The sequence below is a fragment of the Buteo buteo genome, chromosome 1, assembly GCF_964188355.1.
Source record: "Buteo buteo chromosome 1, bButBut1.hap1.1, whole genome shotgun sequence".
Lineage (NCBI taxonomy): Eukaryota > Metazoa > Chordata > Aves > Accipitriformes > Accipitridae > Buteo > Buteo buteo.
This window is the reverse complement of record NC_134171.1, coordinates 60,009,067-60,153,245: the sequence shown is the minus strand read 5'-3', so window position 1 is coordinate 60,153,245 and position 144,179 is coordinate 60,009,067. Positions and strand designations below refer to the sequence as shown.

The 144,179-nt window shown below is 39.9% G+C and overlaps 3 long non-coding RNA genes across 3 annotated transcripts; 1 reads left to right on the top strand and 2 right to left on the bottom strand.

The window, feature by feature from the left end:
* Nucleotides 1-6,739: 6,739 nt before the first annotated feature.
* LOC142026609 (uncharacterized) lies at nucleotides 6,740-12,393 on the top strand. Its single transcript, XR_012648919.1, has 3 exons — nucleotides 6,740-6,853; nucleotides 7,727-7,902; nucleotides 11,590-12,393. It is a non-coding gene; the product is annotated as an uncharacterized LOC142026609 (long non-coding RNA).
* Nucleotides 12,394-23,234: 10,841 nt separating this feature from the next.
* LOC142033220 (uncharacterized) lies at nucleotides 23,235-26,929 on the bottom strand. The gene is made up of 3 exons (XR_012651120.1): nucleotides 26,778-26,929; nucleotides 24,127-24,176; nucleotides 23,235-23,375 (listed from the first exon to the last, which is right to left on the bottom strand). It is a non-coding gene; the product is annotated as an uncharacterized LOC142033220 (long non-coding RNA).
* Nucleotides 26,930-36,510: 9,581 nt separating this feature from the next.
* Nucleotides 36,511-115,885, bottom strand: LOC142033221 (uncharacterized). Its single transcript, XR_012651121.1, has 3 exons — nucleotides 115,794-115,885; nucleotides 37,152-37,274; nucleotides 36,511-36,903 (listed from the first exon to the last, which is right to left on the bottom strand). It is a non-coding gene; the product is annotated as an uncharacterized LOC142033221 (long non-coding RNA).
* Nucleotides 115,886-144,179: the final 28,294 nt, after the last annotated feature.

Below are 144,179 nucleotides of genomic sequence, written 5' to 3'. Positions count from 1 at the left end.
TATATGATCTCTAAAACATGTGCTTAATTAAAATTGATCTCTCTTACTTGAAATCTTTACAGAGTGACTTAGAGAAACATGGCCTCAAACAGAGTCATTTGAATTTACATTAGCAGAAGATCTAACCAATAATATGTAATTGCTGTTACATAGTGTCATTTACAGCTAATGCTACTGTCTCAAGCATTTTAATCAGGGTAAAGCATATGTTGTTTCCAGCTGATTTTTACAGACTACTTGATTAAACCCCCAGAAGTCTATAAACCACTGTACCTGGCATGATGATCAGCATGCAGGACAGATCAGCTGAAGTTTTAAAGAGGGAGGGGGTTTTGCTCAGTATGGATATTCTGGAGTGGTGGGAGTCTGGTGCTGAGTTCTGGGGTCTAGTTCACAGTTAGAGGTCACAAGGAGCACAGCCCACAGTATTTTCCCTGTTAGCTGAATTAGCCGCACCTTGAACTCCAAAGAATTAACCCAAGATGGCAGTGGCAGGGCCATGATATTCTGCTTTTTAAGGCTGCATGTTTTAAGGCTCTCTAATCATCCTTGAGAAATCTAGTGTAACCAGAAAACCACAATTAAACCCCCCCACACCTTTCCTTTTAATTTCTACCCATGTCTGACTCTAAATAGTCAGTAGCCTCATTGATTCATTACCTCCCCTAATCTCTTCTGAAATGCCTATTTTATGCTTGGCCAATTACCAAACTTTACAAATTTCTCTGTTTCATTGACAGAAGTGTTAGTTCTATCAAGAAAATCCAGAATTGCATGCCAGAGAAACAAAACTTGTACTGCAGCCAAAACAGGTGAAGGACACAAGGACATGTTCCAAGACATCCAAAGTAGCACAGACAAGTTTGCTTATGTGGAAAAAAAGTTGTAAATATGTGGAAATAAAAGGAGTACCTCTTCCACAGTGCTTTGCCATAAGGAAAAGTCCCACAGCACTGCCATTCTCCAAATTTTTACCTTTACTGTCTCCAGGTATTTTGAAGGTAGATGCCTCAAAGACAGTGTGGCAAAGAAATGCAGCTCAGGTGACTTAGCAGAGATCCCAAGGAGTAGAGATAAATCCACACTCTGGACTGGCTGATGTATGAAAAATAGCTCAAGTCTCTGTCATGTGCAGTCCATTAAAAAATCGTGGAATTTTAACATTAAACCCAATCAAATTTGGGGTGAGGAGTAGGATCAAGATAGAATGGACAATTGGTTTACTATAAAGGTTTGGAAATCATGATGAAATAAAGCACTTTTTAAAAATTGTGCACATATTCCATGGCCAGAATTCAAAATCCGTAAGGAAAGAAGCCCTGTTGGAGGAAGTGATTTCCTTCAAACTCTGCCCTTTATGGACAATTTGCAGAGCTACCCCTGCACAGAGTTTACACAGTCCTGAATCTCTTCATAACTCTCCTATTCTTGATTGCAAAGAAAATGAAAACCCTCCATACTCTATTAGCTGAAAATTAATATACAAATCTTCCTCTCCACTCTCCTTGTTTTCTCCCTTCCCAGTATTCAGAGGGTATTAGCCATAGCAGTGAAGAATGGCTTCTGAGGCTCCTGCTAATCGCACAGCAATGGCAAGTGGGGCAGGTGCCGAGGGAGTTCTGCAGTGATGGATCCCTGAGTAGGCTCTGACAAGAACTTCTTGTTTGGTGCACGCTTTCTGTGGTAAGGATGCTAGTGTATTGGCAACATGACCTGAGGTAGATATAGTCTGGAACTGGGTCCCGAAAAAACAGGTCTAGCTTTGTTTCTGGGAACTTTTCTTGTTTGACTTTCACAATTCCTGCCCTCTGCAATGACAGTTATGAAAAAGACATTTTCAATTAAAAAAAAAAAAAAGTGGAAGGTCAATTCAAAAGATGGAAAGTGTTTTCAGATGTTTTAAATCTTTGTTTCATTTGTTTTTCATAGAAATTATTTTCAAAAAATAAAGACATGAAGAATATGCCCTGGACTTGACTTCCTGTGGGCTAGGAATGGAATAAATTATGTCTTTGCATTGTAAAAGGTGATCTTTCCTCCCTACCAGTGCTATTGGCATCTGCAGGTCCATGTCCACAGGGAACAATTAATTTTTTCCCAGACAAGTTTGCTTATGAGAGTATCTGCCTACCACTTTGTTTATTTCCAGCAGATGGTATGCTTTTTTTGCAGCAGATCTTGAAACTGAAAGTAAGTTCCTTAAACGTATGCTGTTATAGTTGGGGAATGTCCAGTGTAGCTTGCCTCCTGTTTGTGCTGGAACCAGTAGGAAACACAGGCTCTCCCCTAGTGCTCGCTCAGTGGGAAGTTGTAACTGGCTAACTGACAACCTAAGGACAGGTTGAATCTTCAACAAATATTTCCTTTACATAAAACATGAATTATACATGGAAGTCAAATATCATGTGATGAAAACAGAAAAGAGATAAAAGCCCATTTCCTTCGCAGATGCTCAGTCTTAACTCGCCCCTCCTGGTAGCACCACGTCCCCTCACCTGCAATGCTCTTTTGGCCCAGACAGGGCCTCGACATGCAAAGAAAATAGTAATTTGCAATGTCCTCTCCTGCCTCCTCCATCTCATTTTTTTTCCTTCAAAGAATCGTATCTGATCGTCCTTCCCCATTCTAAAAATACTTTATGAAATATTATTTTTCTTTGAAATTCACCTTTAATAATTCCCATCCTTTCGCTCTTCCCGCACCCAGTACCACTGGACGGCCAAGTGGGTTGCTTGTACCATCAGAATAGAGGGCACAGCAACCTCACCGCTTCCCTCATCATGGTCAGTTTGAGACAATCCTCCAGGCAATTTAACAATGGCTTCCCCCCGCCACAATAAACCACTTTATAGCACTCTCGTCGGATTCAAATTGACCTGCAGGGCACATTTCAGTAGCAGCTTAATTCACTTTCTCCCATCGAGTTGAAAACAGTAGCTGCTGTATAATGTGACATCTATGTCTTGTTTCTCCTATTATCTAGACTAAGTAAATCATAACAACAGCAATACAGTTGTGTGTTGATTTAAATGAAGAAATATGGTTCGATTTTAAAATAATTCCTCTAATTTATATATAGCAAAGCCTCACGCAACATATTATGTCAATGACATCCCAAATCAAGAAGTGCAATCTTGAGAAATTGTTTGATTAACTTCTGTCTTGTAAAACATCTTCCCGTGGCAAGTACTTAAGCCTGTAAGAGCTGCCAAGTTCAAGCCAGTGTGGCTCATGCTATAAGTCTTTCTGCAGTCCTTTGGGCCACTCCGTAACAAGAGCTACCATTTTGCTGTCGCTGTCACTTCACATATCCAGTCTCTAAAGCTCTGTTTGTTGTTTCATTCTGTTCTATGTCTCCCTTAGGAACTTCTTCATTTTAATATAAATAGAGCGCTTCATCATGCAGTGCCAAAGACTCGTGGAAGGTACAACTCTCAATATTACTGAAAACAATGCATACAGATGAATTTGGCAGCAGATCACAAACAAAGGGCCTTAATGAAAATGGGCAAACTTCCTAACCCAAAGGTACGGAAAGGAAGAGTTTGAAAATAATAAAGGAAAGGGGAAATGAACACCTCCCTCTGCTAACCGTTGGTTCGATCGTTATTCACAAACATCACTGGAAGCAGATAATTATGACCTTTTGCCATACATCATGAATACATCATACAGTATGTATATTTTTAAAAATAATTTTTAATGGGATTTTTCTTTTAACATGGAAATTAATTTTCCTTCTGAACTGGGATGGTTTTTTTTAAATCCTATAATATTTCTAAGCAAAAAAAAAATTATATTTGTTTTAGAAAACTATGTTTTAGAAAAACATTCATTTTGGAAATTTTAATAGTTCCTTTTTAATGTTGTTTAAAACTTTGCATACTTTTCAACTTTGCCTTTTTTAATCCACCCATTTATATGATATCATCAAGGATATGATAAATAAGATATGACATAATAATATTAAAATAGGAAAATTAGGATAGGATAATAGGATTAAAGATGCCCAGCCAGCCGCATGAAAATTGATGTGTTATGGGTTGAGAAAGCACAAAATAAAAAGGCAGTTTCTAACACTTTCATAGTAACAGCAAATAACAATAACAATAAATAATAATCATCATCATCATCATCATGTGCTACAACCACTGCATGTCACTATATAGCATGGTAGCTGTGATATGCTACGTTCTGGTCATCTAATACTTAGTATCAGGATAACTTTTTATATTTTTGGAAGAAAGCATCTCCTATAAAAGTGACACTTGAGACATTTCAGAAGAGGTGAATGAAATCAGGGGTTATTTTAGTTCTGCAAATTTTACCTCTCATATGTTGGTGTATAAACCCAGTACCACTGACAGGCTGGATCTCATCCCATTCTGTATGAAGTAACATGAGGGGATCAAATAAAAGTTGGGGTTTGCCCTACCAATAGTTTCTAATGGCTTAATTACATTTAAACCATCTTGTCCGCAACCCTTTGACTTTAGCCTCTTACTTGGGCAATGTAACTGTTTCTATTATATCCATATGGAAATGCTTTGGGGATCGTATCAGCTCATGCTTGCATATTTAATGTGGTTGTTCCAGTTTAATAGCTTACTGCATGACACTTCTTAGCATTTCTGTTTCCCTTTGTGCCCTCTGCAGTGAATACGCAGGTTATCTCATATATTTACTACACTTTTTCAAATACTACGTGTGCACAAACATCCCAGCCATTTGGAAATTGCTAATATCCAGTTACAAATTCACAAGTGGCAAATATGCAACCATGAAATTCAGTAGTTACAAAGCAGAACATTTGTACATTGTAAATTCCTGTACATTTCTTAAGTTGCATGATGGGGAGCAGCAGGTGACATTATCCAGTTTTATGTGCACTTTACCTTTCTCTAACACCCCTCTCGCTCCCTTCCCTCCTACCGATGCTGCTGAAGTATAGAGTTTCATTCATTCACTTTAATGCTAAAACCCATCGTGCTCAAAAAAACCCCCAACATTTCAGAGGATTGAATAGGACCAAAGCTGATGCAGACTTTTATCTGGATAAGTGTATTTGTATGGTTATGTGTGTGCTTATGTATGTAGAGGAGAGCGAGCACAGAGGGAGGATGGAGGTCACATTACAGTACTTAATGGACATATGGCACTTACCCTTTCTGCCACCTACCCTCTCTCCCCCTCATCACAGAATACAAGTACCTCAAAGGTATTAGCATATCTAAACTCATGACACTTCTGTGAGGCAAAGGACTGTCATTACCCCTTTTTTAGAAACCAAAAATTCAGCCTGGAGCCATCTGGTCAGACCAGCCTCTCCCACTTTGCTGCCCAGCAGCAGAGCTAGGGACCTGCAGGTTTCGTTTTTGCAGCCTTTCCTGCTAAACGGAAAAGTTTAGCAAAACTTTCAAACTAAGCAACGCTAAGGTTAGGGCACCACCATTCACTGGTAGCGGTGGTGAGTGGAGGTTTTAACATCCTGGCTCCAGCCCCTGCCCCCAGCGAGCGCTTGAGTTACTTTACGTTGAGGAGTGCAACGCTGATGCCCTCCCTCCTGCGAGCCTCCCCTAAGACCAAGGCTGCAGTGTTGTGACCCCTCCCTCGCTTTTGGCCAAGAAAACTGCACACAGAAAGCTCAGAGGAGGCCCAGGCCTCCTGACCCTCAAGCACAGCGCGTGGGCGACAGAGCCCCCGTACCCCGGCACCTCCCTCCCAGGGAATACTTTTCCACAGGGGTGCTCCTCTTCCTGCAGAACTCGGCAGGTGGCAAACGTCCCGTGGAAATCTGTGGAGTAGGAGAAGCCGAAATGAAATTTATTTTTACGCTCCATGGAAGTGCTCCGAGATGCGTGTAGGGGCTTTTGCCATAGAAGTAACTCATCTGGTATATTAGCCCTATGTTCTTTTTACTGTAGCTGCAAATTCCAGCTGTTTCAAAATCCAACAAACAAATTACTTAAATGTTAGAGAATAGGTATCATAGGGGTGTATATCAGGTAAATGCCAAGTCTTGCAAAACACACTTGCACAGAAAGGAAGAATGAGGCTACTACCTAATGCCTTTTTATAGATTTTTAACATAAAGATCTGCTCCCAAGTTACATTTAAAAAGCTGGGTAGTCTATATACTAGTCACATCTCAAACGACTATCATAGAAAATGCTTGATATCTGTAAGATGCCCTTTCACCAGGCCAATAAAACGTAGAGCTATGTGATTATTATTTTCAAATATACAATATTCTACTTCATAAGTAGCCCAGCGTATCTTCAGCCACACCACTTGGAGTAAAATGCTACTTGGGGAATAAAGGGGGACAGAGTCTATCTCATAATTATAAAAGATAGTGGGAATAAGCAAAGGTTGGTATTTAATCATCTTACACCATAATTGATACCTTCCAATGAGGCAGAGCATGCGGATGGAAGCATATTTACTCATAAGGCAAGTAGACGGGTAGACATCCTTAAATGACAGTGGTCAAATTCTGCTGTCACACTGCAAATTAATTGGTGGCAGAACTTAGTTTCGGTTATCTGAAAAAAATCCTTTCTTATTATGTTTTTGCTGTGTAAGTAATAAATGGTATTCTTGTGAGGAAATAGTTGTGTAACCCATATATTCGCTCTGTTTGTGCTTGGAAGTTTTTGCCTCACCTGTGTCAAAACATCATAATCTTACAGCTGCTAATTGCAGCAGAGTGGCGCCTTGAGTTATTTTTGTGGTCAGCATGAGATGGCATGTGACATTATATGCTATAGTAACCCTCAATGAGGCCTTTCTATCGTAAAGATTTTAATGCAGAAAGAGGAGGGGGTGGAATCTCCCAACATCACTTTAATCTGTAAGTACATTTTTCTTGATCATTAAGTAAAATTAAGGAGATTTGATTATTTGTCAGATTTACTACTTTAATACTAATGCACGGTGGTGTAACACATTAACTAGCTGATACTTTTAAGGCAGTTCATCAAAATAAGTGCATATTAGTTCAGTTCTGACTATGCTGGACTTTTGCCCAAGCAGAAAATGAGCACATAAAAGCAAGAATTTAACATGATGAGTCATACCAATCATATTAAAAACTTACCTTTTAGGGAACACATTAGGTGATATCCCGCAGCCCATATTTAGTAACCCTCTGATTGACATTGGCAAGAATTTTGCTGTGTAGGAGCCACGTAGGGACTCCGGATTTTGGCTTGCTCTGTCTTTAAAATGCCGACAGATCAGATGTGTTCTGAGAACCACAAACAACTGAATCTTTTAAAAGAGCATTTTTTAATCTCTACCAGTTTCTTAACAGCCTATGAATAGGCATATGCTCTTTCAGCCGAGAACGTATATCAGGTTTCCTGGAAACCATCCCACTAGGGCATGACTGTAGCTCCAATATAAGCAGTGAAGCACTTAAAAGGGGGCTAATTAGCTATTTGCTGTACTTGACAGATAAAAGATGTATGCAAGCACAGAGAAAAGACTGCAAATATAGATATCCCTGATTATGTTATTGTCCAACATTTTAATTAATTTCTTAGACCATCTTTGTGTAATGTAAAAAGGTTTTAAAAGATGTGATAGTAACAAGGCTGTGGTGTTTCTTTAACTAATCACCATCACTGCAGGGTGCTGGAAATTTTAAAGCACGTTTTATATGCTCAGTTCATTGAAGAATTACTTTTACTTCTCCTGGCCTTAATTTTTCCTTTATTTGCAGAGCAGCAATGAGAAAGGTGTGATTTGATTCAACTAGTGTGCTGCCCAGAAGCCACGGCGGATGCCGTTTTGGCATGTAAATCATCTACAGAGGAGGCAGACTGGCTGGTAACTACAAATAGGGGCAGATGATAAAACCTTTGGGCTCCATCCACAGCTCTACGACTCATTCACTGGGTGAGGAAGTAACGCAGCTTCTCTGAGACTCATTTTAGCTACCCATAAAATTGAGGAATCATATTTATCTGTTACTTGTAAGCATTGTGTGGCTTCACCCCCCCCCCCCCAAGTTCTCTGAAAGCCTCAAATGAAATTTCCTTACAATAAATTTATGCTTCTAATTTTAGCCAAAATCAAATGCAACGTTGTGTACAAGGTGAGGTTAACCAAACAAATAAATACATTAACCAAACCTTCTGAAACAAAACCATTTTGGACCAGGGTTTAGATTCCAGCAGGAATCAGGGTTCCTTTCTGGTTTGCCAATACGACTTCACAAGTTCACAACAATACACAGTCACCTTGACGACAAATCATTTTGGTGTGTTTCCAGCAGTGTCACAGGAAGGAAGGATTTGGCCCACGCCCCGTCAAAATAATGGGGTATGCGGGTAAGCGGGTAAGTACCAGCAGAGTAAACAGCAGTACAGAAACCAGCAGCGTTTTAAGCTTTGTTAATAGCGAGGGGCCAGGTACATTAAAGTAGCAGACAATTTGTTTGATAAGCAATTGATATTTGACAGGCCAGTGACAGCCTTGTTGTCAGGAGATCACTGCTCCAGTCTCAGTATGTGACTTTAAAAACTTCACTAGGGGAAAAATTACAGTCAGGCAAGCAGCAGCAAGGCATAGCCTAAGGCGCTATCTGCCAATAACTAAGTCCTAGGGAAAACTGATTTGTGGCTTCTGATCACATGAACCTATAGCCTTCACTATTGACTAATTGTGGTTCATCTGGATGTAGATCTATCTTGGCTAACAAGAAAGCACTAGAGGTCTTCATTTAGCCATCGAGCTGAGTCTCTGGAGACATGTGTGCAGCTGTCTTTACCTTCTTACCAATCAACACATCAAAAGCTGCAGAATATATTTCCACTTTCAGAAATGCAAACTGCAAGTGAGATAAAGTTGCCAAACTAGACTTGAAAAAGAGTGAATGATTATGACTCTACTCCAAATACAAAAGATAAATCATTTATGACCGTGCAGAACTTTGCTATCTATATAAATTTAGAACAGATACAATGGAGTCAATTTATCAGCTGGACAGCCGCATCATTTTAATGTAACTGTAAAGGATTAAAACAATTTTAGGTGCCTTTTTTTCCTGCAGAGCATCAAACCAGAGAGAACACAAGCAGGCCAAGTGAATGCACATTCCCTTGCAGAAAATGACTGTTGAATGATGCTGTTTTGATTTGTTTTATTTCAGTGAAAATAGTATAGTTAAAAAAAATCTACTTGGTGCCATGCAAATCAGCTGTTAATTACTATGCAGAGCATCCTACCTAGTCCAAACATTATGCTAAAACTGGGGAAAAAAAAAAAATTATCGAACACTATTATGGAAGTTTTTGAAGCTAAAACTACAGAAGAGATGGGGTCAGCAATTTTGACTTAAATCACTTTCTTGGCTTCTGCTCAGGTTAACAATTCATTCAACTAAAGGCAGTATTGGCAAGACATAGAACACTGTCACTGAAGGAGCTGAGCTCCCTCATACTCCATCAATGCTATCAGAGTTTAAAAGTCCACAGCAATTTTAGGGCTCAATTATAGTTTGACTTAACATCCAGATTTAGGTCACATTGGACTTAATAGGCAAACAATTTGCTTCAGTCCCAAATGAACCAGAGTTTTGTGATATCCATTAATCAAGGCAGGACCAGCCAGTGCTGGATTTGACTCTCAGTCTCATAATACGAGGCATACCCAAACCACCACTGTGTTTTCTTGTTCGTACTGTCTCGGTAAGTCAGGAGAAGTTTTTCTTGTGAGATTTCTGTTTCCTCCCAGTCCAGAAGAATGAGAGTACAGAAGGGTGCAGAGTCCTTGCAGGATTTCAGTATCTCTGTGTGTCAGCTTGGCTGCAGAGGGGAAATGGCAAATATTTTTGCCATTTAACATTCTGCCCAGTTAAATTTGGGTTTGCAGCCTGGCAGAGAAGAGAAAATTGAGCACATAAAATTAAGAGCAGTGAAAAGATCCCCTTAGAATGCCAATCCTGAAGCTAACTTTCCACATTATTAGTTATATTAATGGATACGTCTTTCTGGATCGCCTATCTTGACCGAGATCAAAGAGGAAACTAAAACTAGCTGAGCAGTCTGGGTCTAGGAATTATTAGAAATTTAGAGGGAGAGATGTTTAAATTTAAAACCTGCTCTTCAGGGCAGATTGTTCTATGTAGGTAAAATTTGTGAGGGTGTTTTCAAAGTTCTTAAGGTTTTACAGAATAAATTTCTGCATCTGTCAAGGTGTACCTCTTGCTCTTTATCATTATTACTACCAATTTTGATCTAGCACACAGATGTGCCTTTTTTTTTTTTTTAAAGTTACATATATATCTCACATTTCTTTTTGCTGGACTTCCACTGTGAAGCTTTTGCCCAATAGAATTATGATAAAAGAAAAAAGTTCTTAAAGGCAGGGCAAGCAGTTCAGCCTGTTCCCAAAGCTGCCACATCCTTCTTATTACAAGACCTTCTTTTCACATTGCTTATAATATTGCAAAATTAACTCCCAAGGATAACATTTTCCACACTGACAAAATTACTCTGGAAAGTATCTCAAGATCTTGCTTCTTGTCTTTGAAATACAGGAATGCCTTTGTACTCAAGGCAAGTATGGCTTGTTACCACTTACTCAAAAATGCCTTCAGTTGGCCCAATTATAAAACTTTGTGAGAAAAAATAAAAAATAAAGAAAATCACACTTCAGTACAGTCTCAGTAAAAATAGCTTCCACTTTTAAATTTTTTTTCCAAGTGAGAACTCTGAAGATTTCAGCTTACTGAACTCACTATAACCCCCACAAAAGACAGGATGGGCACAGACCCAGGGGAAGGGTGACCTGGAAGCGTTTCTCAAATTTTCTCCCAAAGGGCTGCTCCTCTCCAGGGTTGCTGCCAGGTACTGTAGCTAGGAGCAGGGCATCACCAGCATTTCTCGTGCTCCTTGTTACGGCTCCCTGTGCAGGTGGGGAGAAGCCACTGGAGCTAGAAGCCAGCACGACAGAAAACTACAAGGAGGGAAACGGGGGCATTGCGAAAAGGAGCCTGGTGGGCATGCAAGCGGAGAGAAGAGAGAAAGACTGTGATGAATATATAAAATACTACAAATCTATAAAAGAGAATGGGGTAGGGGGAGGATAGATGAGATTTAATGAGAAATTTGGAGCTTTTTTTTTTTTTTTTATTAGGAAACACTACCAAGCTTGGAACTTTCTTGCAGATATTATAGTTTTCCTATTACATTTCATTCAGGAAATGGTTCTTGCCACCCAAATGGAAATTTTGGAAGGAGAAAAAGGCTGGGGGGAAAGAAGGGAAGGAGAAGAGAAAATTTATCCCAGAATAGCTCAGTGCTTCAAATGTTTGCCTAATTCAGACCTGGACTTGAACCTCAGCCTTCCACTTTCTACAGAAATACCCTAACAGCTAGTTCACTGGTTGCTCCAAGGAGAGTCTTTTTTTCAAATGCTTCTACACAACAAACTACTCTTCAATTAGAAAATGCCAACATGCAAAATCCCTTACTTACTCCAGTTACCCACTCCTCCACCCCCCATGCCTTATAATTCAGCTTTTAATGATATAAATGTGTGTTGTTTTCTCAAATCTCCCTCTCCTCACTGGATGTGCAGGATCAAGCTGCTCTGGAGATGGATCCAAGCTTTGAAAGTACCAGCTGTAGTACTCTTACTTTACCTACCACAAAAACTACCAAGTCTGCAGAAAAGGAAGCTGACTGCCACAGAATATGACAAGAGGTGATCTCATCTCGTCATCAGAGCAGTTCACACTTGAGAATTAGCTTCTTCAGAAATACACATCTCTAAAAGAAAACCTTTCACAGATGGACACTAACCAGGCATTTCTGCCTAGGCACCTGAACACAAGCTGAAGGTGCTGATCTGCAGAATATACTGCTCCTGTGTATGCTTTGTATGTTTTAAGGACATACCGTGTATTCTGAAGAAAAAGAAGAGTAAAACAAGTTCTGGGTGAGGAAGCACAGGACTTCTTTAACCCTGAAATGTCGAACCTAAATAAAAGGTTGTTTCTGTAACAAGCAGGAACTTTGTTTGCTTACAAAGAAGTACATACAAAACAAGGAGGAAGGTTATTGTGTTTTCTCATGTTAAGCCCCTCAAGTTTCTTGGTAACTGTTTTGCAGACTGGATAGCTGCTCTGTGAACAAATTGCTTTTCTTCCCATTTGGAATTTGAACTCTCCGACTTTCTGGAGGAAATACCCTGAATCACTCTGATATTCTATGACAATTTAAAAGCAACTGAAGAAAATACTTGGCACATCATAACATTTGTGATATGCCTCATTTCTGAAAATACCGAAGCATAGAAGCCAGACTCTTGAGACAGAGTCTGTGCAAACTGGCTTTTTTTTTTTTTTTACTACCTCTGCAGCAATTTGAGAATTGGTTGGGTAAAATGACCTTTTCTACTCCTAAAAGTTGCACATTTTTAAATTACTAGGGCAGTAATTTCCATTAAAAAGACATAATTCTATACATATAATATAAACCAAAATAATAATTTTTTTAATCTATTTGCAGAACTCTAAAACTCCAGAGACATAAAACCCACATAAGGAACACGAGTAAACTAAAAAGTAAAGCCCAGCTAATTTCACCATTCTAGAAAGGAGATTGCACAGTTTTGGTAAAACCTTAGATTTCATCAAGGGAGAGTCTTCAGAATTAGAAGATGCAGCAGCAGGCTGGCACATACCTATGCCAGCCCTCAGGAGTACAGGTATGAGGAGGACTGGTGAGCTTTTGAAAATCAGATGCAGCTCTAGTTCTAGTAGGTCAGATCTCCTCCACCTTTTCCCAAAGAGTGTTTAGGAGGCTGAAGGCATCGCCTCTGCCAGGGGTACAGCAGCCACACACCTCCTTGGCAGACATAGTTTATGCTTAGCTAATGAGTACAGCTGTAGGTTAGAAATGGCAGCCTGGCGTTCAATCCCATTTCTCCTGAGCTCATGCCATCCTTTTGCAGGAAGCCAAGTCAGCAAGGCCTAGAGTGCTTCAGGACTTCCCCTTCTACATGCTGAGGAAGACATGGGATCACGGTTTGATACCAGGCTCCACTTGCAATAACTAAGGCACACAAGAGGTTCCCAATAACATCTCCTCTCTCTTTCCTTTTGCTATCCCAAGAGCACAGCTAAACAACTCCCCCCATAGGTGGGTGGGGGTTTTTTTGCATTAATAATAAGGTAACTCCAACACTTTCAGCACGGCAGACTAACTGTCACATGAGAATGGTTACTCTAATATGTGCCATGATTGATAAAACCCAAAGGTGGTACCTCAAGTATTGTTTCTAGAAAATGAGTGAGCCCTACCCATAGTAACCCGCCCCCCAAAAACCTATCAAGAGGGATTGGCCCAAAGCTCTGTGGTGGGACATGTCCCTCGTGCCAGAGGCCACTGGTTTACCTGTCTCCATCTGCATAACACACTGCCACTCATGAAATCCAAAGCCTTGACAAGAAACAATTGGTCCAAAGGACAGAAACTTTTAATTTGACCACCATCGTTAACATCCTAACGCTGTTTAGAATACATCAGATGATTTAATGAGGCCGCTACTAAGCGTTGCAACCAAAGAGATTAATTTGAGGACTAGTACAAGTGTCCTCAAAATCACACTCAGCACGTGTGTATCACCTACCTCATTTTTATACGCTTCTTTCCTTTTTCTTAGCTCTGTTTACCAAGAAACATTTCATTCCCCCACAGGTACAGTTTTCCAATTATTTTCTGCCTTACAGATTAAGCACTATGTGATAATAAAAAAGACACCACCTTGTTTGGTGAAAGAGACCTGTCTTACACTTTGCTAACATTATAGCCAGATTTCACGGTCATGGGAAAACAAAACACCCCAAATGGAGCAGTTATTAATTCAATAAATCCAGCTGGTCTCAGTGCTCTGGGCAAAAGGCAAAGTTAAAAGCAGCTGCTCATTGACGACATGTGCGACCTGACCAGGGGAAGGTAGCTGTTTTAGCACATCATCCACCACTTTGAAGGCTGACTGCACTCAATTTCTTAGACAATCTACACACCATTTTCAGTTCTGTACCTCCATAATTTATCACAACAATACCTCAAGCATACAGATGGGGGGTGGGGGGGGAATGAAAGCAATTTACAGTATCAAGATGAAAGAAGCTGGACGGCTCAAGAAGACCTACTATGTAAATCATATCCACAACTTAAAGGAATGTCGCCATAATATTCTGGAATTAATTTTTCCAGCATTCCTATATAGGTCACACAAAGGTAAATGTAGTTTCCTCCTCCCCCTACCACTATATCTGGAGTTGTTTATCAATATGTTAAAGAGGAAATTGATTCTACCTCCCCTTTTCTACGTGGACAATAAGAACCTTATGTATAAAAACTTTGGATAAAAATAACAGCAATCAGTAAAAATTAGTGTGCAATCTGTCTATATGTCTTCCCTTCAGATTTTTGGACACATCCTTCAAAAGTAACTCTTCATGATCCTCAAGATAAAGAAAGGAAAATAATCTTTTCCCACCAACAGCTAGATCACACACAGTGTATCCTACCATATTTCACCAATCCTAGCTAACTTCAAAAATGCAAAAGTTATGCACAGCCTTCGTAACTTTTCTAACAAATTAAATATGTGAATTTAAAACCATTATTTTTGGACTTGATTTCAAACATAGATCTATATTTTCGTTTTCCTAAATTATAATTGCTAAATATGTCTGATTAATCAAAGCTATGTTCTCCAATGGGAAAACACTGATTTTCCTTCCGAAGACTATGTGCAGATATAACTTTGCTTTTTTATTGATGTTTAGGTAACCATCTTTTGCACACAAGTTTATTTTTTCTGTGTTCAGCAGGTGCACCATGTATCCCAAGGAGAGCCAAAAGTGTGTGTGCAAATCTCTTTACACAGTTTTTCCTCTTCTTTCAATTATCAACGACATATTTATCTAAGAAACCTCTGAATTTAACTACGATTATTGTGCGCTTCTCAGCACTTGAACTGCAATCTGTGTCTCAGTCTCTCTTTCCCCCAGGATTTACTTTTAAAGGTACAAGCATGTTAACAGTTTCAAACAGCTGCTATGGAAAAAAATCATCATGAATGTTTCCTTCTTCCTCCTGAATTGTGGATTTAAATCTCAAAATACACTGAGGCTGAGTTGCAAGAAGCAGTTGCAGTTACAGGATTAACTCCAGACACCTCCTGCTCCAGCAGGCTCGAAGTTGGGGCTTATACCAGTGGAAAGGTGATACAAGAGATATTCATCTCTTGCTTTCCACACTGGTGGGTCCTGACATTTTGGGTCAAGCAAACTTTTAATGAATGGGAAAACTATTTGAAGTTATATTTAAGTATTTCTAAATATATTCAGTGTTTTTCTCTCCTTCCAAGGAATATATTTTTAGGCTTCAGGCAGCCAGTTTTAAAGACAAGAGGCTTCTGAAAAGAACACAAACTAAGACTGTATTTCAGCAGAATATGTAGTACATTTGTAATATGTGGTTTCACATAGGAGAGGTAACCCGTTCCCATAAAAAGGAAAAGGGATGAAGAGATTAATATCTCTTGTATCACCTTTCCACTGGTATAAGCCCCAACTTCGAGCCTGCTGGAGCAGGAGGTGTCTGGAGTTAATCCTGTAACTGCAACTTCTTCTTGCAACTCAGCCTCAGTGTATTTTGAGATTTAAATCCACAATTAATAACATATTAGCTCTTGAATGGATAATCCCCATATCTCAAACCATGCTTCACCTCAAATCACCAGATAACCTTCTGCGTGCACAACAGTCATATCCCCACTGAATGTCTAAACATTGTATTTCTAATACCATCCTTCACGTAGGCACGTGTGTGGACCCCATCGCTCCCTACCCAATGTACTTCAGACACAGGCTATTCAATTTAACATTACCGTTACCTCAGCGTTCATTTAGCAAAGTAGTATATAAAACTGTGCTTGCAGTACTATGGCTCCTTGCTGAAATCGCCCACTCCCAGTTTGACTCCACCCTAACACAGAAACGGACTTAAAATTACAATTTGATTTTTTTCCCATCTAGTTCTAATATGTCACTTTGAATGTTCCGATTTTTTTTAATTTTCCCAGTGCAGATCCCCCCTGTGAGACACTGATAATCTTGCTAATAGTTAACTCTTAACCATCGGGCTACACATAATAATACCATTGTATTCTGGGGACTGATCATCACACTGCATTTCACTGAGGCTCGGCTGGGATACACAGTGAGTGAATCACCAGATTTAAGGCTCACAATGTCACAAACAAGTATTTGCCACCTTGCCTAGCTAAACGATGTTGCCCAGAAAATGCAAATTGAACAGGGAGTATTTCACAGTTCTTGTCTAAACATTAAAAGCTGTTCAAAAAACGACATTTCTGACTTTCTAAAAACCCCAGACAGTCCAATGTGCCTCATTGGTCTTTACAACCATGCAAGTGTAAAGGTTTTTAAAAGGACTTCTGTTAAAAAGCAGTTGATAACAACTTACAATACTGAAAAATAGTACAGTATCTACCGGATCTCCACATTAAATAGTAAAGATCCTTCCCTACTGTAAGCAGGCCTGTACTAGAAAGTGACTGAATCAATACCATTATTCATACAGAAGTGGACTAATTGATATGAACAAGGATGAAATTGTGCCTCAGGATTCAGCTTCCAAATGCGCATCACTGTTAGCATTTTACTAATACAAAAGCTATGATTTAACCAAAGTTTTGGAAATGGATATATTTTCTAGCTATACATAATAAATCATTAATTTGAAAGTTATTGATATCTTCTCCCTTGCTTTTACATAGAGAAATACAGAAGATAAATTCTCACCTGATTATTTCTCATAGGGTCGTATTATAGTCTTGGCTTGAACCTGCAGTGGGCTGGGGAATGGTTTCGGTCACTTTCTTTACAATTGAAGGTTATGCCTCATGGTCCATCGCCTGCGCTAGGTCCAAGTAGACTGACTGGGTGAATCAGTGTACCTAGGGCACAGGGAGAAGGAAAGGGAGGAGCTGGCAGGGCTGCCATCACCAAGAGTCCAAAGAGCAGTAGGTCAAGACTGATACACATGTTAGATTTACAGCACCTGCACTAAATTTGCACCCTGTCTGTTCAGGTATGAATGACGTCCAGCAACACTCGGACAGCCATCTCTGAAGAAGGAAGGAGCTGGTTGTATGTGTACAATGAATCTGGTCAATGCCAAGTCCAACACGGCTGGCTCAGGGGCTTGAAATTCATCCTGTATTAGCAACACCTATGTCCGCAGGGTTTCCAGACCTTGCAGAAATCCTGACTTTCCTCTGGCATTTCAGCTAGATGAAGATATCTTTCTCAAGCAGGTAGCAACAAACACATTGTCGTTTTCTGCAAGGCATATGGCACCTCTTGTATTGTACTGCATCACCTTACCTGCCTGAGTGCTAAGGGGACTGTGAAGCTGCTCAAGTCAGATGTTTTAACATGACAAATTTTATGATATGGGGAAAGGCAAAAAAGAGTGGAGAGAGGAGAAACAAGTGCTCGCGGCAGTCACTGGAGTAGGACCTGAAGGTTTATGGCACTGGACCTAGAACTTCTGTCAAAAAGCTGAGGTCAAAAGAAAGTTGGTACCATACTCCACCTAATTTCACATCGCTCATTGAAGTGGCGTGAATCTGTTTCTCCTTGTTGCAAATCAACAAAGATTGAAAAGGAAGAAAAGGAATTTAGGGTTGCAAGGTGGTTCCTCAGGCCACCGGGGTGCTGAGACAGCGTGACCTTCCCTTGTAGTGCTGCAGGAGCTGGGAGGGAATGGTGGCCACTGCCCCCAGCTCCTGGTCGAGCCTAGGCAGAGGGGATGAGGGACATTCCACAAGCTCTCCCAGGAGGCTGGTTCATCTCTGTCCCAGCATTTTTGACCTCTATAGCTGCAAAGTAGAAAGACAGAAAATGTGCACGCATCTTGTACTGTGCTCTCTTTTAGGAGCTCTTCTGCTGCAATAGCGTTCAGAGGGGAGAGAAATACATTCCTTTCGACTTAGTTTGTTTTCTCACATGGTGATTGTAACCACTCATTTTCCATGTTCTTGGGCTCAGGCTTTTTTCCTCTTTCACTACCCTCCATATTTTGGATAGTCCCTGTCTCGATCTGGAAAGAGTAGCAGAAAAGTCTTTGTTGCTTGGAAAATTCTTGAGTTCTTATTATGAGATTCACAGCAAAGATATCTGTATAATTTGTATTACAATTATTGCCAAATAATCACATCATGAATGTTGTATTCCTGCTGCCTTAAGATAGCTGTAAAAACTTAAAGAAGGAAAAACAACTTAACAAGGAACAGAAAAAAAACCCACAGTAATTTGTGCACCTTAAGTACTAGCTGTTGGAGAAAACCTCCAGTTGCAGTAGATTTTGTAATATAAAAGTTTCCCATGCAAGTTCAGAAGAGAGAGCTTCTGCTCAGGCAATTTTATAAAATTAGTAATCAGTGCTCTGCCTGTAATCTGGAATCCAGTTGTAGGACAAATGCACCTTATTATCACAGCAATATGTATTTTTATTTCTAATTACTCCTCTTCTTACAAATACAATCAAATGGCTGAAAGTCAGCTTTGCTTTTGTTCTTCTGTTGTATCAGCCATTGTAGTAGAAGGGGAAGGAAGCTGTGACACTCAGGCAATCTCACTTTCAAGGGATGGGTCCTTCTAGGGATAAGGAAAGAAAATGACGGCTGCATTTGGTGGCATATGTGGTACTAACATGAAAAATAATCTTCTTTTTCTACAGCTAACTAAATGCTGTGTGGGATCCTGAGCAGATATAGGTTAGTGTATATATTCGTACTTTATAATTACTGGCAAATAACTCCCACTAGCTTATGACAGCTGATGGGCAGTGTCATTGTAAATGACAAGGCTTGACTCCTCTATTATGATCAGTTTAAATTTGGTGTTTTTTCCTGTGTGAACTTTAAAAAAAAATTTCCAAGTGTTTAAATAATGTTTAATCTGATATATTGAATGTCCCTGAAGACTTACTCTATAATAGCTTTCTTTAGAATGATACACTAAGTCCTTCCCCCCCACACACCATTTTTCCTTTTCTTTTAAATAACAAATTTCTTTAAAAAATAAAATAGAGTGCGAGACAGAAAGCTTATATTTCAGGGAAGAATGGTGCAAGGGGCCAGGGAGGCCACATAATTGGGTGTGATGTGTCAGTTTCTCTAGTGACTGTAGGGACTATTCTGTCATCACTTCCGCACCGCGTAAGCGAGAGGACTGCACAAATCCCTGTGTCTCCCGTGACTTAACCAAACACTGGAGTCTCCTCTAAAAGAAAGTTAGTCAGGAGGTGTGCAGGTGGTTTATACATTAGTGAAGGAAGCAAGAGACGGGGGAATGTAAGAGAAAAGCAAAGGATGAGATAGTGTGACATGAAAAGAAGAGGGGGCTTGCCAAAACCAGCACATTCATACTGGTTTTGCTTAGCAAATTGTACACCCAAAATTAAAATAATTAAAAAAAAAAATTAAAAACCCCACAATAATCTAAAGCTTCCCTAGCTAAAGGTAGATATAGCTTACTTTACAGCTTTGGGCTACTCTGTAAACACAGCTCTTTCATTATTTCTCTAGTTGCTTTCTCTTCCCTAAAGGGAAAACAGAAAGAAACTAACACATCACACTTCACCTACATTCTGAGCAGGCAGATAAACACAATAGGTAGTTAAGAGGCACTGCAGCTGTAGTCTTTTCTCCCTAAAGCTTCCTAAGAGTTATCCTATCAATCAGTCAAAATGGGCAGGATTCATCCCCCCTACCTTAGGTGGTAGAAATACAGAATGGAGCTGGTCATCTCCTTATATTCAAAGGAAAGAAATAGGCAGATCTACAGGATGGTTCATCTGACCAATTTTAGATATTGATCTTAAAAGAAGAAATGCACCCTAAAAGTGCCATTTTCTTTCCACAGGTTACAAAAGAGTATAGACTCATAGTTCAGATGTGGACAACTGCATATACAGTGCACATAGTCTCACCATATGATGACGACTCAGTGGCTTCTTGTATGAGAGAATGAAGCATCAGCATTCAAAGAAGCAAATAAAGAAACGTCTAGTTTCATTTATTTCTGTTTTAACAAATTCACACTTAAACCATGCCCAGTTCTGTAGAAGAAAAGGATCGTATACTGTACTTTGACTTTGCTATACTCCTCCTCTGCAGTTCAGCTGCAATCAGTTAAACAGGAGTCCTCCGTGTAAGTCATGGTCACGATCCTTCCCCTGTCTGATTCTGGAGCCCTAAAGTTCTGAGAAGTGAAAAAATGACAAAATTAAATTAAGTTCACTGCATGCCTACTGGAACTTAATTACATAGATTTTCTCATATAAATGTTGTTTCTTTGTCTCTGGAAACTGTCCCACATCAGAAAAAGTGGTATTAATTAATACAATCCCAATTTTATTTCAGGCACACAAGATGTGTTACAACCTCTGTCAAATCATGGACCAGAAATGCTTTTTTGCCAATTTCCCATGTACCTAGACAACTTCTGATTTGGATAGTAAACTGGACACACACAAAGAGTAAGAGTTCATACTTGGGCTCTGTAAGTAGATCAACAAGGCAAATCTCCTCTGTGTTATGCTTTACTACTTTGTTTTACCAGTGAAATTGGCACTGCAAAAGTTCACCCATACAGTGCAAGCTGTTTCAGAGCCCATGCACCTGAAACAAGAATTCTGCTTACTAGTGCCTAATGCTGCCATGGTTTGCATATACACATGTGCAGTAAATCCCTCAGGTTTCCAGAACAGAGAAAATTAAGGATGTACTATCATCTTTGCGGTGCCTAACTTGTGATATAAACTTCTCTTCTGTGGGCCGACATTAATTTTCACAGGGATCTAGGAACAGGATTTCAGGGCACCATCTGCTTCTCTGAGTCCCAACCCTTGCAAACAAAGGCAACCGCACAATAAAAGAGCCCAGAAGGATTTACAAATTATGACATCTATGCAACACTGTAACTTGTAACAAACCAAGACCCAGTGTAAAGAAAAAAAAAGAAAAAAAGAAAGAAAAAGAGACAGAAAACCATAGAAAGAAAATAGAAGTGTATTGTTAATATTTTAGATCTTTGAAATAAGAGGAAACATGTAAAAGGAAACAGTAGAGTATGTGTACAATGTGAGTCACATCTCAGACCTGTTTGAAGGAAGAGTAATCTCCATTGTTTGAAAACCTTTCATGTTAAGGCTGAGGGAAAAAAGCATACCCAAGAGGTTATCTGAAAATCAGACTCCTAATAAATTTACCATATGTAAATTATTTCAGATACAGATTGGAAATGACCTGAAATCGCACTTCAAGCTCCAAACTAAAGCTAGCCTGAATGCTCTGATTTGAAACAAGCAGATTAATTTGGTTTACAATCCTTATTTTTTTGTGTGTGTTTTTATTATTAGGAGGGGAATCAGAGATGCAAAACACCAAAAGGAAAAACTTTTGCAGTCATAATACTTTGATCAGAACCAGGAAGCATGAGAAAACTTATAAGAAATCTTATAAGAAATCTTGTTCTCAGGAGAGGAACCCCATCTTTGTTGGAGCAAACAGCATCCAGATACCAAAGTTAAAGCAGGTACATGAGAAATACCATAATGAGCACAGCCTTGTATCTTGCAGTATTTGAAAGACTTGCATTTGAAGAGCATGCAAAAACAGAAACAGATTTTCTTTCTACTCTCTCTGCATTATATATTAGATTATTATTGCCATACGTGAGACCTGTGGAATTTGGAAAAAAGCTTTCTTTATGGGCATGACAATGAATAGGATGAGCTCCAGAAATACTATGCCGTAGGGTACATGTTCTGGGACAGGTGTCCCAACCAAAGAAAATTTCTTATTTGACTTTGCTAGTCTGAAATGTACATTAATCACCTGACAGGGTCACTGCAGAGATCATAGGATTTATTAGTTCAAACATCAAACATTTATTAGTTCAAACATTTCACATACAATAGGGCAGAAAATGATTAGCTTCATATACAAATGACTATAAGTGTCCTGTTTGGCTTGCGAGTCTGCAGCCACAATGGAACTGAGAAGTAAAAATCTCTAACAGAAGCAATGCGTTAAAACACATTATGGGAGATTTTCCTTTTTTTTATTTGAAAAAAAACACCAAAACCCCATATGTAGAGAACACAATCAATTTGTTTTAAATGCCATAATTATTGGTTTCACTACAAAGTGCCTCTAAGTGAATTTCTTTCAGAACAGAAGCATTTATTCGCTTAGCAATTTTTTACTCACAAATTCTACAAAATAGTGATTTCTTTTCATTTCTGCATTTAACAGGACAGAAGTCTGCTTGACTCTCCACTATTCATTGTCATCTTGTGCTTAACAGCAAAACTCTCTGTCTGAAGGGACTGTGAAGAAGGCAGAAGCTATAATTCATCAGTATTAATACAGAACAATGAAACAGAAGAGAACTATACAAATTTTTTTAACCGAAACTACAGAACATGGCTGGTTGTGTTTCCTTTCATGAAGTTTCTATTTTATCTATGTGTTTATAGCTATAAAATGTAGTTTCAGTCATTATACCGTTTAGAGCATAAAAGGTTTTATCTTAAGCAATAGTACTTTTACAAGCTTATACCCCATTTTTAAAATATATATGTATACTTATCTACTAATGTTTATGTTGTTACCCCTCTTGTTTAGAATAGGAATTCCCAGTTTCCATAGAGCTAATGCAGGAAATATTTTTTAAAAAAACATGCTGGAATAACAACTTTTGATAGACACACTTTTCTAACAACCTATCCCAGTAATGAGAATTTACTGATCAATCTTGCAAAGCTGAGTCCAAGTAACATAGGAGTAAAGAAATAGCAATCAAAACACACAGTTAAATAAATACTATGATATTACTCTTAGCTGCTTCACCAAGGCTATTGAATTGCTTATAAAAGAGATACTGATGATAGAGAGCTTCAGGGAGAACTCAGTGCTATTCAAAATCCTTAACAAGACAAGGATTTCCAATTTTGAGGAATCAAATTCCCATGTATTTTATTATTCTTGCTGAAGCAGCAGCCAAACAAAACGGCAGCCAAGCTGACATACTGCCCACAACTCAAACCAAATGTAAGGTCTGATCCTCCAACTTAGAAGCCATCCCATATCTTCACAAAGATCTGGGGCAGAAGTAAAAGTTTATATGAGCAAGATGAGTACTGACTGCAAAGCAAAGCTGCATGCAGGTTGACCAACCTTTTTAATTAAGTGTGTCTGTGCGCTCAGTAGAAATGGATCTCCAGGACAGGTAAACTGGCTGGAAATACCTTAATTTAAAAAAAAAAAATTAAAAAAAATTATGGGGTCCTCACCAACAGTTTTTAAGGTAATCTGTTGCAAATTAAGATATAAGGCCATGTCACTGGGGAAAAAAAAAAGTTTGAAATAAGAAAACAGACTTTAAAAGGAACACAGCATTCACAATGGAGGGCAGTTGTCAGTGGATTCCCATGGGAAACTGTGCAGTTCAACTGCCTCATAAATGACCTTGAAAAAGAATAAGGTTTGACAAAGATGCTTGACACCACAAAAATTAATCATTTGACTGTAGAAAGATTTCATGATGATGAGATTGGGGAAAAAAAAATTACTGTCAATGAATATGAAGTAAAATACAGACAGGAAAGGCAATCCCAATTACAATTATATATGATGGATATTAAAGTCAAGTTTCAGGAAAGCAACTGTAAACACATTGTGGACAGTAAATGCCAGCTCAATGTGTGGCAAAAGAAAAAAAAACAGCAAAAAAAAGTTCAGAATTGTTATGTAAATTATAGAGGACAAACAAAAAAATTATTATGCTAGTGTAAGTTATTGGTGTAGCAGCCACTTCTTGAATAGTGGATGCTGTTCTGACCTCCATAAAAATATAGCAGAGCTTCAAAAGAAATAAAAAAGTGTACCCAGGATGACCAAGAATGAACAAAGATACATGAGCCACACTGCAGACAAAGAAATTAATTAGACTGGAACCCTTCAACACGGTAAAAAGAGGCAGGTGGGAGAATTTTTTACCTGTTTATGTTCTCAAGTAAAAACTTCCAGTGTGTCTCACAACAGAAGAACTAGGGAATATCAAATTAAATTGTTAGGCAGTCCATTTAAAATAAGTACTTTACCAGGTATTCTTTTTTTCAGATAATTCATAATTAAATCCATTGTTTAAAATAACTCATTACTATATCATGCCACAAGCATGAATAGAATTAAAATGCAACTGGGGAAATTTATTGAAGAGACAACTGTTAAGGGCACTAAAATACAACAATATGGTAAAGCTTATAAAAAGAAATCTCTAAGGCTGAGATCATTAGAAGATGGAAAATATTCTCTACTGGACATGTTCTTGTACTCTTTCCCTAATCTACCAGCCACTGTCAGAAATAGGCTAATGGACAAAATGTACTTCTGGTGCGATTCAACACAGTCCCTCTTATGTTCTTATAACAAAACACCAAGGAAATAAGATTTTTTTTGGTCTAGTGGGGTGGAAGAAGAACTAGGTAGTAGAAAACACCCACAAAACTAGTTATATTTGCCATGAGTAAGTAAATTTTATGCATTTCCACTATTTTTGTTTAAAATACTTCAGTTTAATGGAAGTTAATAAACTTGCATTATGTTCAATACAAATTCCATGAATGTCCAACTCACTTTGAACTAGTCTTAAACACAAGTAAAATTCCTCTTTCTCTGAAACTGAAAATCTCTGTTGGGTTACAAGAATAGATTAGCTGTAACTAATCTATCCTGGTTTCATGGTTGTCCTTAGGTACCTACTTCTTTCTTAATTGTCCATGGTCAGTAAATTACTGTGCTGTCTCAGAACAAGAGAAATTCCAGCACTTATTTCTGTATAATTTTATAATACTTCATAAAAATCTGAAACACTAATGTAGCTGATTGATGCATGTTGAACACGCAAGTAAGTAGGTAAGATTTAAAATCATTACAAGAATTGTTTTATTCTTGAACTACCTTTTCTGGTACACTAATGGAAGTTACAGAAGATCATAATTTTAGCTTAAAAACCCACTAATCCTGGAAAATTAGAGAAATCAGCCAAGGCTTTTTCCATTGACGTATGGCTTCCAGACCTCAGAGAGGTTGAGCATGGAAACAATCCGTCCACACTGTAGCAATACTCAGCTTGATTCATCAGAAACTGTTTTCCTATTCCCTGAGCTTCCCAGGATCATCACTACTCAAAAAGACTGACAGAGTTTGGTCATCCTTCAACACTGAAGCTGCTTTAAAGTGATAAATGTCGCATTTTTACCAGTTACTTCAGTTTCCTCTGAGTAAACCCTTCTATCTTCTGTGACTATTTGCAATTTGATGTTTAAATTATTTCATTACTTCTTCATTTCTTCTCTTTTAATAGATCTAGCTACAGCATCTCCTTTCTTATTTTTTTTAATTTTTTTTTTTTAAATACATAAGCAATTTCAAGCTACTTAAAGAACCCAAAGTTATAGATAATGGTACAATGTTGACCGTGGTCTTTGCACTACAAATACTCTCACAGGACTTTCTCTTTTTTTTCCAACACATTTAATGTGCTATTATTTCTTTTTTTATTTCACTGATGTTTTGATTTTTTAAAACTTTCAAAGTTTTTCTATTCATACAATTTTCTTTTTTACAGGGAGCACCATTATTGTTTACTTCCCTCATGTATCAATAATGACATTTCCATGATATTCCATGGCTGAGACAGTCAACTCTCTACCAGTCTACCCCTGTAAAATGCGTAAGGGGCCAAGAGTGCTCAACTATAAGCTCTATAATTTCATTTTCATCCTAACTCATCTTTTTCCACTAAGGAGAACTGCACCCTCCACTTCTCTCCAAATGATGCCTTCTCTGCAGCTTCAACCCTGAAGAAGCATTTTGCCATATTATCCATTTTTTGCATGTTATATTTTCAGAGTCAGGATGTGCATGAGCAATTCTACCATATTGTCTTACATGAGACCAGTGGTCCCTTCAGTATCAATCACAAAAAGCCTTTGCTGAAAGGTGTGGGGAAACTCTGTGCTACACGCCCTTGTAATGAACTATCTCAAGTAGGGAAGTTTCTTCCTCACCTACTTTAGTTAAAGGTTGACTTTTATTCTGAAGCTTGACGACTTAAATCCCTGCCCTAAAATCTTTTCTGATGTAAGTCTGGAAATTTTTATTAGTGACATACATTTCCATGAAACATTATTTTAAAGGCAGAGACTCTAGGATGCAGGAGAACACAACAGTTATATAAACATGAATCCATAGCATATAATGTGGCATTAGAAATAATGTTAACACTTTTGTGTGATGCTCTAAATGAATAACTTTTATGTTAGGAACAAGACTTGAGAATGTTATGCCGCTTGCAGAATTTACTTTTTAACACATCAACAAACATAAACATTATCTAAAGCCCCCTTCAAGAAAAAGTAATGCAATTCTAACAATAGTTAAAAAAAGAAGATAGTGAGTTAAGTGTAGAAAGGTTTAAAAACAGGAGTGAGTCTTATTGAGATATACTTTATTAAAAATACAGAAATGAACTTTAAAGAATTTTAATTATTCACAGAGAAGATTCTAGCTCAAGTGTGTATTAAAGTACTTTCCTGTTATTAGCTTTTGCATTCCATTAATTACTTTCTTAACTATTTCCTCACCTTAGCCATGCATCAAGGAAGGCTGCTTCCAGTTTTCCAGTAAGGATGAAGGAGATCTGTACAAATATATCCCTGCAGAATAAATGCATGTAATTTATTACAAAAATTGAATAGGAGGGGAAAAATGCCTTTACCTCATTTTCCATTTGGCCTGAAACGACGATACAGACTGGACCATGCAATTAAATTATCTGCTGAGACGAAACGTTTCCTGTACCGTTTTTCAAGAAATGACCTGTCTTTCACCCTCTTCTCTTCCTTTTTCAGCAGTGTTATTCCCAATAAGTAACCATCGGCATTCAGGACTCTGTATTTACGAAGAGTTACCACACATACTGTCATCTGAGCTGTCACTATTATGTCTATATCTATAAACAGGGAGAAGTCCGAAGCATCAAGTACTTTCTGCATGTTTCTGCTTGTAGTATGTGCAAATACATGCACATCCCCCTTTTAATGCTACTTTTCCCGCATCCTAAGTGAATTTGTTTTGATTTGGTCTTGTTCACTCACAAGGCATTTCTGAACACTGTACGAAAACCACAGCTGCAAGTGTTATCCTTACCTAGACATATATTGTTATGCTTTCTTTTTTCATACTTAGTAACTATACAAAATAATGGTATAAACTATAGTAGAGAAAGTAAATATTCTGCCTCTTTTACATTTTCGATTGGTCAATTTTTGTAATTGTGTACCTGTACCATTGTACAGTACGACTGCCTGTAGACACACTGAACATTTCAAACAGGGTACACAAAGAAATATGTTTAACAGCACAGAGAAGTAATCATGGAGCAAATCGCTCCATGTAACGGTTACCATCTATTTTCCATGAAGCACAGGGTAAAGGATGTTAATGTAAAGTACAGATATTGCAACGCAGTGTAGTGTTACACTGTGCAGCGAGAGCCCAGCAGCCTGCCTCTGAGCTGTGGCAGTCTGAAACCGTGCACAAGTGCTTACAGCTGCAGTGACATGGTGCTAAGCATGTTTTAAGACTAGTCCCAGTCGAGCAGCATCTTATCCAACCAGAAACAACCCCACAATCCAGCTCTTTTTAAGTGATCATCCTTGTATCATAACAGATTAAGGTTGCAGCTACTTTGGATTATGGTTAATCTAACCTTTATCCATTCACATCTTCACCTGAAACTTACAAGGACCAAGAGTCAATTGCCAGGGCATAATTCACAATGACACTGATCTCTCCTTCCTCACTCTAATTATCTGGATTAAGAATAACACTTTTGAGTAATTATTTTCACATTGGATAAACATTAAGCTTTCCTGGATTTATCTGAGCTTTTTCTTAACATGAAATAGATCCAAGCAGGCTTATAAGAACATAACTGACAGCGGTGACAGCTTAATCAAGGAAACCCTAAACAACTAAAACAATAGGAAATGTTTGTTTCACATTGTTTTGAATAATCAAGAACCAGAAACTTGATAACCCACTGGCAAACTATCTACTCAAAGACCAAAGAAAAAGCAATATCCAGGCAGATCAATTACTGTGACTTGCACTGTCTTAATAGAGATGCAAAATTTTCTCTGATGCAGTACCAGCTCAAAAGCAAACAGGAGTTTGCCAGTTGCAGAAAATGTACAAGCCCACAAAGCTGCTGATTTACAGGACCGATATTACAGAGAGGAGAAAGAACAAACCATATTACCAGTTTGCTAAAATTATAATTAAAATGAATCAGATACCAGCTGTATCACTTCAGATGACAATTTCTGGAGAAACTGCATTGTCCATCTCAGGCTACACAGACTCCCCAAAATTGCTATCACAAGCAGGCTAGAAAAATCTTCCAACCTTGTCTTTGAAACTACCTAAGATCATATACAATTACACACTAAAATCACATCACAGAACCCAATTACACTTTGGCTTTGCAGATCCACAGATAACCTCTTAAAGAGCAAACTCCCTTACTGTGTCGACCCCTGACCTCGAGCTCTTTTTCCAATCTTCAGCAGCACGACATGTTTCTTTCCCAGAGTGAGCCAGGACTTGGAGCCACAAGGTTTCGGAGGGGTAGCAAGTGCTCCAGCTATCATAACTTTAAGGTTAAGGGAGCACACTGCTAATATCTCATTTGCCAACTTTAATGCATTCCTTATACGACTATTTAATTTAGTTTGAACATTATTTATGAAGGCGTTTTCAGTAAGTATTTTTCCATTTGTTGGAGGCTTTTAATAATTTATAAGTAATAATTTTATTTAGCTCTTAAAAGGCTTTAAAATGTTATGCATCAATTGAATACTTTAACAGGCACTGGAAGCTGAATCACAAAGAAATGTATTTACATCTTAATTTTAGGAATTATTTTAGAAATTGATCAAATAAGAGGTACAGAAGATTTTGTTTAATAACTTGACTTCCCTGAGGCTCCACGATAGCAATCACACCACTGGGACTTTCTCTTCCCACACTTAGCAATGACAAATTGTGAAACTAGGCATACTAGTTTATGGTTTCCATGATTTCTTCATCATATCAAGAGGAGAACAGGAGTTACAGCAGAACATTATGAGTTGGCTTCCAAAAAAACAGAGGGCAAAACACCACAATTCTGGGCACTTAAATGTAGCTGGGACAAAACAATAAAAGTGATACCAGGTGCAACATCTTTCTCTGTGCATACGCAAACCCTGGTTCACTTGGAACTATATTCTGTATGTGTATGTATAGTTATCTTAAGGAGATATTAACAGCACCCATAAACTGGTGAATACTGACATATACTCACCGGCAAGTTACTGACAACTTACCCTGATGACTGGCAAGGACCCTCACGCTGCAGATAACTTACCGCTCACAGCTATACATATAGAGAGAGAGAGAGCCTGTCTATAGTTCTCTATTTTAAGCCCTCATAAACAAAAACATTGGCATTAATCTCAGGTGTTCAATATGCCCTCTACTTGCTGAGCAAAACTCACCTGTAAAACTGTTCTTCCTCTCTAGTATGACTTCTCCTGCAGTGATTTCTCCAGGCAATATTTCCTACTATGCTAACTTAAAGAAATAATGGAGGAATTGTCTAGGTTGGCTGCTCCTTTTCTTTCCAGCTGGACACGGTCTATTGCTTACTGATTGACATATTACCATGAGAGGCCATTTAGCACTGTAGCCATACTGCCTTAAGTCTCCCTTTTTTTTCCTTAAATGCAGGGTCTCTCAAGTGTTCACTCAGCTGCTTATACTGGATACCAAAAACTATCTTCTCGTGCATTTCGTAATACTTCTTAAGCGAGCAGAAGGGACCCAACGACTTTGAAATGATACAAGAACTGAGAGACATGAAGATACTTCCTAGTGTGATCATGGCACTACTTTCTAAACTATAGTGTACAAAATCTTCATAATTGAACACATTGAAACCTGTCACAAAATGGTTGAGGTTGGAAGGGATCTCTGGAGGTCATCTTGTTCAACCAAGCAGACATGGTACAGATAATTTGTGGGTGGATTAACTACACATTTTTACTTGGAAAATATCCTGATTGTAGCAATTAAGACTGTATTTTTTTATTCAAGACCTTTTCAAAATAGTCCACCTCTCAGGAATCTAAGGTCTCCAGCAGTTGGTATTAACTTCTACCCATCTACTAGATCTTTAATTTAAGCAACACCTCAACCATCCTGCATGAATGCTGACTTTGAAATCTTTTGCTTTCATACCTTTTTTTCTTTCAATCAGTGCGACTACACTATTAGGTAGACATGTTCCGCATCCTTTTGTTTACATTACCATAAGATCTCCCAGCAGCATTCAATGACTAAAAGGAATATGTTCACCAGTAAGTATGCTTCTTAAATTTACTTTTAACATGAAGCAATATGTAAACATGCTGGAAAGCAAGCATAGACTTTAAAACAATCTTGAAAACTGGGGAAACACTGTAAAAATTAGTTAGGCAAAATGTAAGGTAGATACAAATAACTGATTGCACAAATAGAGGATGAGAAATAACTGGTTAAGGGGTGCTGATTTTGTGTGGGCCAATTTCAGAGAGCCCAAAGACAAGACAGAAGGATCATCATCAATGTAAAACAACCCAAGAAATTCAGGAAAATCTGAAAGAACTGTGGATGGGAAGAGAGATGGATTATTGGTCTTCAAATAGCTGAAGAGGTTATTCTACTCTGAGTCTTTGGTGGATAGGTAAAGAGCTAGGTGGCTAAAATATTTTAGTAGATTAGATATTGGAAAATGTAAGGATAGTGAAAGTCTACAGTAGACTGTTTTGCAGAGTAAAGCATCTCCCTCACCAGGAATCATGAAGAACAGATTAGACAATAGTCTGTCAAAAACAATGCCATTATAGCTGACTCTTCTGTGAGTCAGAAAAAGAGAGTACATCGCAGCCACTTTTAGCCCTATTTTCAAAGATTACAATGTGATTCTATTTGAGAATGTGTGCTGATTTTGGCTGGGATAGAGTTAATTTTCTTCATAGTTGCTAGTATGGGGCTATGTTTGAGATTTGTGCTGAAAACAGTGTTGATAATTCAAGGATGTTTTTGTTATTGCTGAGCAGTACTCACACATCTCCAAGGCCTTTTCTGCTTCTCACCCCACCCCACCAGCCAGGAGGCTGGGGGGCACAAGAATTTGGGAGGGGACACAGCTGGGACAGCTGACCCCAACTGACCAAAGGGATATCCCAGACCATATGACGTCATGCTCAGCAGATAAAGCTGGGGGAAGAGAAGGAAGGGGGGGACATTCAGAGTTACGGCATTTATCTTCCCAAGTAACCGTTACCCATGATGGAGCCCTGCTTTCCTGGAGGTGGCTGAACACCTGCCTGCCCATGGGAAGTGGTGAATGAATTCCTTGTTTTGCTTTGCTTGTGTGCGTGGCTTTTGCTTTACCTATTAAACTGTCTGTATTTCAGCCCACGAGTGTTCTCACTTTTACCCTTCCGATTCTCTCCCCCATCCCACCAGAGGGGGGTAAGTGAGCGGCTGCATGGGGCTTAGCTGCTGGCTGGGGTTAAACCATGACAGAATGAAACATCAAATGTCCTTATAGGCCTGGTGAAAAGTATTTTTGATCAAAATTCTTTTTCCCAATAGAAAATTAATTTTTAACTGGGTATTTTCCCATACATCATGTCTGCTTTCTCCATAGCACATTTCTGACTATGGTTTTCACTGGATTTATAATATTTTTTCTGACCGAGGCAGCTGCAGTTTCTACTTAAAACATTTCCCCAGGTTTTGTTTCCATGCTACATTCCCTAACTCTTTTCTACATCAAAACTTTTCCAGTGCAGACCAATCTTCTTCACTTAATTAATATAAAGAAAAGAATTTATAATGAAGAGAAGATGATTCATATATACTTTGTTTAAAGACACCTCTGTGCAAGTTTGGCCACACAATACCACATGGCGGTACAGCCTTCCAGTACCTAAAGGGGGCCTACGTGAAAGCCAGGGAGGGACTTTTTACCAGGGCATGTAGTGGTAGGACAAGAGGTAATGGCTTTAAACTGAAAGAGGGTAGATGCCAAAAATCAAACCAGCCTGTTCATGGCCAAACACTTTGAATCAACAATGCATGTGCTAGGAAATGTTGATGGTTTATTCTTGCATTTACAGAAAAAGTCTGTATTTTCTGCAGGACAAAAATTGTTTTCTCCTGCCCCTCCTTTCACGATGATTTTCCACTGGAAAAATGAAAAATTCTCTGACCACTTCCCATCAAGACAGATATTAGGAAACTAAGAGGAATTAAGCTAGAAGGGATGAACAGCTCTGCCAACAGTACCTTCATTATTTCCTGGAGGAGGAAGCTTTTTAAATTTTACAAGTACAAAGGAAGTGCTTCTATTGTCAGTGGAAAGAGTGCAATTTGATTTTCAAATATTCCTTACCTGTAAGTTAGGAATAAATTTATGATCGGACGCATGGATCCATTCAGCAGCTCTTGAAAATATCAGTGCTGAATTCTGATAGCAATCCCCACTGAAAGAGATAGAAAGGTTGAGTGGATGCATTTTTTTATTCCTTGGACAGGCTTAGCACTTCTCTGTATTATTATTCTCCAATTTCAATGGTACAAAAGTTTCTAGCAAGGAAGTAGTCTGAAGATGGAGCCTGACAGCACTCCAGAACATATTATGTTAACTGACAAAAGGAAACATTTTTCTATACTCACGAGGAAGCTGGGCAAACCGACTCAGGTGTAAGAAGTGTGCTCAAGTTAAATATTCTTTGATGATCATATCTGCCTTCAGGGAACCCTTGAAAATGTTGCTACCAGGTTTCCAGCGGAGGAAATTGATGAGACCTCAGAGAGAAGGGAGGCATGGGGCCATTCCCAGTTCAATCACCACAGTCCCCACTCTGTCCAAGTGCTTCAGAGAGTGGTTTTCTTGAAGGAACCAGGTAGAACCTTTATGTGCAAGACTTGCTGGAGAGGGATTGACTGATACAGAAGACAAACACCCAGAAATTCTTGCTTTCAGCTTGGAAGGAGGCATGTCCCGCAACACAAGCACTGGAAACTAAATTGCTGACAAAACATTTCTTTCTTCAAATTCAGTGGCAGAAGATAAGCTGGCAGGCACCAACATCTCATTTCTTTCATGTAAGTAGAAGGTAATATATCACTCGCTAAAAAGCCCACATAACCTTGAATGAAATGAAATAAAGACAAACCTCAAAAGAAAGCCTTAAAAAGCCATTCTTGGAGACTATTTCTTGAGGACAGACACAACCTGGCAGCTTAATGTCTCAAGAATTAAAAATAGTACTTCCCACTAGAGAAAACAATGTAGCAGTATTCTCAGAGAGGTAAGAAAAGATTTGATTATAAGAAGCAGCAATCAATTCTATTTCTGTGAGAACAATGCATATTCAAGTCCCAATCTGCAGACAACTTCTGGAATAGAGTTTTATTGTATTTCCGACCTCTTGATAAAATACATTCAATTTTTTTTTTTTTTTTTATTTAGGGAAAACTAAGCCTTTCTTGACACTTTCAGAGAGGATGAATAACAAGACAGAAGAAAGTTTGTTGTTTATTTTTCTCTGAAAATGGTGTTACTGTAACACATCCCACCCTGATACAACATTAGCTTTAGAAATAATGATAAATAATCATCCCTGTAAGATAACATCATTATTTTTATAGCATTAATACTCAGTGGAAATATATGCCCTTTTGGGTGAGGCATAGTCAAGACATTCTGAGTAGTCCACAATTTCAGAAATGGATGCAGGCAATGGGAAGTGGATTAGCAGGAACCAGGATGGAAGAAAGCTTCTCGTCAAAGTAGCATCAAAGCTGATAAAGGGATCCAAACCCAATCCTGTGCAGGTTGTAGTTACATTTGAGCCATTGGTACTGACACTGTCATATTTCTGAGAAGCACTGAACATACTTAGCCCTGATCAGAACTACCACCAGAAATATTTTCTATCAAAGCTACTGGTTTTAATATATTAATGTATATAGGCAAGCTGGGTAACATTCTTTTTCAATTAAAATACCATACACAGCATCTATAAGAGGGATAAATTCAACTTGTATTTAGAACTGACAGTTGCTTATTCTTTCACATCATCAGCAAGTCACCCACAGGTGCAGAGAGCTCTGACTTTCCAGCCAAGAGGATTTCAGATGCTAGATTTAAAATGACATATGATAATCCAGAAATGAAAATTAAGTGTCATGTACTCCTTCATATAAAAAGAAACACCCATCACTAAGGGGAAGACAGCATTGCTGGAGGGGGGTTTTTTGTTTCATTTTGTTTCAAGCCTGCTATTCAACTGCTATTTCAGTTAGTAACGCAAGTGACACTCAGCAAGTCTATAAACATAAGGTTCGCCTTTCAAATCTAACCCAACATCCTCGAAGTTTAACATATGCTTCAAAACAGGCTGACTTCAGAAACATGTTGTTTCTTATACATGCTTTACCTTCAGAAAGCCTTTTGCAAAACATTTCTTGCTGCTCTTTCCAACCCTTCTGCTTCAGGCTGCCACTGGTTTATTATACCAACATGACCTCGTCTCTCTGAGACTCTGCCTCAGGAAGTTGTAAAACCGTGATCTTGTTTCAGTTATTAGGAATTCCAAATTGAAAATTAATCATTTCAGAGTTTTAAGAAGTTGCAGCTATCATGAAAATAAATTTGAAACCAACCTTTTTTCATGTCCACCTGCCATCTTTATAAAAGTCAAAACCATATGCGTTTCCTCTTTGAAGTCCAGTTTTGCCCCCTAATGATAGCCTTCACATTCCACAATATTGTTCTGTTAGCTCTAGCCTTCCTTCAGCCAACAAGGGGAAAAAAGAAAAAAAAAGTAAAAAAATCAACAGCAGCATGACAAATGCTTGTGCAGATGTCTGATGCTGATGTAACAAATGGCTATAGTCTATGAAGTTACAAGTACAAAATAATGTCAACAAGTTGCAATGATAAAACAGCCCATGAAATACTTCAATATATGTTCAACATTCAGGGCAATTTCTGGTTTGCATTACTGATCATTTTTTTACTAGGTTGAAATGATTCTTCTTACAGAGGAGCCATTGTTTATGGGTTGGTTTTTTTCAAATTTCTGTCACAGCCTTCACATTGGTAATTCTGATTAATGTGCTCTGATTCCCTTATTTTCTCAAGGCTTTGCATTTTGTTATGAAAAAGAAAGCATTTGTACTGCTTTAGAATCCAAGCTCTAGGCTGGGTAGAATGAAGTTGTCACTGCTGCAACACTTGGGGTAACTCACCTTGCAGGTCTTCGAAAAGCATCAGAAGTGCACAAGTTTGCTGCTCTGCTAATGCCTATTTGTGAAAAGCACAAAATGTAGAGCTGGGTCATGTAGAACACAGGATGATTTTGGTCTCAGCAAAGATTTTAACCCAATTATAAGTTTTCTATTTTTCTGTAATAAAAATTAAACTTCCTTGGGTTTTCTTTTTAATGTTTAAAGCAGATGGACAGGAAAATCAAATCACTAGTTGCTTTCATTTGTCATTCACAAACTGCCAAGCTGAGCACAGAAATATAGCACGCTTATATCCTTCATTATAATCTAGTCATTCAAACATGCAAACAGGGGGAAGGGAGGAAAAGTAAAAAAAAAAAAGTGAATAAGATAGAAGCACAAAAGTTTGATGCTGTGGCTGGATACAAAATCAGGCACTCATGAAAGAATTCTAAGTCCACCTTTAATTGAGAAAACACATTTTGTCCCACATGCAAATATTAAACTGGTTTAGTCAAACCTATGCAAGGTCTGTGCAACACCACAGCTGATTTAAACCACACAATTTACTTTGTTTTTAACTGAGAGGCTTGCACCTCTCTAAACCAAGTCTACTAAAGTGACTTGGTTATATTCAACAAAATAGGTGCATGCTGGTTTGCAGACAAGCCATATTAACAGATTTTATGATATTAAACTAAAGATTTTGCATGCTGTAATGTTCTGTGAAGCTTGTAACTTTTAAGTTTTACCCCAACAGTGGCATAGATGGTCTGGATGAATCGGGGGGGCAACTAACCAGAATGACAAAACAAGAAAACAGTGGAGAGGTTCCTTTTGAACAAACTAAAGCAGTGTTCAGTGGCTGCTGAGCTCCAGTATGATGGTTTTTTTACACAGTCCCATCCATTAAACTTAACTTTCTAATGTCTAGAAATAAGACATTATTGAACAAATTGTGTCATGACTTTTACAAAACCTCTTCCATTATTCTATTTTGTGTAAACCATGAAAAACATGAAACAATTTCTAATTAATAAAAATAATAAATATAAAGAGATACATTAGATAAGAATAGAAGCCTACTGCCTTTTGAAGTTTAATTCAGACTTTGGGATAATCCTAGACAATCATTTTACACATGAAAGAAGATTCCACACTCTTCTAATGAAGATTTACAAAAGACAACGTTGGTTTTTGTAGTTCCCAGTGGCTGCATACTATATCAGCCTTACAGACAATATTTTTCATATTAGTCTGGAAATCACAAAGGAAGAAAGTGCAATTTTGACAGTATCTTCCTTCAAAACCTGTGTTCATAGGGTATCTGTGCCCACTGTATTCCATTGAAGATCCATTTGTTCTCTCAACTGATACCTATTTAGAAAGGAAAAAAAAAAATTAAAAATCCCTACTTTTGCACCTCCCCAATTCAGCACTTTGTTTGCCAAAAGGGAACGAGCACATAGCTGGTGCTTGTCAGAGGCTGTCTTTGTCTGGTACTCAGTCACATCACAAACAGCAGGGTCATTTTATCTCATAACAGGGGGAAAACCAAAAAAAGAGCAGAATGAGAAAAAACAGTTCCAAATCTCAAAAGAACAAACTGCAGGCATAAGACATACCTGTTTTGTTCAAGTAGAACAGATACTGAAAGTAGCTGTTGACCACCAGTATTCACCTTGCAGGATTGATTTTCACTATTTTTCCAAGTTGAAATTTTAGAGTTTCTCAGTAAGGGTATAGACCTGTTTTCAAGTGTCACATGCGAAGATGAGTCAATGCATTTCAGTTTATAACAACATGCTTTTCTTAGTCAACTTTTATTTGTCCACTACAAATAGCCAAAACACCCTAAATCAAATCAAAATCTACAGCTTTCAATGAAAGTATACGGTACTAGTCATAAGCAAAATCTCAACTAGAAATAAGACATTATAGAACAAATTGTGTCATGACTTTTACAAAACCTCTTCCATTATTCTATTTTATATAAACCATGAAAAACATGAAACACTCAAAAAACCCCAAACCTTAAACAAGTTAAACACTTCTCTACTATGCCAGCTTTCCTGGCCAACACATTGACAATAAGCAAAGATACAGCTTGCTTGGGGTTCGGTTAGGTGGGAGGTATGTTTCTATGCTTCAGCAGTGGACAAAAATCTCATGATGGCACCAGTAACGTCACACACAAGGGCGCCCAGCTCATTCATTCATGGGTTTCATTAAACCTCAAAACGGCAATTTTACATATGGAAAAAAATGAGCTAAAAACTTTTTCTGAGTCACAAAGGTAGGAAAAATAAAGCTACTGTGGATATTTGTGCAAGCAAAGACAGAGACTGCACATCGTTTCCTAATTCTCTGCACTGCCATGAAAGCAGCAGAACTGCCTGGCTTCTGAGCTAGGCAAGCAGGATTGTATTTGCATGATGCATATACATGATGTCGTGGCTCTTCAGGGGCTGGGAAGAAAGCTATAGAATTTGGCACCACTGGAATGAACTGTGTTTTAGCTGGAGAGCAAACCAGAGTATTTCTCAAACAAGGAGAGGTACAGCCAGGACTTGCTCTCATTTCTATCAATCACAACTGTAAAAACTTCCAGATTGCTGACAAGTTACTTGAAGGAGCCCCAGCCATTACTAGTGAATAAGGCCTTCCCAACTGCTGTCTGAGTATCTCAGAGCTTTATCCAAGTCCTCCCAGCCATAAATCTCAAAATGAGGTGTAGTGGCTGAGAGAACTAATACAATCCTTGAATGCATAAGCAGGGAAATAGCATATAGCATGTAGGAGTAATGAACTGGTATTACCCTCTGCACATTGCATTAGTGAGACCATAAGTAGTATACTGGGAGCTCCCCAAAAGAATTTGGCAAACTGGTGATAGCTCAGATGAGAGCCACAAAGTGATTCAATGTCTTGAAAATATTGTCTTATAATGAGAGACTAAAGAATCTTAACCCATTTAGTTCATTACATCGACAAATCCAAGTGGTGACTGACCACAGACTACAGGTCACAACATAAGGAAGACATTTGTGATAGCAGGGAGCTCTGCAATCTAGCTAGGGTGGAAAAAAAGACAAAATGACATCTTGTGGAGGGAAGCTGGTATTGGAAACACTGATTTCAACAAGGGTTATTGATTGTTGGAGCATTCCACCAAAGATGGAGGGGATTGACCATCGTGTAATATCTTTAGACCAAGTAAGTCCCCTTTCTACAATTCCAACAGAAAAAAAACCAGGCTCTCAGCAATGCATATTCAGTGTGGTTCTCCAGCTTCTGTGATATTGTTCAGGATAGATGATCATAATGGACTCCTCTGACACTAAAAATAAATGAGCCTATATGCGAGCTATAGGCTCAATGATCACAGAACACTAAAACCACCATGTTAGTATCTCCCCATTTGTCACCATTCAATAAAAGGCTGTGATTTAAACATTTCTAAAAATTATTGCCTGGCAGCTTTACAAATAGGATATTCAGAGATGTGTCTCTAACTTCTCTTTCTCCTGCTAGTACCACTCAAACTCCTCTTCCTCAGACCTAGATCCAAACATTCAGCCATTTTAATATGACTCTCAGGGCAATTTGCCAAAACTATCCAGGCAAAAACCCCCTTCCCAACAGAATTTTTTCTCTTGAGATCACTCTTCTTGCATAGAAGCTGGAAGGCTGAATTTTAGGAGAACTGGACAAGAGCTATGTGCCAGCAGAATCACAGATTAGAAGTGTGCTTTAAGAAACAAAGATCTATTTTAAAACCAAAACACAAAGGGAATAGTTTACCTTTCCAAGGGAGCTTACTAATTTCAATTACACATTCATTAATATTAATAAATACACCATGATAAGTAAATGCAGCTTTTTACAGACATTACTATAAAATATTCTTCATCCTCAAAAGCTTATTATTCCAGGATCAAAACCTTCATCAAGGTCCCTGTATGGGAGTATTTATATAATCATATATTAGACAACACAATAAATCCCCAATAGAAACAGAAAGATAAGAAATATGACAACAATCAGTAACATGAAAAAGATCCTTGGGAGACAGGAAAGTTTACTGAAAAAGATGTGCTGAAAACTCTCTTTCCTAGGAATCATTCAAAATAGCTTTCAATATGCCATTCATCCCAATGAGAAGTCAATAATTCAACATGATGTACTCTTTATGTTAGGTAAAAAACAGGTATGTTGAGAAAGTTTGCAAGTGCTCAGAGAAAAAAAAAAATGGAAGGAAAAAAGCCAGTGGTAACTTCAGAAACTGTGAAAGGCAGTTCTGGAAGAGACAGATGAGTGGTCAAAGATGCTGAAGAAACACACACTAATTACATGGCTCTCACCACCACATGTGATATCACTCACCCAGACCAACACAAGCTCTCTGAAACAAAAATCAGCACATTTTCCAAGGGGCTTCAAAAAAACTTAGTAAATCCAGCTTCTGCCTTTTTTGATGATTTATGTTAATACACTGCAGTCATTTTTTCTGTGTACAGTCTATGGAACAACTGAAATTTAAATTAATGTTTCCCATAGAATATCCAGCATATCAAAATGGCAACAAATTAATTTCACAAGATGTTTCAGATTTAATGGAGACCTTTGCTTTTATTAGAAAGCCCAATTTCCATATCCTGAGCTGGAACCCTTATTCATGATCATATTTAGAACATGCTGACAGTAATGCACTGTGGTATGATGACACGGGTATGCTTCTTAGGACGGGTTGCTAACTTCCAAAGTTTAGTGCAGAAGCTTGTTTCTTTGTTTTACTCAATATTATTTCCTTTGTTTTAAGGGTGAGAGCCAACTTTAAACTGCTCTGCTTTAAAAGTCTGATGAATTACACTAGTTCTACATGTATACATTACATATGTTTATTGCATAACTACTGTAAAATCATTTTGCTTTATAATATAATACAATTACAGGCTGGAAATCTGCCACATTTGGCTAGTCCTATGTTTCTCAAATCTAGTCCCAGACAGCATTTTTCCCCAAAGGTGCATAAATGATATGTGAACCTCCCAAAAGACAGTCCTGGAAGTGTGCAAGAACCCTTCCCAGAAAGAAAAAGAAATGGGAAGAGTGATGCATTTCAGAGGCGCACATTGCACAAGTAATAGAGGGGAAAAAAGATGCTTTGCCACTGCCACCTTCGTCCAGTGAGAAACCTAAAGTAAATTAAATGCAGCTGGATACACTCTTCGCTGTCAATTGACTTGGTTCCCTGCCCAGCTCCCTTAATGCATTGCCATTGCAAGGGTTTGTTTGGGAGCTGCAACTGTAAATCACACTGTGAAGCTGCTTCCTCTCTTCTCGCACGCACCTGCGTAGGAAATGTGCCAAGGGGCAGAATTAGGCATGCTAACAGGACTATAGGCAATACAGCAACCCCAGAAGCAGCCTGGGATGGGCTGCCATAACTCAGAGCAGCCAGGGGCTTTTTTGACCTGCAGAGCAGCTGAGAATCTAGAGGATGCATAAATGGCACAAGTTTTCTAGAGGCAGACCCAGGAGACCCCAGCGCAGGCAGCTGCTGGAGGCCCCAGCTGTGCACAGCCAGCGCCGGCAGGAGCCTTCGAATAGCAGGACCAGGGTCGGGGTACAGACGCGCCAACAAATGGCCCAAACCAGACCGAGCTGCACTTGCAAAAGCCATGGGGAGCTACAGAGAGGTGCCACACCTGCCTTCGGGATCTGGCCTGGATGTTTCACTCCCCTACAAGTACCTGGGGCTTGTTTCCATTCGAGTCCCTCGGGCCACATGTGATAGATGATTCCAGTTCTGCTGATTCCCCAGCGAGGAATAAACACAACGGAGAGACCAACATTTCTTGGGGTTTTTATCCTAGCTTTGACGGCTTTGCCTGAGCCTCCTCCCCAGGGATTCCTGTTTTGAGAAACATTGCTCTAGATAACAATTTAGCTGTTTTAAATAATGCCATTTATAATGCAGGTGGATGGTCTGTTAGTCACATGCAGTAATGCATTACATCCATTACGCTAAATCCACAGTGATTTCAGCTCCAGAATGAATGTGCAATGTTCATTTGTCTCCTGCCTCATTGGCTGTATAATAAATGTAGAATATCTGTCACACTATCTCAAAATGTCTGTTTTATCTGTAAAGTGTTTGACAAAGCACATGTTACAAATGACTATTCATAATTAGTTATATACAGATCTATTGTATATACTGTTATAGAAATATAGTGTAGCTAGGAACTGACAGGCAGTACTCAGCCATCACAGTATTACAAGAGAGAAAGAGAGCACCAGAGTCAAGACCCCTCTTATTTCTCCTCCCCAACAGCTACCATCACCCTTGCTGCGTACAGACTGTGACAAATAGGTTTGGACACTTTGCTTAAGGAAAAAAAAAAAAAAATAGCAGACATACATCAGGAGAGGCACTGCGATCCACAGGTATTAGGAGGAAACTGGAAACAAGAAACCACCAAATTTTACCAACAGAGTAAATCATGGATTTGTGTTAGCAGGCACCTTCTGCCTCCATGTCTCCATCTATGAAATGGAAATCCTCTCAAACAGGCACAATGGGGGTTCATTAACATTCACCCGGGACTTCCCACCCTCAGGGTGCTTTTGTAGCATAAAGCTAATAATTAAAAACCATTAGTCTAACTAACCCTCACAGTCCACCATGTCTTAGTAAGTTCTTCTTCCATTTAGTTACTTCTGACTTTAAGCTCTATCTCTGGACAAACTATCAGTTACCAAAAGGAGGGCAGTATGATCTGATTCTTAGATATTCCCCCCTCCCCAGAGATCAGGGTTCAGTTCAAATCAAGCAAATAGGAAGTATAACTTTAAAGACTAGACAAAGTCCACCAGATGATTATTTTTCTTAAGGTTCAGTGCATGGTATTCAGCACAATAAAACAAACCAGGTTAACTCCCTGTGTTAGCATACCTAGAAACAGAAACAAACTCCCATTTATAATACATATTTTACCCTTCTAAAGACTTCCAAGGGGTGCTAACAATCCAAAAATCAAAATTCTCCAGGTTGCATCCTTGGCTTTTAAGGGCAAAGCTCTCTTTGGCTCCAGCTATGAAATCAGAATCTATTGCAAACATAAATGTTGAATTATAAAATTAATTCTACTTCAGATTCCTATGGCATCATCCTTAGTAGATCTGCCTAAATTAAAAGATAGCACATATTTCCATTAATTCTTCAAAAATAGCTTGTAACATGTAAAAAAGAAGGTACACAGGTCCATAATCTCTTATGGACTTAATATCCACGCTATAGTTTTCATCTTAATTTTACATTTCCTCTCTGACTGCTCAGCACCATTTAAACCAACTTCAGAGACTAAAGTTACTGCTGTCCCAGTGAATACGTGCCTACCAATCCTGCATTTTATCTAAGGTTAGTCCATTGAAATAGTTGACCTTTCTTTGCTTCAAAAGTCTGACAAAAATCACTGCTCAAGGTGATGTGGCTGTACAAACATATTTAGCTGAGATTTAAGCTGTCACTGAGATGGCATAAGGCTTCATCGTGTGTAACACATGGAACTTATGACATAAATGTGGCCTTAGGGATTTCTTTCATGATTCAACAAGTCTCCTGGTAATAGCGGAAAATGTAAACAGGTATTATAGTTCTGGAGGGGCTGCCTTGCATTTCCTTTCTGCTTCTTGCCATGTGGTCACACCTCAACATGCTGAGCACAAGTTAAAGTCCAACAAAGCCAACATGTAAATGCTCTGGAGAAACTATTAACAATACCATTGTCTTTAGAAAGCATTCAGAGAAAAAAGAGAAAAAGCAGTTGGCACTTGACACAGGGACTAAGCCCAACAAAGTGTTTTGAAGATGATTCTTTCCTGCTTTTATAATCTGCTAACTTCTTGTTGTTAGTTTTTAATCCAGTATCATGCCCACACTGTTTCTTTGTTACCTGAATCTTCACATGTTTCTACACCTTTCCACAAACTTCTAAGCCAAACAGTATAACTAGCACAGCGTGTTTCCCCTTTGGAGTTTGGACTTGTGTCCTTTGCATAAATCCTTACTTCTACAGAAAGTAAAGAAGAAATGTGTAATAGTGGGTTAATTTATATGATGGGATAGGGCAACTGAGTCCCTGTAAAACAGGCTTGAAACAAGAACTCCAAACTACTTAGATATCTCTTGAAGGGATTTAGTATGGATACATACCGAGTATTACTTATGTAGTACTGGACATTGTCATTATACATATTAAAGCCTATAAGATGGTAACAGAGAGAGACTAAAGAACATAAATGGGTCTGCTATCGAGCCCCAAATGCTGGTTATGTAAAAAATTTTAACAAGTAAAAAAAACCCAACGACAAAAAAATCCCCAAGCATGTGACAACTTCTAGAAATTTCTATGATTTACTGAGAAAACATACCTTGGAAATAAAATATGTTAAGTCAAAACAGTTAAAGGGCATTGCCTGGTCCACTTGCTTCATTATCACAGTAAAGATGTTCTCTGCCTCAGCCAAGGAAATCATTTTAGCATGTGTCTGCCTGTCTCCACTGAGGGCAGCACTTAGGTATGTGCTGAAACTAAGTATTTCATGAAGTATCATGTCAATGAGGTTTAACTGTGTGATTACAGTTTGACAAATGTCTCCATGGTCTCCTGAACTAGGACTTCTCCTACTGTTAGCTGTAGATAAAATGAGAACAGATTATTGGTACTTATATTAAAAGAACTGGGGCATCTACACTTTGAAAAGGATAGTAAAAAAAAAAGATGAGGTAGAGAAGAAAATAATAAGTAGCATTTGCAAAATGGAGCCTATCACCCTACTCTGAAAGACTCTCCGCAGCTTCATTTACTGAGCATGTTGTCAGTATGACTTGACTGGAAACTGTAAGCATGCACATAGAAGAAACACCTGAAAACATAAGTCTCTCCAGCTGACAATAGCCAAGGGAAAATCTAAAGCCTGAAAGTAGCTTTTGGACATAGCCTGAAAATAATAAGGCACACTATTTTAAGTAAGAGTATGTGATCAATGGAACAAAATACTTAGAACCATGAGAGCTTTCCAAAAATCTAAATATTTTGCAAATGTGTATAAGATGACTAGCTGATCATGACCCCTTTTGGACTAACTATGTAAGAATGATTTTTTCAAAAATAATAATAATAATAAAATCTCAGTTTGATTTAACTAGCAACTCCAGGAATAAGTTTGATTTTGCTGCAAGCACTAGATGGTCATAAGAAACAAAGCGCTAAGTATTTGGGTATCAATTGCCAAAATTCCAGCAACTGAGTTATTTTAAAATTATTTAATAGAATCAAGCATTTCAAAATCAGCACTTTTCACAACAGGAATCAAACAAACTTTTCCCTTTTTATCAGCTAAACAGAAATACAATACTACTGCTATTCTAGTTTTATTTCCAGAGATATGCTGTAGCTCAAAATATCAAAAGAATATTATTCTTGATACTTTGAGAGCAGCACAGCATTGCACATATAAGTTCTCACTTCCACTTCGGGATGGAAGTATCTGAGAAGCAAAGCTTTGTTCAACATAGGGTTGGCAAAACCTGGCGTGGTGTAAATTAAGTATGGTTTCTGCAACACTTTTTAAATAGGTTTTAGTATGAAAAGAAGATTTTCTTTTGAGCTGTCACCTTTATGTTTAATTATTTCTGGCTTTTTTTCCTGTCATTGTCAACATATTCGTATTGCACAGAGAGACTTGGTAAGAGAGCCCTCCCATGGCTAATGCAAGCCTTGCAAATTCCTTTGGTAGCAGCCAAACACCGGGTAGCTTAATGGATAAAACACCCACTCCAGATTCCAAAACATGGCTAAACTACATGCATCTTATGCAAGTTGTTGTGTAGCTATGGAAGGGAGCACAACTTGGACTATGGTGAATACCAGTATGTTCACAGATATCTCCAAGCAGCCTCTTCCACCAGCAGCCACAATCAGTGGCATGGTTTTTAACATTGCAGAATTTCATGACCACTGCACCTTCTAACAGTGACCCATTCAGACATGTTTTCAGCCTACCTGAGAAAGCAGTTTAGAGTCTGAAAGTGTACATTAAAATTACAATCATGTAAATGTATTCACTTCTGCTGCTAACTAAATACAAAACGCATGCCAAATCTGCCATCTGATGTGCAAACTAGAAGAAGAAAAAAAAGAACAACTCAGCGATATAATTACTTAGTTTAAAGGTAGATGTCTCTGGGGCTGCATTCCTTGGTTTATAGGTAGCTTATGAAACTCAAATATATTGCTGAACTCATGGAAGTAGACTCAAAGCCTTCATAGGCCTTACTCAAATGAGAGTTCACATACACATTGTGAAGGAATGATGGGATGATTTTGTTATCTCCTTATTCATAATTCTGCTGCAGTTCATAGATTTTCAGGATGGGTGCTTGAGGTGGCCTGAGTTGGGAAGAATCAGCATCCTTCTTTCAAACATGCCAGAGAAGACGGGGGATGGGGTCTGCTGACTCAGGATTACATAGGGTGTCCAACGGATTTTCTGACATACTACCATTTCATAGGGGAGGGAGAATGGGGTTGGGTTTTGGTCAGCTAAAGCTAAGAAGTTATTTTGTTTAGTTATTCTGGATTTTTTTCCTCCCCAGGAACAGGAAAGACTGTCTGGAAACTATTCAGCTGGTTAACTGAAGCCAATATATTAGCAGCAATTCAACTATTTTTATTCCATAGTTTTCCTAACTAGTTGACATGGGAAAGGAGAAGCAGCAGATGAAAACCAGCGGATGACGGCTGGATGACATCACTCTTGGATCAATCTCAAGAGCAAGGTTTTACAGCATGATAAAGCAAACACATCACTGGATAAACATCTGACCGCAAGTAATTCTTAATGGTCACTGTTAAACCAGCAGGGAAGAGTCAACGATTAAAAAAAAAATAATAATAAAGCAATGGTTGGAAACACAAAAAAAACCACCAAGAAAACAAAACAACACAAAAAGAACGAATACAGATGGACACCAGTGTTCCATACATACTGGGAAGCCTAATGAAATGTAAAATTTATAGAATGGGATAAGGACATATTAATTCTCACAGAGACTTAGAGACTTGGGGTTGGCAAATCAAGACTGCTTCTGTTCTGAAAGGAAAGCATTCTACTGAGCTGCATTAGTATCAGCATCCTGCTTAAAAAAAAGAAATACCACAACCTCAAATTCAAAGTACCATCCCATCTTTGATTAAGCTATAAACAAAGATCTAGATTCAAAGACCTGTATTTTTAGAAGGATGAAAGGGGACAAACCCAGTAATTTCTGGTGAAGAAATGAGGGATTTAAAAAGAACCCCTGGTCTAAGTATCTAAAGAGTAAAACAGTAACAGTTTCATAACATGGTATGGAAAATTCTGATGGAATACTTGATAATTGTAAGAATGAACTATCCAAAGGTACAGTTTTGGGGAATTATAAGCTTTTGGTGATTTTTCAGGCCAGGCTAAACACCCATCTGTTACGGAGTGCTTAGGGATAATGAAGTTAATTCTGCCATAATCTCAGGAAATGGACTACAAAATCTGTCAGGCACCTTTCACACTGAATGCTTCTATGAAATACTTCACACATTATTTATACGGCAGGAAAAAAAAATATCTTGGGAGCCCTCAGTATTCTAAATGGGAAGTAACACAAGTGCAAATCACAGATAATATTGGTTCTTGTCCATCAAGACTAAGTAGTTTGTTTTATTGTCCCCATGTGACATTTCTTTGGGTGGAAAAAGGGACAATTACAAGTGGATTAGGAAAGCGAGCGAACTGAAGTACTATAAGTAGCACGCAGAAGGCAGGCCAGTAATTTTGGCATCAATATAGAGCATGTAACATTAAGCAGCAAATGACCAAGCATTCTCTGCAGTCAGACTTTGATGTTGGAAGGTCGGTGGGCCCCCAAGTCATCTCATGTTGCCTCATTGCATTTCCTTTAGAGCATTCCCCATCCCTAGCACATCCTATTCCCCGAACCAAGGGCTACTTCTTCTCTGGGCGCTGCTTAGTGGGGTTTTGACATCCTCTCCCCTAATTTTAACTCTCTCCCTACCCCCACTGAAATGTTTTCCCACATTTTATTTTATTTGAAGGATGGGGACCATCCTGCCAGGTGGATATTCCCCAAGTCTCACAACCCTACTCAAATGGTCTCTTATCAGGGTGCCCCTGAGCAGGGAGAGCTCATAACTCACTTGAATGGGAAACAGTTGGGGGCTCGCCACACTTCATCCTACGAGACTGTTGACACTGTTAGCAGCTGTTAGTGTCGCTCTCGTTTTTACCAACTGGGAGCATATCAAAATGTTACACGCACATTCAGCAGTGTAGTCTCTCCTCTTTCAGTTTAATGGGAATTAAGCACACACATCAAGGGGAAAATACACTCTACAGTTGCTAAGGATTTTATACGTTCATTTTCTAAACTTACTTTCTATGGGGAAAAAAAGAATTCAAGTTTAAGGCACTCCAGGAAAAATAATGTTCCCTCAAAGCCAGTTAATACCAGTAATGGCATCATTTAACTATACAAAACTTTATTTCACAGCAGGGCAATTGAGATTGCTGTATCACACTCTTAATTTAGGGAAACACAAAACCTTACAGCAATTTCTTGGTAATCTATACAAAATGAGATCGGCAAGCTCCATTCAGTTCCCAACAGACAACCGGCCACATTGCAAAACTGTGAAAACTTTGCTGGCAGACTCATTTGGGAGGCCAAGAGTGGAATAGCCATGGACTCTAGACACACGACCATACACAAATGGAGGAAGATGGAGATACCAGATCGCTACTTTCCATAAGATACAGCTTCTTGTCCCGAAAAGGAAGCGAGAGCTTCAATGCTGGATTAAACTAGCATTTTTGTAACACATTCACAGAAGCACATGTCACTTGAAAATAAAAACGCGTGGCACATCACCTACTATACATGTACTTTATCTCACATCTGGTGCTAGCAGCCACAACTTGTATATCTTGACTGCAGTTTTTGTTCCACATTTTGAAAATAAAGATACAACTCTTCATTTCTGAAATCTTAGGTACCAGCAAGCAGTGAGGATAAGTAAGTTATACCAGTTGTGTCATTATTTCATTGTTTACACTTGCGTACATGCTAGTGACAGGGAAAACAGTTTCATCAATGGATCACCCAGGCTCTGGGGTGACTCTCAGCTCTGGAGTATTTAGATACTGTGATTTAAGATGTCACCACTGGCAGCTGTCAGCCACCTCTAAACTTAGCAGCAGCAGGAATAATCTTGTGCCAGACCTTCAGCCGCTGCAATTCACAGCCTGACATATTTCCTTAAACCACCTTCATCGCTTAGTCAATGCATCTGTGTCCCAGACTTACCCACCTGCCTGTGAATTGCGGCAGCTGAAGATCTGGAGTCCATTTACTCTTGCTGCCCCTGCAAAGAAGGCAGTAGCCTTTTGTTCAGGAGTGGACAGACAGCTTCTGGTGACAGCAGCCCAATGTGTCACTACTAGGACAGCCATGCTGTAGCTCCTACTACCACATCGTCCTTAGGACACAGTCAGCACACAGTCACATGTGCTGCAACCAGCCAGTCCGATAGCGTCCCAGAAACAACTCTCCCCATAGCACTAGCACAACAAATTCTCTTTTGGGACAGAATGTATTGCAAACTTTATTCTAAACCATGAGCTTTCTCTAATCAGTCCCTTCCAGTAGATCTCAACACTCTCATTCATTTGCAATGCTTAAATAGTTGGATCTAAATAAAAAAAAAATTACCATGCAGCAGTGGGTGATGTATAAAATAACAGGGAAAGCTGAGATTGGCTATAAAATATGTGCTCTGACAGCTTGCAAGAATTGTTTTTGATAACACACATGCAGGCATACACACTCAGCTAAAAAGTTATAGAATCATTTAAGTTGGAAAAGACCTTCAAGATCATCGAGTCTAACCATCAACCATGCCCACTAAACCACGTCCTGAAGTACCCCGTCGACTCGCTTTTTGAATACCTCCAGGGATGGTGACTCAACCACTTCCCCGGGCAGCCTATTCCAATGTCTGACAACCCTCTCAGTAAAGTTGGTTTTCCTAATATCCAATCTAAACCTCCCCTGGTGCAACTTGAGGCCATTTCCTCTGGTCCTATCACTAGTTACTTGATAGAAGATACCAGTACCCACCTCACTACAACCTCCTTTCAGGCAGTTGTAGAGAGTGATAAGGACTCCCCTCGGCCTTCTTTTCTCCAGACTAAACAGCCCCAGTTCCCTCAGCTGCTCCTCATAAGACTTGTGCTCCAGGCCCTTCACCAGCTTTGTTGCCCTTCTCTGGACACACTCCAGCACCTCAATGTCTTTCCTGTAGTGAGGGGCCCGAAACCGAACACAGGACTCGAGGCGCAGCCTCACCAGTGCTGAGTACAGGGGGACGATCACCTCCCTGCTCCTGCTGGCCACACTATTTCTGATACAGGCCAGGATGCCGTTGGCCTTCTTGGCCACCTGGGCACACTGCTGGCTCATATTCAGCCGGCTGTCAACCAGCACCCCCAGGTCTTTTTCTGCTGGGCAGCTCTCCAGCCACCCTTCCCCAAGCCTGTAGCGCTGCATGGGGTTGTTGTGACCCAAGTGCAGGACCCGGCACTTGGCCTTGTTGAAGTTCATAAAATTGGCCTCAGCCCATTGATCCAGCCTGTCCAGATCCCTCTGTAGAGCCTCCCTACCCTTGAGCAGATGACTTTTCTTTCATATCCCAAAGAAATGAAACCAAGTAAGCATGTTGTGTTCTTTTGTTCTGCAAATAATTCTTCTTCCTTCATATCCTGCTTTCTGCTCCTCCTTTTCCAGCTTTTTCTTTTTGAAATTAAAAGAACAAAAAAGAAATATAAGAAGAGCTCTGCTTAAGCTCTATTAGCCCTGAATTACTTAGCTACTACTGGTTTACCATGGTAAAAAAACTAGAAAAGATTATTTTGGGAAGATTTCCCAGTCCTCGCACTAGACCTCATGAGAAGTCAGAATATAATTCCATGTAAGTTTTTAAATATGGACAGAAGTTAGTCCAAATTCTCATATAGGAATAGCAAATGTTTTAACAAAAGCTTTTGAAAACAAAGTTGTTGTTTGGATTCAAAATGCTTCACTGGTTCCCCATGCTTCCGCAGGTTGTGACATGATGAACCACAGTTATTTGTAATGAAAGGAAAAGGTGCCACCACTGTGGGACCCAGTCTACCAGTTCTGCCACAGACAATGTTGAAGCTGCCCGTCTCCTTAGATTTTCATTTCAAAGAGAGGGAAAAAACACAGTAACAATACTGCAAGGAAAGGGTTACTTTCTTTAGAGACTGAAATGTTTAGAGTTCACAGAATCCACATAGAAACCAGAAAGATGCTGCCTGAAGGACAACTTAGGGAAATTATTGTCTTTATTTAAAATTATTTAAACTACTTATTAAAGCACTCTCAACTGGTTTTCCTCATCCACCTGTAGAGACTGTGAATTTTCAGCAACTCTGTAAAGAAGAGCTGTATTCACCAAACGTCTGAGACAAGTTAAAACGTGAGATTTGCAGCATTTCAGCCTCAGCTTAAAGTGTGAGCTTTCCACCAGCTGCTAAGAAGGAACTGTGTTGCTGTACCTACCAGCTCTTGTAGAAGCAAGATGTACAAGTTAGAGGGAATACCTTAGTTTAACAGAATGAGATTTACTAGTCACAGTCCTAGTAAAGACAACATAATCCAATCTAAAATAAGCACACAACTACACAAATTTCTTTCACAAAGGCTCAAGCCAGATTTAACATAACAGAAAACACAAGGTTCTTCCCTACTTTTGATAGACATGCAACTTACTGCTGTTGTTGGACTCCAATACTAGATGACAGCAGTTGTAGGAGAAAAATGAAGCATATCTTGATAAACACGTAGACTAGTCCAACAGACTGCACTTCAACCACAAAGCAGGATCTCTCAGATACCTTGTTTTTTACTTACTACTATGCATTGCAACTCAGTTTCTGCACTGTGGCTGCATATTTTCCTAACACCACAACAGAAACCAAAGCAAACAGCCACACTCAGGCACTCAACAAAAGATGAGTTAGCAATGGCTGTGGTTTTGGTTAGCTGCACAGCTCCTACACTGTTGGGTTAGGGTTTTTTTTCCCTAAAGAAGAGAACACTGCAGTGTGGTGAGAAATACCCTCCCAGCGCTCTCCTCTCCTAATCATGACCTCAAGCTTGTTTCCACATCATCCCTTCCTGCACCTCTCACCGTGAAGGCAGTGGCTTCCCATCAGATCCAGTTAAGTGGAGTGTTTCCCAGGAAGAAGGCACAAAACTAATAAAGTAATTAGTGACCAATTAAATTAATTAAGACTGTTTACCTACAGGAGAAAGGCAATCCTTAAACAATTAGCAGCGAGTTTATTTTTAAGAGTAAAAAAGCCTTTTGAAAACACATTCTGAGTGACAATGTTTGTTTATTGACAGCCATCCAGGTATTACATTTTTCCATCCTCTCCTAACTCATTGCAGATGTTGGGAGAGCAATTGATCATTCAAAACAGAATATGCTTGATTCAAACAAGGGAACCATTTTTCATGGTAGCAATGGTTTAGCACTGTCATCTTTTACACTGATTGTGAGCTGATTTTAGGTAATGATTACACCTGCAGTCCTGCTGAAAGTTATGAATTATCAGCACCTGAGCAACAGCAGACTATTAACCCTTCTGTTTGGCTCCCCAAATAGAATATGAGAAAAATATTTCCATATAACAAAAAACAATTTTGCTATAACCTGGTGTTAGCTTGGCACTACTGGGGAAAAATTTCTCTTCACAGAACAGAAACCAGAGACAAATATAAACTGCATCTATCTCATGTATATAACTGTATAGTCACATGCACATATTTCTGATCCCTTGCCCTTAGGGTGAAGACAGGAGAACAGACCAGGTCTTATTAAGACCATTCTGTCTCAGCTCTGCATGTAAAAACCACAAAGAAAAGAAGTGTGTGGCTCTTGCAGTGGGGAAACTGTATGGATTTTTGATGTACTCACGTGAAACAGGTAAACACCAAATGCATTTCACGCAGACCAAGAAACATCAGACTTTTAGTTACATGAACATGGATAGGACTGAAACCATTAACCCAAGGAATACTGAATTGAATCTCATTAATTAGAAAGTTGTTAACATTTACACACTTCAAGAATTTCCTTTTGTTTTCTACATTGAATTTAAAATGTAGGGTCTAATAACAGATCTTTATGCCCCTGTTACAAATCCTTCTTTTCTTTCCTAGTGTATTGAAATGTTATCTTCTAGAAGATCTTCCCTCTAGGTCCACTGCCCTTCAAGAGATTCCCTTAAATACATTGAGCCTGACTGAAGGACTTCCAGACTTGAAAAGCCCGAACAATAGATATTTCTTTCAAAATATGATCAGCAAATTCTCTCATATAACAAAAAATTAAACCAACTGAACACGGACTTCATTCTGCTGTGTAGTCAGAGTATTATGGAGTAAGTGAGACAAATCTGATCTCTGCCTCGCATTGTTCCAACAACATAGATATATTGTGCTCATGACTTTAAAGAAGCATAACACAGAAATTTTATTTCATGTCCATATATCTTTATACGTAGATGATTTGCCCATAATTGATAAATGATACCAGAATCATTTGGAACATGTCCAGAGAAGGGCAACCAAGTTGGTGAGGAGCCTGGAGCACACATCTTATGAGGAGTGTCTGAAGGAACTGGGGTTGTTTAGTCTGGAGAAAAGAAGGCTGAGGGGAGACCTTATCGCTCTCTACAACTGCCTGAAAGGGGGTGGTAGAGAGGTGGGTGTCCATCTCTTCTCCCAAGTAACAAGCGATAGGACAAGAAGAAACGGCCTCAAGTTGCGGCAAGGGAGGTTTATGTTGTATATTAGGGGAAATTTCTTCACTGAGAGGGTTGTCAGACATTGGAATAGGCTGCCCAGGGAAGTGGTTGAGTCACCATCCCTGGAGGTATTCAAAAAGCGAGTCGACGGGGTACTTCAGGACATGGTTTAGTGGGCATGGTTGATGGTTGGACTCGATGATCTTGAAGATCTTTTCCAACTTAAATGATTCTATGATTCTATGACGCAGCCTCAAGTTGCACCAGGGGAGGTTCAGATTGACTATTAGGAGAAATTTCTTTGTTGCAAGGGTTATCAAGCATTGGAACAGGCTGCCCAGGGAAGTGGTTGAGGCAGCATGCCTGCGGGTATTTAAAAACTTGCAGACGAGGTGCTCAGGGACATGGTTTACTGGTTGGTTGTGAGGTTGGCAGCGTGAGGTTTGCGATTGGACTCGATAGTCTGAAGGGCCTTTCCCACCCTAAGTGATTCTCTGATTTATCTTTAAGGTTGCCCGGCGTGGAGTCAGGGGTTCGACTCGATGACCCTCGGGGGTCCCTTCCAACTCGGGATGCTCTGTGATTATGAGATTGCCACTGGCAGGTAGACGGTAAGAAAACCAAAATAAAGCACCACACAAGCTCCCGTGAAGGAAACGATCTCTAGGCCAGCCTTCCCCAGTCCGCCAGGGCAGGTGCGAGTCGCTGAGCCGGGGTGAGGCCGAAGGCCGGGGCTGGCCGGCGGGCATGCCTGTGATGCGCTCCGGCACCTATGACATCAGAGGGGACGTGTCACAATGAGGGGGGGGTATAAAAGGCACCCGCCGGCAGCGCTGCCCCAGTACAGCCTGGGCAAGCGGTGAGTGCGCAGGCCGGGGGAGGCTGGGCCGGACGAGGGCCGGGGCAGAAACGCGGGCCCTCGGGGGGGTGGGTTCTCGGCCTGCACCGAGGGCCCAGCCGCTGGCGGGAGCACCTCGGGCAGGGCACGGTGCCGCCGCCACCGGGGCTGGGCGCAGGCCTTGCTGCCTCCCAGCTGCCTCGCCCCCTCTCCTACCTGCCCCCAGCTCCCTGCGGCTCCCGGCCCTGCTCCCCACGACGCCAGCTCCCTCCCTCCCAGCCCCACTGAACCCCTTCTCTCCCTCCTCCTGCAGGCCATGGCTCTCGTACAATTCTTCGCAATTCTTCTGGTTGCGCAAAGGATCCTCTGGAATGCTGATGTGGTCCATGAGGAGCTGGATGAGGCCACGCGCGAGCGCATGCAGCTGCGTGAGTGGTACCTCAGATGGAAGATGACTCAGATGCTGCAGGAGCTGGAGCAGGGGACGCAGCAGCTGATGCAGAGGACCCCGGAGCAGAGCACCTTTGCCTGGGGAGCCCTGCCCTTTGCTGCCTTGCAGCAGTGGCAGTTGTGGGCCAGTGCTGGAGTAAAACCCTTTACTGCAGTGGATCTGGGCAGCATTTTGGACAAGCGCTTCTGGGAACTGCAGCAAGTGTTCACAATGGTGCACGAGATGGAGGAATTGTACTGTATCCTCCAAAGATGTGACGAAAAATATCACACTGCGATTGCAGCCAGAGATCGGTGCGAGCAGATTCTCAGAAGGTTGGAGCCCACGTTATGATGACGCTGCCTGCCGCCTGCTTGTGCCTCTGAAGCCCCCCTGTGGGCACGCCTTCCACCTCTAGGAGATCTACCGTGCGAACAGATTTCAATAAATCTCTTGTTTGGACAAAAGCTGCATCCGTGAGTGTCTGTGCGTCTCTGGGTCGGGGAACGCGGGCATAGGGTGCTGACAGCTCAGCCGCCACGGCATCGGGGAGCATCTTGCAGAAGAGCTGGTGCAGTGGGCTCTGGTCTCAATGATTCGCTGGCCTTCGGCTTCCCAGGTGCTGTGGGCTAATCCCAGCAGGCTGCTTGGCATCACACAGCTACTCAATCCCTTGCCCCCAGTGGCATGGTGGAGACAATCTGAAGGGTAAAAGTGGGAAAGCTTGGGGGTTGAGAGGTTTACAGTTCAGTAGGTAAAGCACGAGCTACATGCCCAGGCAAAGCAAGGTAAAGAATTCATTCACTCCTCCCCTGGCCTGCCTTCCTGGGAAGCGTTCTGCCTCCCTGGGGCTCGGGTTGAAGGCATTACCAGGAAACTTCCTAGCCTTCTATGGCCCTCACATTATTAGCTGCTCTTGCTTCTTCGTGTGGGTACCAACGAAGTCGTGATGAGAAGCCCAAGGGCGATCAAAAGAGACTTCAGGGCCTCGGGCAGATTGGTAAAGGGAACAGGAGCACAGGTAGCATGCTCCTCTGTCCTCCCAGCTGGAGGGAATAACGTCGAAACAAACAAGCGGACGCTGCCTATCAATACCTGGCTCCGAGGCGAGCGTCACTGGCAGAATTGGGGGTTTCTCGATCATGGGATAGTCTGCGCAACACCAGGCCTGCTGGGGCCTGACGAGATTCACCGTTCTCAATGAGGGAAAAGTGGTTTTGCTCACGACTTAGCGGGGCTGACTGAAAGAGCTTTAAACTAGGTTGGAAGTGGGGGAGGGGTAAAATCAGTTCTACTAGTGATAAGCTAAGGGACGGCAGGACAATGTTGGAGGAACGGCACGCAGAGCTTTCGGTCCGCTCCACGATGCACTGAGGACACTGGAGTGCAGCTGAAATGTCTGTACACTAAAGCAGGCGGCGCGAGGAAGAGACAGGAGGAGCTAGAGGCCTTGGCTCAGTCCCAGAGCAACGACATCGCTGGCCTAAGGGACACTTGTTGGGAAGAGCCCTGTGACTGGAGTGCAGTGATGGACCCTGGGGCTGAGGGAACTGTGGTTGTTTAGTCTGGAGAAAAGAAGGCTGAGGGGAGTCCTTATCGCTCTCTACAACTACCTGAAAGGAGGTTGTAGTGAGGTGGGTACTGGTATCTTCTATCAAGTAACTAGTGATAGGACCAGAGGAAATGGCCTCAAGTTGCACCAGGGGAGGTTTAGATTGGATATTAGGAAAACCAACTTTACTGAGAGGGTTGTCAGACATTGGAACAGGCTGCCCAGGGAAGTGGTTGAGTCACCATCCCTGGAGGTATTCAAAAAGCGAGTCAACGGGGTACTTCAGGACATGGTTTAGTGGGCATGGTTGATGGTTGGACTCGATGATCTTGAAGATCTTTTCCAACTTAAATGATTCTATGATTCTATGACGCAGCCTCAAGTTGCACCAGGGGAGGTTCAGATTGACTATTAGGAGAAATTTCTTTGTTGCAAGGGTTATCAAGCATTGGAACAGGCTGCCCAGGGAAGTGGTTGAGGCAGCATGCCTGCGGGTATTTAAAAACTTGCAGACGAGGTGCTCAGGGACATGGTTTACTGGTTGGTTGTGAGGTTGGCAGCGTGAGGTTTGCGATTGGACTCGATAGTCTGAAGGGCCTTTCCCACCCTAAGTGATTCTCTGATTTATCTTTAAGGTTGCCCGGCGTGGAGTCAGGGGTTCGACTCGATGACCCTCGGGGGTCCCTTCCAACTCGGGATGCTCTGTGATTATGAGATTGCCACTGGCAGGTAGACGGTAAGAAAACCAAAATAAAGCACCACACAAGCTCCCGTGAAGGAAACGATCTCTAGGCCAGCCTTCCCCAGTCCGCCAGGGCAGGTGCGAGTCGCTGAGCCGGGGTGAGGCCGAAGGCCGGGGCTGGCCGGCGGGCATGCCTGTGATGCGCTCCGGCACCTATGACATCAGAGGGGACGTGTCACAATGAGGGGGGGGTATAAAAGGCACCCGCCGGCAGCGCTGCCCCAGTACAGCCTGGGCAAGCGGTGAGTGCGCAGGCCGGGGGAGGCTGGGCCGGACGAGGGCCGGGGCAGAAACGCGGGCCCTCGGGGGGGTGGGTTCTCGGCCTGCACCGAGGGCCCAGCCGCTGGCGGGAGCACCTCGGGCAGGGCACGGTGCCGCCGCCACCGGGGCTGGGCGCAGGCCTTGCTGCCTCCCAGCTGCCTCGCCCCCTCTCCTACCTGCCCCCAGCTCCCTGCGGCTCCCGGCCCTGCTCCCCACGACGCCAGCTCCCTCCCTCCCAGCCCCACTGAACCCCTTCTCTCCCTCCTCCTGCAGGCCATGGCTCTCGTACAATTCTTCGCAATTCTTCTGGTTGCGCAAAGGATCCTCTGGAATGCTGATGTGGTCCATGAGGAGCTGGATGAGGCCACGCGCGAGCGCATGCAGCTGCGTGAGTGGTACCTCAGATGGAAGATGACTCAGATGCTGCAGGAGCTGGAGCAGGGGACGCAGCAGCTGATGCAGAGGACCCCGGAGCAGAGCACCTTTGCCTGGGGAGCCCTGCCCTTTGCTGCCTTGCAGCAGTGGCAGTTGTGGGCCAGTGCTGGAGTAAAACCCTTTACTGCAGTGGATCTGGGCAGCATTTTGGACAAGCGCTTCTGGGAACTGCAGCAAGTGTTCACAATGGTGCACGAGATGGAGGAATTGTACTGTATCCTCCAAAGATGTGACGAAAAATATCACACTGCGATTGCAGCCAGAGATCGGTGCGAGCAGATTCTCAGAAGGTTGGAGCCCACGTTATGATGACGCTGCCTGCCGCCTGCTTGTGCCTCTGAAGCCCCCCTGTGGGCACGCCTTCCACCTCTAGGAGATCTACCGTGCGAACAGATTTCAATAAATCTCTTGTTTGGACAAAAGCTGCATCCGTGAGTGTCTGTGCGTCTCTGGGTCGGGGAACGCGGGCATAGGGTGCTGACAGCTCAGCCGCCACGGCATCGGGGAGCATCTTGCAGAAGAGCTGGTGCAGTGGGCTCTGGTCTCAATGATTCGCTGGCCTTCGGCTTCCCAGGTGCTGTGGGCTAATCCCAGCAGGCTGCTTGGCATCACACAGCTACTCAATCCCTTGCCCCCAGTGGCATGGTGGAGACAATCTGAAGGGTAAAAGTGGGAAAGCTTGGGGGTTGAGAGGTTTACAGTTCAGTAGGTAAAGCACGAGCTACATGCCCAGGCAAAGCAAGGTAAAGAATTCATTCACTCCTCCCCTGGCCTGCCTTCCTGGGAAGCGTTCTGCCTCCCTGGGGCTCGGGTTGAAGGCATTACCAGGAAACTTCCTAGCCTTCTATGGCCCTCACATTATTAGCTGCTCTTGCTTCTTCGTGTGGGTACCAACGAAGTCGTGATGAGAAGCCCAAGGGCGATCAAAAGAGACTTCAGGGCCTCGGGCAGATTGGTAAAGGGAACAGGAGCACAGGTAGCATGCTCCTCTGTCCTCCCAGCTGGAGGGAATAACGTCGAAACAAACAAGCGGACGCTGCCTATCAATACCTGGCTCCGAGGCGAGCGTCACTGGCAGAATTGGGGGTTTCTCGATCATGGGATAGTCTGCGCAACACCAGGCCTGCTGGGGCCTGACGAGATTCACCGTTCTCAATGAGGGAAAAGTGGTTTTGCTCACGACTTAGCGGGGCTGACTGAAAGAGCTTTAAACTAGGTTGGAAGTGGGGGAGGGGTAAAATCAGTTCTACTAGTGATAAGCTAAGGGACGGCAGGACAATGTTGGAGGAACGGCACGCAGAGCTTTCGGTCCGCTCCACGATGCACTGAGGACACTGGAGTGCAGCTGAAATGTCTGTACACTAAAGCAGGCGGCGCGAGGAAGAGACAGGAGGAGCTAGAGGCCTTGGCTCAGTCCCAGAGCAACGACATCGCTGGCCTAAGGGACACTTGTTGGGAAGAGCCCTGTGACTGGAGTGCAGTGATGGACCCTGGGGCTGAGGGAACTGTGGTTGTTTAGTCTGGAGAAAAGAAGGCTGAGGGGAGTCCTTATCGCTCTCTACAACTACCTGAAAGGAGGTTGTAGTGAGGTGGGTACTGGTATCTTCTATCAAGTAACTAGTGATAGGACCAGAGGAAATGGCCTCAAGTTGCACCAGGGGAGGTTTAGATTGGATATTAGGAAAACCAACTTTACTGAGAGGGTTGTCAGACATTGGAACAGGCTGCCCAGGGAAGTGGTTGAGTCACCATCCCTGGAGGTATTCAAAAAGCGAGTCGACGGGGTACTTCAGGACGTGGTTTAGTGGGCATGGTTGATGGTTGGACTCGATGATCTTGAAGATCTTTTCCAACTTAAATGATTCTATGATTCTATGACGCAGCCTCAAGTTGCACCAGGGGAGGTTCAGATTGACTATTAGGAGAAATTTCTTTGTTGCAAGGGTTATCAAGCATTGGAACAGGCTGCCCAGGGAAGTGGTTGAGGCAGCATGCCTGCGGGTATTTAAAAACTTGCAGACGAGGTGCTCAGGGACATGGTTTACTGGTTGGTTGTGAGGTTGGCAGCGTGAGGTTTGCGATTGGACTCGATAGTCTGAAGGGCCTTTCCCACCCTAAGTGATTCTCTGATTTATCTTTAAGGTTGCCCGGCGTGGAGTCAGGGGTTCGACTCGATGACCCTCGGGGGTCCCTTCCAACTCGGGATGCTCTGTGATTATGAGATTGCCACTGGCAGGTAGACGGTAAGAAAACCAAAATAAAGCACCACACAAGCTCCCGTGAAGGAAACGATCTCTAGGCCAGCCTTCCCCAGTCCGCCAGGGCAGGTGCGAGTCGCTGAGCCGGGGTGAGGCCGAAGGCCGGGGCTGGCCGGCGGGCATGCCTGTGATGCGCTCCGGCACCTATGACATCAGAGGGGACGTGTCACAATGAGGGGGGGGTATAAAAGGCACCCGCCGGCAGCGCTGCCCCAGTACAGCCTGGGCAAGCGGTGAGTGCGCAGGCCGGGGGAGGCTGGGCCGGACGAGGGCCGGGGCAGAAACGCGGGCCCTCGGGGGGGTGGGTTCTCGGCCTGCACCGAGGGCCCAGCCGCTGGCGGGAGCACCTCGGGCAGGGCACGGTGCCGCCGCCACCGGGGCTGGGCGCAGGCCTTGCTGCCTCCCAGCTGCCTCGCCCCCTCTCCTACCTGCCCCCAGCTCCCTGCGGCTCCCGGCCCTGCTCCCCACGACGCCAGCTCCCTCCCTCCCAGCCCCACTGAACCCCTTCTCTCCCTCCTCCTGCAGGCCATGGCTCTCGTACAATTCTTCGCAATTCTTCTGGTTGCGCAAAGGATCCTCTGGAATGCTGATGTGGTCCATGAGGAGCTGGATGAGGCCACGCGCGAGCGCATGCAGCTGCGTGAGTGGTACCTCAGATGGAAGATGACTCAGATGCTGCGGGAGCTGGAGCAGGGGACGCAGCAGCTGATGCAGAGGACCCCGGAGCAGAGCACCTTTGCCTGGGGAGCCCTGCTCTTTGCTGCCTTGCAGCAGTGGCAGTTGTGGGCCAGTGCTGGAGTCCTGCTCCTGCTCCTGCTCTTCGGGCTCTGCTGGTGGCTCAGGAAAAGGAGCCGTCAGCCAGCCAGCAGCAGCAAGGAGGCCGGCTCCAGAAAGAAGGCGGCTAAGGAGGAGCAAGAAGTAAAACCCTTTACTGCAGTGGATCTGGGCAGCATTTTGGACAAGCGCTTCTGGGAACTGCAGCAAGTGTTCACAATGGTGCACGAGATGGAGGAATTGTACTGTATCCTCCAAAGATGTGACGAAAAATATCACACTGCGATTGCAGCCAGAGATCGGTGCGAGCAGATTCTCAGAAGGTTGGAGCCCACGTTATGATGACGCTGCCTGCCGCCTGCTTGTGCCTCTGAAGCCCCCCTGTGGGCACGCCTTCCACCTCTAGGAGATCTACCGTGCGAACAGATTTCAATAAATCTCTTGTTTGGACAAAAGCTGCATCCGTGAGTGTCTGTGCGTCTCTGGGTCGGGGAACGCGGGCATAGGGTGCTGACAGCTCAGCCGCCACGGCATCGGGGAGCATCTTGCAGAAGAGCTGGTGCAGTGGGCTCTGGTCTCAATGATTCGCTGGCCTTCGGCTTCCCAGGTGCTGTGGGCTAATCCCAGCAGGCTGCTTGGCATCACACAGCTACTCAATCCCTTGCCCCCAGTGGCATGGTGGAGACAATCTGAAGGGTAAAAGTGGGAAAGCTTGGGGGTTGAGAGGTTTACAGTTCAGTAGGTAAAGCACGAGCTACATGCCCAGGCAAAGCAAGGTAAAGAATTCATTCACTCCTCCCCTGGCCTGCCTTCCTGGGAAGCGTTCTGCCTCCCTGGGGCTCGGGTTGAAGGCATTACCAGGAAACTTCCTAGCCTTCTATGGCCCTCACATTATTAGCTGCTCTTGCTTCTTCGTGTGGGTACCAACGAAGTCGTGATGAGAAGCCCAAGGGCGATCAAAAGAGACTTCAGGGCCTCGGGCAGATTGGTAAAGGGAACAGGAGCACAGGTAGCATGCTCCTCTGTCCTCCCAGCTGGAGGGAATAACGTCGAAACAAACAAGCGGACGCTGCCTATCAATACCTGGCTCCGAGGCGAGCGTCACTGGCAGAATTGGGGGTTTCTCGATCATGGGATAGTCTGCGCAACACCAGGCCTGCTGGGGCCTGACGAGATTCACCGTTCTCAATGAGGGAAAAGTGGTTTTGCTCACGACTTAGCGGGGCTGACTGAAAGAGCTTTAAACTAGGTTGGAAGTGGGGGAGGGGTAAAATCAGTTCTACTAGTGATAAGCTAAGGGACGGCAGGACAATGTTGGAGGAACGGCACGCAGAGCTTTCGGTCCGCTCCACGATGCACTGAGGACACTGGAGTGCAGCTGAAATGTCTGTACACTAAAGCAGGCGGCGCGAGGAAGAGACAGGAGGAGCTAGAGGCCTTGGCTCAGTCCCAGAGCAACGACATCGCTGGCCTAAGGGACACTTGTTGGGAAGAGCCCTGTGACTGGAGTGCAGTGATGGACCCTGGGGCTGAGGGAACTGTGGTTGTTTAGTCTGGAGAAAAGAAGGCTGAGGGGAGTCCTTATCGCTCTCTACAACTACCTGAAAGGAGGTTGTAGTGAGGTGGGTACTGGTATCTTCTATCAAGTAACTAGTGATAGGACCAGAGGAAATGGCCTCAAGTTGCACCAGGGGAGGTTTAGATTGGATATTAGGAAAACCAACTTTACTGAGAGGGTTGTCAGACATTGGAACAGGCTGCCCAGGGAAGTGGTTGAGTCACCATCCCTGGAGGTATTCAAAAAGCGAGTCGACGGGGTACTTCAGGACGTGGTTTAGTGGGCATGGTTGATGGTTAGACTCGATGATCTTGAAGGTCTTTTCCAACATAAATGATTCTACGATTCTATGAATCAAGGACTCAGGTTCTTCTCAGTACCTCTATCTTGCTTTGACTCCAGTTTGTTTAAATTCTTTACAAAATAGGATAATAGCAAAAAGTGTTTTTCGATAACTGCTGATCTGATTTCACCATATAAGTGCATAAAATCTATAAAGTGGCTGTGTTAATGGAGCGAGGGGGAAGAGATACTTAGACTTGAATTTTAGAGATGAAGCAGATGAAGCAGTTCTTCTGAAAGTCAGAGAATTAGTATAAAAATTTCTCAGCCCAAGAATGAAGACCACATTACCAGTATGCTTTTAGGGGAAGTGAACCACATAAATGATTACCCTATCTCTAATATAACTGTTTTGACTAAGTTTGATGAGATTGAACCTTTTTTCTTTCTTGGCTTTTCAACATGGAAGCTATTTTGAGCCATATTTATTTTTGCTTTCAAATAAATTCTTAATTCTCATTATATTGATGGAAAAAATTAATAGGAATTCTTATGGTTTTAAAATACCTGAAACTTTGAACTTAAAACTGAAATGATAAATTTAGTATTTCTTAAAGAAGGATTCATACACTTTTCCTATCATCTCTGGGAATTTAAGGATATTAAATTAGTTAAAAGAGGTTTCCCTATTTTACTTCAGGAATATATAGATGCAATGAAAAACTTATTTTAAAATATCAAATATGTGGAACTTGCAAAAGGAAATATCATACTCAGCCTATTTTTAGATAGGTCTTCCTAGAATATCCACATGCTAAAATAGCATGCAAAAAATCCTGGAAAACTAGATTTTTAAATGTTTTGAATAAAGAAGCATTTTACACAATAAGGATAAAAAGACAGCACCCATGGGTCTTGATGTATATTAGTTTCTGTACAAGAAGGAATGATTTGAAAATGACTTGGTTTTCCTTCATGAGATCAAAATGAACTATAGACTGAAGTTGTCTTAAACTTTCGTGAATTCACACAGAGAAGCTGCTACTGTTCTTTTTAACCAGAGTTGTAAAAAACAGTGGTGTAACAGGATTTAAACTATGAGGATGTGTACAGGCACTGCCAGACCTCCAGCCAAATCCTTCCCATCTGAAATTGCTAACTGGAAAGAAGCTTTGAACCCCCCTTCAAACACATCAAATTCTGCTCATAGGAGCAATACAGCATTGTCATTGTCCACCTCAACTGACCTCAACAACCTGGTAGCATGGAAATGTGCACAGACGGTATACGCATTAAACAGTGGTCCCTGTGAGTTGAGACCCAAGCTCAATTCATTGCTCTTTCACAGGCCCTATCCACCATCTTTCAAGCAGTACTGCCTCAGTTTCTCCAGCTACCCAGTAGGAGGAATTATACTTCCCTTCAGGGATAGATGCTGTGGTGATAAATACACTACAGATGCTCATTTATAACAGAAATGGCACCACAAGGATAGAGAGTTGTGTGGTTTGGCAGCCTTAGGCTTGGACTAGGGCAAGAACTTCTCATGGTCTGCCCCTACAGCTGACACTGGAGCCCCCTCTACCCTGTTACACCCTGTGCACTCGGAGGTGCATTGGGGAGAACATAGTCTTCTGCTATGTTGAGGACAGGGCATCAAAGGCTGGGGGATCAAGTTCTGCTAGAGACAGAGCAGTCCCTACTACACTGCGTCAGCCAGGGGTATTTGGGACATTCAGTGTTCTTTCTATGACACAACTGTCACCAAAAGCCAACCAGGGCCAGGGGTAGAATAATAATTTAAAAATTCTTGTCTGATATAAATTCTCTTCTGTTAGTTGTCCTGGTTGTCCTTCATTGGTTGGGCTACAAAAAGTTTTCTGCATGGTCAATGAGCTTGACCAAGAAGGGCCAAAATTCAGGGGTTTTTAAATCCACTGACTTAATTCAAGTGACTGTTTATACTAAAATTATTTTTGACCCAACAGCTTGAATGGTTCTCATCTATTATTCTCATTCAGTCTTTCATTGAGCTTAGTGTATCAGTGATCACCAGTGTTTCCTGTAGATTTTGATTGCCAACATTTATTTCAGTAATGCTCTAGATCTAATATCCTGACTTTCTTTGGTAATAGGGAACAAGAGACAAAAAGCTCTTAGAAGAAGGCTATGTATATCCTAGGATCATAATTACGCCATTTGTGATATTAAAGAGATTCCACTCCCTAAAGATCATGGATATCTGCCACATCTGTGTGGGCACATCAGAACTAGCTTTACACCAATCCTGGTCTATAGCCATGCAAAAACAGCACTCAGCATGAGTTAACTGCTTGGCTGCTCAAGCAGTTTTGTGGATATACTAGAAAATTTACCTTTTGTATACACAGGAATCAAGCATGATCACCTTACATGGAAATACTAGAACAACAGTAGTGTTTTCTTACCTCTAACATTTAAAACCATTCTGAGGAACCACCACAACCCACAAATAGTAAGTTAGTCTTTGAAATCTAAGGGGGTTTAAAGGAATGGATTACCTTTTTGAGTTACTTCATTTCATCTGTAAATTTGGAGCTGGCCATAGTGAAATTGGTAGGAAAAACACTTTTTGAAGAAACAGATCTAAAATAGGAAGAAAGCCATTGTATCAGAAGAGTTCGGGTTTGACCTGCTGTTTCTGAAGTCCAGGTGAGTTTCATCACTAAGTTCAATGAAAATAACATCAGACCAGAGTCTTTTGATAAACCCACCTGCAAAGGAGGAATTCAGTACCCTGTTCACATGAAGTTTGTGTGCATGACAAGTTTCAGTTAGTCAAATTGAATTTTAATAATAAATAGTGGTGGTATTTTTCTTCGGTGTTTCTTCCTGCATCATAACTACATCTCTACAAATATTGTGCCAGAAAGTATGGGACTTATTAACATTTTTTTCCCCAGTATGGCATTTGTGTAAGCCTTAGAAAGCCCCCAAAAGGGCATAATTCCAGCACTTAGTATTGCCAGAGCAATGCAGTAGAAACCTTAATCAGGGCTCTTACTCAGATTGAAATATATCCTGATTAAGCGACCATCCCATTTAAGCAAAGTTTTCCTGAACCATCACTTAATGTAAACCAAATGTCCTCTGCAACTCCTTCCTCCTACTGAAGCATTTTGACCCTTAGCCACCATATTAACACCTCTAATTGTAACTGACAGGGCAATTTCCTGGTTGCCATTGTGCGAGACAAGCAACGAACACTAGCCACAAGCAATTTATGACCTTTGACTGTCATATTAACGCTTTTAATTGTAATTGACAGGGCAGTTAGGCCAAAAAGTGTCCCAGCAAAGCAGTTCAGGCAGTTGTGAATGTCCCACTAAAGCAAAGGAAGAAGCATCCAGTCATTAAGGTGGGGGGACTGATATGGAGAAAGAAGGGACAATACCTGAGGTTGGATGATCATCAAACTCCCTGTAATCATCACTGACTATTTTTTGTTTCAATTTGCCATCACATTCTCTGCTAAAACCAGAACTACTTTTACTGAAGGCATGGAATTTAGTTTTAACTTTTGAAGAAAATTTCCCCAAACATTTGAATGAAAAATATTTTCAGGATTCTCCCACCCCACCAGTGACCTGATTTTTAACTTCAACAAATTTCACATTCCTTTAAGAAAAGGACAATTCTTCAGCATTTTGTTTGAAAACATAAAACTTTTTCACATCATTTAAATGAAAACAATTATCTAGAGTCTTAGAAAGTATGTAAAGTTAACGCACCTCTGGCCAACAGCTGCTGAAGTATTCTATAACATGAGACTAAATAAGCAAAATGTTATCTCAAGTGGAAGAGAGGGGAGTGCTGTGGGTGACATTCACTTTTCGTAAGCTGGCCTTTAGAGGGTAAAATATTGTACTTGCAAATATTTGAGCAGGTCTGATACCATTCAGCAGTGGGTAAGGGCACTAATCAGATGCTTGAAATGTTCTCCCTTATTTATATTTTAGTCCTACTTGCATAAACCCTGATCATTAGATTTGAAAATTTGGTCATGTTTTTTTGATCTGACCTATGGATGGGTGATACTGAGCTAACGTAAACCTACTGGATACTTCCTTACTATAATCTATCAATCCTTTTTCCTTCTAAGGAAGAAATAAAGCACTAATATTAACTTGAAATCTAAACAAAGCCTGCAAGAATATTATAGAAGCTATTTTCAGTTTTATATATCAAGTCAAATCAGCCAATTTCTGCTAATTTCCAAGCACTATCCAGCTGTCCAAGATTCCCCTTCCCACTGTGTCCCTCAAGAGAAAAGGGATAAATTCACATTAAGTCTAGAAAAACTGAATAGCCAAAGTGTTACCAAATGCAGAAAGTAAGAAAACTGAGCAGCTGAAAGAGATTCTAGTCCAAGGGTGCATTTCCATGAATGCCTCTTTTGGTAGCAAAGCTAGCTTACCCCCTACATTCATCATCTTGTTCACAAAGCAGCCCTACAAGCAGTATGTCAGCTTAACTGAGAATGAAATTATACATTATAGACAACATAATACCTTGCAGACACCAGTACAGGAAGATCTTCCTTCCCTTCTTTCTTTCAACTACTGTTCCTCCTTCAGGCTTGACCTGACCCTTCCCATGTGCCAGCAGGAGCATGTCTCTGCCGAGCCAATTCAGCTCACTACCCCCTACAAAAACACACAGACACTTTTTGGTGAGATTACTTTTCTGCCAGCTTAGTGAGTTGAATCGGCTCAAGTTCCCCTGAGAGGGGGAGGGTTGCATGGCCATCAGAGGGGAGATGGGGGAAGGAGGGATACAGGCTCTCCATTCTGGAGACACTGAAACGGATTTAGGGTTAGCCAAGCTCAAAGAATAATGTGCAACTTCATCCTGAAAGGCATTTACAGAGAGAGAATTGCCAAGAAAAGACATACATAGCACCGCATCCTCAGTTAGGGTATGCTTCATTGTTACTGTTACAAGACTTGATATGTTATCTTAACATGAACATAAATGTCATTAAGTACTGTTTTATTATTTTTAAAGTACTTAAATAACAAAGGAGCCTGTGTCTTATTTTTAGAAATGCCGTATGATGATCTTCATAGCTACATGCAGTCCTTCAGTGACCCCTTCTAATGGGTCTTCAGTGCCCTTGAACATGTTTACCTGCTCAGAAGGGATCATAAATGAGAAGTAGATATGTGCTCTTTCAAATCTTTTGACATAAAAAGAGACCCAGACTGTCTCCTGCAGACCCTCGACTTAATGTTGCTTCCTAGTATCGGTTCATGGTTTAAGACACACTGTTTTATTTTAAAAACCTTTTAGGCTACATAACTTCATGAAAACAATTGAATGGGGCAGAAGAACTTGTAGTAACGTGACATCACAACAGAGAAAAGATATCTATTAAGGCTTCTTCTTCTTCTTGACATTATCAGTTTGATCCAATTCTGGCTGTTGACATTCAGGTGCTTCCACATTGCAATGCACTCTCTCATTTAAGGATAAATAGGACGTTGGCACACGAGCCTCAAGCTCAGCCTACGTTTAAGCAGCAAAGTTTTGCACTGGTGCAGCTTCTTAACAGTGGTTAGAATTGGGGAAAAGAAAAAATTCACATCTCCGCCAACTTATACACTGATAAGGCCAGAGCTCTCAGCCATGTAGCATGAAAATTAGTGACAAACTATGTAGGGAAGAACAAAACTGGGGTTTTTTTATAATTAAAATTACAAGCAGAAAAGAATTTGAGGGGAGGATAACCACAAATATTCATCTGCTACTGAAGCCTTTGCTGTGATCAGAGAAAGCAAATAACAAGGAACGCCCAAACTGATAACATTTTCTAAAAGATATTTATCAGTAAATCCAATGGGTCCCTACCTAGCTTGTTTTAGATGGTTTCAACTGAGTTCCCTCTTGATCCAGATAACACTTTCTAAAAAAGCCATTAAAAAAAAAAAAAAAATCCACATTATGTCTTTCCATCAATAGCACGACAGGCTATCAAATTAGAAAAAAGAAAGTCAGGAAAAGTTATAAAGCAAATTGAGATGAAAAGTACTATTCCTCATCTTTCTCTGTCCTTTCTTATTAGCCAAAGTCTTCTGTTTTGCTGCTTGTATTTAGACACATACATCTGTAAATAGGATCCTAATTTTCTGATTGCTATGAGTGTGTGATAGTAATTTAATTAAGAATTTAATAGCACCTTTGAAAAAAATGGTGTTCTTAGGAACCTAAACCTGATCCAAGTCCCTAATGTCAGGCAAATCTTCTTTCTGTCTTTGCATTATTGCTTGAAAGAACATAAACAAACTATTACACACAACTGTTTGACAAGGACGTACTCTAAATTGCTACCTGCTTAATAAGCCTCTATGGAGATCCTAAGCTGTTTCAGATGAGAGTAGATGTTTGATCAGATGCATGAAGGTTATTTTAAGTAGGCATGCAACTATCTTGTCTGGTCTTTCAACAGCTAGATACTTCTACAAAGATCCATGGGAATAGGGGGAATTCTACTTCAGTAGACTTTGCAAGGGTCCTGGAGGACTTGCTAAGAATGCTAAATAAACAAGGTCTCTCATTCCACCCAGCCACAAAGAGCTAACAAGCCCCCGCACCCCCCTCCCTGTCCTTCGGCGCTATACCTCCCACCAGCAGCCCACACTCATCAATACACAGGAGCCACAGATATCACACACCAGACCCTGCTGTGATGAGCAAACACCAATCAACAGCCCCATTAGCCTCCAGAGGACAGTATAGTTTGTTTACAGTAAATACTAGAGCGCTGTCAGTGGAGGGCTGCACAGGAAATGCTGAGCAGGGGTTTCCCCCTTCTGTTTCAGGCCCATTTGGAAGTTCAGGGTTTGGGTGCAGGGGAGCCCTGGGTATTGTTTTCCTCCCTTTAAAAGAGAAAACAGGACTGATGAAAACGCAATCATTAAAAATTAACAGCCATTTAGGATTTTTTTTTTGTTAAAGAGCCTTCAATCGAAATGACTACATTTTCAAAAGCAAGTAACTTATGATGAACAATATATAGCATTTTACGTAGGATTAGCAAGGGAGAGTGGTAACCTTCATCAACTAACCATTACCCAGATTTATTCAGACGCTTGGTATTGTTCTTCGCCCTTCAACACTTTGCTCTGACATGTACTAAAAGTGCACTGGAATCACTAAGTTTTGCTTCCAGAACTGGCAGGCAGTGGAAGGGATTTGAGCGAATGCTACAGCTTACAGAAAAGAGCAGGACGTTGGGAGAGGTTTAGGGAGAAGATTCAAGAAAGTTTTAAATCCACCCTGTGTGTTGTTACCCGCTTACTGGCACATCAGGGTGACTGCTGCTCTCCAAGACACCAAGGGGGAAAGATTGCTTCCTCCTCCGCATACGCTTTGCATACAGTCTAGTGACACTGCTCTGTTTGGAGACTGGATTCGCTTCTGACCCTTTGTTAACAAAGACAATATAATTTATTATTCATACATATCTGTAGTCGGAAGACGTGCACTGCAAGTAGCTGATCTCATTCTTTGCTCAAGCAACACGTGACTCGGACATCGTTCTGAATGTTGCTCTTTTCCATGGAAGCAAGGATTGAATTGAAAGGAAAGTCTTAGTAGCCTGGCAGAAATTAACTTGAGCTTGAGCTCATGGGGAGAATTGAGTTTCTTATCTTGTGGGGCTGAGGTGAGCTGTAAAATGATAGTGGAAGGATGACTACTAAAGCAATCTCTAGAGTGGTTAAGTATGTGGGAAAAGGTAAGGGGAAACAATTAGTTAGGGCAATGGAAACGAAGCTGTACGTTTTGTTAGTCATCTTTCAGAATAAAGAACCAGCAAATAATTGGTGCAAGATGCCCATCATGTGTCATATTTATCTTACTAATACGTTGACAAAATTCTTCCTAGCATGACTCAATGAAGTTTCTATGCAGGACATGCATCAATTTCTTCTGAAATCCCTAAAAGCTCTGAATCAACTGCCAGGCATGTTTGTAACACTTCAGATGAGCCCCTCTCATCACCTCAAAAGAATGCTTAATTTCCAAAAGGGAGGGGGGGAAGTCTGTTATTAGAGTTAACCAAACAACAAATTACATGTCAGCAACTACGTGACCACAGCATTCAGATGTCGGAAAATAACTAAGCAAAAGCATTCAAATTTCAAAACTAATTTTCAAGATGTTTCAACATTGTGGTATATATTTCTCTCTATAACCCATGGCTGCTGGACACTTTTCCAAGTAACATTTATAATGCATTCAAAACCCTGTGTGTTTGAGTACACCAGCAGAAGCAGTTTTAAGACACAAAGATAAATGGACAAATGTTACATGGTAAAATGTTTATAGAAACTGGACTGAAAGAGCTTCTCGATGGTTACACCTCTTCATCCACCCTTCCATTAACTTAATTAAGCTAACCTGTAGGCTTACAAGCCTGGGGGACTTAGAGAACTTGATCTGAAAAGAAAAATAAAGGGTTTAATCACCAGGCCAGGTTTTCCAAGTTGTCATGGCTCTAGTGTTTATACCCTGCACACTTACATAAACCCAAACTTCCATTACTTGCCTGAGACTCTCAGATCAATATTATAGATAAAGGTAAAGCTTAAGGTAAACGATTACGCTATAAGATGATGGGAATAGTAATTTTAGTGAACATCAAACACATTAGGATACAGTAAGCTTGCACAGACATAATAAATTCATCAGCTATTTCTGCTGATTGATTTGTATTCCAGTTTAATTAGCCATGAAAGAGTCAATTTTTTTCTGAAACCTTCCCTCCCCCCCTTTTTTGTTACAGATCACTGCCACAAAGGATAATCCCCAGCTGTCAAGTTAAGGAAATTTAAAAGGTAGGTTCTAAAAAAATCGTTAGCAGTCATGAATTCATTTTCATATAGACCAGTCATACTTATTTCCCAATGACTTTGGTTGGAAAATCACATCTGAAAATAAACTGATGCCCTTAAACTATTGTTTTAAAATTGGCTTTAAAATACTTTGCAAGCAGAGTAGCTTGATATAATGGAGATAATGACATGTAGAAAGGCAGAGGTACTGTGGAGTGGCACAAACCCTATAATCTTGCTGTTGCTTAACTTTCAGCAAACAACTTTAAATAACACAAAATGAGCACTGCAGATCTGTATGGCATAAGAAAGGACAAAAGCATTTGTCATAAAGAGGATACTTTGTTCCTGAAAAATAAATAAATAAACCAGTGCTGCAAATGTGTTCAGAAAATTCACAAAGAGTATCCATGTTTGTTTTAACTTGCCACTACAAAAGAAGAGGCAGGGAACAATAGTGAGGTCCAGCTGTTGTTTTTCTTGAAGAAGTCCCAGCTCCCCATGCAGAGAAACTACACTTGAGATGAGCTGGCTGAGACAAATGTTCTGTCTACACTTTAAATGGCAGCTGGTTATTAAATGACTCCCAATAGGATGAACACTTGCTATCGACAATAAGGTAATATAAGGACCATGCAGAGCAATCAGGATGGGAATGTGAATGAAAAATCTTTAATCTGAAATTACAGCTGTCAGGGTTATATTATAAAACATGAAAGTTGCATCTGCACTTAGAATTAATGTCTCCCAAAAGCCAAGTTTCTCATAAAGTGCATCTTGCAGATACATCTTTTATAAATAGACTACTGGTCTTCCATAAATCAAACCGAACTGTAGCCTATGCTAAGGAATTAAAAGGGTCATCTCTTCTGGGGTTGGTATTTGCTGAACAGTATTTGGGAAAAATGAACATTGATTTACAAAGTCCAACAGACACTGGTAGTAGTATTACTTTCTAACGATATTCACTGACTCCAATGTGTCAGACAAATTACTCCAGTTCTTTTATTACCAGCCTCAACATGTAAAAGCATCTTTTTCAAAATAAGAAAGCTTTTTCAAAACAGCCACTATTTAGCAATCTGAGTTAACAGTGTTGAACAAACAAATATAGTACTTTTTATTTGCACATAGTTCAGATAAACGGGGTGAGCTCCATGTACAGGCATGCTAAGCCTAGTTTGATAGAGCCAGTTTAAGATCAGACATAGGGAAAAATTAGTTACCTGCTCTATTCTATGGCCCTATAGCTCATGAAGATCACCTCGGTTCATTTCCCATGAAAGGGCAGAGCCGTTTCCGTAGGCTGAATCTTTGCATACATTTTGTGACAGCTCATCTTGTGATCAAGAGTGAGTCATATTTATGTATTTGATGATACCTGTGTTTTGATCATTTCAATAAGCCAGTATTAAAAGGTCCCCAAAGTCAGATTGCCACTCAGAAATTCTTTAATGATTTGTGAGGAAAAAAACACCTTTGATACTAGTCCAGTATATACAGTAACAGGTGATGGAAATTAGCTGGGAAGATTGGCTACAGCTAATGAAAGCTTTAAAACCAATAACCATAATGATGCATATTATGAAAAAGGTGTATGCCCACTCCTACAGTCTTCATACATACAAATTGTCAAATGAAACTCTGTAACAAATATGGGCCTAAAAGTAGAATTTCAGTGTACCTATATTCTCTCCCTCTTAGTTGGGGTTTGGGCAATGGTTTGGTTGAGAATGAGAGATCACGAGCTTCCTAGTCGCTCTGTTCTCATTAACCAAGTCCTCTGCACTCCTGAGGAAGCTAAGGGGCTCAACTTCTACCCAAAAGCCAATTTATTACCATTTAAGTTCTTTCTGCCTTCTTACGTCCCACCCAAAGTGCTGTCAAGATGCAAAAGCTAAATCCCCTGCAATGAATCTGCTTCTTCCCCTGGAATAAGCTAGAATACTGCATGCCAGCAGTAACAGACCATTGGGTAATTGAAGTTTGTTTGTTATTTGGTTTTTTTTAAAGCATTTAATTGATGATAAATATCAGTACACCAATAAAAATTAAGATCAGCTGTATGTGCCATAAAAGGATTATACAAAGGAATGAATTCATTATCTTTACATAAACAATTCTTTGCACTCAGATATAAACTATATGTTATTTTCCTTCAATAGGAATACAGTGGATACTTTCAGACTGACTGATGAACTTTTACAACAGAATTGCAGAAATCAGTTGCCTGATTGCAAACCAAGAGATCCACCATTTCTGTGATATCATAATACCAAAAATCATGTTCTGTAAGCCTGAAGGTGATGATTAACAGAAAGAAATAATTAAAACATTTTAGAATAGCAAATTCAAAGTTACTAGTGTCTTCCCTGCAGCCTGATTAATGAGAGTAGGCAGATCATTCTGAAATTAACTCTGAATTCAATTAAGAGCTTTTTTCCGCTCCACCTCACTGCATTCAAAAGGTTACTTATATGTTTTCTGGCATTATCCAGAAATCCCAAGCCTGAGGATGTAGTAAACAAAATTCTGAAAAAGAATCCTGAAGAAACAGGCAACAGAAGGCTCCAAAATTACGTTTTTCAGAAGTTAATTTGCTCATACATTTCCAAAGCTACAGTATTTTTCTCTTCACATTCCAAATTATTTTATAGTGTCTCTCAGCTTTGTTAAACTTATCACGTTTCACCCTTGAAGTGTCTCAGACCAGAGTGTTGAGTTCCCTCTAGGTATCAGCTGAAAAGAATACTAGCATCTGTGCTGCAGGCGCATATAATCATTTTCATTTGTCAAACATTTCTCTGATAACTTTCCCTGAGAGTTATCAAATACAAGAGTAACTCGGCCTAGAATAATGTGGCACAACATCTGTGAATCTAACTTTGAAGGAAGAAATCATATTTGGTAAAAAAATTAAGTTGCCTTAAAAACACAAGGAAACAATTTCAGGCTTCTGTTAGAGATTGACAGAGATCAATGAAAAAAGACAAAAATATTTCTAAGGGTTCCAACCAAACAAATGAAGATATTAAGTTATCAAAGTCAGTAAATTAACACAGTCCTCCTAAAAAACAGGTACAAAAAAATTCCATATAATTTCATCGTTCAGTCAGTTCCGTATGAAAAGGTACTGAGGAAACCAACAAAGATACTAATTTATTATCAAGTCTCTGGGTATGAATTTATTCAAGGACAGGCAGCCCTGAGCATCCTTCCTATTTACAGTGAAAAAAAAAATCCACAAAATTGAAGATGAAAAGCAGAGAAAGCACACGTGTATTTGAGTTTTGTTACCTGGCCCATTTATTTGTCTTATCTATCTGGGAGGTCTTGTCTTCTAAAGATTTTAAGCTCTTCAGAATGGAGGCCATCATTAGCTTATATGTTTGCTCAGTGTCTAGCACAGAAGAGTAAGACTGGCTGACAGCTCTAGGCCACAAATACAATTAGGATTTAAATAGAGTCAGTTTGGGTTTGTAACCAGACTCATGTGAAAGGGCACTGCAGTAGTGATGCATCTATAACAGATCGGGAAGCAGAGTCTTTCGTGCTTTTGGAATAGCTTAGGAATGATTTGTAAAAGCAAAGAAAATATTGCAACAGAAAAAGCCTTAAAACAGCTAAAACAAACAAACAAACTTGAAGCTCTGTGAATGAATACAATTTTTTGCACCTTACTAGTTTCTTTGGTTCACAAGCACAGCTGTATTCAGCATGGTCAGAAATCCATGAACCAGTTAAATAAAAAAGGTAGCACTGCTTCCTTGAGAGGAGCATCAGCTCTGTCTGAAAATTAAAAATCTTATACATATGGAAAAAAACAACCCCAGACAACCAAAACCTCCAGGGTGTAGCCTCCTGTATCTCCATTAAAGCAGAATGAATATCTCAGATTATGGTGTCCAGCCTTGCATCACATATGCCCTTTCCGAGATGCTCTGTGAATGCTACTTTGGGCCATTAGGTCATGTTTTCAAGGCTTCCTGCCGTTGCTCCTTTTAGATGATGATAAAGCTTTGTTCTACCAACATTTTAAGCACTGGATTTATCTTCGAAGAACTTTGAAGCACAAAGAGAAAGGCATGTAACTGCAATTTGTAAATCTCTTGACAGTAGGATATGTAACTGAGCACTTCCAACCAGGAGAAGTGGTCCCACACGCATTTAAGATGTCAGGCAAACCTTACTAAGTACCCAGCGATACTTGAATATTCTCTATTCCACTTGAAGCAAAACTGCAGACAATTAGTTTGCTCTCTGTAACAAATGCTACTGCACAGTTGAAATACCAAAGTGCTCTTTGTATCCGAGGCATAGCTTCTTTGGACATCATGTTTCCCACTCAAACAAGTGGCGATGTTTTTTTCTTAATCGGAAAATGAGGGCCAGAAGTCCCACAGTGGGAAATGTACCAGACAAATAAATTACACAGCAAATGCAAACAAGCTCTTCCCTGTCTACACCTAAAGGCTGGCTGTTGTCTATTAGTAGTTGTTTCAGCCAATCTCTGACTTGACGAAGAGAAAAGGAACAGAAGAGAGGCAGGAGCAAGGGCTGATGCCCCAGAGATGAGCATGGCATTGTACCACTCATTGAAAGAAAATCCACACAATTTCTAAAAAGAATTAGTTTGATAAAATGAAATTCCTGGTGAACTGAGAGGCACATCCTCAAAATGAGATCTGGCTCTGAAGTAGAGCATACGGATACAAGAGAATAGATTTTGCCACGATAAGTTTGGACTTTGAAGATGAACCTCCAGCCAGAGAAAACATTATTCCCTGCCTTATTCACGTTATCCCTTTTGTCCAGGAAAATAAGTCTGCCTTTAAGTAATATTGCACAATTCTGGCAAGAAGTACTTCCTAAAAGAACAGATTTTTCAGCTTTAAAGACCTTCTATTATTCTTCAATGTGAACATTCTTGAAGCAACTTTTCTAACGTTTCCTTAGTCTTAGACTGAATAAGTCAAAAGCTAAAACTTTTAGCACACCTGGCAAATCTGCAGCTCCTAAATCTGACTGCCTGCCCCCAGCATCTTCTCTTTCTTCCTTGACCATGGTGCAACCAGAAACAGAGGCTGCAGCTGGCTCCAGTGCAAAGGCATTGCCCAGCGCCTGCCAGCTCTGGAGCTGCTCAGCACCTCCAGAGAATGCCAGCCAGGCGATTTTTTTTCCTTAAAAACAGATTCCCAGAGTGTTCTGTAAGGGGCTCCCTGGTTCTGAGCACTGTCATGGAAGAAAGGAAAGCAGTTGTCGCACTCGCAGACAACAAGCCCAGACGGCCAGTGTAGTGGGAGCCCAGCAGATATGCTTTAGAAAGGGAAGCAGGGCTTCATTTTCCCCCTCTCGCCTCTCCCGCCGTTCCAGAGGCACTCACATGGAAGCACAGGAAGAAGGGCTGCCAGGGCAGAGCAGGAGTGGGAAGATGCCACCATGGTTTTGCTTCAAATATTTCAAAAAACGACCTGTCTGAGAAAAAGGTTCCTGCTCAGATCTATATTTACAAATAAAGTTGTGCAGCCCTGCCTGGCGCACTAACTGTATTTTCCACACTGGCATATATTGCATTTGGAAAGTAATTGTTCTGGATATCTTTTTCCAAGAAAAGTATGCCAAAAATCTTAAATACATTCAATGTCATCTTACTGTGAACCAAGTTAATCCTGTGACGTTATTGTTATTGTTTTAATTATATGCAACAAACTACTGTACGGGACTAAATGACCAAGAAAATCAATTACAATCTAATCAATACAATCAAATTTGTATTACAATTCATACTTTAAATCATGAAATGTTCTTACACGAGCTTCAGCTTATTTTCTAAAAAAGGGGTGACATGGCATTTTGTCTTGTATTTGAAAGCTATCTTTTCCTATTAATTTGCTTTGAACAAACAAGCAAAAGATGAAGAAAATCAAAAGGAAGTTCTTGTTCATGCTTCTCCCACACATCTTCAGCTGTGTGCGCAAGTAGTTAAAACATGCAAATGCAGTTTGGAGAAAATTCGACATCTCTATTATAGATGAAAGGTAAACAAAAGCAGATGAAGGATTAGTGCAATTCCAAATTTAAGATATTGCTCTCAGTGACTTATAATAAAGTGGTGTTGCATACGGTGGCATGTTTTAGATGACATTTCAATTGTACAAGCAATTTGCATTCTATCTGACATTAAATAACGTTCTCATTATTATGAATTCTGGCAGCATCCCCGTCTCCACAGCATAAAGATATGAACTACGAGGCACATCTTAATGAAGGGAGTAAGTTTTCCTGTCAATCTGAAATGCAAGACAAGGCTGTACCTGGGCTAAACCTCCGGTAACATTATTGTGAGTTGCCCACTTCTGACATAGTACAAATCTTCAGCTAAAGCATTCTTCTTATTAAATAAAGATCTATAACTGAACACATGTATCTGTAATATCACTACAATCCAAAGAAAATTAAAAGACAGATTATGTCCAGGATATTACATGCACCACCACAGAGCACTGCGAGAATCTGGTATGATCCTGTTGCTAAGATACCTGGCTAATGCCACGGAAACAAGCCCTTCGTACTAATCTAGCACAATCCATGCATGCTTCCACATATTTTGGCAGGGGAAAGTAGGAGTCCACTGACAATGGCTTGGGATATTGCTAGCCAGCGCTCCTGAATTTATACATTTTTTATCTCTTGCTGGTAAGCTTCAGCAATCTGAGTGAAATAAGAAATGTAACACTCTGTTAATGGCATTTGGTTGCTTTATGCCATTTAAAACAAGTAAGATTACTTTTTATCCTCCTGCATAGTCAATAAAAGTTGCTTAAAAAGGTAATTATTTAAGTGCTTTTGGTTGCAAAATTGCGGTGCTCCCAAAAATGACTGCCCTTAATCTTTGTGATTTATACTGTAATATGCACATAAATGACTAACTGCATTCGCTGTCTCCATTGCTGTCTTCAAGGAGACTCTAATATAACAGTTTCTTTGGGTGCATACTGAATAAACAATCGGAAGAATAAAGTGAAATTATTTTAACAAAAATGACTCACAAGTCCGTACTATTTAAAACTGCTTTGCGGCTCTAAGCCTGCCAGGAGCTCTTTGCCCAATAGACTAAAAAAAGAGTGAAGAAAAGGGCGAGGGAGGGAGAAAAAAAAGATAAGACTAGCCATTCCATGATGAGTGCAAAAATCTTCCATGAAAGAAAACTGCTTCATCAAACAGCCTAGCTAGACTGCAAACTTATGGTCAAGCAATGTAAGTGTTACACCTTTCCTTTTTAAATATGAGAGACATGTGTCTTCACTGATGAAAAGTACACTAATAAAATGTTCCTACTGTAAATTCAACAAGAATAAAAAAAAAAAAAGAGAATGTAAACGCACTCCCTGTCTTTTTTGCAACGCGATCTCTCCTAAGCATCAGTGACAGTAGCTCTGTTGAGCTCAAGTTATGATAACAATAACTTTTGCAGATGTTCGTAGCTGTCAAGTATTATTCACTAAAATGTCAGAAGATGTGATAAAAAGTAAAACCAGAAGAATTCCTCTGTAGTAATCAGTTGAAGTCAGAAAGGCAGAGGTCACACATTAATCTCTAACTATAAAACAGTGAGCTGTAGAGGAATAATGGAAATAGTATATTAAAACAAGCAAGCAATTGTGCATGTGTGTGCATGCCTACATGTAGATGAATAAGTGAAAGAAAGATGCTTATATTTCCACACTAAATTTGCTCCCAATTCATTCATGTTACAGACCCAATGTATTTTTTTCTAAAAGGAACACATGCATCTCAGATAGCAGCACCTAGAAATTGTGTTATTTTTAGTCACTTTTTTTAAAAATTTAATTTTGTTTCATTTTTTTAAATTGTTTTCCACTCCACAGACTCCCAAGGTCATTTTGCAAGCTTTCTTTGGCAAGGGACCTTATGGATTCCCAGCATCATTTACAGGGTTATGACGATTGCCTGTCATGCCATACTCTCTATTGCTGTTGGAAACAAACATTACTTTCATTGATATAGGCCATATAAGATGCAAAAACCAACGTATGGACAAATGTCCGTTCTTTATTTAGAATGCTTTATACCTTTTGAAGTCCTCTGGGACTTTGCTGTAGTAAAACTATTTCTGAATAACTACCTTAGGGCAGCATACAAGGGTAACTGTATTATAAAACAGGAGATTGTTCATGACAAAGAAGAAATAAATCAATAACAGGTGCAAGTATCTCAGAAACTGTTACTTCAACATAAATTGTCCCTGTAAGAAGGACAAAAAAATGTTTTTACAAACCTTTTACTTTTTTCAATTCTCACTGGAATCCAAGTCAGAAGAGAAAATGGCTGTTTGCTTAGAATAAAGTGTCTGAGCTATCTATGTGAACCTGACTGTAATGGCAAAGGATGGTGCGGATCAATATCCATCTTCTTCATTCCTGAAGTAATAACTTTCAATAGGAAAATCTATTTACTTTTACTTACCTTTATTTTATTTCATTTTGCTTTAAAGAAGTCCATTCCAGAGGGAGGGTTTAGATTGCAAACAGCAGTTAACAAACTGATGATTTAACTAAGGACTATAGGCCAGTAGGCATGTTACCATTCCCTGTAGCCATTGGTTAGGGTTAAGAAGAAACACATTTACTGGAAAATTTATTTATTATATAAACAATGAGTATTACAAGCCATTTAACGCATACAACCTCCCTATGTATAGCACATGTTTGAAAGGTCAATCAGAACCAAAGGGTAATTTGTCTAATCCTTATTTACAACGTGCCCAGAACTGGCCAAGCCTCTCTCCCGCAGAAGCGAATGCTCCCAGGAATGACATGGCCCCAAACAGCTCCCTTTCCAGCCCCGTGCCCGCGGCAACCCACCCGACCTTGGGCACTGACATAGCTTTTCCTAGGAGCTGCTGGCCACCAAAGCTGGCTCGTGTCGTTACACAAGAGAAAGTCTGCTGCCTGCAACTGGCCAGCATGAAATCATTTTTTCCCCCTTAAAATGCAGGGGTGGATCCCACGGCTCCTTTAGCCAAACTTTTCAGATCCACATATTTTCAAAAAAGGCAAATGAAACAAATTAAATGGGAAGAGGGGGAAAGAAAGATGAAGCAAACCTGTGTATTTTCCACTTACATGAACCCACTTTCAGCAAATTTGCATTCTCAAGGTAAATCATATAGCTGATTCCACCTTTAATGTTATATTGTTCATATCAATCAAAACAGTATATTTATTTACTTTTCTCTCTACCTTTCAAGTGACTGTCAGAAATAAAACAAAACTTTATGGCAGCACTTCTAACATCACCTGAAATTTTCTATTATTGGGGGGGGGTTAGTTTAATTATGCACTAAACCGGTATATCAGATAGCATGGCATCTTTCTAGTAAATACTGTTTTCAAGCTTCATTATCTAGAGCACAGTGAAAGGCTTACTTATTTTAAATTCAGTTGAGAAGCTAAAGCTTATTAGAAATTTAAAATATTTAAAAGTACCTTTGTGTTTTCTGCAGCCACTGCTTTCCCTCCCTACTGTTAAAATCACCTAAACCAAAATTAAATCAAGACTGAAATTTACCCCTTGCTTAATATTTACAGGCAACCATCTGTCTTTCCGTAATACAAATTTTTGTGAATGTGGTAGCAACAGCATCCCTCACTATTCACAACCATGTCAATATTGAAGTCCAAATAAAAGAGACTGCAAGAGAGACTAGAAAGACAACACTTTATTCACACTGCAAATTTTATTAATAATAATTGCTAATTAATCTTAACTGAAGAAGCAGTGCAAAACCCCATGTCTGAATTCCAGGTTCTTACGTAAATCTCAGAGCACTCAGAGTGTGTATTTGTAACTAAGAAAGAGATCACCAGCATTAAAACCCTGCTTATATCAGCTGCAGGATGGGAAATAAATTAGAGACTCTACTCTCTTTAGAATTTGAGGGGAAACATATACTAATATAGATGTAACCTGATAAGACAATTAATTGCAAAGTAAAATTTGGAGAATACTAAGGCTAAGCAAGATTTCATTGTCACTAATGTCTGCATATTTATTGGAAAGCAGATTGTGTGAGCGTGTGTGCGATGAATAAATGAACCCTTAATTGTACAATTTTCCATGTAGATTATACAAGTAGAGTCTTCATTTTTACATCTTTATTTTCTCTGTTATCAGGATAACAGAGAAAAAAAAAAGAAGAAATACAACCACATACAGAAGTATTACTGCATATATCGCTGGAACACAGAAGACAACTATTGAAGCTAAACAGAAGCCCCAATAAATCTGAAGAAAAGCCATTGACAATTTTATAAAAAATAAAAAATAGTTTCAGTTGTTAAAAGGCACCCAGGGATTAGAAAAAATAGTCAGGGTCTTAAAGGTTTTAGAAGGTTGGTGGTTTTGGGTCTTGAAGACAGTAATTTTTATTCATTGGTTTTTACCTGCAACAAATTTTGTTATGAAATTTCATCCACCATTTTATTTCTCTTAATGTTGAGCTGAAACTCAAAATAATTGAAACAAGGCAGAGGCATCAGGAATTAATTAAGGTTATTGCAGGAAAATCACAATATGTAATCAATGTTTCTGAGCTTAAGTAGCCCAGGTAAAGGATTAGTGCTGCTGTACAGAAGGAGCTGTGTTACAGTAAAACGCAGATGAAATACCTACTAGGGTAAGCAGTAAGTTAGAGGCTTTAGACATAATTATGCTATATATAATTTAAAGCTCAACTTCAAAGCAAGTAAGTGCTATTAATTATCCTCTACCCAACACAGCTCTTAAAATGTCAAATTAAAAAAGACTATTGGTAATTGTATAAGTTATGGCAAACTAGCTCCCTCCAGCAGTGACAGGAGACAGCAGGAAAAAGAAAGCAAGATATACCTTTCCTCTCTGATATTTACAGCTACTTGTTCTTCATGCAGATCAAGAAAGTAATAACATTTGCACTGAATTTCCTCAGCCCTCTTTCAGGGACTGATCCTGCAAATAATCCCTCCTGTGAATAACAGCTGCTGGATCAGGCTCCTATTTGGGAATTCACTAAATGCTGGCCTGACTTTTCTCTGCCACATCACGTGCAGGACATTCATACCTGCGTGCAGGGGAAGCAGAGCGGGCGCCAGCGGCGTCTGCAGCAGAAGGGGGCAGGTGCAGGCGGGCAGCGTGGCCTCCTGCTCCCAACGCGTGGCTGGACCGCTCTCCCAGCTCTGCCGCCGAAGCCAGGGGAAGGGATTTCGTTTGTTCCCGTGCCTCAGTTTCTGAAGTTTCTGACTCGGTTTCTTCATCTGCAGGCGGGCAGGGCAGGAGGCACAGCGGGAAAAGCAGTCTTTGTGTTCACCACACACCTCCCTTTGCCCATGGTTCAGAAGCTTTACCGCAGTATTTTTGTGCAGTGAGAGTTTGGCCAGATGAAATTGTGTGTTTAACCTGTGCATTTTTTTCCCCTCTGAGGCCTGTGTTCAAATTGGGGTGCATGCAAAGCGAAAAGGTTTAGAGGAGCTCTCAAGCCTTGACCATATACATATTTATACATGTAAAATCAGCACCAAGTTTGTAAACCCAAGTTGTGGGGAAAAGATCGTCATGACAGAAGAAATGATGTGCTGGGCAGGGAAGGTTGTGCAATACCTGCCTGAAATATGCACTGTATTCATCCTGGCTCTTAGCCATTGCTCACTCATAACCTCTATAATTCACCAAAATTATATATTAAAAGCACGTAATGAATGTTGAGTTATATTGAGTTGAGTTGCAGAGTTAATAGACGGTTGTCATCATGCCAGATTACTGGTACTGAGTAATTATATTAAAGAGCTAGCAGATCCTTATCCGAGAATGAATCTTTTAAGACAAGGTTTCTGAGTAAAGCTGAGATGTACAGTAACTTGCGGATATCCTCCCAATTCAGATCAACTGGGTCTTTCATGTATTAATATTCCAGGAGGCACTTCTTCAAGAAAACTGTCCTGGGAAATAAGATCATTTGATGTAACTTTTGTTTGATTTCAGGGGGAGCCCAGTACCTAAAGATCTTTAAGAATCTGGCCCTTAGGCACTTTTGAAATTGAGAATTAGACGTTCCAATGTTGGATTAATGCTTAAATACCTTTAAAAGTGTGGGCTTTGGAAAATCCCTTTGGGTGCCTATCAGCACCTGTAGGCATCTGGATACCTTTAAAAATGGCCCCAAATGCCGCTTTAATAGCAAGAGGTGCTGACACCCCTTTTCTTTCTTCCATGTTCCCACAGGTGACTTCTTCTTTCCACCTCTGTGGCTGCTGCAGGTGTTTGGACTGAGCACAGCACTAAAGCCTCTCGCACACACAGGCAGATGGGATGCTGCCTCCAAGGCTTGAGGAAGGGGCAAAGCAGTGATTCTCAAACGTCAGAGGCTGCACGGCCAAACGGGCATGGGGCAGCGCAGAGGTCACTAGTCCCCGGCCTTTAATAATGGCAGGCAAGAGAGAGGGAGCGGGAGGAAATGTCTCTAAAAATCATAGCTCTTCCCCACGCTTCCCTTTGCCATGGCACAGCTCCAGTTCTTGACCTTACAAGTAAAGGTGCCTGTAGAGCATGGCTCAACCAAAATGCAGCATTCAAGCATTACCCACACCTAGCATGGCTACACTGAAGCCTTTGCTTAGAGGGAGCATCTTAACAAGGCAGTCATGAATCCTCGCGTGCAATTACGAGCCTTTTTAAGGGAAAACCAGGGGTGCAGAAGGTCACACAGTCAGTGAAGTCAGAAGCAGTCAGGGAACGGCACCTAGACAGCTTTTCAGCAGCACCCTTACAATTCAGTTAATTGCTACCTGCAAGAGCTCCTGCAGACAAAATCCAAGCAGCAGCCCCTGAGGATCAAGAGTAAAGATGTCATAAAAGATCATGTGCATATGCATAAAGGGTTGCAGGGTCTGGCCCTGTAAACAGGGCAGTCCACCTCATTTCTTGTGTGGTTGCCATTTGTGTCATACTCCTTAGCTATACAGAGTCAGGATTGTCACAGGCAGCTCAGTCTGAACCTCTGACTGAAGTTACATCCAGCCCTAAAAGTGAATATTCATTATCAGCTTCCACTGCTTTAACTTTGAGAAATGTTTCCAATGTAGAGGTTAACAGCTAGCAAAGAAAATGCACGTGAGGATTTTTATACCTGACCAGGTCATAGAAATTGCCAAATGATCACGACCTTCCCCTGAACCCAGACCTAGCACTCCTTATCGCACATGAAGAGAGAGGCTGGACATATTTGAGCGTTAGTCTGGTTTAGGTGTATTTTCAAAATCTCTACTTCCAACGTGAATCCCTTAGACTTCCTCATGCTGCTTTCTGCATTCATAACTCTTTAGCGATACATCTGCTGAAAATTTTGGAAGAACAATGAGTTGAGCAAGCGATGAAGAGAAGGTGAATGGTACAAGGGCTGTTACGTTACCCTGCCCTTCTCACATAAAGGAGCTCTGAACATGTTGTCAAGACACAGCACTTTATTCGAAGGGGTTTCACACATGCATTTTTAATCAGGATTATATTTCACACACATCTATCATTGCTCACAAATGCAGCGGGCTAGTCCTCCTTGAAAACATATCAGCTCTCTGTGTTTGCCATCAACTATTTTTTTCTTTGTATAAATCTACTGTTTGGTGACCCACTAGACCATATTTGAAGTATTAGAAAAAGAAAAAACCTGCTTAGGATCAACATTGAAAATGGCTGTACAACTCCCTTAAAACAGCACATTTTCTGAGATCATCTTTATTACTGCACAAATAGTCTTAGTAACTGACAAATTATTCACTAAAATAAAAATATGATGGGTAATCCTACATGCAATCATGTCAGAACTAGTTTGTAAGCTATATGGTTTTACTGAGCCTACCATTTTTATACTGTGCCTTTTTTATTCACTCCCATGACTATTCCTTACATGGAACAGACAAGATGCAAAACGCTTGCTCTCTGGTACTAGGAAACACAGAAGGAATCCCCAGGTACCTGATGCCAATGAACCCGAAGCCAGTGGGGAGCAAATATACAAACACATGCAAATGCTTAAATCCTTCCTGCTCTGTTTAAGATGGAGAGAATTTACCTGAATCCTTTAAGCAAAAATGTTTGCCCATGACAGAAATCCTTAAATTTCAAGTAAATGAACCAGGACCTGAAGACTAGCAAATTACTGTAATATTTACATTTGGGGTTTTCCAGAGTTAGTTCATTGTACAAAAATTCTGCCATTCTTTGGTAATAGCCCAAAACAATAAACACTCACTACTGAGAATGGCAGCATGCTCAAACTTCTTTTGTAGACTAATGTACTTACTTCTATTCTAAAGTATTCATGACTAATCCCTGATATGAAAACTGCAAAAATTACAGGCGAAGCTGACAATACAAAATTGAAGGAAAAAAAAAAAAAAAGCTACTGCAGTCACTCTCACTTATTGTCCACTCAGTGGGGGGAAAAGGTTAAAACAATAATCTCAAATTCCTCATGAAAAAGGAATACAGTAAGCATAAAATTGATGGAGTTCTACAGAAATTAAGTGGGATTTTGTAGAAATTAGTCTAAAAAAAGTAGCATTTACTGTGTAATCATATACTTTCTACAGGCTCCCCACCTCCTCACAACTATCATATGGCATGCAGTGAAGTGAGGATAAATTTTTTTTCCTAAAAGATGATCCCAAACTCCCATAGAATATAATAACTTTTCAAAGAAATCTCTTCTGGGAAGAATACCATTCATTTTATCATATGAAGTGAACCTATAAAGATTTTTAACATCTCTGTTGACACTTTTCCTTTTCATTTTTCTTTATGCTAGCATTTCCCCTTTCACCAATATAGCCTTTTTAGCAAAAGGGGCTTTTTAATTTCTTGAATAGTTTCCTTTTTTCATTTGCTTTCATTTTTATTGCAAAACCACGATAACATCCTGTAAAAGACGCTTTAAGCATTAAAATGCTGCACTACTGGGGCCTGGCAGACTTCAGATTAATAAAACTTGTATCTTAAAATAGATGCAACCTAGAGAGGATGTCATGGAAGACTTTCAACAAAAACATCACTTCACCATGTAAAAATGCGCTGCAGCAAAGCCCTTTTAAAAAAACTCCCTCGGCTGGGAACTACTGTATATCGACATATGCCCTGAAAAATACATACCAACACCAATTGCACAGGGGCATTGTTCACATGAAGTAACTATATCTATATGTTGTCAAGCAACTGGTCATAAAAGCACTGAATAAAAAGGCATTTGAAATATGAGATGACTGAAAATACCACAGCTGATTTTTTTTATATTCTCTGACGGTTAAGAACAAAAAGACTTTCAGACAAAGAATTTAGACTCTCTACCATGGTGTTTGACTTCCAAAATGTAACGTAAAATATTGCCAAATGTCTGACAGAACAAAAAATGCACTGTAGAATAAATGCTTTTAACAGTTTCAAGACAGCACTTTTGGAGTGAACTTCTTGTTCCGGTGGATTCACAGGATTTTTAATAACACTGTATCTTATCATCAACTTAAACACAACATCCTTATGAAACTCTCTGGAATCACATACTACTAGCAGGAAAAAGCAGTAATAATATTTTTCCAGCATTATCTCCATTTCTAACAGACAAATAAGTAACTTCAAAAAGTCAGGGTTGTACACGTATCAAATACTACACAAAGACAAGTCTTTTGGAGTACTTGCACTTGTAACACCTAGATTAAAATCTCTTCACAGCTTCCCAGAATTCTGCTATTATTTTTAGCATCATTACTCACAAGTGCCTCTACAAATTTTCCTCTTCAATAATTTAAAACTCCATTTAGGCAATTCTGGTCTGGACTTTCCTTCTAGGAGGTCAAAGCCCAGGAAGGAAAGGTTCTCACTCATTCTCTGTATTCTTTGAACAACAGTAATTTACGGTTATTAAGGCAGACACCCAAATCCTCTCCTATCCACTGCAAGGGAGAAGGGGTGATGGTCAGGGTGGGATACCTGAGGGTCCCTGGGTATGGGAAGCCCCCAGAGGAGGGCTGTGCCTTGCACCAGCTTAGACAGGATAAGTCTTGTGGTTGTGAGCAACAGCTCAGGCAAGGACAGAGTGGGATGGGAGGCTGTGGAAGGAGATGAGAGAAAAGAGCCCAGACTTTTTTTTCAAAAGTGGTGGTGGGAGGGAGACTGGCAAAATTTACAATACTTACCTGCATACTTTAGCCCTGGGAGGAAGTTGCATGTGTAGATCTTCAGTGCTCAGCAATACAGTTCCTAATGGGTTTCAGATTTAAGGCAAAGGGAATAAATTTGGCTGGCAGCTCTGCCCAGGAAAGTTATGGCCAAAAGGAAACACGAAGCAGAATATTCTTTCATCAGAAATGCAATTTCTTTCCAAATGCTCATGGTCTTTTCCACTGGCCTTATCAAACAGGAACTCAAAGTATTTTAAGGGCAGGGGAGGGAGGAGGAATAGTTTTGTTCTAGCTGTACCATACTTACTTCTCCAGAGACCAGGCAAAGGGCATCACAGCATTTGGCATGGGCAGTATGTAGGACTGCACTCTGCCACAGGTCAGCTGCCACCCAAAATCCTGGCTCAGGCTTTTAAAGTTATAAAAGATTTGCTGTTTCAAGCTCTCCTCAGCATCACTGTGCTTGCTCTACAGTCACTGTACTGAAAGTTGACTGACTAGCAGCATTAGAGTTGTTAATGAACAATTTTCTTTTTTTAATTTTTTTTTTAGTTAAACAAAACCAAAACCAGATCTCACCTACCTCTTTCCAAATCCACTCAAAGATTTTTGGGGGGTATGAAGTCAAGAGAAGAATGGAAGATATACTGATAAGATAGACAACACTAGATCAAAAACTTACTGCTACCAGCAGTGACAGATGTACAAAATAGAGAAGGAGCTTAATACAGCCTACTGTCTAAAAAGGGATATTGTTAAACAATAGTAAGGAATTGTCATATTTCACATGGAGTTGATGTGTCCTGAATAGTAAGGAAAGCTTAAAAGATTCTGGAAGATAATAAGCAGGAAAGCTTAAAAGATTCTGGAAGATAATAAGCAGGAAGGAGATTGTACAACACTGTTACAAAACAATAATGACATATGACATAAAAGTCCTCCTCCCTGAGGAGGAAGCACCTACTCCAGCGAGAACTTGGTGCTATTCAGAGACAGCGGGGAAAAGCGGCACCCAGCAGGGGCAGGAAGAATCCTTGTGTGTCAAGGAGGCAAAGTGAGTAAAATGAAGAGGAATAACTGACACTGAAAGGAAACTGCAGCGATAGTCAACCTGGATGGGTGAAGTGAAGACTATAAGGGACATCCATCAGCAACATAAATGGTGGTCACTTCATGTGGCACACAACAGCTTGGAACAAACAAACTCATTGGTTTTCTTCAGTCTCCACTGGGAGAAGTGGATATGGCTTAGGAAAGGCTTCTTTACAAGATGGTCTGGTTTGATTTGAGCTGTCGTTCGTGATCAGAATTACCAAAAAACCATAAGAAACACATTAGCCTGTCTAGGGACAACTGACCAATGGACAAAAGATTGGGATGTGGGGGTTACCATCTTTCTTCTCTCCCTCCTGTCCCACACAGATTCCTTTTGACACTCACCCCCCAGCCCTTGGAGTTTATGTCAGTCTAGAAATTACCAAGTCAAAATGCCTGCCGCGACTGGAAGAAATCTTTATCCTGCTGAGGAAAATGAAAATTCTGTTATGGACAAAGTGTGGAGCCAAGTTTTCCCCTCTATTTTCCTAGAAAGCACATGAGGGTAAGACTTTTATTTTTGTGCTTCTAAGCTTCATCTCGAGTCCTCTCCTTTTGTAGTACAAGGCTGTGTCTTATATTTGGGAAGGGATGTTCTCAAAGAAAAAAAAAGAGGTAAAAAATATCCATCAGTCCTGGATGAACCAAACTAAAAGGGAGAAAAAAGACAAAATTCCTGCAGCAAGTTTTTTTTGTTGTACAATCAGTCCAGAACCATATCCACTCACCCTCAGCAGGGCATTTAAAAGAACAAGAGTGTTTCAGCAAACACATCAACAGCCTTTATCTCCACCGCTTAATTTTTCAGTCAGACTAGTGTCTCAAGAAGAACAGCACAGCTTGTTAAAAATGCTGCATTTTTTCATCACTGTTGAACCAACAGTCCTGAGAGAGACCATGAGATTGGTGCCTGGAGCTGTTAGCTCTCCAGTGGTGAGATGCTTCTTGGTAGCCAAAAAACACAGATGATAAGTTCCAGGTGTGAAAACTACTATGGTTTACTGATGAAGTTATTTTTTTATTATCTTACCCTGTATCTCCACTGATAACGAATGATACATGGGAACTAAGGTATAACAACACAAAAGGAAACAAGAAGAGACAGATATATTATTGTAAATAATATATTTTTAGGCTAAGAAAATCCAAAATGTGTGACTAAACCTAAAACTCTATCTACAATCCTGAACAAGAGACATTAAGATTTTAAAACCTCAGCACTTACCAGGTCTCAGTGAGGAAACAGAAACTTGAGATGTACAGCATTTTGGAAAATAAGAATATTATAACGTGGTTAAAAACTGTATTACACACATGAAGAAACAAGTTAAGGTTCCTGAGCATAGTCATTATCGCGGTACTGAAGTGATTCAGTCTGTGACGCTACTGTACTTTTGTTATAGAATTTCTATGGTATTTTTTGAGGGGGAAAAAGCAATAGTTCAAATATAACTCCTCTGTATTCAACTCATTGTCATAGAGAGGTATAACATTGCACATCGTCTGCTGCCAACAAGATATTATCCTGCTCCATTCACATCTGTATTATGTGAAGCTCCACCTCTGCTGGAACCACAAAACCACCTCTGAGCTCTTCTCTGTCTCACAGACAGACAGACACAGACACACACCCCTAGTACAAAGATATCCCAGATAGCCTAAATCTGCTAGCCTAGTGCTACTTTAAAAATCAGTGAAATAATTTTCTTTCCTTGTAGTAAAAGAAAAACATTAAAAATTACTTTAAAAACTCTTTATAAGAAAAAATAAATCATTCTCATTGAGGAAATAGTGCCTCCAGGTATCACACAAATTTCAGAGAAAAGAAAAATATGCTGTTGAAATCGATCTTTACAATGGAAACAACTGTATTGAGAAGAAATCCTGATCCTGTTGAAGCTTACAGGGGCTTTGTCATTGATTTCGGCAGTATGTGGAATTCATCCTGTGTACAGCTTTGTTCTGCACTTATAAGAATAGTGAAATATGATCACATAATATGAATGATTAATTACAGTCAACAGAGTACCGTGACGCACACCCACGTGCATATTACTTATGGACACATCTCAACAGGTACGGAGGATGGGTTCTGAGAAGAAATGCCAACACAGCAGATGATTATGAGAACAATTCCGAATTTTCATTGTAAAAACAGGGCTGTTTTCTTTCATTAGAATAGATTATAAGATTTTCTGATACCAATTTAATCAGGAATACCAGAACAATAATTAGCCCAGATCATCATAATTGTACCTTGCTGTTCTCACTGACAATAAATATATAGTATTCTAGCTCAGTGTACTAGTTACTCCTAAAAGTAGGCTTCATTCACACTTGAATTTACTTCTGAACGCTCACAAGTTTCTTTGCTTTGCCTTTGAGTCTTCCACCAGCTCAGAGTAAATAGCTCTTGTGGAAAGACCAGGGAAGATGGAACAAGTAGGTGGAAGAGAAATCCATTAGGAAGTGTTAGACAATCTGTAACAAGCTCTGGATATCTCCTAAAATGTTTAGAGGCCAAGATGACATTAGAGGAAAGTATTATTATATACACTAGTTCTATTCTTGCTCTTTCCTTGGCACACACATAGGGCCATCATCAGAGACATATCACGAGGCGAGGTAGATATTCCTGTTCTTAGGGCAGCATGGTCATTCTTGTTAGCTGCTGCTACTGGTCCAGTCCATTTTCCTGAGGAGTTGGACCCACATCATCACTATGATCATTACGGTCTCTAATTGAGGTTGCTTATTACCAACTCTGTCTCTTCACTTATCTGAAAAATATTCTGTTACACCAGTACTCAAAACGTAACTGCCTGCCCGCGACCCTCTCAAGATCCCAACTGAAAAAAATTAAATGACTGCTTATGCCAATAATTTACTAATTTTAAGAGAGGGAAGGGCCACAGATCTAAAAGCCATTAGTTTTGAGTTCATATTTAACATGTACAGCTTCTTACATTTCTATATTTAGATTTTTGCATCTGGATCTTAACTTTTGTCTCAGGAAGTAGAGAAATGAAAAAGAGCAACTTCTGGAAAGACTATGAGGTGCCCCATCGCAGTGAACATGCATCTATTTGCAAAAGCTATAAATTCAGGAAAGCTTTTTTAAGTAGATGGCCTTTGTTATTCTGAAAATTTCTGTCTCACCATTGTAATGCAAAAAGATTTATAAAATCCAATATATTTGAAGATCCATTGAGCTGCAACGAGCACAATGATTTAATAGTTGATAGTTTTTAAGATAATTCTAGAGGGTTAATGGAGAACATGAAGTTTTCTAATAGTCCTGGTAGGAAGCAACCTCCAATGGTCATATAAGATGATCTGAATTAACAAGGTAACACCATGTAGGCCCCCCTTACTTCAGTATAGCACTACTTATACTGCACCTTCTCATGTTCAGAAAACTGCTCTCAAGGAATCTTCTGTTGCTTATACTGTTGCACCTCCTGGTAAGTTAAGTGAGGTGCAATATAGCATGTTCATTGCCAAAACAACAGTAATAAAACTAACCTAACCAGGAAAATGTAACAGTAAATCAAATGTTGTTGCATAAGGAAGAGCAGACCAAGTTGACCTGTGTCAGATTTTTAAGGTATGGCTAACAAAATTTTTACTCTGTCGTAACCCTCTTCTTACCCCATAAAGGTACTTTTCTCTAAAAATACTTCATAACTTTAATAAGGGAAAAATATTCTAGAACTCACCTTCGGGTTCATTTATTAACTTCCCTTCAATTCCTTTGCTTCCTTATACCTGTACTCCAAATCCCTAACCACATTTTTTTTGGCATGCTTTTTATTTAAAACAAGTACCACATTTCTAATCCAGACACTACAATTTGTATGGTTTACTCAGAGATTTAAGTAACAAATTTCAAAGTTTGGGCCAAAAAAAGAAACGTAAGAGAAGTAAGATCCATTTGCTACAAGAATGGAAACATGCAGCCTGTCAATACTGTTATGTGCTACCACTAGAAATATACACCTTGCTGAGTTGCACTTTCCCATTTCATAGCACTAATGACTGACCTCAGAGGAACCACTTGATTTACATCAGGGATTTGGGGGTTTAAGACTTGCTTCTTTTAGCTGTACAAAGATGATGTATAAACTGACATTCAATTCATTTTGCCAGGTGCTACTATTTGTTAATTGCCAGATAGGTCCCTTAAATTCATTGCTGATAAGATTTCCAGTTAGGAAGAAAAAAGATTCCCCATTTCCTAGTATTCTGCCTCAGAGATTTGTCTTGGATCTATACCTTACCTAACGATGTCTCTTCCCAGTTACTGTTACATCATATACAGAAGAAACGAGATGGAAGAACAGAATTTTGTATTTCTGAACCGAAGGGCCCGAAATTTACAAAAGAAATGTCTGAGTGCCCCACAGGCCTTGCACTGAAAGACTGGGAATCATCAAGGCTGGCATTTTGCAGCTCTGGAACATTTTTATCGTCTTTACATTTGAGGTCCCCATGCTTTAGTTTTATACTGATACAAACATGCAAGGTTCTTGATGCAAACTGTGAAGGAGAATTTGTTCTACAGAGTGGGATCTGACAAGACCATCGTACAGTGTCTCTGACGCCAACCACCACAAGACCAAACGCGAGTACTGAGTTATCCTTTCCTTGCTTTACTCTTCCAAAGTCAGGCAATCCGCAGCCTGTTCCTCTTCAAGTCCAGGAATAAATTGTTGCTGCTTCACTTCATCTGACTCTCTCTCCCATCTGAATTCATAAAATAGGTAGCAACAGTCATCCAACATTATCGTGTACTTAGTTTGCAGGAAACCTCTCCCTCTAGATGCATTTCTTCCTCACAGTGTCTCAATTAACAGATATTCCAGTAAGAAACACGAGTGGTTTCTACACAGATTGTGCCTTGGTACCTTCTGCAGTTAAGAAACAAGTTCTTCTGTCTGCCTGCACAGTGACGGCCATGTTTCTGTTATCATCCTGAGTTACGTTTAGTTTTCAGCCACTTAAAAAAAAAGCACAAGGTTTTTTATTGTTGGGGTTTTTTTATTAAACTAAGCCTGAAGAAGTTTTCACTTTGTTGCTAACAAACGCCTATTTTAATCAAGCCCCAGACAAAGCAACCAGCAAATGCATTTATTATTAAAACAAACTTCTTTAAAAATTCAAATCTTGGCTTATTAAAAAATATAATAAAGACTTTTATGTAGTTTAGTATGCAAGAGTTAGATTGCTTGACCTCTCTTTTAATGACTTAATTAGCTGTACTAAAGCCCAGCTGGGCCTCTGCTGACAACATAGCTAGATATTTCAATCAGGCAGTGTTATGGAGAATAAGTAATAAATGCTACCTTGTCGCCATACAGTCCCAAACCAGAGTGCATGCTGGTAATGCTAAATTTGATCAGTATGCCTCATATTTCAATTAGTCGTGGTCTGAATCACTAAAACTGTGTAATGTGTATGAATTCCTGATATCAGATACAGAGCTACAGGCTCCCACAGTTAGAACCCATTGAGTTTGCTTTTATTAGCAGCCAATTAATGGCCAAAATCTGCATTGCTTTTAAAATTTATAACCTCTGTTCCAGCTGCATCCATGGCTCCTAGTATACTGTATACAATCAGATCCATATCACTGTCGCAAGTCAAACAGCTGCAAACTGTATTCTGTCTGCAGAACTGAAAAATCCTTCTACACAGAAGCTTTTTTTTAACCTCTTAGAAGTTCTTTTCAAAGCCCAGCAGCACTAGTCACTTTGCGACAATGAGCGATTTAATACAGAAAGAAAGAAATCTACACCAAGGTAACCTCTTGGGATGTGCTAGGTTTTCAAACGAATGAAACCCTATCACTTTGGCACAGCACAAGGGCAAGCAAAACCACTTCTCCTGACCAAGGCTAAGAAAATATAAACATATAAAACCCGACCCTCATTGAAAATTAACCCATTGAAGTCTAGAGTCTCATTAAAAGATCCTGCCAATGCAGAGATTAATATTTTAAACTAACTTTCACACATTAGTAACACTGAAAATTGTAATATGGAGCCTAGTGATCCTTAAGAGATTACTGCAGAGAAAAAGGCTCATGCCTGTTTCCCTCCAAATGGTTTAATGAATACTTGAAGATTTCTAGACATTATTTTTAGGAACAAGCCTCTATTTATGTTACATGATAGGGCAGGAAATTTTGATGTGATCCGATTCAGACATAAAGCATAGTAGCTTTATGTACTGGTAATGTCATGTCATAAAGCTGTATGATAAAGGCATATTTGACATCTGAAATTATGCTATTATTTTTTAAAAGTAATTTACCATATGTAAAAATGTGCAGGCCTAGAACATTTTTGGACATTTGATCTTCCAGTGTTATCTGAGACAAACACTGAATGTTTCTGTTCTTTCCCTTCTCTAAGCCCCTGACCAAGAAAAGACGGGAGAAGGAAAACAACAAAAACAAGAAAAGGAAGAAAAAGGCTGTATTATTTAAAATTTAGCAAGGTGATACTGAACAACAGACAAAAAGTATTCACCTGTTTAAGTGCCTCAGTTTTATACATGGCAGTGTGAAAAAGCACTTCTCCAACAGTAATACATGGCAATAAAAATGTTGTGCTTGTATAATACAAACTGGTGTCATGGCTATTTAAAAGACAGTAAAATCCTATTTTACAAAATTCAACCACTAATAACCAGCATTCTTTCTAACTGCTTAAATACTGCAGTAAGACTCCTAATGCCACTGTGAAATCATAAGCTAGTACTTCAAAGGTGTTCTATCTGTTACAAATTTAATCTTCACTGGTATGTCACAACTCATTTCATCCCAGAAGCTTTGAGATGCAGCATAGCAGCATTTTTGTTGTCCTAGGCAACCTGAACCAAACTGTTAAATACCTGTCTGATGCCCCCAAAATGATCGCAATAATATTGCTTACAGGATTTACAATAATGGCTATCTTGAAAAATTACGATTATTCTGCTCCACTTAGTTAAGAAAAGAATCAACTTGTTTGATTCTTACCAACACGGATGAAATGTGTTGGAAACGTTTTATGCTTTTAATGAGATTAAAAAAACATTTTTTATGGAATACAGTAATCACACAGCAGGATATTTATTCTGTAGCTCACTCAGGTCCTGCTGAAGCTAGGAGAGATGAGCAGAACGTATGCGATAATCAAAGGCATCATATAGGTGTAAAACTGGTGCAAAAAGGGCAAGTGTCACACATGGGCCTAACGCGAGATCATTCTCCCTACATTATATACATTATTAGACATAAGCACATATGAGAGAGACATTCCTAGACAGGTACCTTTTTGTTTTTCCCCTTGAGAATGCATAACTCGTATTTTCAGATTATTCACTTGAAATTATAGTAGCAAAACAGGCTAATAAAAACATGCAAATAAATTAAATTAGGATTTCATGTGATTGGCTTACTTATCTCCCCTGTATGCTCATGATACAGCTTTCTGAAAATCTGGACAAAATAGGTTGTTGGAAGACTTGAAAGAAGCTGTTTTACTTAAAATATGATGAGACAGTACAGACACCTCCCAAAATAGGTGCATCCTCTTCACATTATATACACACACACAAGGAAGGACCTCCCTAAGAGAGATGAATTTTACCTAGAAGTGACCTGTTTATTTCAAACCTCAAAGTTAGGTGCTGCTTGCTGAAATGAAAATAGATAATTCAAAAAAAAACAAACAAACAAACAAACAACAAACCAAAAACCCAAAACCCCACCAAACTAAAAAAAAAAACCAAAAAACAAAACCACACACATGGAAGCACAGGACCCTACCAAGTTTAGGTAGGATAAATACATGTGTTTGAGACTACTTAACTGTAACCAACAGGGATCCCTTTGACTTTTGAATTTTTACACATATTTCAGATAAAATCAGGGAGAAAAAAAAGCCAGCACTCAAGAACATCAAGTGGATTTGTGACTGTCTCTGGAGGACTCTGGGCCCTTACAAACATATGAATGGATTATGCTGATTTTATACATATTTAATCATCGTAATCCATATGTTTTGATATATAATCTGCAACCCATATTACAAATAGAAGAATTATAACACCTTTATAACACCTTTATGTTATACACAACAAAGTATTTTATTTAGTAAATAAGTTAATTCAATAAAATGAAGGTGAAAAAATTTTACTTAACATTCTACAACTACTTTAGTGTTTCAGAATTCCAGAGACAGAATGAACAAAAAATTAGACTGAAAAATGCTTTTATGTTTATATATAGATGCAAGTAAAATGACTTTGCTGATTTGCTTATATTTTTATTGTCTTTGCTTGAAGTACTATATACATATTTAATAAAAATCCACATTGTTTTCTTTGTTTCTATATCTAAACCTTTGAAATATGTTTCACTACGTAGCTGATCACACTCAAGATTATCTACATGTTTGGACTCTACTTATTCTCCAGAAGACTACTACTGTACAAAGAATAATCAATTGCTGTTTTTCTACTCATCTGTATACAATAAGTGAACTTCTAGAAAGATCATTACAGCTTGCACAATAATACATATGGTAGCTACAAAGAACGAACAACAAAAAAAACCCAAACAAAAAAAGAAAACACCAAAACAAAAGGCTGAAATAAAGGGCCATGCATAAGAATAAAAACAGGTAAAACCTGGCAGTATGAGCCAAAAGACACAAATGTGAAGTCAAAATACAGATGCTCATAAACGATACTCCTGAAAACCTAAAAGCAGAGTGCCAAATACACTCTGCTGCCTTATAGTACAAAGGGATTTGAGTGAGAATGAGGAATCCCCACCCACTTTCTCCTGGGCAATGCAAAGAAAAACTTTTATAAACGTATTATTGGAAAATCACTTTGACAACTAAAAATGGAGGAGAAGGGAATGCCCACATAAAATATCTAGGATTTAAATATAACCTGGTGGGCAGTAGGTAGTATGCACATTCATTAGGGATGTCCACGTGCAACTCACTCCTGGCTTGACTTTGTTCTGCCATTCATGAATTATGCAGTCATCTCTAACACAGGGAAATGAGAGTGAATTATGCTGCCCACTATCACATATTATCTCTCTGGATACACACACTTTAACACACAGGTTGAACCATGTTTATATGCTGTTGTGACAACCCTGAACACAAACTTGTTCTGGGATTTTTGTTCTCATGTATGTTGTGTGTACACACACAAATGGGCTCACATACATGTGAGCAAACAAATCACATAAACAGGTGTTTGTAAAGAAAAGAGAGAGAAAAATACAGTGGAATAAGGAATTTCCTAGAAGATTTGCAATCTGGAAAAACAATCCAGTCTAAGTGTTATCATGGATAAAAAAAGATAACAGCAACTCCTTTAATACAGAACAGTTCCTGGTCAGCTTTGTGACCATTAAACCTTTTTTTTTGCCACCAAAGATTAAACCTTACTGATACTTTTCCTGCATCCTTTTGCATTTTTAACAGCACCTAGTCTTTCCTAGCACAGCCCTAACACTGCCACGGAGTAGTTTATTATGCATGTTGTTATATCTGTTCTTACAAGGCTGACTCTATTATCATTTTGCAAGTGACTTTTTAATTACTGTTACATCTAAGATGAGATTTGGAATTTAAAAACATGCACACATGGGGTTAGGCTGGTCTTTGATTATTAAAACCTTAAGGTTCATAGACTACAAGGGTCAGATGGGACCACAGTGATCCTCTGAGGACTGCAGGGCTGGAATCCGCAGTCGTTGCTCAGACAGAGATCCCACGGAGTCAGGGTACAATCCTCCTTGGGCAGTTGGGCAAGGCCCCCAAATTCTGGGAAGAAACTTAAAAATTGAAATTTCTCGATCTGCATATTTTCTGATAGGTCTTGTCCATTAAAATGCAATTCTAGTATGCATTATGGATAATTACTTTTTATTTGCCATACAATAGGGATTCTTGGTGTTTAAATTATCCCCAGAATGTACAGAATTGCGCTTTTTGAAGTAATCCTTTGTAATAAAACAGAATGCATTTTGTCAGATAGCTGGGGTTTTATCTGTGCTGTAATAAAGGTGCTTAAAAATGTAGCCTCAGGCAACTAAAGCAGGATTTCACTTCTTGAGGAAAACCAAAGTAAAATAAAAATTTTCCCACACTGCACAATCTAGTCATTAATTTTACTGTAGGCAGCCAGACATGCATGCCAATGTTTTCACTGAGTAAGTGTGTGGTTTAACCATTATATTCTCTACAACTGAAGATAACTCCTACCAAATATTTGATTTTTAGTTTCAGGGTTTTGTATCAGATTGAAATATAGCATTATTTCATACCTCTTAAACCTATTATGATGAAGCTAGTACACAGTGATAAATATTCTCCTTAATTTTGACAGACATGCAGTCAAATATATATTAATTCACGTTATACTTGTTACCATTTATGCATGCTTAATGAAACAGAAAACACTTCTTACAGCAGTGGGGTTTTTTTTAAAGAAAATATGTGTTTTACATCCTAGAAAGTAAAACAGAAAACATGTTCAAAATCCTGTATTTTTCCTCTGAGGAGTAATTATCATAATATATGTGTATATTTTGAATGACCAACTGAGGAATAATAAAGTATTTAGTAACAAAAAGTGCAGCTTATGCAAACACTTGCTTAAATGTACACATAAACACATAGATCTAACAGTCTTCTAACCTCCATTACATTTAGACATTTGTTATGAAACACAAATTTTTCTGCAGATGTCTTGCTTGGTATATGCTCTCTGTCAGCCAAAGCCCTCCAACTGAAAAACCAGAAACAAGCAGAAATTCTAACTCCCCAGAAATATCAAAAGTAGGAATTAATTTAACAACAAAGTGAAAGGATTTGATAACTGTTTGGTATGCTATATGTGAAAAATATTCTCTCAGCTGATGTCAAAAAAAAATCAAATTAACAGCTGCAAGCATATAGAATAGATGCAATGTGTTTATCATTGATGTATACATATTTGATAGATGTAGACTATCTCTATATAAATATTTCCTAAGCACCAAATGTCTCATATTGAGAATAATTTCAGATAAACACAACATCCTATTATTATCCAGCACTTTCACTTACATCATAAATGAGGTGTGACCAGCAGAAGGCAGTGTTACAATAAATATATATGCGACTACTCATTTACAAGCTGGTTTGATATTGAGATTTAGAGTTTTCCTAACTTTTCACAATACAACTACTGTTTTCCCTAGGCACTTAATACCAAAACCATCTAAATAAGCTTAGAGAAGTACTTAAAAATACTATGGAAACCATTTCTTTTGTACTACATTGCTTTACTTTAAAAGTTAGCCTCCTTAACTTTTATTACATTGCATCTTTAGCTTTTTAAGTTCATCAGAGAATTGTGTTCACACTTACCATTTCAACACAGCATTATGCTGAGCTGTCCCCTCATGAAACAGGACTCTCATACTGTTGAGAAGATGGGCATTGCTTCCACAGCAGTTTAGCTTACATAATTCAGTCCAAAAAAAAGATTCTAACAGCATTTCTTATTAACCTTTAGTGGTTTGATCATCATCTGGTAGAACAGTATCTGCTATACTCTTAGTGGAACTACTGTAGGTATAATAGAACATACCTTTAATTAAATCTCCATCAAACGTTTAAGTAATAATGTCATTTAGTATGTGTTAGTATACAAAATCTGTTCGATACCTCTCCAAGTTTACAAAATCCGTGTTAAAGGAACCAGCATTGCAAAAAAAATGTTACAGCATATGTTTGGATTTTTGTATTTCAAAGTCCTGACTACTTTATCTGAATTACAGATTTAGAGCTTTGTTATGTGTGATAGTTATGATAATATGATCACTAAAGGCACAGAGACAGGGAGACTCAAATCCCTTTGAAAATCCCTTTCTCCATTTCCTACAGCTGCTGCTGGAGTTTAATATCTGATAGAATGATGAAAAAGAACAGGCCGAACTCCAGTTTTAATAAAAATTTTAACAGGTCTACATATAGTTATGAAAAATGTTATTTGCAATGCCAATCTTTAATAAAATTTTCTTAAACCAAAGAAAATTCCCTATGGGGAATCTGTTATGAATGTGTTTTTCATATGTACTATTTAAGGCTGTTTAAAGGTTATGAAAGTGACTGGTAAAATAAGTTCTATCACAGCACAACAAAATCCTACGTGCGGTCTCGCTTATGCATTTAATCAAATAGGTAAGCAAGTCCTTCAATTTTTCATGTTTGCCCTAAACCAAATATTTTCAGTTTGCATGAAAACTTTTCTCTGAGTGAACAGTAATAATTCTTAGCATGTACATTAGCTGCAAAGAGAGGTCAGCTTGGCTCAAATTTACCTCGCTGCTGAGAACTTATTGATTTTGAATACTCTTTTCAGCCAGAATCCCTGCAACTCACACACTTCCTAACGCAATATTCTTTGACATACTTGGTTTGATGCATGCTTTAATAATACTTGATTAATCACATTTAGACAAAGCTAAAGTTAAAATACATGCAGAATATCACTTCCAAACTTTCTGACCTGTGTGATCACTATATGTCTTAAATAAGTACATAGTGAAACGTTCTAACTGTACTATATCCTTGTTTCTCTCAGTAATACTATTGAACATAAATTCCAACTTGTCCTTTATGCCTCTAATTCAAACGTGAATTTTTGTGGACAATAGTTTAAATGCACTAGAAATCAAGTTATTCTTCCATAAAGCATCTATACAACATTAAAAACCGCACATTCCCTCTACTAAATATATTAAGTACTAGCAACAAATTATATCGCAATTCTTTTACACGAGTCCTACCATCATCACTAATATGCATATTTAAGGTGACTGTATAAGTGCCTATATTTACTATACCAACTTTCAGTTCCTAAATCTTTTATCTTCTCCCTGAAAACCTCATCTGCATCTCTATGGTCATCTTCGAATATAATATTAGAGCATGATATGTGTGCAATATTGACTTCCTTAAACAGATGGTAGTTTGTGCAAAATAATTTCTCTTACAAACACGGCAGCCACCATACATGTACGGAAGAGAGAATGTGCATCCTGTATAAAGAGATGATCTTTTATTTCTAACTCCAGACGAGCCGAAGTAAGGAGGGAGGGAGGAAATCACAAAAACACGCTCACAAATTTCAGTCTCCCCCACCTTAAAAATCTAACTATAGAACTTCATTCACAGAAGTTGGTCTGTGGTCATCTGCCTATGAGAGCACATGGTTTTTTACAGATTGATGTAAAATAACTGGAGCCAACTTTGAACTTTCTGGAATATTTTAAAGCTTTATCTAATCAACGAAAACTGAGAATGTCCAAATTATGGAGATATAGTCCAAAATTCCACCACTATAAATATGACTAACAAATTCAAAGAATAAACTGTCATTACCATAATTAAATAATGTTATTTAAAATAAGTACCATTTTTTGTTTTATGTGTTATCAACCTCTTTATTTTAAGGTTTTGGTGAGGTTCATATTTCCTGTGACCTTAAGCAGGGGATTTGGAAAATTTTGGAGGAATCAAGGTAACAAGAATGTATAAAAGAATAATTTATTGCTGTGACCATTTGGTCCTCTGATTTCTGTTTTGGGATTATAGTGGATTATCTCTGTCTAAAACCTATTTTTCATATCCCTGTGGAAATTAAGTGACAAGTTCACAAACAGGAAAGCAAAATGAAGAGATCTAATCAATATTTAAATTCAAATGTTTATGCTATGATAACTTTGAACATAAATTTTATAAAATATTAGCTGCCACCTCAAACATAAAGCCTCCAGATGAAATTGAAACTAGCAATAGAAAAACTTCAAAAGAGCTTCTAAAATAACTACTTTGAAACAAAAATATTTTATTAAAATGAAGCAGAAAATTTTCAGTACCTCTTTGTACCTGACAGGTTACATTTGTCAATGCTTTATTTCTGATGTAGAAATTCTAATTATCATTCTTAAGAAAGCTGTTCTTTCAAAGAGAGGAGCAGCAATGCTATAAAAAATTTCCGAACTATTTAGACTTTTTATGCCTAAATTAAATTACTTTACCATGAAAAAAAATCAGACAAACTTATATCAAATTGGATAAACACTAAAACAACAATTTTATTAATAAAACAATTATTCTTGGAGGTAATTTTTCAAACTAAAATAAAAATAATACTTTCATTCAAATCCTGTTTATTCATATTTCATCACTAGTAATTAACAATAAAAACATTAATATATAAGAATTGATTAAACACTCTAAAAAGCATTTTTTTTTCTGGAAAATATAAGGGATTATCAGTTCTTAAATCATTTTGCAAACCAAATAAAAGCATTATTGCTCTTAAGTGTTTTTGGTTTACCTTTTAATCTTCCAAAACAATACTAGCAAGCTCAAGTGTTTTTGCTCTCAAAACTACTTTAGTACATTTTTTAATCTTTCTAGGTATATTACTGCATTAAAATCCACTAATAAAGAAGAGAGGAGCCCCATGGTCAGGCTTCTAAAAGAGTATACAATCTCCATCATATTAAAAAGTGTTTCCTGACTCTTGCATCGAGATTACTTCAAGTGAATAAAGAAGATATATTAAATACTTTTAAAAAAAGGTGGTTCATATAAGATTTAGTCACTGATTTTTTAGTTACAATTATCTCACCATTTTTTAAAAATAATTTAGAATTTCTTTGGGGTTTCTACAAAACCCACTTTTTGATCAGCCATTCCTTTTCCTGAGAATGTATTAAAATACTGGGTTTTTAATTGATTAGTCTGCACATGATGAAAAAATAAATATCATTTCTTCCTATTTCTTTGTAGAAGTTTATTGGTATAATTTTTCCTCCCCTGTTTCTGAAGATTAATAACTTTCGGATCTTGTGGAAAGCTTTGGTAACAATCTGATAATCCACAACTGCCCCTCTTATTACTAAGAAACTGGATTTAGGAATGAAAAAATTACTTCTAATTTCTTGTTCCCAAACTGCATGTATTAAAAAGTTTCCATAGCAACTACAAAGCATAATACCACTCCTCAAGTAACTCTCCAATAATAGCCCCAAAAAGTACCTTCGATATTTAAATGCTTGATATTTTAACGCAACTTTGTTGAACAGTAGGATGAGTTACTCACTTTTCAGACAATGATATTTTAAGTTCAGGTAGCTCTGTGAAGCAAAAGCCTAGTTTGCATCCAAACATAGACACCGTTATCATCCATTTTGTGGAATCTAATGAATGGCACAAGCTAACAAGTATGCTTTTTAAAAGGCAATGAAAAAAAATTGAGCTGCTGCTATGGAATTGCCCCTTTTGCTTCTATTACAGAAGTAACTGTCTTGGTCGTTATCTCTGCACAGCTATGAACATGGCTTTTCATGACTTCAGGCTATCTATGACCAAGATCTACCACACTGTTCTGTTTTAAGAAAGAAATTTTTTTTCCATTCCTAATAAGAAAAAGATCACTTGCTTTTATTGCAGATAATATAGATTATCTATATACTATAGAACACATAGAGATAAATATTGCCTTTTCCTGATTTTGCTTATCTTGAAGAGCTTGGAGACATGAATTGCTGATTATTTCTAATGAAAAAATCAACTCTATACAACACATGACCATTTATAAATAAAATTTTAGGGGATTTCACTCAAATTCAGCAGAAGGCAGGGAACAGAAAGAGACAGGGAATAATAATGCTATCATGTCTTTTTTGGTCCAGTGACCTGGTTTAATATTTACAGATTTTATATATATACTTTTTTTTAATCTAAAAACAAAATTAAAATTACTAGTTTTTCTAGATGGGGAATGATTCACCTTCACTGCAGTCAGCAGAAATCTTTTCAGCAACTTCAGAGATTTTTGGTAGAGTCTGTGTCACTCTGCAAACTCACTAACTTATTTTTCTCATGGTATTTGAATCCAGAGCACTGCATTTGTGATTCAACACGTGGAACAAAACCACATGTTTTAACAGCAAAGTCTGCAGGACAGCCCTGCAAACATTTAAATGTATCACCAACTTTACCCTTGTAAGCAATCCCATATCATTTCTTATGTTTGCCTGTGTTTACTTTCATGAGTAAAGCTACTCATTCATTTAAACATTCACAGAACTGGGTACTAGGAATGTGTAATTTACTTCATATAGCTACATATATATGTGGCAATTTCACAGGTCATTGCAGTATATATAATTTTGCAATGGTCCACAGAGTTTACGGTCCCTTTGAAAACTAATGCCGCGATCTTGTGAGCACTCACTTACTCGTGTCCATAATCGCACTCATGTGAGTACTACTGGACTGTTCTCAAGAATAAAGTTACTGAAACGCATAAGTGTTTGCAGGTTCAGGAAATAAAATTGTTAATACCATACAAGTCCTGTACAAGTGCTGTGTTAAAGTGCCATCCTGAAAACATTTACTCCTGAGTATACAACAGCTGTGTTTATTTCTGGGGCTAACCCCTTTGAAGTCAAGAGTAGTAAGTGGTAAACTCACTACTAAATGTTTAAAAGACTGTACTCTGAAATGTATTCCCTCGTCCATTCAGACGGGGAGACCAGAGGAAGGTTAGACTATGAAGAACTTAGTCTCACGTTTCCTCAGACGATGGAAACCAGTCTGAAGCCACAGATTATCCTCAACAAATGACCTAGCAGCGTCCAAGATCTAGTTCTCTCAAACGAAGAAAGTTACAAATTATTAGAAAAGCAATGTCCCCCAGCCCCTCATCTTACTGAGGAAATAATCCTCTAACAGGCCTCATCCTGACCGGGGCACTAAGTTCCAAACCACTCATAAAACCACTCATAATGACCAGTTTCTTGGGATTATTAATTAACAAAAACATTTTTACAGCAGGGTCATATAAAAACCCAAGACTCGGACGGGTAAGGCACATGAAAATCGCACTTGGAAGAGGGTGATGGAAATCTGTTAGTTTTATCCTCTTCCTTACCGACCCCGGTGCCTACTAAAACAGACTACAAGCAGAGCTGCATTTGCAGGGCAGTGGCAGCGGCAGCGCCCTGGGCAGCCATGCCCCTCCCTAGCACCAGCACGCCGCCTCTCTCCTCTTCCCCCGGAGCTCAGCAGCTACGTCTCCTCCGCTTCCACAGTTTGCAGCCCCTGTCTGAGGATGCTGTCTCGGAGTACCGGCTGTGCGAATAACAGCGCCTGGTGGGACATGCTGTTGGACCTAGTGGAATACTTCTTCTGGTTTACACCCTTTACCAAAGCAGACATTTCTGTTTATTTGCACTGTTTGGTTCTCATTGTGGGTTTTATCTTGGCTCAGAGATCAAATGCAAGCCTGCAGAGCTAGTGAGTGCAGACCAGAATTAAAACAAGATGCCCGCGCAGTACTTGCCCGTGACACAGTTCACCTTACTAAATATTTTATTGAGATATGTATTAAGAAACTGAAAACAAGAGTGTTTCTTTCTGTGTTGTTTTAGAGCATCTAGTTCTGTAACTTTTTGTTTTGTTATGTGTATGAGCTTACAAAAAGTTTAAAAATGTCCATAGGAGCTGCACCAGTGCTACAAGGATAGGGTCCTGCAATACTAATATTCCGAAATTATGTGCCAGCCGGTAGCAGGCTTCACGTTGCACAGGACCAGACAGACACCTACAGTGTTCGTACCCATGATACCAGTGAGAAATTCTGTGTGGAACCAACATTACTATCCAGTCAAAGTCCTTAAGCTCAGGTTTGTGCAGTCTTTCAGTTTTAAAAACTGAATTTCAAAATATATAGATATATATTTTTGTATTTTTTTATTTTTTATATATATATATATACACACACATACATATACACACATGCACACTTCTAACACATCCTGAATATTTTCGAATTGAAAAAACAGTACTCTACCTTTAAAGGTACGGCAATAATGTTATTAGCATACCATAAGTAAAAAAATTAACACTGCTCCAGACCTAGGAACATTTTTCTTTATAAGAAGCAGCAGAGTCTGAAGTTCATCAAAAGTACATCAGTGTAAATCTAAACAGAACAATCCTTATGACATCTTTGTGCTTCATGTAGATGCATTTCACATTCTCCATCGAGTTGTTTTTAAATCTGTGCTAGTTTGGATTGCTAAATAACACAGCACTGGTTCTCATTTTTAAGTAGTTTAGTGATCCTTTAAGTTTCACTAGCATCTGAATGAAAACTACACTACTAAAACAGGACCTACAAAAAGCTTTGAATCTTCAGCATAGAAATATGCACTATGTAAGAAAGGCATTGTATGCCTATGCAATTTCATGACTGTGTTATTATTGACTATATTTTATTTGAATATAGATATATTTTACCCATAAAACCTATCTTTAGCTGGTATTGGTGCTATGGATGTTACTTTGCACACATGCATATGACTTGTGCTTTATCTGTCAAGATGTTTCCTTTCCTTCATTTGGCACTGAGGAAAACGGAAACATGTTCACAAGTGCAGGATGTTTTTGAAGAATGATTTCTTTAAAAATGGTCTTTTTTCCAAATGGATAGAAGGTGGGACTAAATACTGAAAGACTCTTGCATAATTCCGTTGAAATTAAGGGGCTTAATTAGTATGGTCTATTATTTCTTGAAAGGTAAAATTTCAAAACTATCCTGAAGCACTTCAAAACATGCTTTTTTTAATAACCTCACAGGTTTAACACTGACAATTTTGCTATCCACTTGAGCTTCTTCATACACAGGCACAGATTACCTTAGTACCAGGTTTTTTGGTTTTAAGCACCAAGTACCACCATACATTTTCCTGTGAAGTTACTACACTACTATTAAGCATTTCAGATCATAGCAGCAATAACTTCTATAGGGCAGTTCTGAAGCTTTCCACAAAACCCAAGTAGAGGGGCATGGCAATGGAGGCCTACTGGTATCACTGTTCAGGAACTCATTTGATAGTAGATATGTGAACACAGATCTTTTTATATATACAGGTGGTCTTGGTTTTGGTTTGGTTTTATTTGTTTGGTACTTATTTATAAACGCAATGGAAATAAGGCTCCAGTCGAGACCTGAGCTTTATATTTCCATATGAATGCAAGTGGGACCAGAGAATGTAAGGTTTCTCCCAGTTCTCGTCTTCAAGTGCATGGACCTACAACTATTAGTACATTGGAAATACTGGCTACTTGGCTTCACATAAGTGATCAGAAAGCAGGGGTTAGAGGATGTCCAGACTGACACAGCTTCGCAGTCCACCATACTAGAGGCGCATTACTACCTTACAGCAATATTTAAGGATAGCACTCGCAGTATAGGGCATAACACAGCCAACGTCACAACATACAGCCCGCCAAAGGGTCCCTCACAATAAGACCCGGGTCTCAAGCCTTTGCAGACCCTCTCACTGACCGACAGTGGAAAAGCATTTCAGGTACAGAGCCAGTCTCTTCCACAGCCTCTCTCCAGCAAGACTTCCTTTCTATTTCCTCTCCCCAGGGAAATTTGGAGTCATGCAGGGATCCTCTCTGGACCTTTAAATCTCTCCATTACTTGGAGTTTCAGAACATAAGCTGTGCTGTGTTACTTGCACTGTTGCAGGTGATAGTAGCCTTTTTAAAAAAAAAAAAGAAAAAACAAACAAACAAAAAAACATAAAAAAAGAGAGGCACACAACTCCATTTCTTTTCACCCAGTCTGCACCTCAAAAGGGAAGCTTCGTTCTGTGAAACTGCCGCAGGGACCACTGCTGCACCACGGAAGTCACGGGCTCCAGACTGTGCTGTGCGTGGGTTTTCCCCCCAGCTGCTACACCTGCACCCGTGGGAGCAGCTGTCCTCTTCAGTTGCTTGGACTTCATACACAGCAGCTTGGCAAGCAGCCGAGTATGATATATTGATATTAACTAACTGCTATACTTTAAAGAATAAGCAGGCATAAAGTAACAAGGATTTAAAGCACTAGTAAAGAGTGACTTAAAGAAGGATTTGCGTGTTTAGCAGCAGCAGACCTTTTTTTACAATTGTATCGGTCCAAAAACTGCATGTTCCTTCTCTATAAACCTTGTTTATAGTCCAAGACCATCGAAGTAACAATGCTACTTGCTGGTAAACAGTAGCAACTCTAATTAAAAGTACTTTTTTTCTCAAGTGTTAAAGTCTTAAAGCAAAACATCTACCTATAAGGCCCAGGTTAAACTCTAGTAATTTTAATGTCTGTTTAAAACATCTTTAACTGAGAACGGAAAATAGCACTTTTTTCCATAGAGATACTGTATGCACTTACATGAGAATATTTCCCATGAACAACACCCCAAGGGAGATCTTCATTAAGATACATACAACCGTGATCTTTTTTTTTCTTTTTTTTTTTTTTAATCCAGAGGGTTGAGGAAGAAGGTAATCAAATCATTAAAACACGAATCTCAATTTCTTACTTAAAGATTTGGATGGGGGGGAACCCACTTTATTTTTGCATCTCAATTGTATGCATTTTTATCCTGCTCACTGCTTCTTTCTTTTTCTGAAGTTGACAAGTCAAAACATTGTGAGTCTTAGAGAAGATTTTGCATCTGAACAGCGGTTCATTCCACTCCATTTTATAAAGGGAGTATCCCACACTTTACAGACTATGAGTCACTGTGCCATTGCAGCTGTGACTCTGAGACCAGATTTATTATTTTTTTTTACTGTATAAGCAAAAAACATTGTTTCTTTGGACCATGTGCTATTTATTGATATGACCTAAGTATTTCCAGACCATCCTATCTGCTGCTCAGAAGTTTGGAGAGAGGGCCCTTTCTCATAAATGTTCCCCCTTCCCTCTCCTCCCCACATACCCTTCTAAACCTCCCCACTATTAGAACTGACATAGGGGGAAATTTCTGCTAGATGAAATGAATCTTGAAGACACTTCTCATGGAAGGACCATTTTCCCTCCTCTGGGATCAGCAGCCCCACTGAATATTTTGGGTCCATTTCTAGACTCTCAACCCTTTATTAGCACTGAGCCCTGAATGAAATCACAGCTAAGAAAATTGGAAATGGGATGTGCTGTGATTTCGATTACAAATGAAACCATTTTAAACAAAAGAGACAACAGAAGGACATAAGTATCTTCATGGTACTGACCAAGTCTTTCTGTTTAAGCCTTCCCACTTGATATTCAGAGCCCCAGCTTATACAACATCAGAAGTTAATAGAACTTCCTAGAAAGGATGGAATATTTCACATAAAGCTTGAAGAAAAATAATTGGCTAAAGAGGCACAAGCATACAAATGCTTGAAACCAGTGGTACACCTGGGTGTGTCCCAAAAGAACTGCCAGTTAGGCCTTATATTGGATGGGTTGGTTTATGTGTTTTTTGGTTTTCGGGTGGGGTTTTTTTTCCCCCACAAACTAGATTATTATACATCTTGGACAACTGGAAGGGCTACTTACTGCCATAGTCATGGCAGAGACAACTACTAGTCCTCCCCTCTGCAAAGAGGAACTCTAGGAGTTATTTTTACATAATTTGCCACAGTTTCCAAAATATCTTTCAAATGCCTAGGTTCTGGCTTTAATCTAAAGTCAGTCTTTGAAATCAAGATTGACGATTAAGTCACAGAATGCCTCTTCAAGAAAAAGAGAAGACAAAAAATACTAATATGTAGTAACATGAAATCAGATTAGCTATACATGGATGCATCATCTCAGATAAATTAAAAACTCTAAAGCTAGAAATAATAGAAGAGTTAAAAATCAACATGTCCCTTAATCTTATTTTGTTCCATAAGATCTTTTGGGCTTTTTGCAGGGAAACAAGTAATAAAAATAAATTCAATACATCAGCAATCAGAAAAACTGTAATATAAATTCTTGGTTATTGTAATGGACAACTAAACTGCAATGTAAATTAATATATATTACAATTTAATTTATATTAAAATACATCAACTAGAGTAAAAAGATTTAGGATACAGCCAACTATTTTAACAATTTCTTCTGGTGCAATTCTAATACCAGAGTTTTTAGAATATTATTTAAAATAATTGTTCATCCCGGTTCTACTATTCCACTTACCCATTTCATTTATTATAAACTTCAGATTAATTTTGGTGGGGTTTTGTTTTGTTTGGGGTTCTGTTTGTTTGTTTGGGTGTTTTTTTAAGTGATGAATGAATGAGAAGAGGAAATTATTCTCAACTACAGACTGTGATATATCAAATAGTACAGTAGCATTAGTTTTGAAATTCTCATTTCAGAAGACTCACAGACTGAGCTGAGAAAGATCCAAAAGCTATAGAAATATTTCTCTCAATATAACAGAGCCAGATTTCTGGCACTGACTTTAAAAATCAGCTTCTGCTCAAAGTTTACGCACCAATGTAAATCACACCAAAATCCTACTTTGGACTTTACAAGAGGTACAGCCCCTTTGCTAGACCTTTTCAAGTCGCATGAATATCCCGCAGGTCTGCTGGGTCAGCACAAGATTATCCATGTCATTTAAATTCTGCATTATGGCAGCTGGAGCTGAAAGGCATAGGCAAAGCTGCCATGCAGGGAGGCTCGCCGCGAGCACAGGCAGGGGTCTGGGCGCAGCCTCGCTGCTGAGGGTAAAGCAGGAAAGGCGAGACAACAGCACGTGTGTACATGGATCCACTAGATATATTATTCTATACCCTTGTATACTCCGACTCATTTAATTCGATGGCTCTGTATGAAGCCGAGTTACGTCAACAAGAACCTAACTAGTTAAAATGTCCTTTATTCACACAGGTTCTGATCCAAAGTTATTTTTAACCTTGAGAAACCCCCCAATACAAATAAATCGTGTATTTAATTTCTTTTCAAGTAACCTTTCCACAAACTGGAACATTTTCTATATATTTGCTGCAATAATTCAACCATTTTTCTGTGTAATATCAAATGCTCCTACATTAATATTTTGAAATTAAAGCAGTTGAAATGCTACAATGTTGGCATATACCAAAGGAAAGGCTGATGTTGTGGGAGCACAATTTAGATTTTTACCACTCAAATCTGAAAAGAATCAGCATCTTGCCATATTAGCCAGCACTACCCTAGTCACACCCACTTGACCGCTTGGCATAGCTTAGTCCCACCAGTGGTCCATTTAAGCTATAAAAGCACACAATGTAGAAATTAAGGAGCCTGTCAAAAGGTATGTTTCCAAATGAAAAGGCTTAACATGAACCTTCTGAATCAATATTTAACTATCTAAAATAAAAGTGCCTACATTTCCAGTAAGTTATTTGCAGAAGTACTGAGCACTACTGAGCCCCTTCTATGGGAGCCAGAGGAGTTCAGCACCTTTGAAAAAAACCAGGATGATCTTAATTAGGTCTGGGAGGTGAATTTAAGACCCTAAGATTTAAAATTATGAAAACATGTAATTTCCATAAGATATACCTAGGAAGGGGGGGTGGGGGGGGCGGTGGGGGCATGCAGGGGGGTAAGGGGGGCAGAGAAGGTGACAAAGGAAAGACAAACAACCATCCCAAGTCCCAGTGGAATCATAGATGCATTTAGAGAAATTAAGTGCCAAATAGATTACAACATGCTAATTGGAATCTATTTTTTTGTTAGATAAATTATCTCATTTACCAATTGCATATTTCTATACTGCATGTTCATTAAGGTTATTACATTGCTTTCTATAAATATGTGAAAAGAAAAAAGTATGAACCGCTGCCTATAATTACAAAAAGCCTGAAAATCATGTTCCCGTTTTCTAATCTTTTTTTCAAGTCATACAATGTACCTTTGCAGAACTAAGTATAAAACTAGAGATGTCATTACACTTCGAAATACATACTGTTGTAATAAAATGAAAACATAGATTCTTCCCTCCAAGCTAATTTGAATAGTTTCCACTCTCTTTAGTGAAGCATGTTGCTTTTAATTGCACAGAGAACATGCCTGACTTGTAGTCTATAACCAAGAGCACAATTTCACTTGACCTTCAAAAGATAATATCAGAATTAATTTCTAATAATGTTAGGTATTCTTTTCTGAGCTAGAGTGATATAAAAATATTTCCTCTTCAAGCTAGAATTTTATTCATTTTTAGATTATTCCTCATGAAAAGAAAACTGATAAGCTAGATTGTTTTCTTTTTCTTCCTTAATCTCTCCTTCTCCTGCGTCTTGTTTTTCCTTTGTTCTTTGTCTATTTTCCTCATATTCTCCCTTCCGACTGCTAGGAAAAGGCTGTCTCTAGTCAAATATTCTCAGCACTGCTATTACATATCCTGCATGTACCACTTTATTTACAAGATTTTTATGAACTCTTCCTTTCCTAAGTGAATGTATGAAGGAATATTTTTCTAGCTTCTAAGAAATTGCATGAAATTGTCTGCATTGAGAGAACCAGTACTCAGGTTCTGAAACAACGGACTAACCATCTTTAAAAATTGTTGCTTTTTTCCCTTTGTTCTCTACTTCCCCCCAGAATATGTACTGTAAAAGCAGACTATTTTGCAAAGGTCTGACCTTAATAAAAACACTTCCATGTTTGTCATATTTTTCTTAGTAGGATCTTTCACTTACACAATCTGCAAAAGTGAATTTGCTTTTAAATGAAGAACTAAATCTCGTTGTTCTTCTTTTTATGAATAGTTCAACCAACTTTTGCCTGGATAAGAAGAGAAATTTTTGACCAAGTCATATATGAATTTTTTCCCCCCCTGATTCCATTGTGAAGCTCTAGTGAGCTTCTTTTTTTTTGGCATAAATTAATCAACTCATGCCCCACACATAAAAATGACAACTACAACTACCTTTAATAATTCCATTTTTGAAAGCCAAATCTTCAATGAACCAAAGAACGGTTGATATGTACAAGTACATAGCATTTCTAAAGCAACAAAAAGGAAGCATTTAATTGCAACTTCCTCTATCACCAAAATCAGTCTCATTTACCTGTCTACTAATTATAAACACCCAAGAAGTACCAGCAGCAAAAGGAATAGCCCAACAAATAAAACACAGGAAGAAAGAGTCACTTCTAATTTTAAAATAAGCTGAACAATATTAAAAAGTACCACAGAGGTGTCAAGGAACTAGTAGTTGCAGACATTAGGAAGGCTATTGTCAAAGTCAAAATACAATCTTGGAGGAGCAAAGACAGAAGACAAGAGTTTGCATTCACAATCAAACTCGCCAAGTTTCTTATTTTGTAATTTCTAGGAGATAGACACAAAAATATCTTAAGCACTGAACAAAGTAAATACCATATGATTTAAATAAGGAGCATATCTGAAAGCATATCTTTTAATAAACATTTATTATGCGCTTAGAAAGAGTGTTTACGTATAAACTTTGATGTATACTTTCTCTCTCTGTGTCAGCACATGAAAATTAACTGTTGAATTTGAGAACACAAGAATTTTATTGACATTAATTACATTATTCTGTACAATGCAAAACTTTAGATTGAAACTAGCTTTCATAACAAAATTAGTTTTTTGAAACTACAACAACAACAACAAAAAGTATACTTTTTTCAGGTAATTACAGTTGAACATTCTGTTAAAAGAACCCTACATTTATAAGCTCACTGGTTGTGTGTTGTGACATTTCTTCCATTAAATTCACTAGATTCCTAAACAAAACACAATATTTCACATTCCTTCTATAGGCATATTACAGCAGTGCCTTAGAAGCTTTATCACTAATTTTAACTAGTGGAGGCCCAAACTTACCCAATATTTTAATTACTGACTACTTTTTATGTTGTTATAGAACAAGTTTTACAATTATTTTATAAAGAATAGAACTGTGAATCAAGTGTGCCATTTTCAGAACTAGTGTAGTACTCCAAATTATTTTTCAGCACTTCATTTATACTGAATAAACATTTTGGAAGTGCTTCAAATTTCTGTTCACAGTTCTTGCTGAGTATTTTGAAGGGTTGTATTTTATTTTCTTTATTTAATGCAAATATCATAAAAAATGAGCAGGAAAGGAAAACAAGCTTCCATTCCTGGACCTCGATGGCTTTCGTAACTTTGAAGTTCTATGCAATAGAGTCAGATTCTGAAAATCTAACTGCTACAAAGCTTGCCACTCTCTTGACTGCACAAGTCTTGTGTCTTCTTCCTCTCCTTGACCTTCAACCTGACTAGTAATATTTTCCCCCATTCCTCACCTGCTAAGCTTCTTTCTTCTTCATCATTGCTTTTTATTGAACCTCTTCTGGGCTTGCAAAACTGTTCCCTCTTCTATGTTTTTGACTATATTCACCTGTAGGTGGTATCCCAAAACATTTCTTCCTACATGTTACTGGACCAGCCAATATTCAACAATGTGCATCATTTTGGGGAAAGCTTATGTATCTCATCTGCCATATGTGTGATTTTGGTATAACTCCTTAGAGATTAGTGGAACCAGTGAAATTGGGGGGGGGGAGATCCTCCTCCTCCCCCCCCAACATTTTGACCTCTTTGGACACATTTTGATTTTCAGAAAAGTTCTTCTACTTTGCTGTTTTGTCTGATCAACTTGCGAGTTACACTTCTCACTTTAAGGACAGAATACACAGAGACTTGGCTTCATTCACTGCAGGTCAAAAGTCATCCATCATAATTTTGAAGTATCCAGTTAAAATAGACATTCATTTCAAGTCAGTATTTTGCATTCAGTTTGACAGAATTCCCAAAGTCTCCAAAGCTTTTCTTGCTTTATTTGCTATATATAGCAAATCTGCTACTGAGTCATGATACAGTGACATATATAATAAACTGCCCATATATATTACAGTACATAAGCAAATCAACTGTCTTTTGGATCTATATTGGAAAGATAATGATATGTTGTAGAGCAACATTAATTACTTGGTGCTATATTCCAGATACATACATGAACTAGCTAAAACTGTAATATTTCAGAGGTCCCACCAACCTGCACCAAAATATCCACATGATCTACTAAAGTCATATATACTTACATTTATAAGCAAAATCATCAAAACCAGAGCTGCTGGTGTCCCCATTGTACACCCCATTGTACAGACTCAAATCACTGGGTGGTCAGCTTTTCAGAGACTTCACACCGTGACTCCAGCACATGGTTCTGCATGATATGAGATAGGATTGGTCACTTTTACATTTTTGTTAAGTCACAGGAGACTTAGAGTCAAAACCGTCACTATTTAGAGATTAGCTGTACGCCCCCCCCCCCTTTTTTTTAATAGGGCAACTAAGGACTTGTAACCTGGATAAATTTTTTACAAGTTCTAACTTGCAAAATAATAATGCTAATAAATTACAGAAGAGAATATTTCAATGAATGTTTACTTATGTAAACCCCATTGCATTTTGTACAAATGAAAGTTTAAAGCAGATTTCCATGAAATTTCATGCAAACAGTTCCATAATGTAATTCAAACCTATTTCACGCCAGAGATACTTTACTTCTCCATGAAATTCGGTGGCATGGCTGTTTACCATGAGGGAATGTACAAAGGTGCAAAAAACATCTTTTATTATCATAATACAGAGAAATAAGAGCCTATAAGTAAGAAGGCACCTAACTTTCAGCTTTCTCCCTTACACAGTGAAAACAAGCGCTAAACAATTACTCTGCATGCATGCATACGGGCACACATTATTAGCTGGAGGAGGTAGCAGGAAGCAATGGAAGGAGTGGGAAAGAGGTAAAGTGTTGCAGCTTTAGACATAGCTGAGCTGACATAATGGCTTATTGCCCCTTATTTTCCCTGTCCTTGCTCCCAACCTCCCAGTTTCACACCCTCCTTTGCAATGAGCGTGGCATTGACTTCAGGAATCAATTCAACTCAGCAGCCAAGCAGAAAACTTTATGATTGGTTTTGGCCAGGCTAATTTTCTACCAGGTTGGTGATTTCAAGTGGCTTGAGTGAGTACCAAGTCTGCAGCAGAAAAACAAAAAAGAAACCCAAACAAAAAAAAACAAGAGCACATGACCACAGGGAGAGATAGGAAGAAGCTGACAGGGAACCAGGACTTTTCAAAAACAAGCAAGCACTTCAACATGCTCCAACATGCTCACCTCATGATATGGAGCTGAGCCTTGGGTTGCCTGATAGCATGATAAAAGAAGATACAGAGGAAAAAATAGCAGGCTATGACTGGAGACTTTAGACTTCTCCCAAAATTGCTATACCCATTTGTGCTGAGAATTGAGGTCAAACACCATTTGTGATGTTCACAAGATTTGGAGCAATGGAGGTTCCTCTCCAACAGTCTCCAAACACAGTCTTTCCCAAGGTGATGCTCAACTCCCTGGAGGTTGACAAGGCAATCACCACTCAAACAAGTGTGTAGACACCCCTAGATCTGGTTTGGCAACCTGAATGACATAACTGCTGCAGGACCTAAGGGCTGCAAGAGAAAGCAGATGCAAAGTGCCAGCTCAAGTACCCATGCTCCCAGGAAAATGCAGATGCTCTTGGGAGAATGAAGAAGGGCTGAAGTGTCCCAGCAGATCACATTGCTTCATTTGAGTGATCCCCATTGCCATGGATCACCTTCACTACTGAGCAACCATATTCTAAGGCTAGATGCTTCTCTGAATTGAGCCCTCTGTTGGAAGAGATTTTGTTACATGAGTCATGACTTTTTGGCTCACTGCCATAATGAAGTCCCTGCTCAGGCTGTCTTCAGTACTAGTCAGTTGCTACAGCTCAGGAGAAGATATAGTATGTTTTAAACATATTTCAAAAATATCTCTATTCAATTTTCCAGAGTTCAAACTACTAGACAAATAAAGTGACTGCATACATTTAGATTAATAAAATGAGTAGGTTTTTTTCTTGTTATAATTACCTCTTTTTATTACAAAGGGGAGGAAAACCTGACTTCTACATCTGTTTTCCCATCATATAAGTACACAAAATAATTACCATCTTCCCAAATGTGTCAGTTCCTACTGAGAATTTCTGAGATTGGACTAGAGAGATCTTCTTTAGAGGCAAGCATAACTAGATCCAAAACTAATTAATACTTTTTTTGCTACAAGATGTCATAGATATCATTCCAGAGTCCTTCAGGGAAAGTACTAGATTTCCATTCACCTTTACAAGTATACGTAATAACTACAACAACTATTATTGTGTTAGTGTGCTTGTTTATGCTGCACAAGGGCAAACAGGACTAAATTACAGCAACCTATTTCTGAAAGCTATTGAGTACCTTCGTCTCCCATCAATATGAATGAGATGATTACACACAACTAATCAATGGTGAACTCCAGCTATTCTCATGAAACACTTAAAAACTTTATAAAGGAAAGACCAAAAATCTCCCTAAGAAATAGTTGTGGCGATGCATCAGCCTGTGCCATGTTTTCTACACTACGCTAGGGACGTAAACATGCACTTTGTCAGGAAGAAGTGAATTGCTTACCATGTGCATTCTGCCATCTATTTTTGCCCAGCGGGGGCAGGGAGCCCAGCCCTGTAGGACTCAGGTCACGTCATCTCCTGAGTGCTTCTTGGGACAGGACTTTTCACAACAGATGAGTCTGCTGTTCTTATTAAAAGCAACTTTCAACACTGGACTCCCAATGGAAATTCAAAGACCTGTTTCCACATTGCTTCGCTCCTTAAAGTGCCTGCCCAGGTGTATCATACCTAACATCTGCAGTCCTATAGGCCAGCCCCTCTAAGCTTTACAAACTCAGAACAGGGTAGTAGCAAGGTTTCCAAGATGCACAAAAGATAGGCTCTCTTCCAAACCCTACATCCCTAAAGATTATGAATCATCAATAAAACCTACTTACAAGCAAAGTTGTTTGGCTCTTAAAAGTACTGGGTCAGGATAGAACAGTGAAAAAATGCACACTTCATTGCCTAACCTCAAAACCTGACAGCCACTGCTGAGGTCTTCTTTGCAAGCTCTGAGCAACTGACATTGCTCTACATGCTCTATCGCACCAGATTACCTGATGTACACCAGACAGCTTAGGGATAGACTGCTTCACATCAGACAATTTCAAAGTTACTACCTAAACTGTGATAAAGTCAGTGCAAAGACAGCAAGCACTCTCCCTCTGTTATAGGGGATGAAAGAAAAGGGAAGGCAGCACTGGATGGAATGGGAGCTGAGTTCCCAGCCTCCTCCTGCCCCTAGCAGGTATGTGATAACCACAGGACCTGCAGTATCTCTGGGGGAATCTGTAACTCTTGGAAATCAGGCACAACTCCAAGCAAGCATGTCCTGCATACCTGGGGACAAAGAATTCAGTCTTCAAGAGACTGGTAAGAATTGGCATGCTATTGTAGTGTAAGGGTAGTGGTTATTATCTATATTGAAATACAGAATCATTCAGGATTTAAATGAGATTCAGAAGCAAAGGAACTTTATCTAATTATGTCAATGACCTGTGTAAACACCCATTTAAAAATCCCCATTGGAAAAAAAAAAAAGGAAAATTAACATTACTTAAAACACTTTTCACTAACAAGAACATCGCTTTGCCTAGTTAAGGAAAAGCATGTGAGAGACTATGAACACAGGCATCAACAGTGAAATGCGATAGCTACAGCAAGTACCACAGCTCTGGGTGTTCTTTTTTTTTTTTTCAAATTAAGGCAATGAAATCATAAAGGTAAAAAAATATTTTGCACATCTCAAGCACACTTTGTTAAAATATTTACTGGGAAGTTTGAAATTTGAAGCTACTTTTCTTCAAGTCTTTGTGCTTTTGTTTAAATGTGTATCACATACTTAACTCTGAAAGAAATGCAAAAGCTTAGTGAGGCTTCATGATAAGAACTGAGCACAAAACAACAAGCAATTAAGTCCATTAATGTTAAAATACAGGGCACATCATTCAATAACAACTGCCCAGAACTTGCATCCTTGTTGTGCACATAGCCCCAGCCACCAGCTGGGCACTGCTGCACTGGAGGTGGGACTGTGTATTTGCAAATTTTACAGCAGGAAGAAGAGCATGCTAAGCATAAGTACTAATGACAACTGCATTTGATGGTCCTCCTACTGTACCACTGTCTGATGCCACCACTTCCTTAGCTGAAATCACATTCCTTAGTTGAAACCACATCTCTAAAGATAAAACACTAATGTAATTAATTTAACCTTGGTAGCCTTTTTTTGTACCTCATGGATAGATTGGTTGCCGTTTACAGTTCTATAGAATTGTCTGACAAAACAAAAACCAGATGAAAGCCAGGATGGAGAATTATGTCCATGAGTATAAAGTAGCAGCAAATTCTAAAAGTAAAGCATAGCTCCTTGTTCAAATTTACCATTACACTATCCGACTCCTCTTTTATCTTGAGTGCTTCCAAGAATAGGCATCCTGACATTCTAGTCTCGCCCAGAATATAATAAAAATTATCTGCCACAAGGATATAAGACTCATAGCCGTATTACTTAGCCAGTTGCCAAATAATATTAATTTCAGGATGGATCCATCTTTCCTGAAAAGTTCTGTTTTTCAAAGCACAGGCTACCACTTCCACTGATATTTTGGCATCAAAACTCTCATCAAGTTCAATGAAAGCTAATATCTTTGACAGTAGCACAAAGCAAATTTCCTGCCAAGGCACATGTTAAAAGTATGTTTTGTTGAACAGGCAGGAGAAACATTCCCAGTGAGCAATTCATTCAGTAAAGAATGTCACTTTGACGTTATTTTCCTCAATGTGACAACACACAAGAATTTGTTTGGAACCAGCTGTAATTATCACATATTTATTCTCCATTTTCACTGTCATTTTAGTCTGTCACCTGTTCAAAAACATTTGCTGTTTATTTCCTGCACGCAGTACTATTTCTGCTTCCTATCTGGATGACCAGGTCTATGGTTGTGAAAGCTGCTTCTAGCCAGAAAAAAACCTCAAAACTATGAATATCCAGAGGTATCAACTTATCATGGGAAAAGTAAACATTTTACAAAAGAACCACATGACAACCATTGCTATGCATGAATATCTTCATGAAAGTCTGTGGGTTTCATGATATTTGCTTTCTGTAAACATCTTCTGAAACAAAGTCTCATTCAAAAACACTTTTAAAGTGAGGTGTGTTTTTTTTTAAGGGGGGAGGGGAATAGAAAAAAACAAAATCAATTTTGATCATTTTGGTGCATTTAATCACTTCTTATATGCTCTTGTTCCATTAATTCCTCTCCTGGTATGACTTTGTATTATATTATTCTCCTTCACCTAAGGGCTTTTTTAAACTTACTTCTCTGTCACTTTTGTTGCAACTGCAATTCAACTAAAAGGCATTGCAAAAAGACAGGTCATTAGCCAATACAAAGGTTGATAGCAGAAATCAAACTCATTAATAAATTAGACTAAATTAATATCATATAAGAAAAATTACTTGTTTAGTAAACTAAGCAAAGAAAGCAATAGAAAAAAAACTTCAGGAGATAAGTTGTAGCAAATATCTGCCATGAGCAGCTTCTTAGAACAGCCAGGCAGGTTATGTAAAAATTCTGGATATTGCTAAAAAGAGTAAGTATTTAGGTTTGACAGAAAAAAGGGGTAGGTAGGGTGGGTTTAGTTTGTTTTGGGTTTTTTTCACCTCTTTACATCTGCCAGGAGAGACTTCTTAACACTCTAAATTGTCTGCAATTAAACATAACATAAAACCGGATTTTGTTACTGCTCCGTGGAAAGAAGCCGAAATTCCCAGAGAGGCTGTAAGTTTTCAGCAGCCTCGTTTGAGAGCCGAGAAATAGTCATAACCATTTCTCTGACAGGTTGGGCGAGAGCTGCCAAACCCCCAAAGGAAAAGCATTTTGTTTATATCAGCCCCCATTCAGCACATAGAAAATACAGCTGTGGAGCTGGTTCTCCTGGTCCTCCAGTTTCATGCCCTTGTGGACAAAACCAGCCAATTTAAATTTGTGGAGCTGCTATTGTGACACACAGTGGCTTAATGAAGCAGTTATAACAGGTTTTGAGAGATTTGGAGTGAAAATACCCCAAAACAAAATGAGAGGAAAAAGGCTGGGCTGCTAGCAAGGGAAGATGGGACACTTGGGAGCTGGCGAGCCCTCTGAAAACCTCCTTCCCCTCGCTTCATAAAAACACCATCTGATATACAGCTTTTGAGTAGACATCAAGAACGTATAAAAATAAATATATATATGTCTGGTTAACGAGGCTGCTCTTGCGAAAAACGGCTCAAACCTGTCGTTCCTGTGACCGTCCCCCCGGCACGAGGGCCGCTTTACATTGGCAATTATATTTTCCACGGAAGAGATTTCCCGCCGCGCATTTGAAGCATGGTGGGGGGGACCCGATTTTGGCAACTGTGGCTGTGGTAGAGAGGAGGAGGCACCCGAGAAGAGGGCCTGTGTGGCCTGGCCAGGCAGCTGCGATGTCAGCGCCACCTCTTCGGCCCCAGGCATCAAGCCCCAACAAGGAGCACGTTCAGCCCATGGCTCCCTCCACGGGAGGAAATGCTAGGAGCATTTAACCTCTTCCCAAAGCCCAGGCTGCCACGTGTGGGCAGCCCTCTAGCAGCCATGTCGTTTTGGCCTGACAGGGCCTTCCTGCCCACAGGCCGAGATGGCAGACCTCCCAACAGCTACCCCCGGAGTGGCATCCCCTGGTCCCCCTTGGATCACTTTACCTCAGCCCCACTGTGGTGCTGGGGGACAGGAGCTGGGCAGCTGGTCGTCCCCCCTTCCCATATCAAGACACTCCCAAGTCATTTCCCTTAGGGGAAGCCCTCCCTGAACAGTAAAACTCTCCAACATGGCATTGAGGGCAGGGGCAGGGCAGGGACGAGTATTTCAATACTCAATACCTACTAAAGCCACAGGGTCCTGCTGGAGTAGTATTAAAAAAAAAAAAGATCAGATGAACCCTTTTAACCAATCCTCCAGCCCACAAGCCAACACTCACAGCGTTATATTTTATTGCAAACTAAAAATAACTGTTTTGATCTGCTCTGAGCATTTGTTCCATAGCCTCAGTCTTTCACTACCACTGACCTGCCCTGAAGGAAACAGCTGCAATGCTGTTGTTCCTACGAGCAGTTTTACTTGTGCTTACTGCTTTTCTGATACCTCACCTGGCCGTGAGCACTCATGTCAGCAGGACAGGACAGATCTAACTCTCACTCCATCCCCTCATCCTGCTCTGCTTCCCCCAACAGCAGGGAGGAGGAGGGCAGGAAGGAATCCAAGACCTGCCATGCCATCATATAAAACTTCTCCCTTAATTGCAGACATTGCCATTCTTCCTCACTCAGAAGACAAGCACAATCCTTTTTTTCAGAAGGGCCATCCTCTCCTCACCTCGCCATCACTTCGTTACCCTGTCAGCACATGTGTCACCTCTGTGGCAGTAGGGAGCTGTAACGGGAACGACAGTAAAGCCAGCAAGGAAACACCAGGGGAAGCAGGATGCCTATCCCCTGGGCTTATCTGGAGCCTCCGGCTACCCGCCAGGAATCAGGTTCCTTCACCTGGTCTGTCGCTGCTGCGCCTTTGACAGATGAAATACACCACTGCTACACCAAATGCAAGGCTCCTCTGTACAGTGTAAAGGGGAGGCAGCTTTCAGAGCAATCATTACAATTGCTGGTGTAATTTCATATAATCCGACTGGAATAACATGGGCTTAATTTTAAAAAAACACCTTAGAAATGTCTGTTACCCTCCTATTTGCAAAGAGAATCAACTAAAAGATAAACCCGAAAATCTGGAGTATGTGGTCATCAGCCCTTTGGCGCATGGGGTAAAGCATGTCATATGAAGAGACTTGCTTCCAGCATGCATCTCTGCCTAGCAGTTGCCACAGGAATTCACACACATCTGAGACCGATCAGAAAAAAATTCAGTCTGAGTTAATAAACCCTAATAATCTCTGAACTGATTTAATATCTTTAGTAGTAGGCTTTCCTGTATTACTTTTACCTTTTGGAGGTCAGGTTTTGGTTCTTAGGAGGTCAGAACTGCTTCACACATGAAGATACAGTCACTCACAATTTCATCGTTTTGTTTCAATTCTAGATTTACTCTCCTGGCTTTTACTAGCAGACAGATGAGGCTGTGAGCATGATGTGCCACAGCTTCCATCCTACCGTCTCAGCACCTATACATCAGAATGTCATCGCCCTTGGTGCTGCTACATACGCCTCCTATTTGTAAGCCTCATGGGTGGCAATAAGATCTTTTAGCTGAAGGTTTCGTCCCACATAGAATATTCATCTCCCTGCCAGTGTCCAGAGTGTGATTTGGTAACTGCTTTCTTTACACAGTAATATTTGGCACTGAGTACAGAGAATTTTTTTTTTCTTTTAACTAAGCTGGATAATATTTATTCAAGCATAGGTATTTGGTTGCGGCTCTCCCTAGCACTCAATTTTAATTGCTCAGACCTATCCGAACCTAAAATGTCTTCTCCATGGCTACGAGGGCACATATCAAACTTTCCAGCACTGCTACTTTAGCAATGCCACCATCTCTTTTTATCTTCCACAGACGCAGTGATTTTTTTACTTGCTCTCCAAGACAGATGCTTTATAGACTGAATCATTTTTCTCTGTTTCCAAGCCTAGGATATCTGGAAGCATCCCAGGCTTTCAAAAACATCTCTGTTTTCTTTCAGAAGTTTCAGAAGCAAAGATATAGTGCATTGTGTACTTTGAATATGGTTTCATTTAATTTATGAGGCTACTGTACAAATCAGTTGCTGCAGATTTAATGACTTCTCTGTGCTATTACCTGAAATCTCCAGCTATGTAAAATTTTCTTTGGCATTCTGGATGCCATTTGCTTATCTCTGAGGCATTATTGTGCTCCTGCCACTGTATCACGTCAAGTGAGTTGTTTTCCTGCTGTGTTTTTCTTCTCTTGCATAAAGCTAACAAAGTCTTGTTTGGGGATTCCCTGCTACCCAACTTGCTTTTTGATTGTGAATTGTTGCTTTGCTATTACAGCCCAAGTGACAAAGAACAACTTACTTTTGCTGTTCCCCATAGCCTTAATGCTTTATGGCTGCAAAATCATTCTGAGTAACTTGATTTCTTGTATCCCGTTACATTTTCCCCCTACTAGTTTCATTATAATGATTTTCTCTCCAAGGTTTTCAGTAGTCATTTGAAAAATTTTCCACAGAGGCTGTGCTGGTTCCATTCTTCATTTACACGAGTAGGTTCATTAACTTTGCACATCTTAACAGCACTTAGTAAAGTTAACATACACTTTTTTACCCTTCTCCTTTGAGAGCTTGCATCTTTCATCCTTTTTTTCCCCTAACATACCACAAATTAATTCCTCATTTAAAGGTCGTCATGCAGGTCTGCCAAACTGCACAGCAGAGCAATCTTCTGAACTGTTTCTGCAGTTTCTTGATTACACTTGAATAGGATATGTCTTTCCACAGCCAGTCTCCTTAATCGCTGCCTTTACATACCCTCAAAAGTTGACTGCTTTTGACCTCATATCCATGGGAAGAAGGAATCACCCAAACAGGGTAAAAACTGACCTTCAATGCATCCTCACCCCAGCAAGCACTCTTCAGCAAGAGAATTCCACACAGTACCATGTATCCCCTGGTGCGTAGCCCCTCTCCCCACCACAGCCCTGGGACTTATGGAAAACTTGGAGGCAAAGAGCCATCAGTCTCCTCTCAAGACCAGCACAGGCAGTTAGAGGCAGAGGGGAGACTGATCCACAGAGGAATTAAAAATTCCTAAATTAAAAATTCCTCTGTTCCTTGTAAGGTCATTTACAGATTTCATTTCTTGCTGTGAAATTAGCTGCAAGTTTTCTCAAGTTTTATCACACTTGTCACAAGTGGCAGCTGATCCCTGGCCACTTCCAACACCCAAAGGTTGTCTTTATTTTTAAGCTACTTTTTGCCTTCACAATACACAGAGCTTTGAAGAACTGTGAAAGTGTATGGTACCAACGCAGCAATCCAAAATACAGAGGCATGTGGGACAGCTCATAATAGGCAAGTCTTTAATTAGGATGTTCAGTGAGGGTGGGTGTCTTTTTTGTCTCTCAGGCAGCTGGACTAGATGATCATTGTACATCCCTTCCAACTGAAATATTCTATTCTATTCTCATTATTTAACTCTGTCTGTTAGCAACTGATACCGTGTATGTGCCAGACAGAAAACACCTATTGTTAGTCACTTTTCAATAGGAAGCAAGAATGGTGTGTTGCCTTAAAGGGTTGGGGGGAGTTTTATGAGCTCTGCATTTCTGCATATGCTCCATTGACTTTGCTCTCAGATCTTTTGAACAAACCCAATGTGTGGAAAACTTGAATGGCCAAAACAGACACTGTGTATAATTTTTGTGGTCTCTCCAGCCATCCCTTCATCCTTCACAGCAATGAAACTAGTGAAAGTGGCAAAACACCACAGCACAGAAAGAATATCATGCAGTAGGTGGTACAGATAGTACACATGTAACAGAATGGTGCCTTACAAAAGAAAGAGCTCTTCAGTGCTTAGCAAAGCTCTAGGACTATATTGATAGTCACACAAGGTGACTATCTATAAAATAGGAGATCTGATTGTTTTAAAGCCTAAGATAAAAAATTAGTTATCTGGGGACAAGGTGAAGGTGAGGGAAGGAATACTGTGAAGGAATGTTGCGGCCTGAAGGAGAAAATGTTGAAGGAATACATGGTTGTAAACCCATGAGTTTTCTTTATGTAATCACCCACCCTTAGTCCTCAGGGATGTCCCTCCTCAAGTGAAGAGGTGTTATGCCTCAAAGGCAAGTATAAAGACCAGAAGAAACCAAGTGGCACTATCTTCCTAAACCCAGAACTAATAGCATATTTTATAGATAGTCACCTTGTGTGACTACCAATATAGTCCTAGAGCTTTGCTAAGCACTGAAGAGCTCTTTCTTTTCTCTGCTGGAAGCATCATAAGTATAGCTGCTTTCTCAGGGAGAGTTCTCTACAGAATAACCTTTCTAATCTTACCTCAGCACCAGAAGACAACTGGAACACAGAACTTAGGAACAGAGAAAGTCAAGTGGCATGACTGTCTTCCAGCTCTCCTATACCACTAACACATTGCAATTGAAGAAACCAACCATTCTTCACTAAACATGGGTCTCCAAAAGGAACTGATTTCCTAAGCAAACAAAGGCAAAATTCAGTCTCTACATTCCAAATTAACCAAAATTCAGGAGATTTTACCTATTTTCTTGTTTGATTTGTCTCACGTGACTTTGATCACTCAAAATTGCTATGAGGTCTGAAGAGGTCTTCATTTCAGTTGAGCAAGGTCTTGGAGACTAAGCTCTGCACTCTCAGGGCAGAGTAAACATAACAGTCCTGGTCTGCTTGCACAATGTGCAGTGGTTTTGCCTTGTTTGAAAATCTTTTTTCAAGATTTCTTTTCAACAAAAGCTGTAAAGTTATGTTTTTTTCACATACTACGAAGAAGGGGCTCTCTGTAGTAATTTACTAGATTTGGCAACGCAAGTAGGAAAGCATCTTGAACCACAAGGACGTTAGGCGTTATAAATTTTTTCTGCTTGTCTCTGCCTCATACATTAGCTTTTCTCTGAAATGCTCTTCACTCAACACAAAAGCACGTGCACCGTCAGCAAGTTCAGTACCTCAGAGAAAACAATGCATTAAAACCAGTTTGGAATAACTGATTTTCTATTCCACTATAATGCATTTTCAAAATGCGAAAGATCTTTAAAAAGTTAGGGCAAGTTTGCTTTTGGTCACATAAGCCTCCACATAAACTTCAGTAATCAAGCTTATTGCTTGACTTGTTTCTGTGAAGGAGCTCTCACCCCATGTCATGGCACAGCAGTCTTGGTTTCCCTCTTGGTTTTCTAGTTATCCTGCAGAGAACAGATTTAACACCACTTTCTCTCTCTGTCAGAGTAGCACTTATAAAGTTCTCAAAACTTAAAGATGGACTCCCTCAAAGGCATGCCTTAATTTCCTCAATCCCCACCCAAAACATCCTTTTGTCCACGTCTCAGCCAGCTTGCTGGTTTCTCCACACAAGGAAGACCTGTTTGTCATGTTCCAAAACACATTCCAAATTCCTCTCAAGACATGGTCCTCCCAACTCCCTTCCCGGCTCCAGCAAACTGATTCCCAAGAAGGGCTGCTACAGGGTCCTGTGTCCATCCTGGATCCCAACAAGCTTCTCCACCCATCACCTACATCGTCTCCCCACCCCACTCAGCAGAACCTGCTCCCAGCCTCATCTCCTCACCCACCCATTTTTGAAGGGGCCACCTGTAAGCACACATTGTGCTTTCTTTGGATTCACTGGCTGTTAGAAAGAGCTTGCACTCATAGTAATAATGAAACAGGCCATGAGGACTGAGTATTTTATGCATCTAGTCATAGCAAGCTTTTTAGTCTTTGCCAAGCAGAGAAAATAGTGGAATTTTAAAATATTAAACTAAGGGGACAACTATTTCTCTCTACACTTACAGTAAAATCAACAATAAGTCGTATGTACCTGTTCCATTGGACTGCTTTAGGCTGTTTCTGAAGTCTGGCAAACTTCATACAGACATGGCAGCCTGCAAAACCACTGCAGAATTGGGCCAAGGCCTGCCTGCAAGTTTCCTTCAGAACAGGGCTGCAATTCTAGAATTAAGCCTTCTGGACCAAAGCTGAACAGATTTTCCAAAATAAAATTTTTTAAAAATCCAACATATAAATGCTATTATCTATTGACACTAAAATAATCTCCAATAAGCTCAGACAATATCTTGATAATGTTCACAAATTAGAGTTTGATATTATCTGGAGATTCAAACATAGGGTTTGAATTCAGGAAAGCATTTTGCTACATCTGACATGGTCACAAGCATCTCAGCAAACTCCCTGTCGGTTTTTTTATCAGGTGCAACATTAACAGAGCCACAGGCACTGTTACAACTGAAATGGATAAGGAGAGAAATGCCATTTAAAAGGAAACTAAGCCAAGGCATTTTACTGCAATAAGGCCAAGCCTGATTTTTGTATATGTTTTCCCTACGCGTATTCACGGCCTACCCCTGCCCAGGGCACACAACATGAGGCTGCACTTGGCCAAGTGCACTGCAACCTCTGCGCGCAGCATGGAGAAGACCCTGAAAGCGCCAGCAAGAGGCCTAGGTGAAGGTACCCAGCCAGGGAAAACATCCAAGAAAATCTGAAAACAGGGATGTTCAGCAATGACCAACATCCATGCCTCTCTTTCAGCCGTTATTGTGACTTTTACTCGGACAACAGGAAAACCTTGCAAATGGTCTTGCTAGAAGAAACCCTCAGGAAAACTCTTTGGCTTCTCATCTGCCACAGGCTCTGTGGCCCCCAGGGGGGATGGGGCTGAACTCTTCACTCATGGCTTCAAGCAGGGCCATTCCTTGGTCCAGTTCACAGCATTTACTCTCAGGCTCACCTCTAACACACACCTAAACAAAAAATCTTAATGTTCAGTGTTTCCACACTGAGGCCGTGTCCCTGGAAAGAGTCACAACAGAGAAGCACATCTTTGCAGCCCCATGCAGATGCTGCACCCCATTCCCCAATGAGGGCTCCACAGCAAGGTTCAAGCCCTCCTATGGGGTATTCATACACAAGGCAAAATGTTTTCCTGGCCCATTTCAGTTTCTAGTCAGTGGTTTTCTGAAGGAAAAGGAACGCTGTTAAAGTATGCATCGGCTGTGAAGCTTGAGCTGTGCTGCATGTGCATACGCGCGTGCACATACACAGGGGAACATATGTGGTAGCTGCAGGATTTTAAAAGTGATTTTCTCATGCTTTTACATGATGTCCACTTAAATCTGAGTGCTGGTCTTAGATTCACTCTAAACACTGGTACATATGTCACTTGCATGCCAATTTTTTTAAAAAATAAATTATGAGTGAAAGACTAAAGGCTTTTCAGTGATCAATAAAAAGAACACATTTTTTCATTTATGCAGGTGCAATTTGTTTCTATTTAACAGGACACTGCTTGAGTTGAAGTAAAAGCATGAAATGTCACTCCAGCAAAGTCTTCAATACTTCTCAGTCATGACTTAAAATCACTAGTGAAAGGTAAATTTGGCTTTACCACTATGTTAAAAAATAAAAAAAAATAGACAAAACCTTTTTAAAACTTTCATTTCCTCAAACAAAAGGGGAAAATATATTTGCTTTTAAGCAAGCAACACTTAAACGTTTAATCAGATGCCATTTTCAATAATATAATCATATGCAGAAGCTTCCAGGCCTGGCAGTTATTTGGACAGCTGTCAATCAAAATGTCTCACAGCTACCCTACCGTGTCAGCCATCAGCTAACCCACACTTTCCCAGGGACGTCTTAGCATGGCATCTTTGTTCTGTTTTCAGATAAACAGATCCAATTTCTCAACAAACAGACTGCTACAGTCCTTTTGATAACAATGTAATAATTCAAAACAAATGATTCTAGGCTTTGATGATAGCACTTTTATGGGTCATGAAGAAATCCTCCCACCAACATCTGTTTGATTTTATCTACTTGAACTTTATCCTCCAGTTGAAGATTTATAAGCTGAAATCATCCCAGCCTATTAAAGTCAGACTAATGTTAAAGCACTAACACAGAGAATGAAAGTGCATTTCGCAGTCATCCACCTTTTGAAATCCTGCCGTGAGGAAAAGATATCAAAAGTTTGAGAGATGTATGTTTAAATATGCTGGAAGTCTACATTCTGCACAGAGCCCTAGATGACTGAGAGATTAAGGAATCTAACTGTTGCCCTACAGTGGGGGCAAGTTATTTACAGAACCATTATTTAGAAAGACAACATGAAAAATACAGATGTTGTTTACATTGAAAGACTGTTTTCTTAGCAAAAACCACTATGTGTGATGGAAATTCACTCCAGATTTGTCTCCCCCTTCTCTCTCTTAATTTCCGCATACACTGTAAATAAAAAGCATGACAGCAGACTTATTAGAGTCACTTGTTACTTATTAACTTGATGGCAAAATTTAGTCAGGGTGCTTTTTAAATTTTAAAAAAAAAAAGGCAACACTTTTCATGAAGAGCCTGATAAAACATGCCAAGAGAAAGAGTTTCACATACTTGCTACCTGAAAACACTTTTCTATGAAAGCCAGAAAAAAGAGAAAACATTTGGCATTGTCCCTGTTGCAGAACTTTTCCAAGAAAAAAACACTCCTCCAGCAAGTGCTGACACTTCCACAAACTGCTGTGATTTAGCAATTGTTTTCTGGAATATTCCTTTGGAACAGACTTGCTCAGTGTACTCCAGAGGAGACTTTCTTTTAACCTACAAATACAGTGCCAATTAAAATATGTAGTACATTGTAGAGCATAAAAGCACACTAAAGCTTTGTGCTAATAACAAGAATATGCATCTCAGCTATTTGCAAGGGGAAAAAACTGTACTGCTATACCTCATGCAACACCACTTGGAAGAGAAATATGAACACATTAGTTCTCAGAGGTGTGTGCCTCAAGAAGCTTAACCTTGTGTCTTTAAATAAATTTATATATTTACACACCCCTACACTACTGTCAGACCCTTTTTGTATGAAACTACTCAAACTTACTTTACACAGCTAAAACTATTTTACTACAGTAGGAAGAGATGACCCTGTAGATTACAGGATGCCCTTATCACCGCTAATGTATACAGCACAACTGCAAATTGCGCTAGCTCGCTCCTAAATAAACCGCTTGGCAAGACCACTTCTCCACTGGTCTGGAGCAGTGAGACATGCACGCACACTGAGCTGCATTTCGTGCAAAGAAAAAGCAATTCTGCTTAAATAGTAAGAGCTGAGAGGCTCCAACACCAAGTTTACAAAGCCATAGTGAGAAGAGCAAGGAAAAAGGTGGAACAGCATGGAAAAGGAGGCGAAAGGTGTCCCTGGGAGAAGCTGAGTGTGCCCCAGGAGAGGATGCTTCACTTCCCACGGCCGGCATGTCCTAGGTGGGGACCTCGGCCGTGCGCTCTGGGTGGGGGTCAACTCGAGCTCGCTGCAACAAGGTTTGATTTCTCAGACACCTCCCATCCCGGCCCATTCCTCTTTCCCCAGTACTAAGAGGCGCAGAGAAGCTGCCACTGCCGGCAGGGAGATGCACACCGCAGCCTTCCCACCCAAGGCAGTGGTTCCCTGATGCTGCTGGAGTAAGCAGTGGAGAGGCGACAGTCTGCCCGCTCCAGGGATTTCTCCAGGCAGTTATTTTTGTGAACCGGGAGACATTTCCTTTCTGAACAGGCAACAGTCCGAGTTTTGCTTTGGGGATTGGTTGGGGGGAGGCTGGGAGGGGAGTAAGGAGGAGGCAGAGGGATTGTTCTTCTTCTAACAGGAGGAACAGCTCAGACAGGCATGCTTAAAGCTGAGTGGCAACATAAAGGAACATAACAAGAAGAAGAGGGAGACTGAAAATCCTGCATACCTTCCCTTTGACTCTGTCTGTTGTATGACATTTACCAGATGAGTATATGTAAAGTACTCTGTAATTAAGTTCATCTGATCATAATAACTTTAAGGAAACTTCAAAAACTATGTCAAAACTCAGAAGCCAGAATAATTTGTATTTATTCTAAGTAGATGAGCATGTTGCTCGAGCGTAAATTACACTTTTGTTTAGCATGAATCAAGCCAAATGATTTGGTAGGCTCATGGAACTGCATTTCAGATGTGACGTACCCTTCGCTTTACTAACTGTGTGGAGACCCTCCCCACTTCCAACATGTAGCGTGTCCCCATCTCCCTGGCCTGCCTCCACCTGTGCCTGCTCCTGCAGCACCAGCCGGACACACAGCCTGACAGAGGAAGAAATGCAAAGAAGTTGAAAGCAGTGCAGGACGTAATGACAGGTGAAAATACCAAACTCCATTTGATCTTGAGCTCTCTTCAGGAATTTCATAGCTCCCATCTCATGCAGGAACCAAATTCTGCAAAAACATCATTGCCACAGCTTTGTCGTATCATACGTGTATGCTGTGGCTGCTGCATTGCTAATGAGAAACCCGCCCCCACTCCATATTCAGGGTGGAAGAAAAAGAAGTTTATTGGGGAGAATAAAGTTAGTCACCAGTGTTTCTCAGCAGTATAAAAATAACAAACTATAAAAGCTGTACACTAATCTCACAGAGAGAGAACTAAAAATTTTAAAAAAAATTTTTTTTTAAAAAAAGGACCAAAAGCATTCATCAATGCATGTGCAGGATTGATATTCTTCCTCTTGAAATCTCTAAATTAAATTGCTTGTGTGTGTTTCTCCTTTTTTTCCCCCTTTCCTTTTTTTTTTTAAACCCATATAATTGGGGACATATTGTTATATACCAAAATTTCAAAATACCCTTGAGAAGAAGCACTGTTGTGGAAGAACAGCTACAGCCTGCACCCTGCACACAAAGTGGGATTCGTTGTGTTTAGCCAACTAGTCCGAATAAAACACTCATAGAAAAATCAGATCTACACATCTCCATTTTCTCCCTTCATTAAACAGATTTTCTGAATAAATACCATGTATTACCTAAAAAGCAACATTATCAGAGTTTAATGCTGGAATAGGTATGTAGCAACTTAGCTGCCTTACACCATATTTTTGGAAAATGGGACAGTCAAAGAAACAAGGGCGCACGGGTTTTCCTCAAAGCAGCAGGCACACATGTAGGATGGCAGGGGCAGCACCACCAGCCGTACCCCAGCAGAGCCAGGTGCTCCTCTTTGAGGATGCTGTCTCCCCTTGGCCGACTTGACATGCAGATGCCTCTGTCTCTCACTGTCCTGGATCCTAAAATAGAGACAGTGCTGCTTTCCCATCTCAACAGATCACCCAGAAATCTGCAGATTAATTGTTGTTTATTAAAGGGGAGATGCTGCTAGTATGCAGTGTGGAAGATGCATAAATGCTTTACGTATTTTTATATTTTGTATTTGTAATACAGCGTGTCTTGAGAAGCACAGTTTGCCAGTAAGCATAAAAATACCATTAAGATGTTCAGATTGTCATATCCAAAATCTGAAACCGAATCTATCATCAGCTGTGCTAGCAATATGTTTTCTGCCAAGTTGCCACGGGTAACAGAAATGCATGATGACAGCAATAAATAACTTTAATGACTGCTGATAATATCATGAAAAGAGCTCTGTGATACACTGACATCATTTAGAGGTTTACTAGCCATTATTAAGTGTTGTATCGTGCCTCAGCTTGTCAGCTAATCATAGCAAATCGCTTGTGTATACACATATTTTTATGCATCTGCATGTATATGTAAAACTAAATATTATAAACTATATGCTACATAGTTTATTCAACTTATTTTCACTTAAGCTAACTTAAGATAGAAGTATGCCAATTACACACCAGTGGATGTATCTTTGGATTCTGTACAAACAAAATGTCTTTTCAAACAAAACTGATTACTGTCCTCACAATCTCTGTCTAATCAACGGATGGTGTGATCTAGCACCATGCACCAGAGCCTATTTATCACAGGTATTTGTCATTTTTTAATTCTTTTTTTATTTAGCCTTCCTGAAAGTTTGCAGTATCATCATCCCTACAAATAAGCCTTGCTGGGAACACCAGGAATAGGATGACAAGCCATTTTCACAAATACCTGCAGTTAGAACAGTTTCATAATGAAATCTCCTTGAAATTAAATAATCCAGGGTTGTCTGACCTCACTATTACCTTTTAAGTTAGAAAATACTGAATGCTTTACATTATATCTTGACATGTCTTCCTCCCCACCCCCATAGGACTACTGCTACCACAAAAAAAGCAAAAACTTTAAGCTAATATTGCTAATGCAACATAGCCCTAAAACACAGACATTATCAAAACAAGTTTAGACATTACATATTCTTCTCATACATGTTTTCATTTCCTTAAGGAATAAAATAGTTTTGCATTTTTTGCATTGGTTATATTAAAACATCCCTTAAAGAGGGGAAAGAACACTATTTGCAGATGTGACATTCTCATATTTGTGATACACATTAAAGTAAATGTATTCTTAAATGGTAAAAATAAGAGTTTAAAACCCTGTCTTAAATCATGTACAGCTGTCAGAAATACAAATATGACAAGATCCCTTTAAGAAGTGACATTTAGCAATACCTATTGACACAGAAGGACTTTGGGAAGATGACATAAAGGCTTGCAGATGCACAACAGATCAGGCACTTACATCTGCCTCCTTAACTCACGTCACCCTTTTCCATTCACCATATGATATGCATATCAACGTGATTACGCCAAGCTGGGTTATACATCATAAAATACATTTGCCTGTCAAAAAGGTACAGATACTTTTCTTTCTTCTCCTTCAGCAACCATTCCATGTGGGTTACATATCCCACAGCATTTAGATACAAGCAAGGTGTTTATTTTCTAGCAACTTCCAGTTCTGAAGTGTCATTATGATCAAGATTTATATGCTACAGACATACTTCAAGCTATGATTATTAATTTTATTTAGTTTAAGAGACAAAATCTGTCACCTGCATAAACTCAGGAAGAAAATTTAATGCAAGTAATAACCGTTCGTGAGCCTAACCTGAAGGTGGAGGCACACCATGATGCATTAACATTTACTCTATTATTTTTTTTGTCTAACCCTTTAAGTGGCCTGCAGAAACATGGCATAGAAATTTTAACAAAGGTGTAGAAATAGACATTTTTTGCATTGTAGTGTATGCAAATTGCTGCACTCATATAGCAAAAATCAAATACCCCAGAAAGGCCAGGCTTAGTTCCCAACAAATCCCAAAGATGACATGGTTTATGACAAGGTGGTCAGTGGTCTTAAGGAAAGTTAAAAAAAAAAGAAAAGGAAAGAAAAGAAAAAAATCATTATGGCTAATTATGTTGTCTCAATAACAAGTATCTATTAAAAGAACTTGAGCCTCCATGCCTTTTCTGATAAAGCTTCTAGTACATGACGAAAGGATTTACAGCTACCAAGATTATGAGGTGGCAGGAGTCAGATCCATTTCTGCACCTCTTCTCAAGGGTCATTTAATGTGGAGGAAGTAAAGCTTGTGGGGCCTCATTTGGCACTTATCAGGCCGAGGAGCTCCAACCAAATTAAATGAAAACTGAGTTCATTAATAAGCAGCATCCCTGCTAAGAAATCTGAATGAGTCTGGTCTTGTAAAGCCCGTTTTTTAGTGATGAGACTTTCTTTTCCCTCAGATTAAAGTGTTTGTGGAGTCATAAGATGCCTCCAATTCTCAAACAAGACCATAACCTCCTAAGTGCCACCTCTGCCCTCCTTGTTTCAAAGGGCTCTGAATTCATGCAAGCAGCAGCACACAGAAATTGGTTAGCATTGACAAACAGCATGACAACTGCAACACAAACCCAAGAGGGGAAAATAAACAACCCTTCAGTCATCCCAATCATTGGAGCCATGTGGGCATTTAACATGCTGTGGGTTCCTCCGGCCTTGGAGAACATAAATTAGTGCAACAACTAATACAATTAATGAATTTCAACAGTCAGATATAAGCACAAGTAACGTACCCAGGAATAAATCAGGCAGTCGTTAACAAAGAAACCCTGTTGCTTTGGGCTACCCTGAATTCCCAGGCTCTCCTTGGATCCACTCACTAAACGAAATCACTTTCCAGACAGAAACTGAAAACACACCGGGATAAAATTTCCTCTCAGGTTCCTTTTTATTCAATGCACCTGTTTCCCAGGCCTACCTTGCACCTCTCCCCAGAGATCTCCTATTTCCAGGACCAGAGGGAATAATTCTCTCCCTGTCTGGCTTCACACAATGTCTCCCAACTCTAGATTCTGCTCAAGCAAGGAAAGGATTTGCCTGTCTAAACACCTGACCCTGAGCATCTGCAATTTTAGGCATCTCATCTCCCTCCTAAAGATTGAATGAGGTCTCTTCCAAAATCTATTGCAATAATTTGGGATGAGTGAATGAAGAAGTCTGTGCTATACAACCCATGCCAGGTGATTCCATCAGGAATGCAAAAATTTCCAAATATACTAACACATAAAGAAAAAAAATGCCCATAAATAATCTGTAAATCAGATCATTTTGATAACGACTACCTACAGCTTCATTATCTAAAACAATGCATTTTAAGACCAGTTCTCTCCAATGTGTCTATCTGCCCTGCAGATAAAAATTTTCTCTGCTTAGCAGTAGAGTGCTTGGCCCAGCTTACAAAGGGTGAAAAATATTACCAAAGCAACAAAAAGAGATTATTGCTATTTTAAAATCATTATGAGTGCAAACAGACAAATGTAGGGCAGAAACCCATTTTGAAAAAAGTATTTAGTCAAGACACTGCTTTGGAAATGGATTACTCTCCTGCCAATTTTATGTCAAAGTCATAACATTTTGGGTAAGAGCCCAAAACATTAGGAAAGCGACTTATCAAAGCTTGGACTTTAACCATCTGGTTTCCTTTGTTTGAAAACTTAAAGCTTTGGTAAAACAGGATTGTGAATGATCAGCATGGATTTTACACCATTTTAAGACAACCAGATATAGTTAAAAGAATCTGAGTCCATTTATGCTCAGCCCTGGAGGGATTTCCCTAAAATGACATCATTTTCCTTTCCTGTCAGGTATGTTAGCAAGCCAGGGAACAGGGTAAAGCAAAGTGTAAAAAGGTGACAGAAGGAAGAATTCTCAGTTGCTGCAGTGAAGAAAACATATATATATATATATATATTAAATACTTAGATCAGCCCATTACAGAAAACCCTGCTCCCTAGCCTTCCTGGAAACTCAATCAAAAAGGAGACCAGAGAGTGGTACATCCATAAAACTTCAAAGCACTAAAATCTATCACAAACTGACCAAATAAAGTGGTCTGAAGTTTTGCATCTGTTTAAATCAAAATCTCTGAGAGAGCCCGATTTCCTCTTTGGATTTAAGGGCAGAGAATTACAGCTCTTTGCCACTTCTTTCCACCCCCTCGTGCCTGTGGGAAGGTGGCAGCCGGTGGCTGCCCTGCCCGAGGCTGGGCTGGGGGTGATGGTGGGGCAGAGAGGGTCTGCGTGAGCCCCTCCACTTCCCACTCGGAGCCATAGGGGGCAAGATGCGCCAGGCCCCCACATGGGTGGCTTTCTGCCCCATAACACCCATTTGTGCAGAAACTACGAGGGGCTTTTTGGGAGCCTCCCTCAGGCGCGCACGGCATGCGAAGAGGTGAAAACAACCCATACCGCTTCCCACCACGTGGGAGGAAAGCTGCTCGCTGCTGGACCCTCAAAAGCAGTCAGGAGGCTTTCTCGGGGTGATGGCCAGCGGGGTTACCTGAGGATGGCGCGTACATGAGCTTTCTACCACACTGGTACAGATTCCAGACCTAAATATAGGTCCGGGCTCTTGCCAGCTTAGTTCAGTAACCTGAAGCCCGAGGGGCAGCTCCTATGGCCGGCACCCTTCCCGCTGCTCGCTGGCATGTGTGCAACAGCTACTTATACGGGCCCTGTTGCTGGGGTCTCCCAGCCCAGCACCCTCCTGACGGCTGGTGACGCTCTCCCAACACCTTCCTGCAGCCAGCGTGCAGGCGGAGAGCTGGAGCAGAAGTTGCCTTGCCTGGTGGCTCGTCCCCTCAGGGACATGTCTCACTCAGCTGATACATTGCGGAGCAGTCTTCAGGCTGCTTCAGCCTCAACCTGTCCCTCTGCCAGCGAGAAGACAAAAGCACAAACCCCTGATCCACATCACCCTGGACCAGCAGTCTGCTATTCACATCTCCACACCTCGAAATTTGCTCTGAAATTTGCTATGGAAAGCCCAAATTTTTCATGAATCTCCTCAGTGAAAACTGGATGCTCACTGTTAGGTAGGGGACAGAAATCTGGTGAAGAATTAAAGTTGTCAAGAACAAACAAGACAGCGCACAGCAAAGATTTCTCCTTCAGTTTCAAGGAGAGATTCCCAAAGCATGAACATGCCTCACTTATTTTGGGAACGCTTCACTAGGTGGGGGTGAGGTGTTGGCCATCACTACGTCTTCTCTCCCCCGTCTCCTAGGCACAGACCCTGCTCTCTTTTTATAGCAAAAACTCAGATATTTGTGATGCAGATACAATAGTCTAGCTAGGACTAAAAATTAAGAAATTAACCTGGGGGGAAAAAAAAAACCAACCAAACACAGATGACTAGGGAAAATAAGTATACAAGACAATAAAGACGAGGAAGGAAATTAAAGCGTGCGAGTACAGTGGAAGTCAATCAATCAGCTCTAGACACTAATGTGCCATAAGCAGAGGCTCACAGCAAGGACTGAAGACAACTCTGATCTTTAGTAAGTTGACAGGCTCCAGGAAAGCCCAGCTTTTGAAATGCTCCATAATAAGACTATTCAAGAGTCTGACAAAGACCAAACTGAGTTCTTCCACATTCATTGCATGCAACTGTGCATACTTTGTTTTTCTGAATCTTGACATTTTGGGTGATAGCAGTGTGGAGTATTGACTCCAGACCAGGAGTTCTCCTAGTTCTGTTGCAAAACATCCCCTTGCTTAACATGTGGTTTCCTTGGGTACTCCCTGCCATGAGCTGGTTTCCCCAGCTATCAAACAGCCCTCTGCAAAAAGAAAGCAACACAAGAAAACCACCACTCTCCAGAATACCACCAAGGCTCTCTGGGATGAACTGATTTTCAGAGCCTCACTAAAGTACTACACAAAATTGAGGTAAAGATGCATCATCTCTCCTCTGTCTTCTACAGACCCCTTTCCAGGCTACTCACTTGAGCTCGTTACAATGCTAGAGGGTAACAGTATTTGGTCTGACAAAAGACAGGGGGAACAACAAAACTGTCTGCTGATAACAACATTCAAATAGTTCAGCACCATAGACTTGTTTATCCATACTGAGTAACATATTTGCAATTATAAAAATGCATGACAATGTTTCACCAAATTAACAAGACTACATCTGTCCATTTTCTATAGCAATCAGTAACACAGATAAAGGGAGATAAGAAAGGTAAGAAAGGCAGTGTGGTGAACTGAATATATCTATGTATTTTACCTTTTAAAAAGGAAAAGAAATCTTTATACCACAGGTCTCAATATCTTTGCTGAACTACTCCCAGTACTGCCTTAGGAAGGATACTAGAGAAGCATATTATTCTGCACAGGTGAATTGCTTCTCTGCACATTTTCCTTAAGATTCTGGAGCTCTTGGATTATGTTTTGTAAATCAGTTAGCTTCCTAGCCAGAGATTAAGGTAAATTCTGCTAAGGACTAAAAGTTGACTTAGAGCATTAAGAAGGATTAATGTTTAGCTGTGGTGAAGCTGAAGTACTAGGTTAGCATGTTTACGCAGTGCCGTAGATCACAATTAATCCAAAATTAGTATAAAAGATCAACAGCAACTGCTCTTGCATGCCAGTTTGGCTTAGTCCTAAAATCAAGACTTACTTTGGGGGCAATCTGTGCGCAAAGTTGCCATGCATCTGCCCTAATAGGTTTAAAGCTTTCAGAGGAATCCATGCATTTTAAATGTTTAGCTTCTTTGCCCTCTGCTTTGAGAAAATAAATGTAGAAGTCAGTACTCGAGACACTTCTGCTTTCTATCTGTGTCACAGATCTGTCAGAATAGATTGGTGCTGGCAACGAACAAAAGCAAATACAATTTCCTGTCTTACAAAGAAAAGGTGCTTAAAATATGTACTTTTGTTCATTCATCATTGAGGATTAATAAAAATAACAGGGATATTCTGGCAGAAAATATTCATGCTGTATAACAAAAAAGATAGTAAGTGTACACATAGATGTCCAGATATATTCATATACATAGGCACAGGCATATACAGCTTTGAAAAATATAACTATATCTGTCTGTTCTATAACTATAGAAAGTGTGTCTATAGTAATATATTTAAAGATACCAGAAGATGATTTTAAATGACATGTAACAACATAGTTTAAGAGAGCTAGGCAGGGGGATGTTTCCCCTCTACTTCAAAGTCAGTTTGAACAATGATTTCTAGCTCTCTCCAAAACCAGCAACATCTCTGTGGTCTTCAAAAGAGGAGCTGTGCTGCAGCATGCTGAGCATAACCCAGCTCAGACTCCTGGTACCTCCCAGCTCAAGCCCAGCACAGGGTTGACCCATCCCAGCCCCCTGCCCTTACAGATCTGCCCTGCTTAGCCTTGGGAAAGGAGGGCTGGGAAGGCCGGGAAGTGAGCCCATGGCTCCGGCACAGGGGACTACCACACCTTTGGGGCCATTCAGAAGAGAACAACTTATGCTGTCAGGGGCTTTAAGGCAATACATATAAGGAGGCAGACTGTGCTTGGAGGCAACCATCACTGGACATGATGGCTCTTACAGGTATGGAGCCAGCATGTCCAGCTGCAGGGCGTTAATTGCCCTTAAAGCAGAAAGCAGGTGCCAAGTTAAGAGATTTAACTAACTTGCAATATGTGAAATTAAACAGGTGAAAGTTAAAACAAGCCCATTGCGTAGAACAGAAGCCATGCTTTATGAGCTGGATTATAAAAGTCTCAAGTTTTTGTTGGGGGGGTCCACTGTGGGTGTCTGGTTTCTTTTTGTGGTTTATTTATTTATTCTTTTTGGACAGAGCCTTTTCACCCTTGTCCAGAAATACAAGTTTTCACTTACAGTGTGGTGTTACTTTAGTATATTAGTGCAATTGGCACTAAAGCCAAAGCTCATTGCTGAACTTGGTTACTAATTATGATCTTTTCAGCTTTATTTCTATACTAATGCAAAACCAGAAATGGCCATTCTGAGCAACTATTTCACTACATTAAAATACATTGAAACCAAAGGAAAAAGAACAGTGCAGTGTTGTATCAGGAAAGATACCCCATACTCATCCCAACAACACAAAGCTACTGATGTCAAACCAAATGAGTTGAGAAATTTAAATCCAGTTGCTGTGTGCATTTCACAGCTGTGACAAACATTCTTGATGGGGTGTGCCCAGCAGTGAGGGCTATTTGCAGAGCTGTTTGCTAAGCAATTTTTTCAGTTACCAAGTCCTAGACTTACAACGCAATTCATTGCTTCCAGTGGCAACAGCATGCTGAGAGATGGTAACATTGGTGCCTATGTCTAGCTAACTGCATTCAAGCTGTGATGGTGATGACATTTGTGAAACTTGATTAAACTTTTCTTTAATCCCATCCTTTATTTTAGAAACACACATGCAAACAATTTCAGATCCAAGTCTTAAGGGAAACTCTAAGCTGATGCGATGTGGCCTCTTGCAAGAAACTTGAAAATTCCCTTCCTGAGGCCTGTCTCCAAGAGACACACAGGGCTTCCTGTTTATGCGACCATTCATGCCCACAAGCTATGTTTAAAATAAGAAAGGGAAAAAAAAAGAAAAAAGAGAGGGATGCAAGCATAACCCAGGCACGTTCACTAAAAATTCAGACCAGCTCACTATGGGCTTGTGTTAGATTCTTGTCTTTGATTCTCACGGAGTTTTCTTTACTAAAAAGAAATACCCATCCTCTACCCCAAGGAGGACGTGACTCATCACACTCACTCAGGCCTTCTCCAACTTTTCTCTTGTGCACTTGTGGAGAGGTCCTGCTGGCTGATTTTCATGCGATGACCCCATTCTTGTTCTGCTCTACTCTCAGCCTTAAATGAACAGGAGAAACTGGCAAAATACACTCGCATACCAAACACGTAGGTTGAGAAGAACAACTTCAGGATTCATTTTTGTACCAGGAAAGCTCAGCTCAGATACATCATCTGGTTTGCAAAGAGGTCCTGCTTTTCCCAATTTTACAGCTGGGTGAGTGAGGCAAGCGGAGGTCAGGACACTTGCTTAAGGACACACAGAGCTAACGGCTGAGTAGGGTTTGGATACCCAGCATCCCCCTGGATCACAAGCCTTTACACCATGAACAACACTACTTGCTTATGGTGTCCTTAATTTCAGTAGCTACAAGTTTCCTGAGAAAAGGTAGGTTATTCAACAGGCCTGCAAAGGCTTGTAAAGCTCTTATAAACAGAGGTCACAAGCAAGACAAATCTGGTGTACGAGTCGCTTTGCAGGAAGCATTGCTGTCTTTGCCAAAGGTGCTTCCTTAGACAAAACAAGGTAGATGTGCGCACGTTGATCAGCTCTGCCCTGTAAGGTCCTAAGGCCTCCGAGCAAGGAGCTCAGATTTTCAGCACCTGCTGGACTAAGTAAAATAAAACCACACCTGAGGTGAAGTGGACCCATCTAGATATTAACTAGCCTGCATCTTTGAAGTGCACATTTTTCTTGGTAATAAAAGACAGCCCTCATCTAAAAATATTAGGTCTTCATTTCAAATGTTGTTCACTTGTTTTGTTTTACTGTAGCAGAGTTACACATCCTGATTAAAAGAAAACTACTGTTTTGTGGTTCAAAAAGTAAACATGCTTTTCTGCAGATCAAAGCCATAACAGTAGAATGCACAGTGGAGCACGCCAGCTCAAAAAGAAAGGGTTACTAACCTCTGCTTTCAAGTATGAATGATTGATATGCAAATATGGTTTATGGTAATGCTCGTGAATGTCTGCTTTTCTGGCAGCTCAGTGCTCCCGCATGCATTACACTCACAGATCAGGGCTGTGTGAGCAGGCTTCGGGGGCACATGTGCACATTCAGAGACGCAGTTTGCTATGGAAGCCTTCCAGAAAGCCAATCACTGCTTTGCACCATTAAACTAAACATATATTTTAAACTCCTCAGAATCAACAGAAGCAAATAGTATATCAAATGCCTTTGGTCCTATGCAGCAAGGGTACTGCCAAACCCCAAGCATGCAGGATAAATCATGAGTGGGAACCTCAGATCATGAAAGAGACCTTTAAAGAAATCACAAGGTAGGAGCAAAACTTGGTCTCTTCTACAGTAACTTCTGAAAACACAGTTTTGAAAAGATTCATTAACTCACAATTTTAACCTTTTTCTGAAACACTAGGCTCTAGCACATGCCTTTTTACACAATGAAAGCTGTGACTCAACCTTTGCCACTTGCCTCCAAGAGCTGAGCTTTTACTGAAAAAACACACAAAACAGCTCAAATGTTCAGTAAGATCGTGAACTAGCAGTGGAAAAGTTACATGAGCAACCATCCACAGCACACTCTTCTGAAGCCTGCAATAAAACCTTCTCTCCAGCTAGTCAAAACATGTTAAGAAACTCCAGTTCTCCCAACAAGCAAGCATGCAAACACTACCCTTAATTTCCTAAGTATTTACCTCCTCCAGTAAGCGCACTGCAATGCAGTAGAGCGAACCCGACTGTTTCCCATTAAGCAACTGTGTGCCACAGCTTTCCCGCACACACACTCGCAGCCATAACTTATCACTAGCATTTCTGCACATGCAATTTCAGCAGCAACAGCGGGAGCGGGGGGGGGATCAAGCCATGAAACCTTAAAACCGGTTAC